The following is a 144,179-nucleotide window of genomic DNA, read 5'->3' as shown; positions in this document are numbered from 1 at the left end:
CAATTAATCAAGTTCAATCAATCAAGCTCAATCAATCAATTAATCAAGTTCAATCAATCAATTAATCAAGTTCAATCAATCAAGCTCAATCAATCAATTAATCAAGTTCAATCAATCAATCAATCAAGTTCAATCAAGTTCAATCAAGTTCAATCAATCAATCAATCAAGTTCAATCAAGTTCAATCAAGTTCAATCAATCAAGTTGGAAGATCTATTTGACAAGTGGAGTCCGGCACTCTGGCGCACCTGCTGCTAGATTATCGTACTCAGAGCCTCGTATTTACCGGTATTGAAGGCATAGCTAAAGCCGAAAAACACCAAATAATTAACCATTTTAACGATAAGCATATATGAAGGCAGTTACTGGGGTCGAGGAGGCAGTTTTTGGGTCGTAAATCGGCAGACATAGAAGGCTGAGTACGACAATTTGGCATGTGACGTTTGGTGCTCCGTTGAGGCGGCGGACAGCGGACGTTTGTTGTTATTGTCCACTATCAGCAGGAGGCGGCGCCCGTACACCATGGTAGGCTTATGACGGCTGTTATCTAGTGTGAATTAGCCTGTAGATGTGATGAACAGTTATAGTTTCGTTGGTTTGATGCTCCACGTCTGTCCCGGCCACGGTCAGCGAGGTGTGCCGCGGTGCCTCTCACGCCCACCTTACCCAGTGGCCGCCCCTGAGGCTCACCTGGTCCAGGCTCCATTATCCTTACCGCAACAAGGAAATGCAGTGGTAGTTGTGGAGATTCACTACGCGCCTCCAAAATACGAGATTACGCCTCCGTGTTATACTTAAGGGGCGGAATACACCCCCCCCCGTGGGTCTATACCTGGTCCAAGCTCCATTATCCTTACCGCAACAAGGAAATGCAGTGGTAGTTGTGGAGATTCACCACGAGCCTCCAAAATACGAGATTACGCCTCCGTGTTATACTTAAGGGGCGGAATACACCCCCCCCGTGGGTCTATACCTGGTCCAAGCTCCATTATCCTTACCGCAACAAGGAAATGCAGTGGTAGTTGTGGAGATTCACCACGAGCCTCCAAAATACGATATTACGCCTCCGTGTTATACTTAACCCGTAAAGTGTTTAGTACGTATATATACGTTCGGGAGGGAAAGTGTTTAGTACGTATATATACGATCATCGTTTTCTTTTACTTCATGGCACCTAAACCTGTAGAAATGGTTCAAGATGTCTTTTCTATGCCTAAATATGATTTTGAAAGCTCACTCTCATTTTTATTGTATTGCTGTGGTCTATTACATAGAATGTATCCATGACCACGAATGATTTATTGAAAAAATAGGTATATTTATAAAAATATGTCAGTGGTGTCATAATTACTTATCAATATACTCAAAATACTGTTCAGTAGATCAGCTATTTTTATATCATTCCAACTTGAATAGCAATTTCAATATATTTTGTGTTCATGCGTACAGTCATCGTCGGTTGTGTTGGCAGCCCTGGGGCGTGAGGCGCCGGGTTGGCCCAGCAATGAGTCATGATAGCCAGACACGCTGCTACACCCTCGCTGTTAGCACGTGTTGTCCTGTGCAGTGCAGTGTTAGCTATACAGGCAGCCTCGTTGGGCCCAACAGGGTTGTTGCTGTCTGTTTCTCCTTTGTATTCATTCCTGGCTCGGAACCTGAGTCATCAGTTTCCCAGCCATACAGATTTTCATGGGATATGCTACAGTCCAGAGGTAATACACAATTACCTCTTAGATATACTTGTAAAATTGGGATGTTATGTAAATTGTACAGTAGCAGAGCAATACCAAATTGGTCGGCAGCAAATGCAAAGACGCGGAAGCTACGTAGTAAATGGGAAAATGTTTGGGGTATGTGATCAGCTGGCGGGCGAGGGCGGGCGGGCTGTGGTATGCAGGAGTACCAACATAAAAAAACATAAAATTCGTATAATGGGTTATTTGGGCAGCTGTGTGTAATTTTTTTGTTGTTGGTGTTACAAAACATGTTATGCTTGTGCAATGAAGGGATAATATTGTGCTACTTATATACACATAGAGAAAATATAGTCTGTACGAGCGTGATAAATTTGGTACTATGATATGACTATAGAAAGGCTAGACAAACAATCCTCAGATATATTTTACAAGAAACTCAAACTAAACAATATATAGTCATGGAAGAAGCATTCACAGTGTGTCGGAAATAATAAATAAGAAGCGGAAGTTACATAGTACTGTTCTACATGTTTCGTCTTACGCACCACCACTGGAGTATTGGTGCCACGCGTGAAAGGACTCACAGAAAACGACAGCTTACAGGGAACACACATATATCGCATTTATATCGTTCAAATCAGCTATTTTTTTTCAATTTTATAAGACAATAATATTATTTGGCCAAAATCCATCCCCACATGACCTGTTTCACTCCTATAAAGCAACACTGTACGGGTTAAGGGGCGGAATTCACCCCCCGTGGGTCTATACCTGGTCCAGGCTCCATTATCCTTAGCGCAACAAGGAAATGCAGTGGTAGTTGTGGAGATTCACTACGAGCCTCCAAAATACGAGATTACGCCTCCGTGTTATACTTAAGGGGCGGAATTCACCCCCCGTGGGTCTACACCTGGTCCAGGCTCCATTATCCTTAGCGCAACAAGGAAATGCAGTGGTAGTTGTGGAGATTCACTACGAGCCTCCAAAATACGAGATTACGCCTCCGTGTTATACTTAAGGGGCGGAATTCACCCCCCCCGTGGGTCTATAATGAGTTACCCGGGGATGTTAAGGACAGTGGCAGTCTAGTGGGTCTATAATGAGTTACCCGGGGATGTTAAGGACAGTGGCAGTCTAGTGGGTCTATAATGAGTTACCCGGGGATGTTAAGGACAGTGGCAGTCTAGCGGGTCTATAATGAGTTACCCGGGGATGTTAAGGACAGTGGCAGTCTAGTGGGTCTATAATGAGTTACCCGGGGATGTTAAAGACAGTGGCAGTCTAGCGGGTCTATAATGAGTTACCCGGGGATGTTAAGGACAGTGGCAGTCTAGCGGGTCTATAATGAGTTACCCGGGGATGTTAAGGACAGTGGCAGTCTAGCGGGTCTATAATGAGTTACCCGGGGATGTTAAGGACAGTGGCAGTCTAGCGGGTCTATAATGAGTTACCCGGGGATGTTAAGGACAGTGGCAGTCTAGCGGGTCTATAATGAGTTACCCGGGGATGTTAAGGACAGGGCAGTCTGGCATCTTCAAGAAAGCGCTGGACTCACTTATTCACAAAATCCTGCGACTTAACAAATATGAGGATTGAGGACAACTTTAGGCGCTAATATTACTGTTATGATTTTAGCGGCCCTGTGGAGCGCTGGGCCTGAAACCTCATCAACGGTAAACGGTTATATGACAGCGGAAAAACTTAACAGTAAAGAAAAAGTGGGATAGATAGTGAAAAGGGACAATTTACAGGTTCACCCAACCAATGATTTTCTTCCGTGGAGCCTGTTTTTCTGGTGATAGATGTAGTGAATTGGGTAAATGTTCAGAGAGTTGCCCATCTCAAAATTTGGTACACTGGCTATTTATTTCAGGACAATTTACAGGTTCACCCAACCAATGATTTTCTTCCATGGTTCCTGTTTTTCTGGTGATAGATGTAGTGAATTGGGTAAATGTTCAGAGAGTTGCCCATCTCAAAATTTGGTACACTGGCTATTTATTTCAGGACAATTTACAGTTTCACCCAACCAATGATTTTCTTCCATGGTTCCTGTTTTTCTGGTGATAGATGTAGTGAATTGGGTAAATGTTCAGAGAGTTGCCCATCTCAAAATTTGGTCCACTGGCTATTTATTTCAGGACAATTTATAGTTTCACCCAACCAATGATTTTCTTCCATGGTTCCTGTTTTTCTGGTGATAGATGTAGTGAATTGGGTAAATGTTCAGAGAGTTGCCCATCTCAAAATTTGGTACACTGGCTATTTATTTCAGGACAATTTACAGGTTCACCCAACCAATGATTCTCTTCCGTGGTTAATGTTTTTTCTGGTGATAGATGTAGTGAATTGGGTAAATGTTCACAGAGTTGCCCATCTCAAAATTTGGTACACTGGCTATTTATTTCAGGACAATTTACAGGTTCACCCAACCAATGATTTTCTTCCATGGTTCCTGTTTTTCTGGTGATAGATGTAGTGAATTGGGTAAATGTTCAGAGAGTTGGCCATCTCAAAATTTGGTACACTGGCTATTTATTTCAGGACAATTTACAGTTTCACCCAACCAATGATTTTCTTCCGTGGTTAATGTTTTTACTGGTGATGGATGTAGTGAATTGGGTAAATGTTCAGAGAGTTGCCCATCTCAAAATTTGATACACTGGCTTTTTATTTCTGGCCAAAATATTGTGCTTTTTCATTTGGAGATAGTTTCTTTTCTTCGGAAACTACTAAAAAGTGACTTACTGCAATTTCATCATCCGCCGCCACAGCCGCAAAATAGCTCACAGAGGGTTTAGGGTGGGGGAACATATTTAAACTATCCCAACCGAACTTTACAACCTAACTGGCTTTGCCCCCCTCAACCCACTTGTATATGGGACTTATTTCTGCGAGGAGGTATTTCTCGCAACACCGGCTGCACTGCTGCCGCACCCGTCGCCAGAGCAGTCAAATATGGCGCCGTAAACAGTGGTAGCCGTAATTATTTCGTAAAACTAGAGAAATACAACAGTAGTAGTAGTAGAACACCGTTGAATTAATCAAACCTTACCAGGCGAGTGTGGGCCAAATTATTGAGAGTCATATGCTATCCCTCCCACGCCCGGGGCCCACAACACCGCGGCCCGCAAAAAAAAACTAACTTTTAAAAAATCGTAGAAGCGTTTCCATCAATTTGCGATACATATATATGGGGTTCAAAATGCACAGAATAATGAGAAGTACCACAGTGAGATGGGTAACTCTCTAAACATACACCGTAAACAGTTTATGAGTGTACTGTAATCTAATACCAGACGCAGATCTAGGAAAAATGTTTCAGGGGGGCCGATGCCAGGATTTTTGCTGGTGGAAGGGGCATTAACATTACCGGTTCACCATTCTCGGCAGTCCTGCTCCTGAATAACTGGTGGACTGACCTGAATCAATGAGCATAATGACTGGTCTTGGCGCCAAAGCATTCCTTGATGGCCAGTGTTCCTCTTCGGATCCGAATAAGATGGCCGATTCCTCTGAGAAAAAGTACTGTTATTGCCAAAGTGCGCTTTTGAGCTACTGGTTTTCCTGTATCCACTCAGCCCTGGGCCTCCCCTTGGATCCGCCAATGCCTAATACATCACATTTTTGGCAGTGGTGGGGGGGAGGGGCGGGATTAGATTAGGGCAGATATGGTTAGCTTAGGTCAGATTTTGCTAGATTTAGTTTGGTAAGATTTGTTAAGTTTCATTGTTAACGATAAAGATTTGTGATACACTATGTGTTGCAGAAGAGGCTATGCTAATCTTCATATTCCCCAAATATGATCTGGGGGAGGTATAAAAAGGGATTTATTTCCATTTCCTGCAATTTGGCAGTGGGGTTGGGTATAGGATTGGCTAGGTTAGATTAGATTCAGGTCAGGTCAGTTTATGTTAATTTAACTTTAGTTTGATTAGGTTACTAATAAGTAGTTTTTTACTGTAAATACTTGTAATACACTTCATGCTGCACCATTGGTTGTTGTCGCTGTTAGTCAAGTGCACTTCTGGAATTTTAGCAAAGGTTGTAGGGTACAGCCGACCTGTTACTACACAGACGTCCCTTGTATGTAGAGGTGCTTCACAGATTCTGAGTTCATTGTTATGTCATTATGAGTATTTCCTTGGCAGACTGAAACTCATAGCAGCCTGCTAAAGAAACTAGTTCCTATGTCAGTAATATCTGTATGTATATATCATACGTATAGTATTCCAATTCTGGACACAAAACAATCCATGTTTCTTTTATGTTATATTATCCTCTGTACCAAAGTTGGTATAATGTTTTCTGTATTTGTATTCCAAAATAATAGCTATCTAGGGTATGTATTAATATTGTGAAAATAAGATTTTCATCAGGAAAATCTTATCTATGATCTACCTCTGGACTCCGTAGTAACTCATATAGCTAAGCATGATATTTTCAATAACTGAAAAACATGATACTTAATGTATGTCATAGATAATATGCATACAACTGCTTGCATTTCATCATTGCCAACCATTATAAACAATGGTAGAATCTGTTATACATACAGAATATGATGATCAGTATGAATAAGGAGCTACATTAGTACGTATTCTTTCTTATATGAACTCATTCCATTGTGAAGTCATAGATATAGCTTTAAAGGTAAATAAACAGGTAATTTTTTTTTTATTATTTTATTTTTTTACAGTAAAGCAAACAGCTCAAGGGCAAAAAAAGAAAACAATAATGAAAAAGGCCTGCAAATCACTGCTCCTATAAAAAAAGAGTTAAGAGGAGTGGCCAAAAGAGAGGTCAATTTCGGGGGGAGAGGTGTCCTGATACCCTCCTCTTGAAAGAGTTCAAGTCGTAGGCAGGAGGAAGTATAGATGAAGGAAGATTGTTACAGAGTTTACCAGAGTTAGGAATGAAAGAGTGAAGATGCCGGTTAACTCTTGCATAAGGGGTTTGGACTAAATAAGGATGAGCTTGAGTAGAAAGCCGTGTGCAGCAGGGCCACAGGAGCAAGTTCAGAAGAGCAGTCAGCATGAAAATGTTCCGTGTAGCATAAATTTACTTTCATACCACAGTTCCAAAATTTTGATCGCAAACTAAAAACCTCATAAACCAAAACGAATGCACATTGTATTGCTGAAAACACAAAGGGCCAGTCTTACAGTCCAGTCCAGCACGTTTGTAAGCTCCCCAACCACACACAAAACATGACGAAAATTCCTTGTATAGTGTTTTTTTTCACATTTGTTACTTTTTTTATGCCCTTGAACTGACTCCTCTGCTGTAAAGAAGAAAAAAAAACACTATACAAGGCATTTTCGTCGTGTTTTGTGTTTGGTTGGGGAGCTTACAAACGTGCTGGACTGGACTGTAAGACTGGTCCAAAGATCGCACACGAGCACAAACATGAGCGGACACGAGCATGCGGGTGCTACCTCTGCAAGTTTACAATGTTGACTGAGACTCCATTCCCATTGTCTTCCGCTCCGAGCGCTCTCGTCTTGTGGCGAACAAAGGGACCCACACTCACATCTTCCACCTGTACAAACAAGATGCTCATACACCAAGTCACCGCTTGTAAACCAGGGTATTTTTAGTGATTATTTTTTTTGTTCGTAAATCAAAACACTCGTAAATTAAGGCACTCATAAACTGAGGTATTACTGTAGGGTAGGCGGTGGCTGAGTGGTAGTGTGCTGGGTCCACATTCACCACGTGATGGACGACGTGGGTTCGAATCCCCACGCTACCACCTGGGATTTTTCAGTCACCGCCGAGTGGCTTAACCCTTTCCTTGCGCGCGGTGTGGACGTGACTAGCCCAATGGGGGGTCTCTTTTAACCTCTGTATCTCAAAAACTATTCATCACAGCTTAAAACCAAAAACACCATTGGAAAGAGGAGGTCCAGATCTATAGGAGTCGGTTATGTATGCCTCTCTTGCGAACGTACATGCACGTTCAGGGAGTGTTGAATGTTAACACTTACGTCGGTGCGTGCGGGATGATCAGCCATATTGAGGGAACTGTGGACATTTTTTTCTTCAGATTCTGGCAAGGGAGCATTGCCATCTGCAATATTTACAACTAATTGGTCAAAGAATCAGTCAGGTGAAGCTATGCAAAAATGCCGCTATATTGGGCAAGAACATCCACCAGTTACTCGTCCGTAGATTTGCCGCACTGGGCTGACATGATTTTCCACCAAATTTAGGGAAGAACACACTCAATTGGCAATCCTGTGTTGTGAGAATTAGTGTTGGAACACACTCATACGCGGGAGATTTGAGTGTGGGTGGAGGTCGCAGCGGGCGTTTAGCACCACCAGCAAATACGTCTAACGCCTGTTGCAAGCGGTTAGCAATGAAAGGGTTAATGGTCCCTCCAAGCGAGAAAAATGAGAAAAAATCACCCCTCACACAAACCATTTCATAATGTATATAGAGGCATTTGTGATCAGATTATGTATCATCTATTTTGGGGGGTTTATATCAAGCCACAAATTTGTCCCGTCTCTGTTACATGGTAAGGCAACAAATTTGGCCCATCGCTGCTACACGGTAAGGCCACAAATTTGGCCCGTCACTGCTACACGGTAAAGCCACAAATTTGGCCCGTCGCTGCTACACGGTTAACTACGACAACCCTTGCATTTACACTGTCCACCTGATCACACATCCCCCGGGTAACAGCTCAGCATGGCTCGGTCTTGGTCTTGGCTCAAGCACCCGGCCACACCACCATCTTTGCAAAACTTACCTACTGCCATCATGAAGGCAATCCCATGCCCTCTAATGAATCATTGGTAATGCTGTATGGCTAATGGCTCAATTGCATGCTTAGCGAACCTATTCTGGAGGTTCTGGAGGTGGTGGAAGTGTGGCATGGGTATTTCAAATCATATGTTGGTCAGGGTAGGCGGTGGCTGAGTGGTAGTGTGCTGGGCCCACATTCATCGTGTGATGGACGATGTGGGTTTGAATCCCCACGCTACCACCTGGGATTTTTCAGTCACCGCCGAGTGGCTTAAAACTACCCACATGCTGTCCTGAAGACCACCCATCAACCCGGACTCTAGAGGAAACCGTCCAAGTGAATCAAGAAGGAGTTCCGGGGAGCAGCATGAGCCAAGAGAAGATGGCGCCACTATAAACACTTGCCTGCGCCATGACGGGCTGGGGCCAACTACCATCCAGGCCCCTCAAGCAAGCCTTCCAGTGCTACAGGCGTACACGTAAAAAAAAAAAAAAAAAAAAAGATTCATAATTTTTCAACAAATTCTCCTATAATTTTTTTAATCTTTGACTGGCCCAATTTTTGGCAGATACTTGGGGTTTCTGGATACGCAGGGGCTGTATAGTTGGGGTTTTACTGAGCATTATTCTGTTTATTTAATGAGTTAACTTCAGTCTGATCACTTAAGTCTGCCCCAAGCTGGCAACACAAACCTAAGCGTGTTGGTAAGCACAGTGCAGATTAGCAGAAAGTGCTGCGTGAGATAAACACAAACAGAGGTTAAAGAAAACTTGGAAGCCACAGCAGTAGCCAATCAGCACTCGGCTTGCAAACACACTTAGGTTTATGTTGTCAGCTTGGCTCGGACTTAAGTGAACAGACCATAGGAACAGCGTTGTCAAATTATCGTATTAACCACATATCGTATCTTATCATTTTTATGCCTCAAACTCTCGTACCTACACAAGTAACGTCAGAAAATCAAAGTTAATGCTAAAACTCCTGAATATTGATGTTTTTTGTTCTTTGATGATATAGTTATCGGTCAGCAACTACGAAAATCAAATGCAATGAGTACGATCCTTACAATATTTTTTTGCCGTGTTTTGTTTGTTGTCCAAGCCGTCATGTTCTGTAACAGTTACCCTTCCACAGTTGTCAGCTTGGGTCGGACTTAACCTGGTAGCAGCGGGGATCATGTTTCTTAATGGTCCCTCTAAGCAAGAAAAACGAGAAAAAAAATCATCCCTCACACAAACAATTTCATAATACATATCAAAGCATTTGTGATCAGATTATGTATCATCTATTTTTTGGGGGTTTATATCATGGCACAAATTTGGCCCGTCACTGCTACACGGTAAAGCCACAAATTTGGCCCGTCGCTGCTACACGGTAAAGCCACAAATTTGGCCCGTCGCTGCTACACGGTAAAGCCACAAATTTGGCCCTTCGCTGCTACACGGTAAAGCCACAAATTTGGCCCGTCGCTGCTACACGGTAAAGCCACAAATTTGGCCCGTCGCTGCTACACGGTAAAGCCACAAATTTGGCCCGTCGCTGCTACACGGTAAAGCCAGAAATTTGGCCCGTCGCTGCTACACGGTAAAGCCACAAATTTGGCCCATCGCTGCTACCGGGTTAAGTGAACAGACTATAGGAACTCTTACAACATTGTTCACTGTGTTTTGTTTGTTGTGTAAGCTGTGATGTTCTGTAACAGTTACCCTTCCACAGTTGGTCCTTGTGCTTGGTGATCTTCACATTCCCCACCGGGTCAGCTCGCTCCCGGCCAAGTTCAAGAAGCTCCTGGTTCCTGGACGTATTCAGCACATCCTTTGTACAGGCAACTTGTGTACCAAAGAGAGCTATGACTACTTGAAGACCTTGGCAGCTGATGTTCACGTTGTGCGTGGGGACTTTGATGAGGTAGGTGCATGCTGAGAAAAACTATCACTCATTACTTTTACAGGTAACTCTTGATTTACGCGAGTGTTGTGTCCTTGAAGAGGTCACGTAAATCAAAAACAATGTAGTAAATCCAACAAGAGGTAGGTTTGTACCTTTATTGCCTACTGTATCACTCTGACTCCTCTCCCTCTCATGATTCCTCCTCTGGCTGCCCTTCCCCTCGTGGTAGCACAGCAGCGAGGGTGTTGTTGTTGTTGAGTAGCGTGGCAGCGTGGGTACTGTATTGTTGTTCAAGTGGCGCGCAGGAAGAACTGAGCTCAGCTGTGTGGCCGCGGCGCCGTGTGAGTCCAGTTGCGTGAGACATCTGGTGGCCACTCCATAAAATATCGCGTAGAAGTGAAAAAAAACGTGTAAATTAAACATTTATTTGGATTTTGGACCACGCGTTATTTAAAAAACGCGCAAACCAAACTCGTGTAAATCGAGAGTTACCTGTACTTGACTTAAATGGACCACTTCTCCCCCTCTATTTGTCTGTCAATACAAGGGTCATCTATATTGCTGAAATTGAGATCCTACTGTTTTATGGTAACTATTAGTAATTATTTTTATTTCTGAGAGTAATTATTTTTATTTCTGAGAGTAATTATTTTTATTTCTGAGAGTAATTATTTTTATTTCTGAGAGTAATTATTTTTATTTCTGAGAGTAATTATTTTTATTTCTGAGAGTAATTATTTTTATTTCTGAGTAATTATTTTTATTTCTGAGAGTAATTATTTTTATTTCTGAGAGTAATTATTTTTATTTCTGAGAGTAATTATTTTTATTTCTGAGAGTAATTATTTTTATTTCTTCCTCAGACAAGTTACCCTGAGCAAAAAGTGGTGACAGTTGGACAGTTCCGGATTGGTATGTGTCATGGTCATCAGGTGGTGCCGTGGGGGGACCCTGCTGCACTCTCTCTCATAGCAAGACAGTTAGATGCTGACATCCTCATCTCTGGTCACACTCACAAGTTTGAAGCATTTGAAGCAGAATCGAGATTTTTCATCAACCCGGGTTCAGTAACTGGATCATACAGTGCACTTGATGGGTAAGCTTGAGGTATTTTAGTAGAAAGGAGACAGACAGTTTGGTAGAATGTCACCTTAACCGGGTAGCAGCTGGGATCATGTTTCTTAACCCTTTCTTTGCGTGTGGGTCGGGACGCGACTATCCCCTCAGGCACACTCAGGCAGCCCAATGGGGGGTCTCTTTTAACCTCTGTATCTCAAAAACTATTCACCACAACTAAAAACCAAAAACACCATTGGAAAGAGGAGGTCCAGATCTATAGGAGTGATGAATTTGAACACTTACGTCAGTGCGTGAGGGATGATCAGCCATATTGAGGGAACTGCGGACATCTCCCCTTGAGATTCCGGCAAGGTTGTATTGCCAACTCCAATATTTACAACTATTTGGTCAAAGAATCAGTGAGGTGATAGGTAAAGATATGCAAAAATGCCGCTATATTGGACAAGAACATCCATCAGTTACTGGTCCGTAGATTTGCCGCGCTGGTCTGATATGATTTTCCTTTCATTTCTTTTCCATTAACCTGGTAGCAGCGACGGGCCAAATTTGTGTCTTTACCGTGTAGCAGCGATGGGCCAAATTTGTGGCTTTACCGTGTAGCAGCGATGGGCCAAATTTGTGGCTTTACCGTGTAGCAGCGATGGGCCAAATTTGTGGCTTTACCATGTAGCAGTGACAGGCCAAATTTGTGGCTTTACTGTGTAGCAGTGACGGGCCAAATTTGCGTCTTTACCGTGTAGCAGTGACGGGCCAAATTTGTGGCTTTACCGTGTAGCAGCGACGGGCCAAATTTGTGGCTTTACCGTGTAGCAGCGACGGGCCAAATTTGTGCCATGATATAAACCCCCCAAAATAGATGATACATAATCTGATCACAAATGCTTTGACATATATTATGAAACGGTTTGTGTGAGGGATGATTTTTTCTCATTTTTCTCACTTGGAGGGACCATTAAGAAACATGATCCCCGCTGCTACCACTGGGTTAAGACTGTCTTTGCTCTACTTTCTAAATGTATAATATTTACCTGTATTCCAACAGAGACATCATTCCCTCCTTCGTGCTGATGGACATACAGAGCTCCACGGTAGTGACCTATGTGTACCAGCTGGTTGGTGATGAAGTCAAGGTAGAGAGAATAGAGTACAAGAAGGCTAACTGATTGTATAGAAGGTAGTAATGGGAGCCAGCGTTGCCAAATTATCGTACTCATCGGATTGTATTTTCGTAGTTTCTGACCGATAACTATAGCAAAAAAGCACAAAGAAACGTCAATAATTAAGAGTTTTAACACTAACTTCAATTTTCGATCGTCATTTGTGTAGGAACGAGAGTTTGAGGCTTAAAAATGGATGAATACAATATGCTGAATACGATAATCTTGCAACACTGGTGGGAGCAGTGAATATGAGTGGAAATGAAATTAAGTTATATAGAGCAGTGTTTCCTGACCATGGGAGAATATCAAGGGGTCCATAGAGATTATAATTACTTTAAAATTTATTATACTGGAATTAGGAGACATGCCGCTCGGAATATAATTCATAACTTCTGTACACAATCCTTAAAACTGTATGCTTAAGGGGTTACTATTACACCGGGCAAATTTTCCGTGGATCTTCAGTCAAACCACGATTTCCGCTGGCGTGGTTCTCATTTGTTTCTTGTCATTGCTGCTGCTGATGATGATGGTGAGTAATATCATCGTCCTTTGGAAGATCGTGGACACGTCAGAAAACCACGGAAATATGAGAACCACGCCAGCGGAAATCGTGGTTTGACGGAAGATCCACGGAAAATTTGCCCAGCGTGATAGCCCCATTAAATGCTAAAATTGCTCTACATTAGCTAATGGAAAAATCTTCTGTTAATTTTGCTGGCTAAAGCTATTTCACTGTAGGGGTCCACAGGTGAAAAGTGTCTGGAAAAGGGGGAACGGGACAAGAAACGGGAACCACTGATATAGAGGATAGTTGATTATATCTGATTGTTTATTGAAATTTGAAGGGCCTTTAATGTGTGTATAGTGCATGTTCATTTTGACCAATATGGCTATTAAGATTATGTGGACCATGTCAGCAGTACTTCCCATATTTTTTGCAGACTTGTTATTTGTTAATCTTCACATTAAAGTAAACTACTTTAACTGTAATCTTAGTAAATTAATCCATTATTATTTAGGTACAGCAGGTGTGGTTGATATATGCACTTTTACTTACCTTGAACTAAACTCGGTACAATAGGAGGCTCAGAAACAAAGAAAACACTTTTTATTTACTTTCTAGTACAGGTATCTCTCGATTTACGCGAGTATTGTGTTCTTGAAGAGGTCGTGTAAATCAAAAACAATGTAAATCAAACAAGAGGTAGGTTTGTACCTCTATTGCCTACTGTATCACTCTGACTCCTCTCCCTCTCGTGGTTCCTCCTCTGGCTGCCCTTCCCCTCGTGGTAGCACAGCAGCGAGGGTGTTGTTGTTGTTGAGTAGCGTGGCAGCGTGGGTACTGTATTGTTGTTCAAGTGGCGCGCGGGAAGAACTGAGCTCAGCTGTGTGGCCGTGTGAGTCCAGTTGCATGAGACATCTGGTGGCCACTCCATAAAATATCGCATACAAGTGAAAAAAACGTGTAAATTAAACATTTATTTGGATTTTGGACCACGCGTTATTTCAAAAACGCGTAAACCAAACTCGCGTAAATTGAGTTACCTGTACTAGAGTCTGGAGGTGAGTTTGAGCCATGGAGTCCCACAGTTGCATCCTTGAGCTTCAGCACTGAGAAGACATCGTAGTTCTGCAACCCAGACTTGATCTTTCCCCAGAGGTTTTCTATAGGGTTGATATCGGGTGAGTTGCCAGGCCAGGGGTTGAAGTAGCGAATACTCCCAAAATTGAGAGCATCAAGGTGCCCCATCCTGCATGAAAAAATCTGCCTGGTACGCCTCCATCGACGCATCAAGGTGGTCTATCAGCAGGTCCAAGTAGTTGTGCTGATTCATTCTCGGGTTCTTTGGGAGGAAGACTAAGGGCTGCTTTAATTCTTTTGCTGTAAGGGTCGGGCTGCACTCCACCTGGCTTCTGATGGCATTCAGGGTCCTCTTGGAAGCAGCCTTTTCTTCCCAGGCCTTTTCTTATGGGTCGGGAGTGGACCGGATCCTGCGTCACGTATTCTTAGGGCCGCTTTCACAGTCACTTTGTTTGTTTTGATTGTTACTAATGGCGTCGATCGCTGCTATAGTATTTCCATGTAAAACTGTCCGATGGGGTAGTGGCGGCTGCAGGGTTAGCCTCGCCCCGCACCTTGCCACACACTCTCAACACCCCTCGCTTCCTCTGCAGCTGCCACTACCCCACAGGCTAGTTTCACGAGGAAAACTATAGCATCGATCGCCGCCATTGGTAACGATCAAAACAAACAAAATTACTTTGAAAGCGGCCCTTAGTCCATAGCTGGGCTGTATGGACTGAAATTCCTGTGTTCTCGGCAATACACCGATTAGGCTTTCCCTCCTTGTATAGAGCATGTATGACCTCTATCTGAGCCTTTTTGAGCTGCTTTCCCTTCAGCATGGTTAGCGGTAGAGGGGTTGGATGTATAGCGTGCCTCGGAAAAAAATTGTCGAGAGGAAGAACCACAGAGCGGCAAGCATGTTCTTCTTGCCAAGGCACAAGGCACACTGAGCCGTCTACAGGAATGGAGACTGAAGGGAAGACGTCACTGAGTTGCCAAGTAAAAGTGTTGCCGGATCTCCCCAGAATTAACACAATGGCAGGGGCATTTTATTAAGTGCGGTTTTTATACACGATTCACCTGCCGTGCATATATCAACCGCCTTCTGTACACATTGTAGATTCATTTGTCTTAAGTTCTTTTGCATTGTTTTATGTTCAGAAGTGATCAAAGGCATTATAGAGACTGCTTGTATCTGTTAACATTGTGGTTATTGATAAAATAGCATGGGTAATATAATTTTGGTGAAGTTGTTAGACCTGTAAGTTAAGAGCATGCATTTGAAGAAAGATCTGCTGTCATACCTGTTGATATATTTGTAACACACACACACACACACACACACACACACACACTCTCTCTCTCTCTCTCTCTCTCTCTCTCTCTCTCTCATATAATTTCATTTTGTATTACTGAGATAGAACCTGTTTTGCTATTCAGATGTCAAATTAGTTATATATTTGGTAACAAGAATATTCACTGTTCACAAGAAAAGAAAAGCCCCTATATGTAAGTTTGGGGAACAGGAAGATAGTCAAATAATATATAAAAACATTAGTTCCAGTGACCAAAAGATATAATGTTTGTAGTATACGGTTAATCCTCGGAGTTCTAGACTAATTGGGGGAAATCCTATTCAAATTTGCCGAGTCTGTAATTTCTAATAAGTATGTATATTATAATGGCAAAAAATAGTGCCTGGCAAGATTTACAATTGTTATACCAAAACCAACACAGCCTCTTCTGCGGCAGCTTGTCTGCTGTTGTGAGCAAAATGTCTACTCTTGTTAATGTAGCTGACATTCCCAACCTCTTTGTCCAGCTATAATTAACTGACATAAACTAGGCATATCACTCTAATCTTTAATCAACCCTAACCATTTGGATCCTGCCATAACCTAACTTGGTAGTGTCTTTATTAAATGTTAACATGCTACTGAATATAACACCTGTTCACTACCTCTGTAAAGATATTGTCTCTTGCCACTTTCATGTGTTTATAGATTTTATACCACTTCAACTCTGCAATCTGAATTTTATTAACTATTCCTCTCTGCGCCATACTCAACGTAAACTTGACCCAGAGAAGATCCATATTTGAACTTTTTATTAGCTCAGGTTTATGCATCACACTTGAAAGTAGCTGCTCAATTTTCTCACACACACCCTTGACATCATTTGGTTTTCACTTTTACTCCACATTAACCCCAAAATTTAACAATTCCTCTCTGTGCCATACTCAACGTAAACTTAACCCAGAGAAAATCCATATTTGAACTTTTTATTAGCTCAAGTTTATGCATCACACTTGAAAGTAGCTGCTCAATTTTCTCACACACACCCTTGACATCATTTGGTTTTCACTTTTACTCCACATTAACCCCTTCAACAAGAGGCCTCGTATACTGCGTTCTTATGTGCGCCATACCATATCCGAGGACGTGCATCATGGCTCGCTTTAGCCAGTATACAAGTTATTTCATCTCTGTATATTTATGTTTACATCTCAAAATGATCAATTAACTTGTTTTCATATATAATACATGATGATTATGTTGAATTTATGGCTGAAAACTTGTTATATTCAATAGCGACATTTGAAATTTGGTGCGCGCGGCGATCCCAGATACGGCGCGGGACGCTGTTTTGGCCCGGCCGTAGTGAAGGGGTTAACTAAAGATAGAGATTAATAAAGAAAGAAAATGTAAGGGAGTATTCACCTTCCAACATGCACAAAGAGACGGAGAAATCACACACTACACTTCCAGAATGTACGACAAACTTGTAAATACACAGAAAATTCCATGTTGGTGAATTTTGTCCTAAATATCAAATGTCTCGAACAAGGGGATTTGGAACTTCAAGGGTCTGAAATTGAGGATCACTTGTCTATTGTAATATATTTTGTATTTGCCATATATGTACATAGCATATTAGTATCCTCACTCATTCATCTTCCACAGATTTAAGAACCAGCATCAGTAAGTACTTGATAGTGACCATTTCAATGTGTTTTAACCCAGTAGCAGCGGGGATCATGTTTCTTAATGGTCCCTCTTAAGCGAGAAGAATGAGAAAAAATCATCACTCACACAAACTATTTCATAATATATATCAAAGTATTTGTGATCAGTTTATGTATCATCTATTTTGGGGGGTTAAAATCATGGCACAAATTTGGCCTGTCACTGCTACACGGTACAGCCACAAATTTGGCCCGTCGCTGCTACACGGTACAGCCACAAATTTGGCCTGTCACTGCTACACGGTACAGCCACAAATTTGGCCTGTCACTGCTACACGGTACAGCCACAAATTTGGCCCATCGCTGCTACATGGTACAGCCACAAATTTGGCCTGTCACTGCTACACGGTACAGCCACAAATTTGGCCCGTCGCTGCTACCGGGTTAAACAAAGAACATTCAAAGGGACAGAGCTCTAAAGTTCATCCTCCAGAGTATTGGAGTTGTATCCTCTCCAGTCACTCCTTTTGACCTCCCATGGATCACATACAAATGTAATTTTAGTTTTAATGTCTGAAGTCTCACAGTGGTAGGAAACACTTGTGTTGGGCAACAAAATTGTCTCCAGAATCTTGTGATTTCAGGGAATATCAATAACATTTTGCTTGAGTTATTGTTGTTTTAGATGTGATTACCAGAAGAGGCCAATGGGTAGTGACAAATATCAGTCTTTACATTGCCAAGGAAAAACTTCTCAAGTAATCTAAAGGAATTGCTGGAATGATGAGCCTTCAGTTAAAGTTCAATTGAAATGTGGGAAGACCACACTAAAGAACGAAGCTAAGTAAGACTTTGTTAACTTTCTCATGCACTGTAAATTCTTGAAATTGGAATCTTGTTGCCATAGTCCAACCATTTCAAATAGTCTGATTGCGCGTTCAATTCTGCGGGTCCTTTCCTCCCCTCTGATCTGCCACACAGTCCCAGCACCTGTCCCTTCCTCTCATACCTATAGGCAACATATGAGAGGGAAAAATGGGTGTTGGAACTGTGTGGCAGAGCAAAGAGGAGAAAAAGGACCCACGGAATCAAACACCCAAATGGACTACGGTCACCTCTCGATTAACATGAGGGTTATGTTCCTGGAGATGTTGTGTTATTTAAAATCGCGTTATTTAAACATAATTTCCCCATAAGAAACAATGGTAATGGGGGGGTTAGGTTCCTGGACACTGGGAAAGTCTGCCTATTTTGGGGAGTTTTGTTACTCTAATCATCGCTTCATTGATGTGTCACTGGTCGTCCTTCCACCTCCTGAAGGATGCTTGGGTGCCATAGTAGAGGTCAAAATGCAGTGTACGTATTCCAGAAAAATGTTCCACTCACAGTTCCGGCTAGCTTCAGACTGAGACAGCGTTTCCGTGCGGTGACGTCATCGATGAAACTCATGTTAAATCGACCACATCGCGTTAGTTAAACGTATCTCCTTAAATATCAACTCATGTTAAATCAAAAACGCGTTATTTAAACTCATGTTAATCGAGAGGTGACTGTATTTGAAATGGTTGGACTATAGTGCCTGTTGACCAACATAGGAACTGGAAGAAAATTACTTTGTTTGTGATTTTACAGTACAGTTGGGTGTGCTGCAGTGTACAGAATTGGTTCTAGAATGTCATTCATAAAAGGATTTAATTTGTTGTAATATGTATTTAAATACACTCAACCCTCAGTTTAATGGAGTAAATGGGGAATCAACCTTAGTTGCAGCACCTGAGTGTGAGTTGTGCACCATCATGCTCTGGCAGCCTTCTGTCACACGGCACGACTGACTTCCTGGATAATTATGACGGACTACACAAAGGAAACAATTGTATCAATATCATGCAGACAGCAATGGCTGATACCGTCTTACAGTTGGTTTTGAGTTACAAATAACTCTTAATACTGTTGCAGACAGCTGTTTTGTCAATATATAAGGTTGATGATTCTAATTATTAAATAGCCTTGGTGCTGCCCTGGACACAGAAAAGCAAAACAATTCAGCTGTCTGCGATGGTATCGATAATTTGAAACTCAGAATCAACTATATCTGATGAAATTCATCTTTGCTGCCTGCATATATATATATATATATATATATATATATATATATAATATATATATATATATATATATATATATATATATATATATATATATATATATATATATATATATATAATATTACAAGATTGATTCAGCAAAAATACAATAGAATTTATACAATGGTAAAATAATGATATTTAGCATCCTTGTTATATGCTATGACATGAAAGGAAATTGTATTTAGTGTTAATCTTTGTTTATTCCAATTATTTTTTAGGTTAATGAATTAACACACTGCATAAAACCAATATTGGCTTCCTGGAAGAATTATGAGGTGGAGTGTGATGGATTACAAGATGGCCCACACTTTTCCTGCAGCCTTTTGTGTGTTGTCCCGCCCACCTTTTCCCAAAAATTAAAATGTTATACTTGTCAACAGTATATAATGGAACATAAGTTTTGCCTGATATTTACTCTGTGCTTGCACGATTCATTTAGATGATATGTAGTTAGTAATTATATTGCAGTGCCACACAAACATTTAACAAGAATTGCTCAGTTAACTGAGTTTGTCAAATTTATATTTTGTATGTATAAAGAGTCTGTTAAGTTTTACTAGTCTTACACACACACACACACACACACACACACACACACACACACACACACACACACACACACACACTGATTAAGTGGCTGGAGGACTTCTTAACTAACAGGGAAATGAGGACAATAATCAAGGACAAGGTTTCCAACTGGTGCCCACAAGGTTCAGTGCTGGCACCAATAATGTTTGCTGTTTATATAAATGATATGGTGGACGGAGTGACCAGCCATGTGAGTTTCTTTGCAAATGATGGAAAGCTATTGAGACGAGTCAATGATGTGAAGGACTGTGAGGCATTGCAGAGGGACCTGGACAAAATATGGGAGTGGAGTGGTACATGGCAGATGGAATGCAACCTTGGGAAATGTAAAAAAATAGAGTTTGGTAGGAGTGGTAGAAGATGTGAATATGATTATAAGATGGGGAGTGAGATAATATGCAGAGGGGTGGAAGAAACAGATTTGGGAGTGACTGTCTCAGAGAACATGTCACCGGACAAACACATCAACAGGATAACGGGACAAACTATGAATTTGCTGAGGAACATAAGGACGGCATTTGTGTATTTGGACGAGGAGATGATGAAGAAAATAATAGTTACAATGATAAGGCCAAGGTTGGAGTATGCAGCAGTGGTCTGGTCTCCTCACGAAAAGAAGAACATAAGGAAGCTGGAAAGAGTGCAGAGAGTGGCAACTAAGATGGTACCGGAACTTAGGGATCGGACTTACGAGGGGAGACTCAATAGCATGGGGCTCACAACCCTGGAGAGAAGAAGAGAGAGAGAGGAGACCTGATAGTGGTGTACAGGGTGGCGAGCGGGGTGGAGCATTTGGACAGAGAGGACCTGTGTGTGTGGAATGAGAGAGAAACGAGAGGACATTGAAAGAAGTTGAGGGCAACCACGTGTAGGCGAGATGTGAAAAAGTTTAGCTTCCCAAACAGAAGCTGTGGAATGGACTGGAGGAGGAGGTGGTTTGTGCAAGAAACATTCATGATTTTAAGGAAAAGTTGGATAAGAGAGGATATGGAGACGGGACAGCGCGACCGTAGCTCTTTTCCCCTATGTCACAACTAGGTAAATACACACACACACACACACACACACTCACAAACGCTGTGCTGCCAGGCTTCATGGTCTGACAGGGCGGCAGTTTGAGCCCGTTCAGGCCGGATTCTTTCTGTTGACGAAGATCGACGATAAAGAGCACTTGCTCATGTCGGGAGGGTACCTGCTGGCAATTACGAGTCCAACATGTGATCAGGCCGTGGTGAATTACACACACACACACACACACACACACACACACATGAGTATAAGCCCAGGCCCTGTAAAACTACAACTAGGTAAATACACACACACACACACACACACACACACACACACACACAGTATTTAGAAGAAAACAGTATATTAACAAATAGCCAATTCGGATTCAGAGGAGGACGGTCTTGTGTAACTAATCTGATCAGCTTCTACTCAAGAGTAATTGATATAATACAGGAAAGAGACGGTTGGGCAGATTGTGTGTATCTGGACTTAAAGAAGGCGTTTGATAAAGTACCACACAAGCGATTAATATGGAAACTTAATCATATTGGAGGTCTGGGTGGTTCAATATTGGATTGGATTGTGGACTTTTTGACGAAGAGAGAAATGAAAACAGTAATCAGGAATAATAAATCAAGCTGGATGGAAGTGACGAGTGGAGTCCCCCAAGGATCGGTGTTGGCTCCGATTATGTTTGTAATTTATATTAATGACATGACAGAAGGGGTGACAAGCTATATGAATATGTTTGCTGATGATGCTGAAATAATGAGGAGGGTTGCTAATGAAGAAGACTGTGTAGCCCTGAGCCAAGATCTCTATAGAATAAGCAAATGGTCACACAAATGGGAAATGACATTCAATACAGAGAAGTGTAGCGTGATGGAGTTTGGTAAGAGCAGTAGACGAATATCGGGGAACTACTCCGAGTAATGAAAGAATCATGAAAAAGACTTAAGAAAAAGATCTGGGAGTGATCGTAACAGACAAGTTATCCTTTGGAAAACATATAGACCGGATAACTGGGGAAACATACAATCTTCTTAGAAACATAAAAGCAGCATTTACATATTTAGATGAAGAAATGGTGAAGAAACTAATAACATCAATGATACGTCCAAGACTGGAATATGCAGCATTAGTGTGGTCACCTAGATTGAAGAAAGGAATTAGAAAGTTGGAAAGAATACAAAGAGCAGCGACTAAATTACCAGAAACTCTGAGAGAACATACTTATGAAGAAAGACTGGAGAAATTGGGATTAACAACACTGGAGAGCAGAAGAGAGAGAGGGGACCTAAAAGCATTGTACAGGACACAAGAGGGATTGGAGAAATTGGACAGGGAAGACCTAGTGGAACGTGACAGAAGTGTGACAAGAGGCAATGGTAAGAAATTGAAGAAGAGCGACTGTAGGAGAAACATCAAGAAATACAGTTTTCCATACAGAAGCATAACAACATGGAACAGACTTGACAAGGAGACTGTGTGTGCAAAAACGATTCATGAATTTAAAGCCAAACTGGATAATAAGCGTTATGGAGACGGGACAGCACGAGCCTAGTACTGCTCTTTTCCTGTATTTCACAACAACTAGGTAAACAACTAGGTAAATACACACACACACACACACACACACACACGAGTGTAAGCCCAGGTCCTGTTAAACTACAACTATGTAAATACACACACACACACACACACACACGAGTGTAAGCCCAGGTCCTGTTAAACTACAACTATGTAAATACACACACACACACACACACACACACACAATGCAATATTATACAGATATAATTTTATTTTTCTTGTTAGCGAGGTACCTATGCTTATACATAATATTCACACTGGAATGCAGTGTTTGCATAGAGTATTTTGGGCTAGCAGGTGTTAGTTAAACATTTGTTGATACTTGAATTGCATATTTAAAAAAAAACTACACCTTTCGGTATAGGATAACTTATTTCAACAGGAAATATAGTCATATGTCTTAAGTGAATATAAACAGTTTGTAATAAAATGCAAAACTAGATAAATCATTAAATTTTTCATATCCAGAAAAAACAAATCTACAAGTCTTGATAAATAATGTGCAATTTCTGGACAGCAATAAATACATTCCTTTTGCTTTCATGAAGGTCACTGGTGAGGGCTATGAATTGGTACATCCGTTTTGTTTTTGGCGTTCACTCAGGAGGGAGTCGTAGGAGCCTGATCAGGTATTCATGAAAGGAAAACAAAAGTAAAAAATCATGTGATCTGAGCATAATTAGAGATTCATTCCTGTTCTTTGCTAAACATCTTGCCATTGGTCTTATTTTCATTGAAGGTGTCACTGACCAGGCTATAAGGGTGTGGCCACACTGCACGCGGTTTGCTGGGAGGGTAGAGGGTAACGGGACGCCTATCAGGTCAGAGGCAAGAACAAACACATGTTATCTAATAGGAGTGGCCATGGGGCAGGGTGGGTAGGAAGTAGCTTGGAGAATCCGCTGCCCTGTACGGCCACTCGTATTAGATAGCATGTGTTTGTTCTTGCCTCTGACCCACTAGGCGTCCCGCTACCCACCGTTGCCAGACTATCCAACTCAAACCATAGTATTTACCGGTTTCTGACGCCTAACTATTGCCAAGAAACGTCAGGAATCAACTATTTTAACGATAATTTTAAATGAATCTCCTTATTGGGGTCCACGAGACAGTTTTTGGGTCGGAAGTCGGTAAATATAAGAGGCTGAGTACGACAATCTGGCAACTTTGCCGCTACCCTCTACCCTCCCAGCACACCACCGCGTGCAGTGTGGCAGCACCCTAATGGAGATATCTGAAGGAGCAATCTAGTTCAGTCCTATACACTGGCTATCATGTAGATGTTTAGATTGTAGTAGGAGACGAACTAGCTAGTTTGTCAGGACTGAGAGCCACCTGTAAGAATTGCTACTTCCCTTGGTTGTTTTGTACATGGGTAGAACTCATTGGTACCATATCGTCACCCTCATAAAATAATCTTGGAACCATATCGTCCCCTCATAAAATAATCTTGGAACCATATCGTCCCCTCATAAAATAATCTTGGAACCATATCGTCCCCTCATAAAATAATCTTGGAACCATATCGTCACCCTCATAAAATAATCTTGGAACCATATCGTCACCCTCATAAAATAATCTTGGAACCATATCGTCCCCTCATAAAATAATCTTAAGTTATTTTTTAGAGATTTCCAGGTTTTTGTCTACATCAATTTTTCAATATGTGACGGCCATTTCTGTTTAGTTGCCTTCGTCATTCAGGGTTTGAGTGTTCGAGAATTGGCCTTTTCATTCCTGCCTAACTCTTAAGCCAAATGAGATAATGACGATTCTTTTATGATTTCCTGAAAAGTAGAAAATAATGACTTGAGCAGTTTGTTTACCAAGGTGGCGATATATTTTATTTAACTTATTTACTTGTTTATTGGAAGGCTATGTTTCATGTTTGTTCTATGCTGAATACAACTGAGTGGAACTTTTTTACTATGTTCTCTATATCCTGGTAGCAGCGACGGGCCAAATTTGTGGTTTTACCGTGTAGCAGCGACAGGCAAAATTTGTGCCATGATATAAACCCCCCCAAAAAATATATGATCACAAATGCTTTGATATATGTTATGAAATGGTTTGTGTGAGGGGTGATTTTTTCTCATTTTTCTGGCTTAGAGGGACCATTAAGAAACATGATCCCTGCTGCTACTGGGATATATTTTGCGTTTTCTGTCTAGCTCAGGTTGCATATCAAAGTTGAACAGGGCTCATTGTCTAAATACTGAAAGCTGCTAATGCTGGCTTACCTCAGTGTAACACATCTTGGGGACGGAGCATCTGAAATGGAATGATCTGCATACTCTATAGGCCTTGGCCAGCCATATGTGCAAAACAAAAATAAAGGATAGTAAGAATAAGAATTACACTATAGGGTGAGGTGGGCACAACCTGTACTACTAGTGGGAAAATATTCATTAAAAAATCTGTATTTGCCGTAACAGGCTAAACAAAGCGTGCATAATACTCCTCAGGAAATGGCCTTCCTCTTTGAGTATCTGTTGAGCTTCCCCAGAGAATATTTCATCTCCATAGGAAAGTTTTATTTATTTTTTTCAATTGCTGTACGGCTTGTGAGCAGCAGGGGGTCATACACGAGGTGTTTACGGCCCGTACAATTTTATAAATAAATTTCTTAAAAATCTGGCTTTGCACCAAGACTCAAACCCAAATGCCTAAAGTAATCCTAAGGCTGTGGGCTTCCTTTGAAGTATCAGTTTAAATTGTTTGGACTTCCAATTCTGCAAGTGATGACAGTGTTTAAACTTGTAATTTTTAGGTGGTTTTCTATGCTCATCAAATGTAACCAGCAGGCTTTACAGTAACATTTTGCATCCACTAATAGCTGTACCCACATGTTTGTTTACGGGATTCCCACGAACACAGCACAACAATATCTTTCCATGCAAATATCTTTTCAATATGATCATATTCGCCATGGTAACCTTCACCAGCAAAGTCAAGACATATTCACAATCACCACACACTATACTATGAGGCGAGAAAATTGTATCAGACAACTCAAAAATTTAAAAACTCGCCTAGCATTTTCAGGTGTGTGGCCTGCGGCACAAGATTGCTGCGTCAGCTGTTGGTGTCCCATTTTCTTTCTACTGTAGGAAGCGAGACTCTATTCGATGTTTTGCTTCGACAAGACGGCCTTTGAACGTCTTGTGACCATGTACGAGTTATGTCCACCTCACCCTACATGCTTTCTTTTTTAATGTTATAGCCTATAGTGCCAGTAGGCTTTCTTTTAGGTGCCTGGTGGTTGGCCCAAGCCCATCATGGTGCAGGTAAGTGTTTATAGTGGCGCCATCTATTTTTGGCTCTTGCTGCCCCCTGAAGCTAATTCTTGATTCACTTGGAGAGCTCTTCTAATGTCTGCATTGATGGGTGGTCTTCAGGACAGCATGTGGGTAGTCTTAGGACATGCGATAGTGACTGAAATTATCCCAGGTGGCAGCAGCGTATTAGAACCTGCATCGTCCAGGACGCGATGAACGCAGGGCCTGCACGCTAACCACTCAGCCACCGCCTTCCCATTCAGAGATGAGCATTGTAGCCACACACAGCTATAGCATTTGCATTTATCTTTACCTTACCTTAACCCAGTAGCAGCGATGGGCCAAATTTGTGGCTTCACCGTGTAGCAGCGACGGGCCAAATTTGTGCCATGATATAAACCCCCCAAAATAGATGATGCATAAACTGATTACAAATGCTTTGATATATATTATGAAATGGTTTGTGTGAGTGACAATTTTTACTCATTTTTCTCGCTTAGAGGGACCATTAGGAAACATGATCCCCGCTGCTACCAGGTTAACCATAGTCAGTTTCATTCCATCTGTCCACTTGTGAACATAAATGTGGCACCTGCGCATTGCTAATTTGTGATTGTGTGAAGATCAGTATTTTATTTTCAGTGATATATTTGAAAGAACCCTCAAGCCCTCTTATATAAACGGCAAGCATGTCGATTCCCACTGATAATATGTCATACAAGCATGCGAAAGACATGCTTGTACCAAACAGTATAGTCAGATCATACTTGAATGAATTTTCGCCTTTCAAAAACCTATAATTCATCTCATTGCAGGTACATATTTAGTGCGGCGACTATGCCTGATGAACGAGCCTCCCATAACCCACTTTGGTTGAGGGTTCAATCCCAGGCAGCCGGCGAATACCCTCACCTTGTCTTGATTAATTTCTCGTGTGTTTCGATACACGCAGAGGACGTGTTGGGAAATAGAGGAAATAGAAAATGAAAATCCTGGGGCATGACACATAAAATGACATCTGGTTCTGCAAGTGTCTATACATAAGGAATTTTGTTACTTTGTTGCGTGTAAATAACATGGGTAATATTTGAAGTAGTCTAGAATCATTCAAGTTATTATTTACTGTTTCATGTGTATGTATTTCAGATATTAATCGTAATATACATGCAGTAAATTGTTAAGATGCCCTTTATTCACACTTGCATGGCCAGATGTCTTTTAATGTGCCTGAAATGAGATAATTTATGGAATTTTGAAAAGCCATTGAATTGTTTGAGTATGATTTGACAATACTGTTTGTTTGATACAAGCTTGTCTTTTTGCGTGCTTGTATGGTATATTATCAAGGCAAATTGGCATGCTTGGATTATGGACTTTTATTTATTTTTTTTTTTTTACATCGCGGCCTATTGTGCCGGTAGGCTTCTTCCCAGAGGAGCCTGATGGTCGGCCCAAGGCTTCTTTCCGGTGGGGCCTGATGGTCAGCCCAGCCTTTTCTGGTGCAGGCGAATGTTTATAGTGGTGCCATCTTTCATTGGCTCATGCTGCCCTCCTGGAGCTCATCTTTAATCCTAGAATTTAAAGTCTGGGTTGATAGGTGGTCTTCTGGACAGCATGTGGGTAGTTTTAAGCCACTCGGCGGCGGCTGAAAAATCCCAGCTTGGTGGCACCGGGCGGGGATTGAACTCGCGGCGTCCTGAACGCAGCGCAGTCACTCTGTCGACTGTCTATCACAAGAGTTGATTTTCGCGTACTCATGAACTAGAAATGCACAGGTGCCACATCTATTAAAATTCCCGCTTTGTTGATGGACAGATGAAATGAAACAGACTATAGGAAAGGCGTATTGCTACACATGCCAGGAAGAAAAAATAAGTTGCAAGGGAAAATTGACCTTGTTTTCAGTGTATTGAGTGTCACTTTATTCTTGCAACTTATGGGATGTGTAGCCGGCCTTGCCCAGTGCAACAACAGAAAAAATGGACTTTGTTCCTTCCAACCTGCTTCCATCCACCACCACATATATCTAATGCAGTTCTTGCTGTAGCCCGGTAGCAGCGACGGGCCAAATTTGTGCCATGATTTAAACCCCCCAAAATAGATGATACATAGTCTGATCACAAATGCTTTGATGTATATTATGAAATGGTTTGTGTGGGGGGTGATTTTTTCTCATTTTTCTCGCTTGGAGGGACCATTACGTATCTTGCTTTCCTTAATATTTTACTGTGTCTTATTGTGTTTCTGGTGTTTATTCCTCAATATTTTACTGTGTCCTCTTGTGTTCCTGGTGTTTATTCCTTCTCTTAGTAGTAACTCCTCATTACCTATTTCTTCCATTTTGCTCAATAATTTATAAATTTGTATTAGGTCTCCCCTTTCTCTGTTTTGTTCCAGTGTTGGTGGGTCCATTTCCTTTAATCTTTCTTCATATGTCAATCCCTCCAGCTCTGGAACCATTTTTGTTGCCATCCTTTGCATTCTTTCTAGTTTCTTTATGTGTTTCTTCTTATGGGGAGACCACACTGCCTCCGCATATTCCAATTTTGGCCTAATCATAGTGGTTATTAACTTTTTCATCATATCCTTATCCATGTAGTGGAATGCTAATCCTATATTTCTCACCATATTATACGTATCACCGAATATCTGATTAACATGACTCTCAGACTGTTGATTACCTTGTATTGTCACTCCCAGATCTCTCTCTTTTTGAACTTTCTTTAATATTTCTCCATCTCCCATTTTATATGTCCATTTTGGTCTCCCTTCACTCTTTCCCATTTCCATTACATGACATTTCTTCACATTGAATTCCATCTCCCATTCAATACTCCATTTCTAAATCTTGTTCAGGTCATCTTGCAGAATTTCACAGTCTTTACTGTTTCTTATATGTCTTAGAAGTTTTGCATCATCTGCAAACAGGCTCATATAACTGTTTACTCCCTCTGGCATATCATTTACATATACTAGGAAAAGTACTGGTGCCAATACCGATCCCTGAGGCACTCCACTCTCTACAATTCTCCATTCCGATTTTATGTCCTTAACCCGGTAGCAGCGACGGGCCAAATTTGTGGCTTTACCGTGTACCAGCTATGGGCCAAATTTGTGGCTTTACTGTGTACCAGCTATGGGCCAAATTTGTGGCTTTACCGTGTACCAGCTATGGGCCAAATTTTTACCATGATATAAACCCCCAAAATAGATGATGCGTCAACTGATCACAAATGCGTTGATACTATATAGCATGAAATGGTTTGCGTGAGTGATGATTTTTTCTCATTAATTCACTTAGAGGGGACTTTAAGATGCATGATCCCACTGTTCTCATCTCTCTTCCCCCTAAGCAGCTTTCCATCCAGTTCTTCATATTCCCTTTCAATCCTCTTATTTTCCAGCTTCCATAGCAGTCTTGTATGTGGAACTTTGTCGAATGCCTTCTTCTGGTCCAAGTAAACGCAATCAACCCATCTGTCACTTTCCTGTATTTTGTCTGTCACTCTTGAGTAAAAGCTCAGTAAGTTTGTTACACATGAGCACCCTTTTCTGAAGCCACATTGTTTACTTGTGATTATATTATGCTCTTCTGGAAATCTCATCCATTGTGTTTTATCACTTTCTCGCATATTTTACATGCTACACTGGTCAGTGATATGGGTCTGTAGTTCAGGGGTTCTTCTCTCCTTCCACTTTTATATATGGGGACCACTTCACCAGTTGTTATTGAGCATTTAATGATATCATATACCGGTCCAACCAGCTCATTTCTGTATTCTTTCATGTATAACCTGAGACTCCATCCAGTCCCACTGCTTTCCTGTCTTCCAGTTCCCCCATGATTTTATATATCTCCTCTTTATTTACTATGACTTCTTCCATATGAACATTTATCTTGTTTTTTTGTGGCTCGCTGATTTTTTATTCTTTTGCAAATACTTACTGGAACTTTTTGTTTAGTAGCTCAGTCATGTCTTCAGGATCTTCGATTATCACATTCCCGTCACTCAATCTTTCTATTGTTTCCCTTGGTTTGATCTTACCATTTATGAATCTATAAAACAGTTTAGGTTGTTCCTTGCACTTTTCTACAATATCCTTTTTATATCCCTTCTCTTCTTCTCTCCTTATTTTCACGTATTCATTTCTCGCTACCTTAAAATCTTCTTTATTCCTTTGGTTTTTATTTCTTTTCAATCTTTTCCATCCTTTGTCTCTTTTTTTCTTCTGCCTTAGCACATTTTGCATTAAACCAGTCCTTTTTTTCCCTTTCTTTAGGTTTGTATTCTGGTACAAATTTCATAATTCCTGATTTATACGCCTCCATGAAAATATATACTTTTCTTGCACTTCACTTGTTCTCTTTAACTCTTCCCAGTCCAGTTCTCCATAGTATTTCCTGATATTTTCCACGTCTGCCTTCCCATAGTTTAACCTGTTTCTTTTATATGATTCATCCATCCCCTTCACTTCCTTCCTCCTCTATTTCCATCTCTATTATCACGTGGTCACTCTTACCCAGGGGGCATCCATACCTTAATTCATTCATCAAGTGCATTCCCTTTGTTAACACCAGGTCCAGTCTCGCCGGTTTGTCTTCACTTCTATATCTTGTGTTTTCCTACACCCATTGCCTCATCAAGTTTTCCATCGTCAATCTTAAAAATCTTTCCCCCCATGTCGTTTCATTACCTCCACTTTCAAACATCTCCCAATTTACCTCCTTACAGTTAAAATCACCAACTAATAGGACTCTTTTGTTTGCCTTGAGTGGTCTACTTAAACTCTGGATGGTATCTTCAATCATGGTCTCATATTCTTCTTTACTCCGTGAGCTAGTTCTTGGTGGTACATAAGTTGCTATAATCGTCATCCTTTCTCTGTTTTTGTTCTCCAGATTTACACTCACTATTTCCGCCTTTCCTTTTCCATATACTACTGATTTTACTAATAACTCCTTCCTCGTCACTATCATCACTCCTCCACCACCTTTGCCCACTCTATCTTTCCTCCATACATTGTAGTTATTATCAAACACTATTTGGATGACCTCATTCAGTTTAGTTTCTGTTAACCATACAATCTTGGGCTCCTTTTCCTGTAGGTAGTCTTGTCATTCCAGTTTACTAGATATTATCCCGTCTACATTCGTATACATAACACTTAATCCCTTCTTAGTTTCAATCTTGTCTAGCTTCTGCTCTCTTTCGGCTTTTCCCTTATGTACCATTTCTTGACTCGATCTCCCAGAACTCCAAAAAAATACCTCTTTTTCCTCTTCAGATCGTGCATTATTCCTTTCATTTGCCTCTGCTAGAAGTTCATTACATTTCTTCCTTTCTTCTTCATTTTTATATATATTTCCTTACATCCTTCTATTTCCCTTAACTTAGTTGTTCTGTATAATATTTCCTCTGTTGCCTTCTGCGATCTTAATCTCAATTTAACTGGCCTAGTTTTTCCTTCTATGTAGGGGCCCATCCTATAGATTTCCTCCACCTCCTCCTCAAGGTTTTGCAGTTCTTCATCATTTAAGTTCTTAAGTAAGTCTTTTACCGATTTCAGTTCTTCCTTTTCCCTTTTAGGTTTGTATGTTATATTCTTTTCCTTCATGCCAAATATTACTACACTCTTCTTTTTATCTGCTACATCTCTTACTAATTCTTCGTTTTTCTTCAAAGCCTTAACCCGGTAGCAGCAGGGATCATGATTCTTAGTGGTCCCTCTAAGTGAGAAAAATGAGAAAAAATCACCCCTCACACAAACCATTTCATAATATATATCAAAGCGTTCGTGAGCAGTTTATGTATCATCTATTTTTTGGGGGTTAAAATCATGGCACAAATTTGGCCCATCGCTGCTACACGGTAAAGCCACAAATTTGGCCCGTCGCTGCTACACGGTAAAGCCACAAATTTGGCCCGTCGCTGCTATACGGTAAAGCCACAAATTTGGCCCGTCGCTGCTATACGGTAAAGCCACAAATTTGGCCCGTCGCTGCTACACGGTAAAGCCACAAATTTGGCCCGTCGCTGCTACACAGTTAACCACCTCTTTCTCTACATTTTTCTTGTCTTCTTTCAGTTGCTCTTGACTACATTTGCTTTTTCATTTTCAACCTTCTAAGTCTTTACTTCCTCTCTAACCCTTTGTTCCTCTTTGCTCACTATTTTCTTCAGATTCTCATTTTCCTTTCTTGCCACTCCTAGTCCTTCCTTCATTGATTTTTCATATTTTGCTAATTCCTCCTTCAGCTCTTCATTTTCTTGAATCAATTTCATCTCCCTATCCTCTAAATTGCGAACCCGTGATCTGAGTTCCCTTTGTTCTGCACCTCCTCCTCATCTCTGCTTTTCACTATTCCGATCCGCTTATCCAGTTTCCTAATCATAAGCAAAATCCTCTTGTAATTAGCCGACTGTTTACTCGCGAATCCCGAAAAACTTGCACAGTCATACCTTCCATCATCACTGTCATCATCAGCACTCTCCATATCCGTCTGTTTTTCCCTCCTTTGTGATCCAATTCCTCTTTTCTTCGGTGTATTCCACCCCAAATCATCCTCCCTCCCACTCATCTTACGACCACTCAATAATAGTAGACAGAACCACAGTGTACATCACCCAGGTCCCTTGTAAACACTACTCTAGGCGCCATTGGAAACGGTGCCTATCAGTAGGGAACTCGACCGATGCGTCTTCCTCTCTTGGTGTCTCAGCTGTGTGTGTGTGATATATATATATACACACACACACACACACACACGAGGTGTGTCAGAAAAGTTCCAGGACTGATGTCACAAAAGATTTATTTTGAATCCAAACTACAAGTTTTCCCCTTTGAACTAATCCCCCTGGAGTCTAATGCACTTTCCCATCCTTCTCTGCCAGGCTTGCATGCACTCCTGGAAGAATTTTTCCAGGATCCTCCGCTGCGCCGTCGTCACGGCCTTTTTGATGTCGTCCACGTCTGCAAAACGGGTCCCCTTGATGACCCCCTTGAGCTTGGGGAAGAGGAAAAAATCACACGGAGCCAGGTCGGGAGAGTAGGGAGGTTGCTCCAGCAGCCAGAGCCTTCAGTGAAAGAGTCCGACGTCGCCAAGGCCGAAGAAAGCAAGACAGTCGAAGTCCAAAGTCAAAGTCACGTTGATCGCATTCTTTGATGTGAGGGGCATCGTCCACTGTGAGTTCTTGCCACAGGGCCAGACGATCAACCAGCATGTCTACAGAGAGATACTGCGGCGTTTGCTTCGTTCAGTGCGCGAGAAGAGGCGAGAGTTGTGGCAGAACAACTCGTGGCTGCTTCACCATGACAACGCGCCTGCTCACAATGCCCTGAGCACCCGACAGTTCCTGGCCGAGAAGAACATCGCCATGCTGGAGCAACCTCCCTACTCTCCCGACCTGGCTCCGTGTGATTTTTCCTCTTCCCCAAGCTCAAGTGGGTCATCAAGGGGACCCTTTTGAAGACGTGGACGACATTAAAAAGGCCGTTACGACGGAGCTGCGGAGGATCCCGGAAATATCCTTCCAGGAGTGCATGCAAGCGTGGCAGAGAAGGATGGGAAAGTGTGTTAAACTCCAGGGGGATTAGTTCGAAGGGGAAACCTTGTAGTTTTGATTCAAAATAAATCTTTTCTGACACCAATCCTGGAACTTTATAAAAAAAACCTAAGCACATATAATAAGAAGGTAGAACAGAGGAAGAGTCTACTTTACTTACCAGGTTTAGTCTTGTCTCATTACAGGACAAAGACTCAACACTTCCTACGTGGTGCTCAAGTCAATTCCTTACAAGAAAAACAGTGGTGCAGGTGAAAGATTAATAACATACTGCCATTTATTACATAATTCATTTGAATATGATGCAGTGTACATAAATAATGTGAACATACTGTACAGTGATAAAATACGCTACTAATGCAAAATATAAGATCATGATTAAAAGAATATGTTCTTACAACAGGCACAGACACCCCTCACATAATCTAGTTCCATGTGTAGCAAATATTAGGATTACCTTTGTCATGTAATATACACTTAATTTTAATTATGTTTGCACAAAGTTTGTGTTTAGATTTGAACACGTCGTTGATTAAATATTAAAATCATATTATTAAGATAGATATTCAAGGAAAGCCTTTCTTTTACATTTTGCTATCATTTATAATACAACATGTTACATTATCATTGTATGTGACCCCATTTCCTACAACAGCAGACTGGGGAGTCAAAAGCCCACGGGGCCATTTGGAAAAGTGTTCTTAGGCAATGAGTAATGGGTTTATATAAAGAAGAAATAAATAAACACCATTGGAACATTACTGAACACACAAACAGGATCATTTAACAAGTAAAATATAACAATTATAAAATGTTTCAGAACTGAGCGGCAAAACCGAATTTAGCCATTGTAAAAATACCTTCAGAAATAAGTATTATTTACTTAACCTGGCAGCAGCGACGGGCCAAATTTGTGCCATGATGTAAACCCCCAAAAATAGATGATACATAATCTGATCACAAATGCTTTGATATATATTATGAAGTGAGGGATGATTTTTTATCGTTTGGAGAGACCATTAAAAAAACATGATCCCCGCTGCTACCGGGTTAAAAATCAAGAAGAAAATATTATGAGTAATGGTTAAGGCAACTGAGGAAGTAGTTATATATTAGGTGTGTGGAAGGGGTAAGCAGGGAATGCATGGTACAGATGAGATGAAAGCAGTAGTTGTGAAAAAAGGAAAGCTCACAAGAAAATGCAACAGAGTAATGGAAGAGAAAGATGGCAGTTAGGCATAGCTAAACAGATTGGTCAGGGAAAGTAAAGAGAGAGTAGATGAAAACTGGGAGGAAAATATCAGCAAAATGTCTTGAAAGAAAGGAAGAAAAAAGATATATAGGAGATTGTGACACTTGCAGGATAAAGGGGAGTGATAGGGAAGGAATGAGATAAAGGAGGTATGAAAGAGTGTGTGAGAGGGAAAAGATGTGACCAGTATTGAAGTAAAGATTAGTGTAGGTGCCATATCTGCAGAGAGCGGGAGAGCAGTTAGATAGAGGAAGCAAAAAGGAAGTTAAAAGTAGGAAAGGTCCCTGAGAGTGATGACATAAACAGTAAAAATGCTGGTATGGAGATTGAGTTGTTGAGTGGATATTGGGTAAATGTAGTAATGGGTTTGTTGGATAAATTCAGATACAAAGACACAGCCAAGAATTGGTTTACCAACAGTGGTGGACGAGTGGAACAGTCTTGGCAGTCCTGAGGTGAGTGCCAATAAGATAGAGACCTTTAAGAAAAAGTTCAATAAATTCATGGATAGTGAAGTTAAGTTTACAGGAGCTGCCTTATATAGAGCTGCTGGCCTCTTGCAGACTCCTGATGTTCTTATGATGTTAATTCAAAGGAAGCATTGAAACATGGAGGGAGAGGTGGCTGAGAGAGTACAAAAGGAGAGATGGGTAATGAGTGCAATGGAGTTTCATAAAGAAAAAAAGTGTGAACATGGGGGTAATTTTTTTTTTTTTTTTTTTAATGTGTACGCCTATAGTGCCGGTAGGCTTTCTTCAGGGGCCTGGATGGTATTGGCCCCAGCCCGTCATGGCACAGGCAAATGTTTATAGTGGCGCCATCTTCTCTTTAAGAAATATTGTCCTCCCAACTGTCATATGTATCAAAGACAGACATGGAATGTAGCACAGAAATCACAAATATATGCAGTGTAAATGAGCTATATAAAAGGTGCAAGTGGTGTGTCATGATGGAATGGGCAAAATAATAAAATTATATGTGAGGTTTGTCTGAGTGTAACAGTAAAGGGAGTGGATTGTCGAGTGACTGAATGGGTGAAGTGTGCTCCGAGATACAGGTAACTCAATTTACACGAGTTTGGTTTACGTGTTTTTGAAATAACACGTTGTCCAAAATCCAAATAAATGTTTAATTTACACATTTTTTTTCACTTATATGTGATATTTTATGGAGTGGCCACCAGGTGTTTCACACAACTGGACTCACACGGCGCCGCGGCCACACAGCTGAGCTCAGTTCTTCCTGCGCGCCACTTGAACAACAATACAGTACCCACGCTGCCACGCTACTCATCAACAACAACACCCTCGCTGCTGCGCTACCACGAGGGGAAGGGCAGCCAGAGGAGGAACCACGAGAGGGAGAAGAGTCAGAGTGATACAGTAGGCAATAAAGGTACAAACCTACCTCTTGTTTGATTTACTATGGTTTTTTATTTACGCGATCTCTGCAAGGACACAATACTCGCGTAAATCGAGTTACCTGTATTTGAATATGTAATGAAAATGAATGAGGATGACTTGGGAAGGTGGTACATGAAGGCAAGGTCCAAGCAGAAGGTGCCAGGTGGAGACCATCAATAGAGTGGATAAATATTAGAGAGGAAGAGTTCGTAGGCTGTGGAACAAGTGTGCTGAGAAGGGGTGCTGGAGACACGTCTGCTGTGACCACCCCCTTAAAGGAACAAGGGTGTTGGAAATAAATACAGATAGAAGTCAATGGAGATGTATAGGTTCAAGATAGGCTGGATCATATTTTACATAAAGAAAATAATTTCCTATATAGTATTATATAATCACAAAAATAGAAGCTAAAGTGAAAAAAGTATTACCCACAAGGATATTTTTTTACATTCAAGCTACAGCACTGGTAGACTTTCTTGATGGGGCCTGACTGTCAGTCTCAGCCCACTAGTTGAGACTACAAGGGGCCAGACGGCCTACACATGGCAGCTCCTGAAGGTGCGTTATTCACCGAATACTCTTCCCATCCATGAACACATCTAACCTCCATTTAAATCTCTAATTTTGTTAGCCGCCTCAACTACATACCTGATCAGTTTGATCCACCCACGTATCCATCACCCTGTTCATGAACCAGTGCCTGTTTCCTTCCTGATGTTGAACTTATCCAACTTCTACAATAATTTTATAGATTCACTTTATATTGGGTTATGCATGATGCTGCTTTTAAAGTATTTTAGCATTTGTTCTCTCAAATATAAACAGATCCTTCTTCCTCCCTTAATGCTATGTTTGAAACATCCAAAAATACTTTGAACTGCAACATTATGCATAGTCGTGTGTTGAGTAGAAAATATTTTTTGTGACCTTTGGTCATATTTTTGTTATTAACCCCTAGAGGCCGGGCAGGTCTGAGGCTTGCCTTACACACTCTCAAGAGCATTTTTGCTTGAGCTCACAAGTTTTCCACTTCAAATTAATGAAAACTACTGAAGCAGTACATATATTAAAATGACATTCCTTACTTGAATCCTTCTGCACTATGCAGAAACAACTGGTTTCCTCGGTGTCTGATTCATTACGGTGAGGTCATGGAAAAGTATTTTTCCCCCACCACTACCATGTCTGACTGACACGTGTCCAAGCGTGTGCGCAGTCAAGCCTTTGGCTCCTCATGTCAGTCATTATTCACTACAATACAGTGATTATTTAGCCATTAAATTTTTGTTAGACCGTCTCAACCTGAAATCTTATGTGGATGTGGTTTGATGTTTCAACACTAATTCTACTAAAATAATTATTTTGTATATTTGTAGATCATTCTATCAAACATTATTTGTTTTTGATTGGAGAAACATCTGGTGGTAGCAATGGATAACTTTCATGCACAGGGACCTCTCAATTTATGTGAGTATTGTGTTCCTGGTGAGCTGAGTAATGCAAACACTTTTCCCATACTATAGTGTTATGTGTGTTACGCACCAACTCTGGTGCCCTGCGCATTATTGATCAGAATCAGGATCAGTGTTACCTGCTTGTGTGTGTGTTTACCTAATTGTGAAATATAGGAAGTGAGCTACGCTTGTGTGGTCCCGTCTCTGAGTCTCAATTGGTCAAACTTTGCTTTAAAGTCATTTATGTTTCTGGATTGAACAACATCTTTGTCTAGACTGTTCCACTGGTCGATGCATCTATTGAGGGAAGCTGTATTTCTTATATCTTTCAAGCTTTTTCCCTTCATCACCCTGAAAACTGCAATCATATCACCTCTCTCTCTTCTTTCTTTTAAGGATGAAAGCCCCAACTTTTCCAATCTTTCTTGGTACATTAAGTCTGCCTTGGTGCTGCTCTCTGGATTCTTTCAATCTTGTGTATGTGCTTCTTTCTGTGTGGGGACCATCTTACTGCTGCATATTCTAATCTTGGACGAATCACGGCTACTATCAGTTTCTTCATCATCTCTTCGTCCATGTAGTGACACGCCACTCATGTTCGTCAACATCTTGTACGTTGCTCCAACAATTTTGTCCACGTGTTTTCTGGTGACGGAGTGTCCTGGACCAACACCCCAAGGTCTTTTTCCCATTTTGCCTTATGGATATTTTCCTTTCCCATCAAGTAGTCCCATGTCGGCCTTTTGGTACTGGTGCCCATTTCTAATACCTTGCATTTCTTTGCATTAAATTTAATTTCCCACTCCTGGCTCCATTCATAAATTCTGTCAAGATCTTCCTGCAGCCCTTTGCAATCCTCCTCCATTTTTATTTCCTTCATGATTTTTGCATCATTGCAAACAGGCTGGCATAACTGTTTGTCCCTTTCACCATGTCGTTGATGTACATTAGAAACATTACTGGTGCCAGTACTCAGCCCTGCGGAACTCTACTTGTTGCCACCCTCCACCCTGACATGCTCTCTTTTATTACTGTCCTCATCTGTCGGTCTTTTAGGAAGTCTCTCGCCCACTCCAGGTGGCTCCCTTTTAGGCCTCCTATATGCTCTAACTTCCACAGTAATCGCTTGTGAGGTACCTTGTCGAAGGCTTTTTCTAGATCTAGGTATACACAGTCTGCCCAGCCGTGTCCTTCTTGTGTCACATCAATCACCCTCAGCAAATTGGTGACCCATCACTTTTCACTTCTGAATCCAAACTGGCCATCACTCAAGAGTACCTACTGCTTCCAGATATTGTGTCCATCTGTCTTTCAATATTTTCCAGTCTTCTGGGACCTTGCTTAGTTGTAAAGACTGGTTAAATATTCTAGTGAGGGGCTGAAGTATTTGCTGTTTAAGTTCTTTCAATAACTGTGGAAACATGGTGTCAGGTCCTGTTGATTTGTTCGGCTTGAGTTTGTCCAGGTACTTTTTCACTTTGTGGTTGCATGTTGTGTCAATTTCAAGGGGGGATCCCCCTCTGTGGGTTAGGGCCCTCAGGAATGGTACTGACGTTCTTAACCATGAATATGGATGTGAAATTAAGGTTGATGTTGTCTCTGAATGACCTATTCAGCTTTTTAGTGGCTCGGTTGGTGTGATGCCCTGACGACTTCATTCTGAGAGCCCAGGATCGATTCCGAGAAGTTGCTGTACATTTCAAGATTTTTCAGTGTTATTGCAGTTTTTCTAATGAAGGGGATTGATGTTTTCTTCTCGGTAGAATTTTCATATGTGCTTTGAATTTTTTTAATTCTATATTATGGTACTCTGTTTCACAGAATACAACAGAAGCAAAACAGAGACAATGCTCTTTTGTTCACTCCAGACATTTAGGCTCATGGATGGAATGATAACAGGGCTGCCCTTTACTGAGAAGTAGCTCTGAGCCCCCCATTGCCGAGGTACTGCCACTGAATACCCAACATCTTTGAAGGCTGCTGATGTTGAAGACTTCTGAAGTTCATACATTGTTATTGTTTCTCAATGTTTTGTAAATGTCTATGATGTTATCAGTAAATGGTTAGGTGTGATATTTATAAACATAGTTTGGGTATGATAAAAAAAGTATAATTGAAATGGCTACTGAAATTGAGCACCAATTGGCTAATATGAAAATACTTGTTCACATGACGAGTGACTTAAAACAAAAATGAGTGAGGGTTGCCTGTGGTGCCAAATACTTGCTACATTCCCCACCTTTAGTTACTGAAATACTTGGTTAGTAAAGTTTAGTTTGTATCAATATTTATATAAGAAACCTGCTAATATGATTTCTTACTACAAAGACAGCTTTCTTAACTCTACTAATACCTTCAATTCAAAATATACATTCTAAACAGATACTTCACAACACTAAGGACTAATAAGGTGGTTGCTGTGGGTAGCCAAGGCTCTGGGAAGTTGGGTGCATTACCTGCTGCTGCTGCTGCTGCTGTTGTTGTTGTTGTTGTTGCTGCTGTTGTTGTTGTTGCTGCTGCTGCTGTTGTTGTTGTTGTTGTTGTTGTTGCTGCTGCTGCTGCTGTTGCTGCTGCTGTTGTTGTTGCTGTTGTTGCTGTTGTTGTTGCTGCTGCTGTTGCTGCTGCTGCTGCTGTTGCTGCTGTTGCTGCTGCTGCTGCTGGTGTTGCTGCTGATGCTGTTGCTGTTGCTGTTGCTGTTGTTGCTGCTGTTGCTGTTGCTGCTGCTGTACTGAACCCATAGGACGCTGCAGATGAGACAGCAGGGTTCCCCCTTGCCCAGGACCACCAGGCCCGGCTTGTGTGGCTGAGGCAGGCCCCCCACCCAGCATCATGCGTTGTCTCATCATAGGGTTACTGGTTGGACCCATACCCTGGCCACCTGGACCCATTGGTTGCCCTCCAGGTCCCATTCCTTGCCCCCCAGGGCCCATACCCTGTCCACCAGGACCCATACCTTGACCAGGTCCTGGCCCCATGGGTTGCATTCCTGGTCTAGTGTAACCTTGGTTTGCACCCATCATACCCATGCTACCATTGGCACTAGGACCCTGGAAGGAAAAGTAGAAGCCACAATTTGAAAATGCTTCACTTTACACGTGACAGGGAAAGTCTTATCATAACACGCTTCATAACTGTGAACAAATAATATATAACTTGAAAAAAATGAAGAGGGATAAAATTATCTTGCACTAAAGTCTATCATCTCACGAGAGAAAAAAACACCATTAATGCTAATTGACTCAGCTACCTCTGAAGTCCTGTTTCCTATGGCAATTTCCCCTGATGTAGAGGTCTAATCAGAAAAATCTTCCCTTCCCCTTGCTCATACACTCTCTTCAACATTGACCTCTTCTACCCCTCGCCACAATCAGTGTCGCGGTTTAGATTCGCGACAAGTTATTTTTTTATATTATTTGCTATAGGGAAGCTGCTGACGCGTTTTCCTAGTTCGTCACGTGACCTAGGCGCGGGGCGGGTCACGATGACTCAGCCTGTTCGTTGCCTAGGCGACGAGCGTAGTGATGCCAAGGCGTGCATTTTCGTTGCGGGTCGCCCGCTGTGGTTTACCTGCGCTTACGCACTTTCAGGAGTCACCACTCCACTCTGCAGGTGCGTAGTAGTGTGTGCATTACTGCAGTTTGTACGCCTCTGCTGTGAGGATGTTGGGCTATTGTCTTTGTGCTTCCCGCCATGGGGGCTGTTGCCGCCCGCGGCCTGTGTTGCTAGCCCGCGATTGTTGCTTTCCTCTACGTGTCTGTACGTAGCTTGCTCCGCTGTTTATATTGCGGTGCCATGCACTTGCAAGTTATAGCTGCGCGTCAGGAAAGTGTAACGATATCTGCCTATGGCAGTATTGCTCAGAGTGCTGTCAGCACCCTCTGTTGTATTTTTCCGCGCCAGCAGCGTTTTGCATCTCGGCCGGGCGAGTTGGGGCCGTCAGGTCACTCGCCGCGGCTCGGGACTTCCTTCTCCCCCTGACCGCCGTCTGGTGAGGTCACGGGGCGACGTTCCTCTACTCTCGCCTCCTCTTGGCACCACGCGGTTTTCCTCCTGCTGGAGTGTGGGGATCCTGGGCTTCGCCACTTCGGGATACAGCCCACACCGGGTCTCAGTTTGGGTGTGTCGAGTCCGCGGCGGCCTCTTCCTGAAAGCCGCATCTACCGCCGACATCACGCGCCTGATGAGAGGACCCACGGCAGGAAGAACAAGCTGCAGCCACCTCGAGCAAGGCTGTGCAACGAAACTCTACTCTTCTCCCTCCGCACCAAGTTAAGTAGCTAGTTGTTAGTGTAGCCAGGGCAGGTTAGTCTTGTGCGAGCACGAGTAACGCTAGGCTCAGCTGAGTGTGTATGTGAGATTTGTCTGTGTTTTCTTTGTGTGTAATAAAGTTAGTGCATAGTTGTACACGAGCTTTATTAGTAAACCTTTTGCCTGTGCGTATGTGCCTTCCAGCCCCATAAGGAGAGTAAATAAGAACCCCACGGGAGATTTGAGCAGGTAAGTCGTGTTAGTACCCCTAGTCAGGGTGTGTACACCGTTGTCTCCTGGCGTGCCGCGGGAATCAACCCTTGTCGGCTAGCTACCGCATTGTGAGCACACTCCTGTATTCAAAAATTATTTTACTCCGTGACAATTGGCGCCCGAAACAGAAACTCCTTCTGGCTGGTAAGTGTGTGCACGTGGCTAGGTGTGTCTGTGTTTAGGGTCACAGCTTAGTATAACTGTGTTAGTGAGACTTATTAGCTAGCAGAGTGTTAGTTTTACCTCTGACTAGTTTTGTGTGTTGTCCTTAGGTATAGGTTCTGTTTTAGTGCCAGCTTGTGTTCTGTTCCTATTGCCCCGAGTGCCAGTGAGCATAGGGTTTGATATTAGGACAGATTATCTTCCCCCAGTGCTACCGTGACTTTATCCGCAGGTATCGCGCTCCCTGAAGACAGCAGGTGCCCTGTGCTTCGCCGGCAGAGTGTGGGCATAAGTCCTGTGTCTGCGAGTCGCGCCTGACGGAGGCTCGGTGGGGTTTGCCGTGCCGTTCCAGTAGCCGTGCCTGGGCTCCACTTTCTTGTCTCCTCGTCGCCGTTCCTTGTGTGGGACGACCACGTGGCTCTTGTGGTCGGCGACGTGAGGATGAACCAGCTCGACGAGACGCCATCTGCATTTTTACCGGGTGTGTGCGTTCTCTTTTTGTTGAGATTTGTGCATAAGCTAGTTTAGCCAGATCAGTTCACCTCTGCCTGCAGCTAGCTACTCAGGTTTGTGTAGGGTTCTAGAAGGCTCTAGTTTTGCCAGTTAGTCACCCCTACCCTGGGTTTTAGTTAGCTCAGGACTGTGCAGGGTGCAGCGGTCTAGTTAGGGCCAGTTTTCTCTCTCCAGCCTGTGTAGTGAGTTCAGGTTAATTAGGGGGAGTGTGTTCTAGATAATTCTAGATTTTTGGGCTGTTCAGTCACCTTATTCTGCCAGAGTTAGTGCAGGGCAAGCCAGGCAGGATGTTTGTTACTCGTGAGCCTTCTACCGAGTATTGGTTTCAGCTGGGTGAGCGCCTTGAGCTGACGGGGCAAGACCTCGTCGCGTGGGTTCGCGAGGAACTGCTGCGGAGGCCTACTTGAGGAGTTGGAGAGGAAAGACCCATGAGGCTGAGCTCTCCCACGAGCGAGATGCAAGAGGCTCAAGCGCGCCCACGAGAGGGCCATGAAGGAGTCTGGAAGGCTCCAACGCCTCGCCCTCGCACGTCTCGCCTGCCCCTGGTTCGACACCAGCGACCTGGACACGCAGGTAGCCGAGCCCCAGCCCTCCCCTGAGGCTGTCAGCACTGTGCCGTGTGACCCTGCTCGGCAGGCAGTAGCTGGGGAGGACCACGACCAAGGAGAGTGCCTGAAAGAGGAGGCTTTGCCTCTCTCCCCGGCGCTCCTGACGGTGCAAGAGTGCACGGCGGTCTCACTGGACGACGCAGACGCGCAGCCGTCTTGCGTCCCGAGTACTGCTGCCGGCATTGGAGCAGGGGAAAAGAGGGAGGTCGAGCCCTCGGCGCTGCTGACGGTGCCGCAGGAGGAGGCGCTGGAGCTGAAGGTTAGTGACGCGGGGCAGCTGGCCACCGCCTCTCCCTCGCCCACCTCGGTTCCCACTGCCTGGCGCAAGAAGCCTCCTGACGTCAAGGCTTCGCTGGGTTCCGCCTCAGCACCTGACGCGGGGCAGCTGGCCACCACCTCTCCCTCGCCCGCCTCGGCACCCTCGCGCAAGAAGCCTCCTGACATCGATGTCAAGGCTTCGCTGGGTTGCGCCGCAGCCCCTCCCGGAAGACAAGGTCACCTCACCGTCAAGCTGTCTCGCCTTCGCCTTGGATTAGGTAAGCGTGACTGTTCAGTGTTGTGTGAGGGTTCCGGGCGACGCCGCCGCAGAAGGAGGCGTGTCACCCGAGGGCTTAGAGGTCGCGCCCTTGCCAGGCGCCCTTGGAAAGCCCGCCCTCCGAGTTCCTTCTGGCGTGCAGCCAGACCTGCAAGTGTAGGTAGGCCGTCGTGTGTAGGTCGTCGCCGTGATTCTGTGAAACAAGTAGACACACTTCACCACACTCCACACTACCACACTAAATATGGACATGTGTCCCTAGCATTGTCTCGGGCCTCTCTGCAGCTTCAGGAGTTTTCTCCATGCTTGTTAGTAAAAGGCTGGAGTTTTTACACTCATCAAGCTGAAGGGAGCCACCCGATGACGTACACCTTGTGCTTGTGTAACTAGGTTTAGCTAGGGGTTAGTTCAAATTTTATATGTACGCTAGGAGTAGCGCCCATGATAAAATTTCATTTGCATGGGCGAATGTCGCGGTTTAGATTCGCGACAAGTTATTTTTTTATATTATTTGCTATAGGGAAGCTGCTGACGCGTTTTCCTAGTTCGTCACGTGACCTAGGCGCGGGGCGGGTCACGATGACTCAGCCTGTTCGTTGCCTAGGCGACGAGCGTAGTGATGCCAAGGCGTGCATTTTCGTTGCGGGTCGCCCGCTGTGGTTTACCTGCGCTTACGCACTTTCAGGAGTCACCACTCCACTCTGCAGGTGCGTAGTAGTGTGTGCATTACTGCAGTTTGTACGCCTCTGCTGTGAGGATGTTGGGCTATTGTCTTTGTGCTTCCCGCCATGGGGGCTGTTGCCGCCCGCGGCCTGTGTTGCTAGCCCGCGATTGTTGCTTTCCTCTACGTGTCTGTACGTAGCTTGCTCCGCTGTGTATATTGCGGTGCCATGCACTTGCAAGTTATAGCTGCGCGTCAGGAAAGTGTAACGATATCTGCCTATGGCAGTATTGCTCAGAGTGCTGTCAGCACGCTCTGTTGTATTTTTCCGCGCCAGCAGCGTTTTGCATCTCGGCCGGGCGAGTTGGGGCCGTCAGGGCCCTCGCCTCGGCTCGACTTCCTTCTCCCCTGACCGCCGTCTGGTGAGGTCACGGGCGACGTTCCTCTACTCTCGCCTCCTCTTGGCACCACGCGGTTTTCCTCCTGCTGGAGTGTGGGGATCCTGGGCTTCGTCACTTGGGATACAGCCCACACGGGTCTCAGTTTGGGTGTGTCGAGTCCGCGGCGGCCTCTTCCTGAAAGCCGCATCTACCGCCGACATCACGCGCCTGATGAGAGGACCCACGGCAGGAAGAACAAGCTGCAGCCACCTCGAGCAAGGCTGTGCAACGAAACTCTACTCTTCTCCCTCCGCACCAAGTTAAGTAGCTAGTTGTTAGTGTAGCCAGGGCAGGTTAGTCTTGTGCGAGCACGAGTAACGCTAGGCTCAGCTGAGTGTGTATGTGAGATTTGTCTGTGTTTTCTTTGTGTGTAATAAAGTTAGTGCATAGTTGTACACGAGCTTTATTAGTAAACCTTTTGCCTGTGCGTATGTGCCTTCCAGCCCCATAAGGAGAGTAAATAAGAACCCCACGGGAGATTTGAGCAGGTAAGTCGTGTTAGTACCCCTAGTCAGGGTGTGTACACCGTTGTCTCCTGGCGTGCCGCGGGAATCAACCCTTGTCGGCTAGCTACCGCATTGTGAGCACACTCCTGTATTCAAAAATTATTTTACTCCGTGACAATCAGGGTACACAGGATCCACCTTCAGGCTCCTGTATTTGCCAAATTCAAATTGCTAGTATGGGATTTTACTTTTTTTTTTTTATATATATAAATAAAACAAGTTTCTTCCACCCTAGAATATTCTTCCCAGAACTCAGAACATACATAACATGTCCTGGGATATTCTGGAAACACAGGATGTATACAAAACATGTGCTGGAGTTCCAAGACAAGTTAAATATCTCATCTCCACCCAACACACACAAAGAAAGGGACCCCCAGTCCCAAATTGATAAATTCCATTGAAATAACGCCTCTGTTCAGTGAAAATTCCATTTAATGCAAATTACTTTGGAGCCTATCTATGAGGGGCCAGTAAAGACTGACTATGCAGTCAGTATGTAGCAGCATCTCATCCTCTGAGAATTCATCCTTGTACATTTTTTGTCAGGGTACGACCTTGGAAGCTCTTCTGCCATGGCCATCCCCTGGTGGGAGCTCCTAGGAGCAGGCGTTGATGAAACAATGATGATGATGATGACTTTGCTTAATTCCTTCCACATTTTTATGTCAATAAAGGTATATTTAGTATTAAGTTTTTACCTCCAATATCAAAGTAATTAATTTCCCTGAGATAGCACTTCAATTTAGCACAAAATTAACTTAGTGTGAGTTCCTTTGATACCTATCTGGTGTTGAATCTATGTCTATTATAATATGGCAACAAGAGCTGCAATGTGTGTGCTAACAATTATTGATATCTTACACCTTTCTGGATTACTTGGGTAATTATTAATATTTCTACAGATTAAAAGAGATACCACCAAACAAATATCACACCTGAAAATTTGCTACAACTTGCTTCAACTTACTTGTATGTACTGTGGTCGCTGAACAATTTGCGAAGGACTCATCCCCTGGCCAATGTATCCTCCTCCAGGCTGTTGTTGGCGGAGACCCATCATGGCGGGGTTACCCTGGTAGCCTGGCTGGTACCCCTGACCCATCATGGTGGTGGGTGGGCCACCAGGTCCTGTAGGCACACTCCCTCCCCCTGGGCCTTGGGTCATCATCTGACCACTAGGCATGGGACCTTGTTGGTATGACCCATATTGACCCATGTTGCCTTGACCTGGTCCACCCGGGCCACCTGGGGGTCCTCCAGGTCCTCCAGCCCCCATAGCAGAGTACATCTGGCCACCCTGGCCAGGCATTCCCTGAGGCATGGGCCCTCCCTGCATAGGTCCACCACCACCATACATTGGCCCTTGTTGAGGCCCTGCAATGCCCCCTCGTAAGCCAGGTCTGTTAAAAAGGGAAAAAATTTAGTATTCACAAATTATAAATGCTGAACTTTAAATTTTGGAGTAGAGCACTGCACCAGGATTTGTGAATCTGAATTTCACAGTAACCCCAAAATATTCTACAATTTGACTTTTGCCAAAGTATCACTTTTGCATAAAGAAAGCAAGCCACCTAGCCCACCCAATACCTAATTGTTACTTTGCTCCCATCTTGTATGAAGTCAATATCCAATCTGCAGTGTCCAGTCACATCCACTCATTGATATAATAATGCTTCTCATCTCCAACATGGTGGTCATGGCTGCCTTTAGCCTTTCCAGCATTATTTGAAGGTTCTGTAAAAATTTTGTCAGGAGAGAAAGCAATGAAAATCCCAATTCCTCTCCTTCCATTGCATAACTCAGCTCTCGAAGGTACAATATCATAAGCTATTGATATTACTTTCATTAATATCATCACAAACCTGTCCATATGAATTTTATGATTAATGCAAAATACAACTGCACTATGGGTTTTGGGTTCCAAACTAACTTTTAAAAACATCAGTTTTCAGACTTTTTTTTCTGTAACTAATGAGCAGTTGTTTGTTCTACCATTATAAGGTTTTGAATTTTGAAGAAGGTGGGTTCACTCTAACTGATCATGTGACTGTCAGTTTTGAGAGTAACTGTCGCTCGTTGAGTCTCTACATGGATTTCAAGATTGTGAAACCCACCTTCTACCTAAGTCAGTAAGTCTTCTACTGGAGACTGAATGGCTGCTTAGTCACTGCATAAAAGAATGGCATCAAGACTGAGGGCTAACATTGTTTAAATGTTTCAATCAATCAATCAATCAATATGGGGGCATGTGTCAGGAGGCATGTTGCCTCACCCACCCCACGACGCCAAGTCCGGGGGTCCCTCCGGGCAAGTCTTCATACAGGCCCCTTCCCAGCCTGAGTGCCTCCTGGCAGGATCTATCGACTTGCTCAAGCTACGAACTCTGTGGGCGTCCCCTTGGCTGCCTCCACTCAGGACTGTCTCTTACAGAGGCAACCCAATGAGCAGGGTCGGCTTCTGGGTAAGGTGCCATATGCCCATATAGCCCGAGTTGGTGTTGACGGACCATGCAGGTAATAGGCCTCAAATCAATCTCACGGAGTAGTTGCCGGTTTGACGCAGAGTCATTCCAGCAATATCCCAAGATTCTGCATAAACACTTATTACCAAAGGCATCAATCTGAAGCCTCTCCAAGTCTGTATTTAGTGCCCATGTCTCACAGCCATAGAGTTAGACAGGGAGCACATGGGACTTTAAGATCAGGATCTTTGACCTTCTATATAGGTATGGACAACTTCATATACTTGTGTTGAGTGAGGTTATAACACCAAGGGTCAAACCAATCTGACGTAAAACTTACTGGCAAGACCCACCATTGTTCTGAGCTACACTACCAAGGTATGTGAAAAATTTCTGCGATCTCAATGTCCTCACCACATGCATGAACAGACTGTACTGCTTCATTTGGCAAGCCTCCAAACATCTGTACCTTGGTCTTGGCTCAGGAGACCTGAAATTCCAAGTGCTTCACACCCTTGTGCAGTGCCTTGAGAGCCATCACCAGAACCTCTAGTGACTCCGCAAGGATTACTGCATCATCGGCAAAAACAAGGTCAGTGAGTGACCCTGGTATTGTGGAGCATCCATTGGCATTACCAGGGTCAAATGTTTCAAAGGGACCCAAAATTTGAATTGGTTTCTCTTCATGAAATTTGTGGTGGCAGGGTTGTGGTGGGATTAACTGATCAACAGCCTATGATAATGCACTCCTCAGGGCTATGTAGTGCTATGCAAAGAGAGAGAGCAGAATTTTCCATGCATCCAAGGAGCTGACTGTCTAATTTCCTCCTTTACAAATTGTAATGAAAATTTTGCTTTTTTTTTATGTTGGGCAAATAGAACCAATAGACTTTCATGATGGCATCTGTTGGTCAGTGGCAAGGGCAAGTGTTTTATAATGGTGCCTTGCTTGCTTTGCTTGTACTGCCCCCCATACCTCCACTTGATCCTCTTAGAGTTTTAATAGAGTCTGGGTTAATATATGGTCATCAGGGCAGCATGTGGGTAGTTTTTGGCCACTTGGTGTTGACTGAAAATTGTCAGTTTGTAGAGGTGGGTGGGACCTAAACCTGGGTCTTCTAAGGTGCTGTGCCTGCATACTGACCACTTGGCTACTGCACCCTGGACCCTCATGTAAGGCAGGTAAATCTTTAGGGGAGGCGGTGGCTGAATGGTTAGCGTGACGGCCCCGCATTCAGGAGCTCCAGGAGGGACGTGGGTTCGAATCCAGGCAGATGCACAGCTGAGGTTTTTCAGTCACTGCCGAGTGGCCTAAGCCTACCCACATGCTGGCCTGAAGACCACCCATCAACCTGGGCTCTAGATAATCTCTCCAAAGAGAGGCTCAAAGATGAGCTCCGGGGGGCAGCACAATTTCCCTTTTCAAAGGATATCACTATGGAGATACAGTGGATACCAAGGAGACAAAAGCTAAGCTTGGTGAATCAGATCATTATGTTGCATTAACCCATAAAGGGCAAGTGACAGGTTTTTCCGGTTGCCAGGTTGGCAACCGTTGCCTTTTTCTGCCCTAATTTTGAAGTTTGCACGGGGATTTATGGGTCACCGTGACTCCTCGGCTGCCACACAACTCATCAGTGCCACGATTAGCATTCCAGTGACTGTAACAATGACAGGAGGAGAGTTTTTTGGTCCCTCCTCGTGTGATTCCATGCCTTAGATTCCTTGGTCAGTGACTCCAAACCATTGACTGATCAGGAAGGCTGAGCCCCATTATAGTGCAACCTTGCATTGTTTGCCATCCTTTAGATCAACTTTATTACGGTGATGGTGGAAGTGATCCTGAGGACCCTGAGGATGCATCCTACCACCCTTCAGGGTCATCAAGTTCAGAATCTGAGAGGAATGTAGGGGCTTTGCACCGGGTCCTGGGTGCTCAGCAAGGAGCGTGGGGAGGGGAAGGGCTCCTTGCCACACCACACTTATGAGGAGAGACTCAATAGCATGGAGCTCACAACCCTGGAGAGGAGAAGAGAAAGAGGAGACCTGATAGTGGTGTACAGGGTGGCGAGCGGGGTGGAGAATCTGGACAGAGAGGACCTGTGTGTGTGTGTGGAGCGAGAGAGAAACGAGAGGACATGGAAAGAAGTTGAGGGCGACCACGTGTAGGCGAGATGTGAAAAAGTTTAGCTTCCCAAACAGAAGCTGTGGACTGGACTGGAGGAGGAGGTGGTTTGTGCAAGAAACATTCATGATTTTAAGGAAAAGTTGGATAAGAGAGGATATGGAGACGGGACAGCGCGAGCGTAGCTCTTTTCCCGTATGTCACAACTGGGTAAATACAACTAGGTAAATACACCATGCAGCGCTGCCAACACAGGCCTGCAGTGAGGTAAAAATTTCTGTACCTCATCACGTCACCACGGAAACACCACATGACGTAGACTTCGGGTTTGTGGCAAATTGAAGATGAAAGCTATTGGCTTAGGCAGAGCCATGAAACTGATATTGGAAAGTGAGCAATTTTCGGGAAAACGTCAGAACATTGTTGTATGGTGAGAACCAAATTCACGGTACATCCTTGGATACTGTTATGAAATACAAGTACGTGTATTACCTAATCATGGGCCCCTGACGTGCCATCCCAGGCATGGCCCCAGTGGGGATGTTGGCGAAGGCAGGGTTGGATGGATGAGGTGTCATTATCGCAGGGGGACCTGCTTGACGATTGCCAAGCATCTGCCGAATGGCCACTCTGCTGTTTGAGATGGGTGAAGAGAACCTGGCACCACCAGCTGCAGGGGCAAACAATAATGAAAAGTTACTAAAATTTAGAATTTTGCAAAGAAGGAGATTAGCCAAAAAATGTATAGATAATTAAGCACTGTGCACCCTCACAGTGTCACTATAAAATGTCATATAGAAAAAAATAAACTATATGGTAAATACTTGGTTTGAAGCACTAATTCAAGTCCCTCGAGATAGCCAACCAGTGTTCTAGGCAGTACACGGAAAAAAACAACAACATTAATCACAGGTAAATGCACCCATTGTAATGTGCTTTGGTTAAAAAAAATAAAAAAATTCAGGAGTGCATCACAAAACTTAAAAATGCATGGAGATGATGTATTTCCCAGTGTATACCTCTGTATAATGTAAGCCATTATTTTAGAGTAAAAATTTCAGGCAAAAATACTGAGCAAAGATAAATCTAAAAAATCTAATTAAATAAAGCGAGTGGCAATGTTATGCCCATACTGTGAATCTGCTTGTTTTGGCTTCTGTGACAGTGGATGCTCTATTCAGAAGGCTAAAACAAGAATCTGAATTTTCGAAATCTTAGAAACAATCTCTCACAGTAAATGCTGCTGATGAACTTATCCCACCTTGCAGATACCATTTTTATTTTCATGGGGCTGCTTGAAGATCAATTTGTCCTGTTATCATGAATGCAGCCACAGGGTCTATCCCAGTTTGGCAACACTATTTTATCTGTGTAGCTGGCTGGCCACTTTCAACCCCTTGACTGCAGATTTCCTACAAAAAGACCTCACCAAGCTACAGGAATGGAACAAAAAGTGGCTGATACTATTCAATGAAGAAAAATGTAAAGTCATGCACCTTGGGAGGGGATATCCAGCACACCAATACCACATGGGAAACACTCCACTATCCACCACAGAGGCAGAGAAAGACCTGGGAGTGTATGTTACCAGGCTACCAGTGAAGGGATATCCAGCATATCAATACCACATGGGAAACACTCCACTATCCACCACAGAGGTAGAGAAAAACCTGGGAATATATGTTACCAGGCTTCCAGTGAAAGCCAAATCCGTGCCAATCGCAGCGGACGGGTTAAGTCTTTCTGATATTTTGAGTGGTGTCGCTCCATCCGTCCTGACTTTCTGATCACAGTTTCATTTAGATCGAGCTGACTGGCTGCTTGTAATCCTTTCCATTCTCTTTGTAATTGTAAGCGCTGTTGTCACTTCTATCTAAGCTTCCCAAAGACATTTTATTTGTGGAGTTGCTTGTGCATCTTTTTGTCCTCTTTATTACTGTAGCTGTGCTGGGTAGAGAATGTTGTTTGTCTGAATCAGTCTTATCACATCATAACTACATGATACAGTAAAACCTCTTTTAGCTCATATGATTAGGGTGGAGGCCTTGATGACTCAACTAAATTGCCAGGTTATGATAGCAGTCCCCACCCCTTCAAATCAGGAAGAAAATAAATATAAGGGAGCTATAGTCTTCCAAATATGTCAAGGCCGGTCTGTCGTAGGCTCTCGCTGGTCCTTTCCTCCACTCTGCTCTGCCACACAGTCCCACCACCTATCTCTTCCTCTCATACGTAAGCTATAGGTAACATATGAGAGGAGAAAAATAGGTGTTGGGACTGTGTGGCAGAGCAGAGGGGAGAAATGGACCCGCGGGAGCCAACACCAAAACGGACTCGACAATTTGGTTTCACTATAGTTGAGGGTGCCAAGACAAAAATATGACCAGAGAAAGGAATGAGAAAAGACAAGGTTATACTTGAGTGCTGAATCAGAGGCTGGGGAAGTTATATTTGAAGAAAGGAAGAGGGAAGGGAAGCATAGTCAACAGCATAAGAGGTTTGAAAGCAGCATATGTTAACATAATTGTTCTAATCTCAAAGAAGCTGGAGATAAACAATTCCCTGCCTTGCACTGCATTATTTTGTTTGACCCGGTAGCCGCGACGGGCCAAATTTGTGGCTTTACAGTGTAGCAGCGATGGGCCAAATTTGTGGCTTTACCGTGTAGCAGCGACGGGCCAAATTTGTGGCTTTACCATGTAGCAGTGACGGGCCAAATTTGTGGCTTTACCGTGTAGCAGCGACGGGCCAAATTTGTGGCTTTACCATGTAGCAGTGATGGGCCAAATTTGTGGCTTTACCGTGTAGCAGTGACGGGCCAAATTTGTGGCTTTACCGTGTAGCAGCGACGGGCCAAATTTGTGGCTTTACCGTGTAGCAGCGACGGGCCAAATTTGTGGCATTACCGTGTAGCAGCGACGGGCCAAATTTGTGCCATGATATAAACCCCCCAAAATAGATGATACATAATCTGATCCCAAATGCTTTGATATATATTATGAAATGGTTTGTGTGAGGGGTGATTTTTTCTCATTTTTCTCGCTTAGAGGGACCATTAAGAAACATGATCCCCGCTGCTACCACCGGGTTAAACTGATTTATTTTTTTGTAGTCTAGATTTGCACTAATTGTTTGTCCTAAATGTATGTATTCCTTTATTCTCTCAACTGTTTTGATCCTGATCATTATTTTTAACATTACGTTTGTTTTCTTCATATTCATCTTCAGACTTTGGACTACAAAAAAATAAATCAGTTTAACCCGGTAGCAGAGGGGATCATGTTTCTTAATGGTCCCTCCAAGCGAGGAAAATGAGAAAAAATCACCCCTCACACAAACCATTTCATAATATATATCAAAGCATTTGTGATCAGATTATGTATCATCTATTTTGGGGGTTTATATCATGGCACAAATTTGGCCCATCGCTGCTACACAGTAAAGCCACAAATTAAGCCCGTCGCTGCTACACAGTAAAGCCACAAATTTGGCCCATCGCTGCTACACAGTAAAGCCACAAATTTGGCCCATCGCTGCTACACAGTAAAGCCACAAATTTGGCCCATCGCTGCTACACAGTAAAGCCACAAATTTGGCCCGTCGCTGCTACACAGTAAAGCCACAAATTTGGCCCGTCGCTGCTACACAGTAAAGCCCCAAATTTGGCCCGTCGCTGCTACACAGTAAAGCCCCAAATTTGGCCCATCGCTGCTACACAGTAAAGCCACAAATTTATCTGTCGCTACACAGTAAAGCCCCAAATTTATTACGTCGCTGCTACACAGTAAAGCCCCAAATTTGGCCCATCGCTGCTACACAGTAAAGCCACAAATTTGGCTGCTACACAGTAAAGCCACAAATTTGGCCCGTCGCTGCTACACAGTAAAGCCACAAATTTGGCCCGTTGCTGCTACACAGTAAAGCCACAAATTTGGCCCGTCGCTGCTACACAGTAAAGCCACAAATTTGGCCTGTCGCTGCTACACAGTAAAGCCACAAATTTGGCCCGTCGCTGCTACACAGTAAAGCCACAAATTTGGCCCGTCGCTGCTACACAGTAAAGCCACAAATTTGGCCCGTCGCTTCTATTGGATTAATAGGAATGGCATTAAGTGCTTTGTAAAATAGAAAGAAAGAAAAGAATGAAAATCAAGTGTCTTGTCTTCACACTAAGAAACTCCTTGTAGGTACCTGGAGGCAAGGGCTGTTGACTGAAGAATGGCTGCTGCTGCTGGGGCGGCTGCTGCTGACCAAATCCTGTGTTCCACTGGTTGGGTGCAGGTCCAGTGAAGCCTGCAGCCTGGTAGGGCATAGCTTGCATTGTGGGCTGAAAAAAAAACACCACTTCATATAGCATCCTTGACTAGAAAACAAGTTGTAAGCTCAAATAGTACGGTTTCCAATAGTTCAAAAGATTTTTTAGGATTTTTAAATTTCCCGACAAGCAGGAAATTTAAAAATCCTAAAAGATCTTCTATGACAATCAGTAAAAACGAAACCGAACTATTGGAAACCTTACTATTTGAGGGACAACTGTACATATTGGCAGAGAATATTGACACTTACACACTCTTAGAGACAAAGCTACCAGTACTTACACTAACACTGGCCATATTGTTGACGCTTGGTACTGGACGTGACGGACGGCGACGTGGGCGCTGATTCTTGCATCCCCGCTTCGAGGCGCCTCGTGGGGACTGGTCTAAGGTTGGAGTGTCAGGAGCTTTAACTTCCTCCTTTACTTGCTGGGGGTGATGAAGAAAACTAGTTAGGGGAAATCATGGAAATTGTCAATCTCTTCTTTTACTTGCTGAGGGTGATAGAGAAAACTATTTAGGGGAAATCATGGAAATTATCAATCTCCTGTTTTTTGTCTATCTTTAACCCGGTAGCAACAGGGATCATGTTTCTTAATGGTCCTCCTAAGTGAGAAAAATGAGAAAAAATCATCACTCACACAAACCATTTCATAATATATATCAAAGCATTTGTGATCAGTTTATGTATCATCTACTTTGGGGGGTTTGTATCATGGCACAAATTTGGCCCGTCGCTGCTACACGGTAAAGCCACAAATTTGACCCGTCGCTGCTACACAGTAAAGCCACAAATTTGGCCTGTCGCTGCTACACGGTAAAGCCACAAATTTGGCCTGTCGCTGCTACACAGTAAAGCCACAAATTTGGCCCGTCACTGCTACACAGTAAAGCCACAAATGTGACCTGTCGCTGCTACACGGTAAAGAACACAAATTTGGCCCGTCGCTGCTACACAGTAAAGCCACAAATTTGGCCCGTCGCTGCAACACGGTGAAGCCACAAATTTGACCCGTCGCTGCTACACGGTAAAGCCACAAATTTGGCCTGTCGCTGCTACACAGTAAAGCCACAAATTTGGCCCGTCGCTGCTACACAGTAAAGCCACAAATTTGACCCGTCGCTGCTACACGGTAAAGCCACAAATTTGGCCCGTCGCTGCTACATGGTAAAGCCACAAATTTATTGTCGCTACTACGGTAAAGCCACAAATTTGGCCCGTCGCTGCTACACGGTAAAGCCACAAATTTGGCCCGTCGCTGCTACATGGTAAAGCCACAAATTTGGCCCGTCGCTGCTACACAGTAAAGCCACAAATTTGGCCTGTCGCTGCTACATGGTAAAGCCACAAATTTGGCCCGTCGCTGCTACACGGTAAAGCCACAAATTTGGCCCGTCGCTGCTACACGGTAAAGCCACAAATTTGGCCCGTCGCTGCTACCGGGTTAAATTAAGACTGCCTTGCACAGAACTCATGAACCAATAACCAAGGGATTTTCTGCAAACTCAAGGGAAGAAGAGAGGCAACTCTGTCACTACACTTTCTTCACAAGCCATATAAGTCATCTTACTAAGAGTACTTGCTGGGTCAAGGGTGGGTAAGGTAAGAATGTATAGTACGACTTTTATGTTGGCATAACAACAGTATCTGGAAATATTATGACATTATTACAGCATTATTCATCATATATGCATAGTTACAGCTTGTGAAATGATAGTGGGAGATCATTAACCTGGTAGCAGCGACGGGCCAAATTTGTGGCTTTACCGTGTAGCAGTGACGGGCCAAATTTGTGGCTTTACCGTGTAGCAGCGACGGGCCAAATTTATGGCTTTACCGTGTAGCAGCAACGGGCCAAATTTGTGGCTTTACCGTGTAGCAGCGACGGGCCAAATTTGTGCCATGATATCAACCCCCCAAAATAAATGATACATAATCTGATCACAAATGCTTTGATATATATTATGAAATGGTTTATGTGAGGGGTGATTTTTTCTCATTTTTCTCGCTTGGAGGGACCATTAAGAAACATGATCCCTGCTGCTACCAGGTTAATGTAAGAATAAAAAAGAAGGAGACCCTAGATGGTGCACTGAGGTACCCCAGAAGTTACAGGAATAGATGAGGATTGACTACCATCAAGAACAACTCTTTGCTTGCGGGTAGTAAAAAACATGGTGATCCAGATAGAAAGTTGTGCTCGTATGACATAGTATTCTGATTTAGCTAACAGCCTCTGGTGGGGAACTTTGTCGAAGGCTTTGGCAGTCAAATATTATGGCATCAACTTGTGTAATTTTGGGGTTGTTAAGGGACTGCAAAATGTGTGTGGTTACAAGTAATTGAATCTCACCTGAACATTTGGTATGTTTTTGCCTATCAAAGTGCTCCATTATATGCCTATGAATTATATGTTCTAAAATTTTGCAGGGAACTGAGGTTAGCAAAATAGGTCTATAATTAGCAGGGAGGGTTCTGTCTCTGGATTTAAAAATTGGTGTCACATTTGCCAAAAGCCAGTCCTGAGGGAGTTCTCCGGTTTGTAATGTCTGTGAGAATATAACCTGCAGGATAGGCACAAGAATGCAATCATTAGCTTTTAGGATCCTGCAGGGTATATTGTTTGGTCCAGTCGTTCTGTCAGTGTCAACCTCAGATAATAGTTTCTCAATTCCTTAGGTGTTTAAATAGAGGGGAGGCATTGTTGGGTGTGGTAATATGGGTATGTCTGGCAAGTTTGCATGTTCTTGTGTAAAAACAGATTGGAATTGAACAAATCAATGATGAGTTAGCAATAGAAAAAACTGAATAACACAATAATATAAGTAGTAGTGACAAGCAAAAATCGTAAGCAGAAAACGATGAATAATTTAAAAACAGGGAAAATAAATGAAATTGTAAATAAAGATAAAAGTCATGTTTTTAAAGAAATGTTGTTTGTGACCCAATGTCTTATGTCAGGATTGTGTCTTCCTGCGCTGACCTGTGTGCGTGCTGGTTCATGTACGTTTGTGTAAAAAAGAGAGAGAGAGAGAGAGAGAGAGAGAGAGAGAGAGAGAGAGAGAGAGAGAGAGAGAGAGAGAGAGAGAGAGAGAGAGAGAGAGAGAGAGAGAGAGAGAGAGAGAGAGAGAGAGAGAGAGAGAGAGAGAGAGAGAGAGAGAGAGAGAGAGAGAGAGAGAGAGAGAGAGAGAGAGAGAGAGAGAGAGAGAGAGAGAGAGAGAGAGAGAGAGAGAGAGAGAGAGAGAGAGAGAGAGAGAGAGAGAGAGAGAGAGAGAGAGAGAGAGAGAGAGAGAGAGAGAGAGAGAGAGAGAGAGAGAGAGAGAGAGAGAGAGAGAGAGAGAGAGAGAGAGAGAGAGAGAGAGAGAGAGAGAGAGAGAGAGAGAGAGAGAGAGAGAGAGAGAGAGAGAGAGAGAGAGAGAGAGAGAGAGAGAGAGAGAGAGAGAGAGAGAGAGAGAGAGAGAGAGAGAGAGAGAGAGAGAGAGAGAGAGAGAGAGAGAGAGAGAGAGAGAGAGACTTAATAGCAAGTAAAAATGTGTATCAGCAAAACACTTGTGTACAGTTGATCTAAAACATAAGTGTTGTGGGTGATACAGCCAAATAAGCATAACTGTGCAAATTATGAAAGGGCACAGATTATCTTATTGGGTAGCTGAACTAAAAATACTCCAAGAAAAAATGGAAGGAAACCAATATAAAGCAGAGGAACAAAAATAATAGTGCGTTTAGGGACAAAATAGACCTGAACTGCATATTTTCATAATTACCTGTTTGTCTGGCACTGGCTCCAGGTCTTCAGGTGGAAGGGGCGGCGGCTCCAGGTAGTAGGCAAGAGGCTTGGTCACAGTGTGTGCGTGGAACCTATTAATAAAGCAAGAATCATTGTGTAGATTTTACAACAACTTTGCTTCACATGCCACAGATCTGAGTTCTACACTAGAGAAGCAAGTCTTAAGTAAAAATAAAATAAATACAAATACATAACTACAGGTGGTTCCTCACTACATTTATGTCTGGAATTTTGATCCAATTCCCTGATGGAGACTTATCCTAATTATGTAGCTTAATGGCAAAGTTTGGATGGCAAGAGTTTCCATTGTGATAGCAGAGCACACATTAGTTAGTAAGAAATACCTGAGACTGAATTCAAATTGAGGATGAAATCAGAGGAGTGTAAAAGTAAAGTTTGGGGCAGTTGCTATTCCTGCACAAGGCCACGGTGCTCATCTCTATCTCCTCGGCAAAAGAAAAGTATAAAGCCCTGAGCAGGTTTAGGTACTTATGCCATGCCCCGAGAGTTTATTTTCTCTTTTTCTATTTTCCTACATGTCCTCTGCGTGTATCGAAACATATGAGAAATTAATCAAGACCAGGAGAGGGTATTCGCCGGTTGCCTGGGATTGAACCGCGACCAGCGTGATGGGAGAGCCACTCCTTACCGAGTCGGCCAAAGAGGTGCCCCCCTCGCCAAGTGGGTTATGGGAGGCTCGTTCATCAGGCATAGTCGCCGCACTACAGTTGCACCCGTTTCCCTTCCACTTAACTCTACATTTAGGGTGATCTGGTCTAAAAATGTCATGAGGTCACATAAATATCATGAGGCTGAGGCTGAGGCCAAAAATTGTGGCAAAGGCCGAACCTGAGTCCCATGTCTGCTGCTTACTGGTGCTCAGATGATGATGTTGCTACCCTCGCTTAGACATTTTTATTTTATTTTTATATCATAACTGTTAACTACCTGATGAGCAAACCTGAGTCCCATGTCTGCTGCTTACTGGTGCTACCCTCGCTTAGACATTTTTATTTTATTTTTATATCATAACTGTTAACTACCTGATGAGCAAACCTGAGTCCCATGTCTGCTGCTTACTGGTGCTACCCTCGCTTAGACATTTTTATTTTATTTTTATATCATAACTGTTAACTACCTGATGAGCAAACCTGAGTCCCGTGTCTGCTGCTTACTGGTGCTCAGATGATGATGTTGCTACCCTGACTTAGACATTTTTATTTTATTTTTATATCATAACTATTAACTACCTGATGAGCTGAGCTGTCTTGTATCTCTATACATCATGAATGAAGGGGCACAAGGCACTCTTCTTTCAGTCTATTTTTGTGTCTGGCTAATAAAGTAACCATTAGCAGATCTAGGTAATGGTTATGACTCAATGAGCCCCTAAAAGATCCTGTGGTTAGCTTGACTCACCTCAGCAAGCGGTGTGCTTCCTCATATTTGAGGGGTTTGCGCTCCAGTCGTGTGGCCCCAAACCAGGCCCAGGAGAGGGGGGCTGGGTTACGGTGGCCATCAAGTAGGTCCCATGGACTGAGCTTTTGCTTTTCTGCTGCTTGTAGTCCCTGGATAAATTAGTAGTCAACTTTACTTAGATTCAGAATTAGGAGGAGTCTTTTGCCTGAGTAGTGTGTATGTACATTAAAAAAAGTCTATATACTAATCACTTCTAGCACATGCAGAGTTAAAGGTTGTCTAGCCCTTTGCCCTCACGCCTATTTGTAAAAACCAGGCGGTGCACACAGGGGCCTTGACTTTCATTCACAGGCACAATGAACAGCCACATGTAGATGTTTTACTTCTACCACTGGTAACAAACTTGCTAATGATCATAGAAAGTTGATTTTAGTCTCGTTTAGAAGCTTAAAAGTTGTGCTTTGTCATGCTGTGCTTAATAAAGCAATAAATGTAAAATAAAAGGCAAAAAGGTGAGCAGAATTTTGCTGATATGCAAAAACTTTTACACACTACTATACAAAAAATATGCATTTTCTTTTACTTTTCTGGGCATGAGGGCATTCTTTTCCCAAAGAGAAAGGGCCTGACACTATTCTAACTTACTCAATCATATCAGTGTCTCAAAACACATGAAAAACTGATCTACCCGAAAACCATAGTATATACAGTCTTCCAGAACAAACAAAAGCAAATGAACAGGTGTTTCATAATTCATGTAAAAGCCAGTCTTCTGAATCATACACCTTTTTTGTACACCTCTGTTCCTGATCCTGTTTAATTTATATAACTAAAGGATGTTTCTATATGTTCCTTATGAATGTTCACTTTGTCTTTTCTTTTCTTTCTCTTTTTTTTTTTAGTCTGAACCTATAGTGCTGGCAGGCTTGCTTGAGGGGCCTGGATGGTAGTCGGCCCCAGCCCATCATGGCGCAGGCAAGTGTTTATAGTGGCGCCATCTTCTCTTGGCTCATGCTGCCCCCCGGAACTCCTTCTTGATTCACTTGGACGGTTTCCTCTAGAGTCCGGGTTGATGGGTGGTCTTCAGGACAGCATGTGGGTAGTTTTAAGCCACTCGGCGGTGACTGAAAAATCCCAGGTGGTAGCGTGGGGATTCGAACTCGCGTCGTCCATCACACGGTGAATGTGGGCCCAGCACGCTACCACTCAGCCACCGCCTACCCTACCTACTTAATTAGTAGTCCCTCCCCTCCCCCAAATACCTACAGTCTTGCACATTTTGACACTTTCTTTAATCTAAATTAGCTAATAAATTATTGAAGAAATAATACTCACATGTTTTTTGTCCTTATCAAATTCTTGTAAGCGATTGCCTTTAGTATCTGTGACGGATCCCCATGGCTCAAGGGTGATCACTTCAGCTTGCAGCTTTGGTAGTGGAATAAGCTGCCGCACCAAACGCAGAGACACATTGTTTCGTTCACCAATATCCTGTAACAAAATTTTAATACACTTAATCCCTTGACTGCAGATTTCCTACAAGAAGACCTCACCAAGCTACAGGAACAGAGCAAAAAGTGGCTGCTACAATTCAATGAAGAAAAATGTAAAGTCCTGCATTTGGGAGCGGATATCCAGCACACCAATACCACATGGGAAACACTCCACTATCCACCACAGAGGCAGAGAAAGACCTGGGAGTGTGTGTTACCAGGCTACCAGTGAAGGGATATCCAGCACACCAATACCACATGGGAAACACTCCACTATCCACCACAGAGGCAGAGAAAGACCTGGGACTATATGTTACCAGGCTACCAGTGAAGGGATATCCAGCACACCAATACCACATGGGAAACACTCCACTATCCACCACAGAGGCAGAGAAAGACCTGGGAGTGTGTGTTACCAGGCTACCAGTGAAGGTATATCCAGCACACCAATACCACATGGGAAACACTCCACTATCCACCACAGAGGCAGAGAAAGACCTGGGAGTGTGTGTTACCAGGCTACCAATGAAGGGATATCCAGCACACCAATACCACATGGGAAACACTCCACTATCCACCACAGATGCAGAGAAAGACCTGGGAGTGTGTGTTACCAGGCTACCAGTGAAGGGATATCCAGCACACCAATACCACATGGGAAACACTCCACTATCCACCACAGAGGTAGAGAAAGACCTGGGAGTGTATGTTACCAGGCTACCAGTGAAAGCCAAATCTGTGCCAATCGCAGCGGACGGGTTCAGTCGAGAGTCCGGGTAGGAACGATGTTGCCATATCTCTGGTAAATATGCATGAATCACTCTGATTTTTATGCTATGAAGTATAGACAACATGTAGATCAATTTTTGACATTCAGCCTCATTCTAGCCCCCAACCCCGCCAGCCCCCAACGGCCCCTCCAGAAACTTACGAGTGTTATTCTGGTGTTATTAATGGTCCCACAACTCTCATTTTTTTATGGCCGAGACACTTAACGATGTGCATTGTTTCTCCATCATTAGATTTCTTTATTTTGGAAGAAGAGAGGACCGAGAGGAGGACTTAAGAAGCGACACAAAGCATTACAGGTCAAAAGAAGATGTGAATACAAGGTGACTGGTTTGTTTACATTGTGGATATGGGTAACCGATCTTGGTCGTGTGTGACGGACATCATCTGGGAATCAAGAATTACCCCCCTTTCTTGAGACTGTTTTCCACCTCCATCCTGTGATCCGCCAGAACGCTCTTTCTTGTCCATATTTTTTTATTATTTTTTTTTTTTTACGTCGTTGCCTGTTGCGCCGGTAGGCATCTTCCTGGTGGGGCCTGATGGTCGGCCCAAGGCTTCTTCCAGGTGGGGCCTGATGGTCGGCCCAGCCCGTTCTGGCGCAGGCGAGTGTTTATAGTGGCGCCATCTTGCATTTCTCATATTTTCACTGAAGGACATTACGGGTTGATTGAGTCACATTTACGAGATCTACAGTTCATTAGGAATATTTCCCAAGTTACTTAGCGTCAATGCATGCGATGGAATTTTTAAAACGTCCTTTTTCTCTACAAGATATTGACCGACGGCATCGTTCCACTTTCTTGTTTCTAATGATGATGATGTTGTTTTCATACCAGAAAGATCTTACTTATCCTACAATGATACTTTCAAATGGTCTGTGGTGCGGCAGTAATACAACAGTAACCTTGTGAACTCTATATCCACCCCCACCTGGCAGGGTTACTCACAGGAATCTCAGGAAGTCGCAAGACAAGACAAGACACACCAGAAAGAGAAACGCAAGGATTTCGTGAGATTTGGGTAATTCTTGATCGCCTTGTAGTTGCCTGTTGCACGTACTGTCAATGCGGTTGGAAGAAAAAGGCCAAGTGTGATACCAGCTTGAAACCCTATTCCCATTGTTTTCCACTCTGAGTGCTCTCGTCTCGGTAAACAAAGGGAACCCACGCTCACATCTTTGATTCGTACAAACAGGATGCTCCTACACAAAGTCACCGCTCATAAACCAAGGCATTTTTAGTGGTTTTCTTTTGCTCGTGAATCAAAACGCTCGTAAACTAAGGTTGATGTTATAAGACACTTTTGCTTCTCACATCAGCTATTTCTAAAGGTCAAAGAGTGGGTCAGTTGGGTTCTATTGAGTGTTTCTTCAGGTTCATGGTACAGAAGAAGACTCACGCTACCACCAGGGTCATAAAACTACCCCTGGAAATGCCCAAAACTCCTACGGAAGCCTTGTCAAATATGCGTTCTTGGGCTGCGATTTGTCTTGTAGTATGACCCCAAGGCACTCGTAAACATAGGTTTGACTGTATTTACAAAGTCTGTCTTTAATCTTAGAGTGTAAAAACAACATTTCTATCAAGGAAAAGAGTAGGAACTGGCTGTTACCTTTTTTATCTTCTTGACCAAGTTGTAATAATGTCTTCTGTTTTCCTCTCGAGATTCAGACGGAGCGTCAGACATCAGGGTGGAGTGAATCAGCGTTGCCAGCATGTCCAGCACCGTGTTGAACAGTTCACTGCCAGGATCAGTGAAATAGTGATTAAATGAACAACTCAAATGAAATGCATGCCAATACAAGAAAGACAAAGAAAAATATGGAAATGTTTAACCCGATAGCTGCAGGGATCATGTTTCTTAATGGTCCCTCCAAGTGAGAAAAAAGAGAAAAAAATCACCCCTCACACAAACCATTTCATAATATATATCAAAGCATTTGTGATCAGTTAATGTATCATCTATTTTTGGGGGTTAAAATCATGGCACAAATTTGGCCCGTCGCTGCTACACGGTAAAGCCACAAATTTGGCCCATCGCTGCTACATGGTAAAGCCACAAATTTGGCCCATCGCTGCTACATGGTAAAGCCACAAATTTGGCCCATCGCTGCTACATGGTAAAGCCACAAATTTGGCCCATCGCTGCTACATGGTAAAGCCACAAATTTGGCCCGTCGCTGCTACACGGTAAAGCCACAAATTTGGCCCGTCGCTGCTACCGGGTTAACTGTTAAAATTTTTGAAGGAATATATTAACTATGCATTTAAGTATATGGAGGAGACTTTCTTGAGCAAGCAGGATAAAGAGGAATTTCAGTTTTGCTGTATCAGTAGCAGTAAAAATAGTTTTACCTGTTGTTTGTTAGGTCAATGACCCCAAAGATGATAAGATGGACCAGCAGCAGTGCCCACTCAGTGATGATGGAGTTTGAATAGGAGGAGGTGATAACATCAAACAGTCCTCCCACCAGGGCAAACCTCAAACTCAGGGCTTCCAGCATTAGTTGTCGACTGCGACAGTCTTCAGGGAACGTAACTTGCAGGGCCCCAGGCTTCTCCTGGATCAAAGAGAGGTTTGTTGTTTACTATACACCATGTACTATATATACTAAACTATTCTAGTCTCGCATTAACCTATTTTTGTCAATATTCACTTTTTGATTCCTCCTCCTGCAGCTTATACTAAATATATCCACTACATTTTGCAACTAACTCATCTTTGGGTATCTTTGTATTTCCTCCTGCCTACGACTTGAACTCTTTCAAGAGGAGGGTATCAGGACACCTCTCCTCCCGAAATTAACCTCTGATTTTGGACACTCCTTTAACCTCTGTTCGGGAGCAGCGAGTAGCGGGCCTTTTTTTCTTTTTCTTTGAGCTGTCTCTTTAGCTGTAAAAAAAAAAAAAAAAAAAAAAAAACAGCAATGTAATTTGCAAATGACTCTGCACCCAGGGGCTAATCAAATTCAGTCAAGCAATACTGCACCATTACTCCTCTACTTGCTGGCATATATCATACAAGATGACATCAACCAGTCTCAGTTAATTGATTCTTACAGAAATCCCAAAACTCAATCAAGTTGATATCTATTTGCACACAAGCTGACTTGACCACTCTGCTGACCACTTATCTACTTTCTTTTATAGGAGCAGTGATTAATGGCTTTTTTGTCTCCCTTTGACCTGCTTCTTTTACTGGAGCAAAAAAATAGGTCCCCTGAGGGTGCTGCCTGTCAAGTGTCTTTAAAATAGTCAGGTGTGTGTGTGTGTGTGTGTGTGTGTGTGTGTGTGAGAGAGAGAGAGAGAGAGAGAGAGAGAGAGAGAGAGAGTGAGAGAGAGAGAGAGAGAGAGAGAGAGAGAGAGAGAGAGAGAGAGAGAGAGAGAGAGAGAGAGAGAGAGAGAGAGAGTGTGTGTGTGTGTGTGTGTGTGTGTATTTACCTAGTTGTGACATACGGGAAAAGAGCCACACTCTCGCTGTCCCGTCTCCATATCCGCCCTTCTCTAACTTTTCCTTAAAATCATGAACATTTCTTGCACAAGCCACCTCCTCCTCCAGTCCACTCCACAGCTTCTGTTTGGGAAGCTAAATTTTTTCACATCTCGCCAGCACGTGGTCGCCCTCTACTTCTTTCCATGTCCTCTCGTTTCTCTCTCGCTCCACACACACAGGTCCTCTCTGTCCAGATTCTCCACCCCGCTCGCCACCCTGTACACCGCTATCAGGTCTCCTCTCTCTCTTCTTCTCTCCAAGGTTGTGAGCCCCATGCTATTGAGTCTCTCCTCATAAGTCCGATCTCTAAGTTCCGGTACCATCTTAGTTGCCACTCTCTGCACTCTTTCCAGCTTTCTTATGTTCTTTTTTTCATGAGGAGACCAGACCACTGCTGCATACTCCAACCATGGCCTTATCATTGCAACTATTATTTTCTTCATCATCTCCTCGTCCAAATACACAAATGCTGTCCTTATGTTCCTCTTGTCTCCGTGAGTGACAGCTCGAGCTTGGTGTTCTCGAGTCCAGCATATGATAGTTTGGTGTTCTCAAGTCCAGCACATGATAGTTTGGTGTTCTTCAGTCCAGCACATGATAGTTTGGTGTTCTCAAGTCCAGCATATGATAGTTTGGTGTTCTCAAGTCCAGCACATGATAGTTTGGTGTTCTCAAGTCCAGCACATGATAGTTTGGTGTTCTCAAGTCCAGCACATGATAGTTTGGTGTTCTCGAGTCCAGCACATGATAGTTTGGTGTTCTCAAGTCCAGCACATGATAGTTTGGTGTTCTCAAGTCCAGCACATGATAGTTTGGTGTTCTCAAGTCCAGCACATGATAGTTTGGTGTTCTCAAGTCCAGCACATGATAGTTTGGTGTTCTCAAGTCCAGCACATGATAGTTTGGTGTTCTCAAGTCCAGCACATGATAGTTTGGTGTTCTCAAGTCCAGCACATGATAGTTTGGTGTTCTTCAGTCCAGCACATGATAGTTTGGTGTTCTCGAGTCCAGCACATGATAGTTTGGTGTTCTCGAGTCCAGCACATGATAGTTTGGTGTTCTCGAGTCCAGCACATGATAGTTTGGTGTTCTCGAGTCCAGCACATGATAGTTTGGTGTTCTCAAGTCCAGCACATGATAGTTTGGTGTTCCTGAGTCCAGCACATGATAGTTTGGTGTTTGAGTCCAGCACATGATAGTTTGGTGTTCTCGAGTCCAGCACATGATAGTTTGGTGTTCTGGAGTCCAGCACATGATAGTTTGGTGTTCTCGAGTCCAGCACATGATAGTTTGGTGTTCTGGAGTCCAGCACATGATAGTTTGGTGTTCTCGAGTCCAGCACATGATAGTTTGGTGTTCTCAAGTCCAGCACATGATAGTTTGGTGTTCCTGAGTCCAGCACATGATAGTTTGGTGTTCTGGAGTCCAGCACATGATAGTTTGGTGTTCTCAAGTCCAGCACATGATAGTTTGGTGTTCTCAAGTCCAGCACATGATAGTTTGGTGTTCTCAAGTCCAGCACATGATAGTTTGGTGTTCCTGAGTCCAGCACATGATAGTTTGGTGTTCTCAAGTCCAGCACATGATAGTTTGGTGTTCTCAAGTCCAGCACATGATAGTTTGGTGTTCCTGAGTCCAGCACATGATAGTTTGGTGTTCTCAAGTCCAGCACATGATAGTTTGGTGTTCTCGAGTCCAGCACATGATAGTTTGGTGTTCTCAAGTCCAGCACATGATAGTTTGGTGTTCTGGAGTCCAGCACATGATAGTTTGGTGTTCTCAAGTCCAGCACATGATAGTTTGGTGTTCCTGAGTCCAGCACATGATAGTTTGGTGTTCTTGAGTCCAGCATATGATTGTACCTAGCTATGAATGTTCCAGAGGTAGCTTGTCTATTCTGTTATATTATTTTTCAAGTATCAGGAAAGCCAGGATACAGCTTTCCATAGTTATTGCTTCACTCTGTATGGGCTGCCTAAGGTATTTATACTTTATTATACTATCTAATGGCAAACATCTGCTTTACACTAATCTGAACATATTCTTTTCTTTCTAAACTCCCTCTTTTCTTCACTTACCATTTTTAATAGAAATTTTGAGCAACATGTCAAAATGTTTCCATATACCACCTCCGGCATACTCAATAATGCTGTATTCACTCTTACCTACCCTTTGTAGAGACTAATAATTAAAGCTTCTTCCTAGTCTTTGGCACCATACTCTTTATTTAAGCTAGGTTGTACGAAATAACTATCCACTCTTCTATTTCATCTCTATACTTTAGCATTTCAGCAGATATACAATTTATATAATTGGGAGTTAACCAATCCTCAACCTCTCTTGCCCTAATCTCTTATCTGTCAACATGTACGGTAGAGCCCCATTTAGCGCGAGAATTAGGTGGATGAACGCGGTCGCGCTAACTGAATTCGCGCTAATTGAATAAAGTAACCAATATGAAAAAAATTACTTGGTGCACACGTGGGTCTGACTTTTGGGTTTGATAATTACTCAAAATAATCACTCACATTAAAAAAACAACCCTACGATTGGCCGAGCTCTGAAAACACACTTGTGATTCGCTGGGAGTCCGATGACGTCATCGCCGGCGCTCACCCGGTCAGTGGCCTCGCTGCCTTAAGGTAATGTGTCACACTGGCCGTTTTCTTCTAACTGTTGTGGCTACTGGCAATGCCCGTGCACCAATCCAGGAGCGAGTTGTCGGTTCGCTGTAACCTGGTGTCACACTGAGCCCTTTTCTTCCCTCCGTGTTGGCGGCAGCTTGGACAACCGGCAAATCTAAATTTTTTTGGGTGTGCTTCACATGGCCAAGGTCAGTTGCCCGTATCCACATCCACAACGTAAACAAAACACTTGCCCTGTATCAACATGGCGTCGTCTACTAAAGTAAGGGCTCTCGCGGCATCATGGCGGCTTGGCGCAATTTTCAAAATTCAGTCGTGGTGGCTGCTCGCACTAACTGAGGCTTTCGTGCTAATTAATTTTTTTCTTGGTAGATGGCGGTTCGCGCTAATTGCAGTTCGCGCTAATTGATCTCGCGCTAAGTGGGGCTCTACTGTATGTACGTAATATCTTTATTTCTGAAGATGACCCAAACTTAGATATAATAAGTATGAAATACTAAGCAAAGGAATGGAGTGCAATGTGTGGTATACAAAAAGTAACATACCTCTTTAGGGTAGAAGAGTGACTGTGTGAGTTGTGTTCTCAGAGATTCAAGTAGCTCTGACAGCTGGTCATCCTGGCCATCAAGACACATTAGCACCAGCTGCAGGAAGGGCCGGTGAGATGCCAGGGGCCAGTGTCCCAGAGACCTGCCCCCACACACATTCTCCATCCCATTGCTGCTGCTGACACTGCTCGGCTGGCTGTGGCTGGGTGGAGGGCTGGCCACCACACCCTCCACTGTGGTGGCTTCATCGTCCGTTGGCTTGGAGTTGCCAGAGTAGGCACCAAAGTTGACAGATTCCAGAACTTGACCTAAAAAATTGCCAAAAAAATAAAAAGGTTTTATAAATTCTAAAATGAATTGATAATTATCTATAATTTTTTGTGAAAAAGGAAACTTAACCCGGCAGCAGCAGGGATCATGTTTCTTAATGGTCCCTCCAAGCGAGAAAAATGAGAAAAAAATCACCCCTCACACAAACCATTTCATAATATATATCAAAGCATTTGTGATCAGATTATGTATCATCTATTTTGGGGGGTAAATATCATGGCACAAATTTGGCCCGTCGCTGCTACACGGTAAAGCCACAAATTTGTCCCGTCGCTGCTACACGGTGAAGCCACAAATTTGTCCCGTCGCTGCTACACGGTGAAGCCACAAATTTGGCCCGTCGCTGCTACACGGTGAAGCCACAAATTTGGCCCGTCGCTGCTACACGGTGAAGCCACAAATTTGGCCCGTCGCTGCTACACGGTAAAGCCACAAATTTGGCCCGTCGCTGCTACACGGTGAAGCCACAAATTTGGCCCGTCGCTGCTACACGGTGAAGCCACAAATTTGGCCCGTCGCTGCTACACGGTGAAGCCACAAATTTGGCCCGTCGCTGCTGCCGGGTTAAAAATAAAACTGCATGTCTACTGGTATGTAGTAAATAATGAAGATGAGATTAAAAAAATAAATAAATAAATAAAAAAAAAATTTCTGAACTTATCTTGTATTAAAGCCATATTAAAGCCATTTTAAGATATCTATATAAAAAGCTACTTTTTTATATATACTCATTTCACTATATAAATCAACCTATATTATGAGCCTTATTATACATGTTATTTATTTTATGTAGTATTCAACCTTATTTCTTCACATGTATGAATAATGCATTTAATCTGCTTGCTTTTGATATCAAATATGTATGTAAATAAATATATATATATATATATATATATATATATATATATATATATATATATATATATATATATATATATATATATATATATATATATATATACACACAGTAAAACCCCGATTATCCGAAATGGAAGGAAGCCTCTTCGGATAAGCCGATTTTCGGATAATCCAGATTTATGGCGCCATTTTGATCGCCGCCAGTTTGATCGTCGGCATTGTGTCTTGCTTTCTCGTTTGGATGAATATCACTTTGATCTTGCACCTTGGTTCTTATTTTCTCATTAGAACACATGTAGCTAGTTTGGACGGACCATTAGCATGTGTGACGCGACTGCCGCCGACTGACCATGTAAACAATGAAACCAAACAAACACACGCTTGTGAGCGTTGCAGATCTGAATTGTGAATGTTGCAGAGTGCGATTGTGAATGGTTTTGAAATCTTGCAAGTGTGACCGTGATGCATCGTGAAGGTGGAGACACAGTATGATGACTCATATTATCACGCAACTCGTATGTTGGAAGGGGAATGTGGCATGGAGTGGAGAGGGGAGTCGTGTTTGTGTCGTTGTCTTGAGAGTACGGTGTGAGAGTAGTCGTGCAGTAGTTTGTTCGTTCGCCGCACCTACGTCCTTGCTGGGGCGAAGGTGCGGACGTGGTGTTGTTGAGAGTTTGTTTAATGTTTTTGTCTTATACACTGATCTATTCACAAGCTATTTCGCAATACGTATTAGAAAGCATATTCATTTTAACTGTTCTTATCAATTTTAAATGTGTTAATATAGTACATATGTAGTTACTTTTATTTATTTTGATGTTTTATAACATTTTAGTATAGAAAAAATTAATTGCATTATCCAGATCAATTTCGGATAATCCGGTTTTCGGATAATCCGCCGGATAATCGGGTTTTACTGTATATATATATATATATATATATATATATATATATATATATATATATATATATATATATATATATATATGTATCAAAAGAAAGCAAATTAAATGTATTATTCATAAATGGGAAGAAATAGGGTTGAATACTAAATAAAATAAAAAAATAACATGTATAATAAGGCTTAATACAGGTTGATTTATATAGTGAAATAATTATATATAAAAAAGTAGCTTTTTATATAGATATCTTAAAATGGCTTTAAAACAAGATAGTCAACATATTGAAGTGTTCATGTATGAATTTTTATGCAGACATATTAATTTTTGTGGCGTCAGGAAGGTTTTCGTCGCGGCGTGAAATGAGTCAGATTCGGTGAAATTTCATCGCGACTTCTGGTCAAGCTCGAGCAAAAACTACTGAAGGTAGGAAGGCGTGCTTGGTGCCAAATGAAAGCTCTATTAATACAAATTAATAATCAGAAAAAAATTGGAAAGCACTAAATAAATAAAAAAGTTATAAACAAAAAACTAGGACGTGTCCAAATCACGGCAAGAGGGCCAAAAAAACAGGCTATTTTGTGACGGCTCGACGACAAACTTGGAATCGAGGTATCAAAAAATCCTTCAAGCTGGTCAAACTACATTGCCAAGAGGGGCTACATGCCAAAGTACATCCTTCTAGAAGCAATAGCAAGGCCACACTAGACAAAAACGGTAAAAGTGTCTGGAGTTCGTCAAAATCACTCTCAATAGGGTTTACGTGTTGAGCTCTAGCGACGAAACTACTGGGAGTAGGGAAATGTTATGCATCATATTGGAAAGCACATTGGTAGGGCTACAGTATTTGTTAAATAAGTTTTTTGAAATTCTCGAAAATGATTGGGTTTCAAGGTTGGGAACTGATAAATAGTTTTTTTGTCGTTTTTTGCTAATTTATTCTATTTTTTACCCTTTCAAGTCGGTTTTCGAGCCCGGTCGCTTATTTCAAAATATAGCCCTTTCATTTTGCCATCGATTGATACCTAAAACATTTCTGTAGCCCCAGAAATAAGGGAGTTATGGCGATTCGCACCAAAGCGGTTGATCTTCCAAAATTTGCGGCTTAATGACGAGGGTACAGCAAAATCAAAAGAGTCCGCTGTCCATTACTTGAGATGTCACTGGCTACGGTGATGTTAGGTACGCCTATGAGCTCGCACCTTCAGTGGTCCAGTGAAACACGACTGACTCCTTTAAAAACAAGCTCGACTGACATTTCCTTCAACTCAATATTTACTAAAGTAGCCATTTGCCATTTGATTAATATAATTTCACTTAGATTTAAGGACAGAACACCTAGTCTGGACCACAGGGTCTGTGTGGTCTGAATATCTATGTAAATCTATGTAAATATCCCATACATTTCGTTACCACTGTGCTTCAATCAGGGGTCGTATTTCTAAAGTGCAAGTCTGAGTTGGAAAAATTTTAGGGCCGTGACTTTCTTCTTTTCTGTTGCTACCAATACTCACCACCGAGCAGCTACAGACACTGAGTAATCAAATTCTTAGCGGACAGATAGTCATACTAAAGTATTAGCTTATTTCAAAATCATGAGGAACAACAATAGAAGGAAATTAAGGAGTTTAAGAGGTAGAAGACTATCAGTAAGAGGAGGAGAGCTGATGAGACGAAGAGCCTTAGACTCCACTCTGTCCAATAGAGCTGTGTGAGTGGAGCCTCCCATTTGACTTCCACAGTACATGCTGAAAATTTTGACATACCTGCAACCTTCAACACTCTGCCTTGGACAGCCTTAGGAAGCTTGGAGATGAGTGGAGCTACAAGCATTATTGACTGAGGTTTTCGTGTTCTGAAAATGAAAACAGAAAATGAACACAAAATTTAAGAGTATTATTATCCAAAAAGTAGGGCAAGATTATTCACATATAATACATTTTAGAATATACTACCAAAAGATCTGGCATGCAATTTTATTTTTTAACCCAGTAGCAGCGGGGATCATGTTTCTTAATGGTCCCTCCAAGCGAGAAAAATGAGAAAAAATCACCCCTCACACAAACCATTTCATAATATATATCAAAGCATTTGTGATCAGATTATGTATCATCTATTTTTTGGGGTTTATATCATGGCACAAATTTGGCCCGTCGCTGCTACACGGTAAAGCCACAAATTTGGCCCGTCGCTGCTACACGGTAAAGTCACAAATTTGGCCCGTCGCTGCTACACGGTAAAGCCACAAATTTGGGTCTGCGTTACATGGTAAAGCCACAAATTTGGCCCGTCGCTGCTACATAGCCTAAATGGCCCGTCTCTGCTACACGGTAAAGCTACAAATTTGGCCCATCGCTGCTACAAGGTAAAGCCACAAATTTGGCCCGTTGCTGCTACACGGTAAAGCCACAAATTTGGCCCGTCGCTGCTACATGGTAAAGCCACAAATTTGGCCCATCGCTGCTACATGGTAAAGCCACAAATTTGGCCCGTCACTGCTACATGGTAAAGCCACAAATTTGGCCCGTCGCTGCTACACGGTAAAGCCACAAATTTGGCCCATCGCTGCTACACGGTAAAGCCACAAATTTGGCCCGTCGCTGCTACCGGGTTAAACCACCTCTGAGATGACCACAGCAGGCTTTGAGTTCTCCGTTCATTCTATTTGCATGACCAACTCCTCCTTTTCATCATTCACTTAGTCCTATTTATTCTTCTATTCTATTAGTCCACCTATGGCGAAACCAGTTTGTCCAGATCGTTTTGGCATTGGTTACTTCTGGTCTGCCATGCTGCCACATCCCTGTCTCCCATTATTTAGAGCCTAGGTGTGGAACAGTCTCTCTCTCTCACACACACACCTGGTATTTAGCAAGGAGCCGGAAATAATAGAAAATCTTAATACGTTTCCTGCGCTGCCTGGCAACTGCGAAACCCGCCCCACTGCGGCAGATTTCAAAGAGCCATAACTCCAGTTACCCGCCAGCTATGAATGCGGTAGGTTGTACGCTCTTTCTGAGGGCTGTACTGTGTGCAAGAAAGGCATAAAAAGCGTGCCCCACCGGTGGAACACTCCGCTCTGCCAACGAAAAATTCAAAATTGCCGCAGAGTGCCCCACCGGCGGGGCACAGTCTTTCTGGCACGCTCATGGTTGTGTTCCCTATATCTGTCAGTCTATATATGATTCAATTCATATGCATATTATATGTACCATTCAATCCATATGCATATGCATTAATTATAGATTGAGTTATATATCATGGATATATAATTATATTCATGACCTATCAATGTTTTCAGAGATGGATGGAGCTGGGTGCAGTAAACTTACACCATTACATCAGGAATCTGATGAAGATGATATCTCAAGCTATGACAGTCCCTCAACCCAATCAGATGATGAATCAGATGAGTGGCATCTACATCTATCAGAGTCAGAGGGTGATGACTTATCTAGTGGAGATGAAGAAAACACAGATTCAGAGGAGGAATCTCATTCATCTTCCAACAGTGAAAGCAGAGCTATCCAACCTCCAGCTGTGCCAACACTGCCAGCACCATGTAAACGAAGTCAGGCATCAAGTAGGCCTAGGCCTTTCACTGGTAAAGAAGAGTTGTGTGTAGATGTTCACACAAATAATCCATTACCCATTGATGTGCATAGTTTGCTTCTCACAGATGATGTGATTGATCACATTGTCTGTGAAACTAACAGATATGCAGAACAAGAAACTGAGAAGAGAGTTTTAACCAGAGGGTCTAGGATGAAGGGTTGGTATCCAACCACTAGGGAAGAGATAAAAAGGCTATTTGGCATTGCAATGTGTATGGGACTGGTCTCAAAGCCACAAATACGCTTATATTGGTGTTAAAAGGAAGTATACATCTATCCCTTTGTCTATGAGAATATGACAAGAGACAGGTTTCAAATACTTCTGAGATTCCTGCATTTTGCAGATAACACTTGTGCCTCAGAAGAGGATACACATTACAAAATTAGGCCACTTGTAGAGACATTGATACATAGGTTTCAAACTGTGTACAATCCTGGTCCTGATGTTGTGATTTATAAGTCTCTGATCCCTTTTCATGGAAGAGTAAAATTCAGGCAATATATCCCTGGGAAGGCTCATAAGTATGGTATAAAAATATACAAACTATGTACTCCACAGGCATACACCTGGAATTTGCAAGTATATGGAGGAAAGTCAACCAATGTTTCTCCTATGCTTCTTGGTGAAACTGTTGTGATGCACCTTGCTGAGAAGTTGCTCAACAAAGGAACAACAAAATATACTGATAACTTTTACACAACAAAAACAGTTGAAACAAAAAACATATCTCTGTGGAACACTGAGAAAATCAAGAAAGAATCAACCTAAGGAAGTAGAATCTGCCAAACTGCAAAAAGGGCAAGTTGCTTGTAGAGAAAATGAAACTGGGGTGAAAGTTTACAATTGGAGGGACAAAAGACGTGTCCTTTCTCTATCAACAGTCCCTGAACATGGCAGACCTGATGTTGCTTTCTGTAATATAATTAAACTAATCTCATTTGGCTCTTGTGCAACTATAAACAATTTGAGCATTCAACTTCAAAAAAATATATTCTAAAGACCATGTGTATTCATATAACAGACATGTATTGAATGAGGTGGAAATACTATCAGGAAGATGGATAGAAAATAATTAAATATATCAATAATTACTTTTGTCCAGAGAGAGAGGGAGACATGGGTGACTGGTCCTGGTCGTGGTTGAGATGGAACACCTCGATGGCCGCCTGAGCAACATTGTCCAGCCATGTGTTCAGTTCCTGGGCTGACCCTCGCTGTTGCTCATACATCAGGTGCAGATCCAGCCACGAGATCCTCAAGCTCCATTCATCAAGATCCTGAAGAATAAGTGATTTGCCAAAATTTACCAAACATGTTTTCAATTATCATTTTTTTTCTTTTACAACAAAGGAGACAGCTCAAGGGCACAAAAAAGGAAACAATAATTAAAAAAGCCCGCTACTCGCTGCTCCTACTTACTTATTGTTATTGCATTTTCTATATAATATAAGCTTTTCAGAGCTCGATATCTCTGCCTATATCTCACAATAGAAAAAATCTGTATTCACTTCAAAAGGACCATCAAATAAAAATGTTCCCTAAAGACAAAAACGGCAAGTCAAAATGGTATGTTATAAAGGTCTTAATGAAGTCATCAGCTCTATAAAAGAAAATCAGAAGTGGCAGAAATGAAAATGCTGAGATGGATGAGTGGAGTGACAAGAAAGGATAGGATTGAGAATGAGGTCATAAGAGGTACAGTGAAGGTAACAAGTGTGGGTAAGATGGTGCAGGATGCGAGACTGAGATGGTTTGGTTATGTCACGAGGAGAGGGTAAGGGAGTTGTGTAAGGCAGATAATGGACATGGAAGTGGGTGGCAGAAGGAGGAGAGGAAGACCCAGGACTGTATTGTGGCAGACGGAAGGGAGAAGAACTTGGACCTTGAGGTGGCGGAGGACAGGGTTAGATGGAGGAGACTCATCAAAAACAGCGACCCCACAGAGAAACGGGATAATAATGCTGCGGAAGAAGAAGAAGAATGAAGTCATCAGCCTTACTGTAGTACTTTTTCCGAGTAGTGATAATAAGCTCGGCCCACTGAGGTCTGTTCGTTCGCGACTGGATAGCAGCTTGAGACATTCCTTTCCTGCTCTTCTTGAGAGACTGGCCTCTCTACACTACATGCTCTATATCTCTTTGCTGTAGCTCACTTACATCATATTATACTTACTTGATTTTTTCACTACTAACCAGTAGATAATAGTGGATTAATACTGAGCTGAGAAAAAATATAATACATCTGTCTACCTCTTCTATAATTTATCAGCACATATGGTATTATCAAGTCTTCTCTTCTCTCCTCTAATGTTCATGATCATATTTCCTTTAAACTTTCCTCATATGTTAAGCCTGGCAAACTTGAACGCATTGCAGGGTGAGCGAAGTGATGGCTCCCCAATGTGAGCCCCTAGGGTCAGTTCGACAGTCCAGCAGTCATTGTAAGCGCCCAACCCAAGCTATAATCTCAACAATGATCCGTTTTTTCTTCGCAATACCAGATACTAAGGAGACTTCCCATGTGGTCTGCTAAAATTCAATCCTATTTATATCAGTCGCAAACACGATACAAGGATTTTCGTGGTATTTTGTGTTTGTTTGGGGAGCTTATGAACTTGCTGTATTGGACTGTAAAACTGACCCCTACTGACTGTTTGAGAGGGTGGAGCACAACGGGGAAAACTGAAGACTCCTTACGTGAGGGGAAAGGCGCTGGAGATATAAATATAGAATCATATTTTAACCACAACATAAAAATAACATGAGAAAAATGAAAAGGATATCTAAGAGAATAATCTTCTATCTTAGTGTCTTGTTATTCTTTTAAAACCATGACACCACCACTATTTTACCTGAAGAATGTGGGAGATGATGGTGTGTTGATCTTGAGAGGAGTCATTATGATTGCTGGGTGAGTCAGGGTGGCAGATCTGATGCAACAATCTTTGAGCCTGGAATGAGGAAAAAGCACTGTTAGCAAATATTAACCCAGTGGTAGCAGCGGGGATCATGTTTGTTAATGGTCCCTCTAAGCGAGAAAAATGAGAAAAAATCATCACTCACACAAACCATTTCATAATATATATCGAAGCATTTGTGATCAGTTTATGTATCATCTATTTTGGGGGGTTTAACCCTCTCATGGCTAAACGCTCGCAGCGAGCATTAGGCGTATTTGCTGGTGGTGCTAAACGCTTGTTACGAGCTCCACCCACACTCAAATCTCCCGCGTATGAGTGTTCAAACAATATTTCTCACACTACAGGATTGCCAATTGAGTGTGTTCTCCACTAAATTTGGTGGAAAATCATAAAAGCCCAGCGCGGAAAATCTATGGACGAGCAACTGGCGGATGTTGTTGACCAATATAGCGACATTTTTGCACAGCTTCACCTATCACATGACTGATATTTTGACCAAATAGTTGTAAATATTGCAGTTGGCAATACTGCCCTGCCAGCACCCAATCATCAAGAGATCTACTCAGCAGTTGCCTTAAGGCTGACCGTCGCGCACATATAAATGTACGTCTTCACAGGCAACACTCCCTGAATGTGCCTGTACTTTCGCACGAGAGGTTTACATTACCGAATCATATAGATCTTGGCCTCCTCTTTCCAATGGTGTTTTTTCTTTTTTAGCTGTGATGAATAGTTTTTGAGATACAGAGGTTAAAAGAGCGAGAACTAGTGTCACTTGTTGGTGGTGCTAAAAGCTCGCTGCGAGCACCAGTCGCACTCACAGCAAAAAACACCCCCTGAACATGCCTGTACGTTCGCAGGAGAGGCTTACATAACCGAATCTTAGAGATCTTGGCCTCCTCTTTCCAATGGTGTTTTTGTTTTGTAGCTGTGATGAATAGTTTTTGAGATATAGCAGTTAAAAGAGATTCCCTTCCCCTGATGGGGTGCCCGAGCGCGCCTGAGGGGATAATCTCGTTGCAAGCGCTTAGCAATGAAGGGGTTAAATCATGGCACAAATTTGGCCCGTCGCTGCTACACGGTAAAGCCACAAATTTGGCCCGTCGCTGCTACACGGTAAAGCCACAAATTTGGCCCGTCGCTGCTACACGGTAAAGCCACAAACTTGGCCCGTCGCTGCTACACGGTTAAGAGCCTTTTCAATTTCTTCAGCTAAATCTATAGTATGCTTCACACCAACCTGTCTGGGTGTAAGGGCACTGTCCAGGAGGTTCTCGGCACTGCACAGCTCTTCAGGAATCTTCAGGCAGCGCTCCCTGACCCATTCTTGGGAGCAAATTTGCCTTAGAGCATAGCGTGCAAAATCAGCTAGACTGGCTTTCTCGGCATCCTTCCTGTAAAACATATTATTCTTAATTTAGTAATTGCGAATATTTTTGTGATATGTATTTCCATAATTCATGTAATGCCTCATAAAAAACTACCACCCTTCAGATTATGGACTGCATTGCCTACATTAATAATTATAATTTATTTATCAGTAAACATCAGACAAGAAAGGATGCAAAAAAGAAAGACAGAAATGGCTAAAAAATGCAGTTCCTAAAAGTGGATGGAAATAAAACTTAAGAAATGTGTACAAGGGCCAATACATTTTTTGAAGCATTTAAAATCAGGGTGATACCTTTGTTCAGGTACGACCTAACCCGGGCCCCACCTCGCCACCCTTCCCTCCCTTCATCACTCTCGCCTTCTTTCCTCCTGTTTCCGACCCATCCCTATTTTCTTACCCCTCACAACCCCTATTCATGGTTTCACTCTTTCACTGGATATAATCATTAGAGGTAAAATAAGGTGATTTTTTATTTCATTGCTGAAATAAAATACAATAAAACCTGAATAAGTTTTCATAGGTCATTCCACCTATGCAACTGTTCTATCCACCTTGAGAGAGAGAGAGAGAGAGAGAGAGAGAGAGAGAGAGAGAGAGAGAGAGAGAGAGAGAGAGAGAGAGAGAATTACATAGATAACCAGACCACACAGGCCCTAAGACCCAAACTAGGTGGTCTGTCCTAAACCTACCCAAACTAGGTGGTCTATCCTAAACCTACCCAAACAAGGTGGTCTATCCTAAACCTACCCAAACTAGGTGGTCTATCCTAAACCTACCCAAACTAGGTGGTCTCTCCTAAACCTACCCAAACTAGGTGGTCTATCCTAAACCTACCCAAACTAGGTGGTCTATCCTAAACCTAATCAAACTAGGTGGTCTATCCTAAACCTACCCAAACAAGGTGGTCTATCCTAAACCTACCCAAACTAGGTGGTCTATCCTAAACCTACCCAAACTAGGTGGTCTATCCTAAACCTACCCAAACTAGGTGGTCTATCCTAAACCTACCCAAACTAGGTGGTCTATCCTAAACCTACCCAAACTAGGTGGTCTATCCTAAACCTACCCAAACTAGGTGGTCTGTCCTAAACCTACCCAAACAAGGTGGTCTATCCTAAACCTACCCAAACTAGGTGGTCTATCCTAAACCTACCCAAACAAGGTGGTCTATCCTAAACCTACCCAAACTAGGTGGTCTATCCTAAACCTACCCAAACTAGGTGGTCTATCCTAAACCTACCCAAACTAGGTGGTCTATCCTAAACCTACCCAAACTAGGTGGTCTATCCTAAACCTACCCAAACTAGGTGGTCTATCCTAAACCTAAGTGACAGTTGTTATGCGGCCACCATGACGTTGAAACTGACCCAGTGAACATTTAGATGGAGGAGATGGCGGTCAAGATTATTCTTAAATGATGCAATCGAGTTACACTGCACCAGTGATGGTGGTAATCTGTTCCAATCTCGAACAACAGCATTAGTGAAGAATTTTGTGCAATCTGAATGAGCTTGTCTACATTTGAGTTTAACGCCATTATTTCTCGTTCGCGTCAAATCATCCATCACAAACAGCTTGGTCGGATCCACGTTGGTAAAACCATTAAGTATTTTAAAGCACTCGATCACTTTTCCTCTTAGGCGGCGTTTTTCAAGAGAAAACAGGTTTAAATGTGACAGCCTTTCCTCGTAGGGTATGTTTCGTAATGAAGGAATCATCTTGGTTGCTCTACACTGAACACCTTCTAATTTAGCAATGTCTTTTGCATGGTGGGGAGACCAAAACTGCACGGCATACTCCAAATGAGGTCTGACGAAACTAATATACAAAGGTAGTATAACGTCTTTATTCTTGAATGAAAAATTTCTCTTAATCAAACCGATCATCCTGTTTGCTTTTTTAACGGACTCGTTGCACTGCTGGGAAAACTTGAGGTTAGACGCGACTGTGACGCCAAAATCTTTGACCGAGTGAACGCTTTTAATTTTAACGCCGCACATTTCATAGTCCTTCTTTATATTCCTAGATCCAACCTGCAGAATCTGGCACTTGTTTATATCAAAAAGCATTTCCCATTTTACTGACCAATCTGATATTTTACGCAAATCTTCTTGTAAGTACCGCATTGCTGATTTTTGTGTCGTCCGCAAATTTACTAATGAAATTGTTGAGACCAAGGTCAATGTCGTTGATGTAAATGACAAAGAGAACGGGTCCCAGGACAGAGCCTTGGGGGAAAGGAGAGAGAGAGAGAGAGAGAGAGAGAGAGAGAGAGATGCACGCTCTCCCCCCCCCTCCTCTCTCTCTCTCTCTCTCTCTCTCTCTCTCTCTCTCTCTCTCCCTTCATATCCCTTCGTGTGTGTGTGTGTGTGTGTGTGTGTGTGTGTGTGTTATCTCTTCTCCACACCACATCGTGATGACAGCCACAACACTGGCCTCTTTCTCCCAAAGTAACATGCTTCCATAGTTGGGCGTTATCACAATAAGTTATGGCGATACTTTATCGCTGATAACAAAATTGGGTTATCGGCCATCCGCTACTTATTTACATATACGTGTATATATATATATATATATATATATATATATATATATATATATATATATATATATATATATATATATATATATATATATATATATATATATATATATATATATATATATATATATATCGGTATCTTCGTTACTTGTAACCAAACAGCTGATAATCGCTACTTTTTTTCTGCCTCTCAGAAAAAAAAACGTAGTCTCCTCCCTACTGCGCATGTGTGTCCCGGGCACCCGGTGTTGTGTGAAAAAACTTTGGGGTATGAAATATCTTCGGTGAAGAGATTTCATACTTAGATCATCAACGTTAAAACACTAGGTTATTTTTTTTTTTTTGTTAGACTAAAAAATCACTATCAAAGAGAAAAATCATTTAACTTTGCCCCCAAAATGATTATTCACTGCCTGAAATTTGTGATCCCGTTGTAAAGAGCGCAAACAGAGACCAGCGGCTTGTGTTATCATGTGGCGGCGTGGCGCGTGGCCTCACAGCTGTGTCTCGAGTGACGGAGTGAGTGTCAGTGTTTCAGTTCCCAGTGCTTCAGTGCTTCTATACTGAAGTGACTGTTAAAGTGTTAATGGTGATAAGCAAGAATAACTGAATAAGTAGTGATGGGCCAGTTCACAAGAGACCAGTGTTTGTAAACAAAAGCGCCAGTGTTTGACGGTGCGGACGCCAAACAACACAACACCGGTTCAGGCGTTTCTGGTATTACCGTCCATAGGTACGTGTCAACGTGTGGTTTTCAGGTTTTGTAAGTTTTCTAAAATACAGATAATGAAAATTTGAATTCATCTATATTTTTTATTTGAAATATCAATATAGTATCGGTTTCGCCGATCAGACTTATCGCTAGCTAGTATCAGAATTGTGCATTTATATCGGGTATCGGTTATCGGTTATCACCTATATTTGTGTCTCCAGTTAACGAATATCGGTTATCACCGATAAGGTTTTCCATTATCAGTTATCGGTTATTGGGAATAAGGTTTTCTGTTATCGTGCCCTGCTATGCATGCTTCAGCATCAATAGATTAGCTATTCAAAGCAATATTCATAAGATGACAACCAAAGAAAACAGCTACAAGCCATTTTTCTTTTAGGGTGGACTAATGAATGCATGATGTATATATACACCACTGGATTCAAGAAGTTAAATATCAATGACAAACATATACCAGTTACTATCTGTATTCAGCACCTTCAACTATGGATCTAGTTAAAACTCAAATTCTCCATACTTTACCCAAACTAGAAAAAAACTAAATTATGAAGCTGGGTCGTCCATATCAATCCAGATTCTAGATTCAAAGAACAGCTCTGGAGGACAGCATGAACCAAGCAGGATGGCACCACTAAAAACACTTGCCCGTGCCATAACAGCATATACTCACCCCATCATGTCAGAGTCATTTGAGCCACTGCCCAAGTCCGATGTTCCAAGAATGTCAGATATTGAGGCTTGACTTTTGCTCTGCCCACTCAAAACATCACTGACAATTAGCATTGCCTGCAATTAATGGATCATATCAGAGGTGTGCTTTATGAAAAAAGAAAAGAATTATGAGTTTTGGAAAAGTTCAAACTGGAAAGAAGTTGAGTTACCTTCAGGACAGCCAAGAGAGGGCTCAGAGTGATGGCTGTGTGGGCAGCAGCCAGCAGGTGGCGGTCACAGCTCAGGCGAATGCTGCGCTGTGACATACCAGCAGGTACACTCTGAGAAGAACCTGTCAAATATATATAACAAAAACTTAGCTGAAGTGTGTGTGTGTGTGTGTGTGTGTGTGTGTGTGGGGTGGGGGGGGACATCTTCAAAGGCTATTGTAATATCAGCCTTTGTAATCTCTGGCATAATATCAGACTTCATATCAGCCAAAACCATGCTGGAAATCAATCATTAAAATAGTGAATACATTTAACCCGGTAGCAGCGGGGATCATGTTTCTTAATGGTCCCTCTAAACGAGAAAAATGAGAAAAAATCACCCCTCACACAAACCATTTCATAATATATATCAAAGCATTTGTGATCATTTTATGTATTATCTATTTTGAGGAGGTTAAATCATGGCACAAATTTGGCCCGTCGCTGCTCCGCGGTAAGGCCACAAATTTGTCCCATTGCTGCTACCGGGTTAAAAAAAAAAGGCACATAAAAAATGGATGAGTAAATCTTTTTGTGGGGTAATAAATGAGGCTGCCTGTATCCTCACACACCAGCAAGACTGGGACCCTTGCATCACAAAGGAAAGGTCTCTTAGCCCTACTTTCTGGACAAAACAGGTCAGCCATTACACTTGAACTGCTCTGAAGTTAACTGAGAAAACTGTTGATGTTGTGTTGCTCCCTGAGGCTTGGGAATAAAGGTCTATCCGTTGCATCCAGCTGTCACCAGATGCATTCTAAACTTCAATGCCTTGAATGCAATAATTGGCTCATGTTATGACCATAACCTAACACTGGTCTAGTTCCTTAAGTAATGATGACATTTAAAATACATAGTCTTCTGAAAAAGAAGCACTTAATCTTGGAAATGTAAAGCTGTGCCAGAGCCATAAAATAAGCAGATTTCAACAATGGATTTTGATAGCTGATTAAAATGCTTCAACTAACATAAAACTTTATAAACTTGCATTAGAATAATGAGGCCAGCTAGATAAGTGATTATAAAATCAATACATCCTTTATGCTGTAGCAAACGTGAACTTCTGATGTAGTGAAAATCAATGTTTTCAATCTAATAAAAACATGGCTCTATATTTAAAAGGGACACTGCATAATTATTATAGTATGGGTACTATGGTGATTTAAACCCATTACAGTGCAACACAAGTGTCAACATGTAAAGCAATGAATACACTATGCTGCCAAGTGTAAGAGCAAGGGGCACCACCCACCAGCGGAGTATTGAGCAGGCTGGGGCGTATCCACACTTTTGAAAATTCTCAACAGCAGGTGGCAGGTGAGTCGGGCACCAGGCTCAGCGTCCGGGTTGCCCTCCCCTGGTGAAGGCAATCATCTTACAATGCTATTTCAACATATAATAGAAAAAGCAATAGTTTTAAGTTTTCTCAATTGACAAACTTTCTTAGGCATCAATTATTTGTGAAATTAAGACTATACTGTTATTCACTAGTTATGAAGGGTGATAAGACTATACTGTTATTCACTAGTTATGAAGGGTGATAAGACTATACTGTTATTCACTAGTTATGAAGGGTGATAAGACTATACTGTTATTCACTAGTTATGAAGGGTGATAAGACTATACTGTTATTCACTAGTTATGAAGGGTGATAAGACTATACTGTTATTCACTAGTTATGAAGGGTGACATGAGAGCAAGTATGATTAACTAGTAAGAGAATCTGGTGGGGTTAGGAAGGGCCTAGTGTATATGAAGAAGGTCACTTTTATATCTACCATGAAGCTCAGCCATTTTTTTGTAGTATTTTGCCCACTTTTACAGGATAAGATTACAACAGCACTTCACCTAAACCCCAACACCAACTTTGAATGATCACATGTATCCATATTTCATTTTTTTAGGTTCAGCTGCAGCATTTTCACATTCCAGGGCAGAGCATGAAGACAACAGTTCTCATCCTGATATAAATGACTGTATGCCTTGCAGAATGACAGGGCAGACTTTCACATGCAATGAGGATAAGACTAACTTTTCCATTAACCAAATTTAAATACAGGAACCAGAAAATCCAATTAGCTCTTTGTCTCATCAGCTCTCCTCCTCCTACTGATAGTTTTCTACCTCTTAAATTCTGTCGTGATGTTGCTTCTCTTTCTATCTTCTATTGCTATTTTCACGCTGACTGCTCTTCTGAACTTGCTAACTGCATGCCTCCCCCCCTCCCGCTGCCCCACTGCACACGACTTTCTACTCATGCTCATCCCTATACTGTCCAAACCCCTTATGCAAGAGTTAACCAGCATCTTCACTCTTTCATCCCTCACGCTGGTAAACTCTGGAGCAATCTTCCTTCATCTGTATTTCCTCCTGCCTACGACTTGAACTCTTTCAAGAGGAGGGTATCAGGACACCTCTCCTCCTGAAATTGACCTCTCTTTCTGCCACCTCTTTTGATTTTTTTTTGTAGGAGCAGCGAGTAGCGGGCTTTTTTTTATTATTGTTTCCTTTTTTTGTACCCTTGAGCTGTCTCCTTTGTTGTAAAAAATAAATAAATAAATAAATAAAAAAAAATAAAACATGCAATGAACATTACCTGTATTCCATGCTTCCATCAAGGAAGGCAAAGCAACACACTTGAGGAAGTCTGGGAGAGTGAAGCAGTGACGGGCTATGAGTATGGCTGTAAACACTGCCAAGGAACTGTGGATGGTGGGTGTGGAGAGAGGGTCTCGAAGGCCCACCTGTCCCAGTACATCAATGTAACCTGGGCTGTCCTTGGAGGAGCAGCAAAGGGCATTCAAGACTCCTGTATGGGGAAAACAAAATGACATTATATCAAAATCCCCGCCCGGTGCCACCAAGCTGGGATTTTTCAGCCGCCGCCGAGTGGCTTAAAACTACCCACATGCTGTCCAGAAGACCACCTATCATCCCGGACTCTAGATTCTAGGATTAAAGATGAGCTCCGGGAGGGCAGCATGAGCCTATGCAAGATGGCGCCACTATAAACACTCGCCTGCGCCAGAACGGGCTGGGCCGACCATCAGGCCCCACCGGGAAGAAGCCTACCGGCGCTATAGGCCTCAACGTAAAAAAAAAAAAAATAAAAAAAAAAATGAAAAGCAACAGTTCAACTATTAGTGACATATTTTGTACTGTTACCATCCCTTCAAGAGCTTTAAATTAATCTGAATATTAGTTTCTATTTTCTTCCTAATCCTACACAGTAAACGTCTGTTAATCTGGTTTGCAGTGGCCCAGCCTGATGCCAGATTATCAGATATGTGGACTATTGAATGGCAGTATGTGAATGAACAATTATATATTTTTTTTAGTCACATCTCACTCTACCAGAATAGCATTGTATCTTTGTACTGTCAACCCTTTCCATCCGTGACACAGACGTCGGCGTCACAGTATGGAGGGTCAAGAGGAAATGGAAGAGGATTAATCATCTTCTAAACTTCTCAATCCGCCTTTAAATTCTCTTCCATTTCCTCTTAAGAGGTTTAGAAGAGGATTAAGAGGAAATGGAAGAAGATTAAGCGGTTTAGAAGAGGACTAACCGTGACGCCGTCGGACGCTGACATAAAGAAAATGTGAAGAAACTTGATGTTACATAATGGGAGAGAATGGGAAGGGAAAACATAAGATTTCTGCCATAACCAGCTCAATAAAGTCAGTTCTCTGAGAAAGTATGGCTTTAAAAATATATAATATCTGTCCTGTATTGTAAGAGTTAGATAGGACATTTTAATGTACTCAATTCTCTTTACAGTTTAAATATTTCCTTACCTAACCATTCAGCTGATAATGCATTGCAGGATGCGGTCAATTCAGCACAGAGGATGGCCATATCATTCAGTTTTTCATTGGATGTGTTGGGGGAGCAAGCATCTATGATCGCATTGCACACAAAGCTGTACCGATTGGTGGGGTCTGCAAGCTGCTTCGGTACCCCTGGATCAATCTTCAATCTGGTAAAACGGGAACAAAACAGACCATTCATTTTCTAGCTCACATAAATCCTCAACATCGCCATCATGACCTGATCTTCCACCTAGGTCAACCCGGTGGTAGCAGCGGGGATCATGTTTCTTAATGGCCCCTCCAAGCGAGAAATATGAGAAAAAATCACCCCTTACACAAACCATTTCATAATATATATCAAAGCATTTGTGATCAGATTATGTAGCATCTATTTTGGGGGGTTTAAATCATGGCACAAATTTGGCCTGTCGCTGCTACACGGTAAAGCCACAAATTTGGCCCGTCGCTGCTACACGGTAAAGCCACAAATTTGGCCCGTCGCTGCTACACGGTAAAGCCACAAATTTGGCCCGTTGCTGCTACACGGTAAAGCCACAAATTTGGCCCGTCGCTGCTACACGGTAAAGCCACATATTTGGCCCGTCGCTGCTACACGGTAAAGCCACAAATTTGGCCCATCGCTGCTACACGGTAAAGCCACAAATTTGGCCCGTCGCTGCTACACGGTAAAGCCACATATTTGGCCCGTCGCTGGTGCACAATATAGATCATAAGAAACGAAAAAATATTTATAATAAGAGAAAAGGTCTCAAATGAAATGGGCCAAACCACACATTTACATAGAACATACATGATAGAGCACTAGATTCTAACACTGGGTATGACTCTAATATCTTCACTCTCACTGAGGAGAAACTTGGCATCTCACAGAATATTTAGAGAAAACACTAAGAGGAATGGAGAGAAAAATGCTGGGTATAATATGGAAACAGGGACCAAGCTTTATCGATTAGGAACCAGTCATATATTAGAGATACTTCAATGAAGATTAACCCCTTCACTACGGCCGGTCCAAAACAGTGCCCCAAGCTGTATCCAAGATCGTTGCGCGCGGCAAATTTCAAATGTTGCTATTGAATATAACAAGTTTTCAGCCATAAACTCAACAAAATCATCATGTATTATATATGAAAACATGCAGAATTAAATGGAGCACATAAAGAAACATAAACTAAATGATAATTTTGAGATGTAAGCATAAACATAGAGATAAAATAACTCGTATATTGGCTAAGGCGAGCAAGGACACAGTATGCATGTCCTCGGATATGGTATGGGGCACACAAGGAGGCAATATACACGTCCTCGTGTTGAAGGGGTTAAGAATAAGAAATGGCCTTGAGAAGGTTAACATCATCTCAAGAACAGTTAATAGATGAAAAACAAAGCAACAGTGGCAATCCAGAAATTGTAGATGTCAGGGCAGACAGTGAACCATGCGAAGAGGTGAAATTAAAACATTTGCCGGAGCAGGGTGGCGCACACTAACATCACTCAAAGAAGCGGAGGATGTTGGGAAAGAGCTTTGTCCTGCAATGTGATAGTAATGGTTGAATGTAATGATGTTGATGATGATAATATCCCTAACAGCGCTGGAATAGGGTCCCACTGATGATGTTACAATGTGTCAAATGAGTAATAAATGAGAAAATATTTTTTTATAAACTATAACAATAATAAAAACCAAAAATAATACAAATAGAGAAATGAAGAAATACAAAAAGTACAAAAGTTTGAGTAATCAATAACAAATAAATACCAATAAAAAAGAATCATGAGCGAGGGCTAAAAATGGAACCAAGAACAAAAGATATTTAACCGTGTAGCAGCGACGGGCCAAATTTGTGGCTTTACTGTGTAGCAGCGACGGGCCAAATTTGTGGCTTTACTGTGTAGCAGCGACGGGCCAAATTTGTGGCTTTACTGTGTAGCAGCGACGGGCCAAATTTGTGGCTTCACCGTGTAGCAGCGACGGGCCAAATTTGTGGCTTTACTGTGTAGCAGCGACGGGCCAAATTTGTGGCTTTACCGTGTAGCAGCGACGGGCCAAATTTGTGGCTTTACCATGTAGCAGCGACGGGCCAAATTTGTGGCTTTACCGTGTAGCAGCGATGGGCCAAATTTGTGGCTTTACTGTGTAGCAGCGACGGGCCAAATTTGTGGCTTTACCGTGTAGCAGTGACGGGCCAAATTTGTGGCTTTACCGTGTAGCAGTGACGGGCCAAATTTGTGCCATGATATAAACCCCCCAAAATAGATGCTACATAATCTGATCACAAATGCTTTGATATATATTATGAAATGGTTTGTGTGAGGGGTGATTTTTTCTCTTTTTTCTCGCTTGGAGGGACCATTAAGAAACATGATCCCCGCTGCTACCGGGTTAAGGAAAATACTATATTATCACCATATATCATATAATTATTACCATTATGAAAAATTACAAATGAAAACCTACTTTGGGTTTTTTATGTAATCATCCATGAACTGCATATTCCATCTGTAGGTGCCTTGGGCGGGGTTGATGCTGGCGTAGAGAGTCTGCTTCAGCTTGGGGTACATAGCAGAGAATATCTCATGGTGCTTGGACTGAAACAAGATATTTTGACACATGAAAACAGCTGTGAAAAATGTACCACACTTCAAGAGCAGAGAGAGCAGTCTGTTCATATCATCTTGTGCAACCACTACATAAGAAAACATAATTTTATTTTGTTCTTTACCTTGAGAAATGAGCAGGAGGCATAGAGATCATATAGGTAGGAGAAGACCACTCGCTCAGGGGAGGTGCATTCTGAGGGATTGGCCTTCACTAGACGACACAAGCCCTCAAAAATAGCCGAGGTTTGTTCCTGGGAGACTGAAGACAAATGTGATTCAATTACTCAACGTTCTGCTGCAATGGTAAAGAACACTGAAAAAGAAATTCAGCTTTAAATCCTTTTATATTTTCATTTTAACCCGGAAGCAGCGACTGGCCAAATTTGTGGCTTTACCGTGTAGCAGCGACGGGCCAAATTTGTGGCTTTACCGTGAAGCAGCGACGGGCCAAATTTGTGCCATGATATAAACCACCCAAAAATAGATGATGCATAAACTGATCACAAATGCTTTGATATATATTATGAAATGGTTTGTGTGAGGGGTGATTTTTTCTCATTTTTCTCGCTTGGAGGGACCATTAAGAAACATGATCCCCGCTGCTACCGGGTTAAAAGTGAATTCAAAACTCAGCATGTATGTATATAACTTTATATGAATGCCAACTTCATTTTTACACAAGATACAAATGGCACCTACTTTTCAAAACAATATGAACTATGCTAAGTGTGAAAGTATTCTGAAATATAGTATTTGACGGTTTCTAAGACGCACTTTTCTTTCCAAAAAATGTCCCAGAAAATCAGCATGCATCTTAACAGGTCAGTTTTGGGTTACTGGCTAGTGAAGTTTTAGTGCTGCAGTGGCATTTAAATCAAGCCGTAAATATCTCTGCAAATGTAAACAATGTGTCGATCACTTCTACAGTAACAATGGCAACTCTTTTCTCAAGTAACAATGTATAACAGCAGTACTTATCACTACTTCATGTAAAATAACACCAGTCAGGAAGAAACTAGAATTACGATGAAGAATGGAAAAAAAAAAATCATGTACAAAGTTTATACTCATTACCCCTCTGACAATATTGCTGTCTACACCATATTTGTTTATGTCTGAAAGAAGGACTCTCAAGTCTCTAAGGAGGACCAGTTCTGGCGGGTCCCAGCAAATATTAAGGTTTTTAAATGTAAAATATTGGGATTTATTAAGGATATGAATTCAAGGCCTTTATTTTTTTATCGCTTGTCCCCTACCATTGTATCTTTTTAGTTTCCTGGTGCTACTTAAACATGTATCCTTAGTTGTATAATCACACTCTGTACTGCCTGGGGGTTGGGATGGCATGCTCCTCCCTTCTCCTTTGTTGTTTACTTGCAACAATAAACTATCAATCAATCATATGAAACTAAAAATGACCTGATAGAGGGGAGGGCTACGAATGTCAGGGGAAAACCCTTCATCTGATATTCATAGTTTAAACCCATCTTTTTTTAATTTTTTTTTAATGCCTGTCTAAATTGAAGTGCGTCTTACAACCCCATGCATCTTACAAGCAAGCTGTCAAATATGGTATACCTAAATAAGAAATCTATTTTTACCTTGGTCAATTGCCAAACTAAATATTTTAATTACTAGGGGCAGAATGCTTAAACATTTCGCCGCCCAGACACACACATTTTGACAAGGCTTTCGTAGGAGTTGTGGGCATTTCCAGGGGGTAGTTTGATGACCCTGGTGGTAGTGTGACCCTTATTCCGTACCTTGAACCTAAAGAAACACTCATGGGGGACGCGATTAACCTCCTTTTTGGTCTTTAGAAATGATTGATGTAAGGGAAGGAAGCGTCTAAGCATACCAGCCTAAGATGCAAACATTTTAGACTCACCTAACAAACAGCAATGGTATTTCCTGAGTACCCCAACCACATGGAGCAGCAGAGTGGGGCAGTACCCGATTGCCTGACATCCTCGCTCCACCAGCTGAGCCTCTATCTCACTGACCTCCTTGATCATCTGTACCATAGACAAAAAATGTTTAATACTTTTAGAAATGTGAAATCATACTTGATAAACCCTAATCAATTTTGGATGACTTGTATATCCCTTTGGAGTGTTATATTTTTGAGGGGTCACAAATGATTTACTTCCTGAAGGTCTGATTTTCCAGCTCAATGAGAAATTTAAATAACAATATGATCCCAATTACAAACCTGGATGCAGAGCTCAATGAGGCCATGCACATTGAGGGCCACCTCCATGAGATCCATGAGGAAGGCAATATGGTCATGAGTTGGCAGATAGTTAGACATGCCAGAACCACAGCCAGATAGCATTTCCAAAACCTGGAAAGACAAGGAAATATAGCTCTCCATTTTGGGGTCAGAAATTATAATCAACATAATTGAATGAAATATAAATTAACCCAGTAGCAGCAGGGACCATGTTTCTTAATGGTCCCTCTAAGCGAGAAAAATGAGTAAAAATCATCACCCACACAAGCCATTTCATAATATATATCAAAGCATTTGTGATCAGTTTATGTATCATCTATTTTGGGGGGTTTATATCATGGCACAAATTTGGCCCGTCGCTGCTACACGGTAAAGCCACAAAGTTAGCCCATTGTTGCTAAAGCCACAAAGGCCCATTGTTGTAGCCATTGCTGCTACACGGTAAAGCCACAAATTTGCCGTCTAAGCTACGGTAAAGCCACAAATTTGCCCCGTCGCTGCTACACGGTAAAGCCACAAATTTGCCCCGTCGCTGCTACATGGTAAAGCCACAAATTTGGCCCGTCGCTGCTACACGGTAAAGCCACAAATTTGCCCCGTCGCTGCTACATGGTAAAGCCACAAATTTGCCCCGTCGCTGCTACATGGTAAAGCCACAAATTTGCCCCGTCGCTGCTACATGGTAAAGCCACAAATTTGGCCCGTCGCTGCTGTTACACGGTAAAGCCACAAATTTGCTTTAAAGCCACTTTAATAATCTGCCCTGTCGCTACACTGTAAAGCCACAAATTTGGCCCGTCGCTGCTACACGGTAAAGCCACAAATTTGCCCCGTCGCTGCTACATGGTAAAGCCACAAATTTGGCCCGTCGCTGCTACATGGTAAAGCCACAAATTTGCCCCGTCGCAGCAACAAGGTAAAGCCACAATTTGGGTCATTCGCTGCTACATGGTAAAGCCACAAATTTGCCCCGTCGCTGCTACATGGTAAAGCCACAAATTTGCCCCGTCGCTGCTACACGGTAAAGCCACAAATTTGCCCCGTCGCTGCTACTGGGTTAAGATAAACTTTGTTCTGTTAAAGCATACTGAATACAGGGAGTCTTACCAGGGAGGCCACGGTGCTGGTGATGTGGTGCTGGTCAAAATATGATAAAGTACAGAAGCGGCTGAGGATGTTTTCAAAGTTGAACTCTCCACGTGATGATTTCTTTACTTTGCCACCTGAAAAATTGGTTATATATGTACAATTTGTCACAATCGTCTCACTTTTCTATTACTGACATAATGACTATACTGTAACAAGGGAATAAGTTAAGGAAATATAGCTTAGGGAGGTACCAGTTTAATATCAGTGGCTAGTTGGTTAATATCTTAAATAATAAAAAAATAATAATAATATTCTCACAGATCATATAAGCAGTAAAACAAATCCACTTTACCTTCAGCGATATCGTTGCTACACTTTTTACTGAATAGTTTGCATATTTCTTTGGTCAACTTCTTCACTGCCGCTCGCGCCTCGTCTCTTGCCTTGCCCACTCCATAAAGTAAAACATAGCGCTGGAAGAAACATACATTTACTGGCAAAACAATTTTCAACAATAAAAAAATTGCAATCTTAGAGTTTACTCCTTTCTAAAAATGTATATACAACAGACATGCAGCCCTTCGTCATCTAGCAATACTACTTATTTACATAACACTAACATTTTAAAATAAATGTTACTGTGAAAAGTTATGTCAAAAGATTCAAATGTTCTAACAACCACTATCATATTGTTATTACCATTATTATTTTTATCATTATCATCATTACTGTCACTATTCTCTTTGGTACTTTATTTTTTTTTCTTTCTGTCCAAGTGATTTCTCTTCAAGTATCAAATTCCACATCATCTCTAACATTTGTTGGTAACTTTTCCCACGCCACTCTTACAAAAATGATTGCTCTGAATTATTCATCTTTATTTGCCAGACAACAATCCAAACAAGATGCAAAATTCTGGGATAGATGCAACACTGCCTAACTGTTGACCTCTCTATTACAGTCTTTGCTTTCATAACTACTTCTCTCTCTGTACTTTTATCTCCAGTTTCCTTTCAGGCCAGTCTATCTCTGCTGTAGACAGTCAGTTCTACACCTACACCAATGGTATTCTGCAGGGCTATGTTCTCACACTTTTTCTACTATTCATTAATGATCCAACACAAGATAAGAAATTTAACTTATGAGGAAAAACTAGAGAAGCTGAACCTGCCAACCCTGGAGGAGAGAAGAAGTAGAGGAGACATGATAATGTTGTATAAGTGTGCCACAGGAAAGGAGAAGATAGATGTAAGGGAATTTATATTACATGGGAAATTAACATCAAGAGGGAGGGCACAGTGCAAAAATATTCAAGAAAAGAGGTGATGAGGATGTAAGAAAATTGAGCTTTCCAAATATGTGTCAACAACATTCACAGATTTAAAGAACTGGATGACAAAATGGTTTAAATATTGGGATAATACGAGCCTTTTTTTTTTTTTTACAACAAAGGAGACAGCTCAAGGGCACACAAAAAAAGGAAACAATAAAAAAAAAGCCCGCTACTCGCTGCTCCTAAAAAAAGGATCAAAAGAGGTGGCCGAAAGAGAGGTCAATTTCGGGAGGAGAGGTGTCCTGATACCCTCCTCTTGAAAGAGTTCAAGTCGTAGGCAGAAGGAAATACAGATGAAGGAAGATTGTTCCAGAGTTTACCAGCGTGAGGGATGAAAGAGTGAAAATGCTGGTTAACTCTTGCATAAGGGGTTTGGACAGTATAGGGATGAAAGGGTGAAGATGCTGGTTAACTCTTGCATAAGGGGTTTGGACAGTATAGGGATGAGCATGAGTAGAAAGTTGTGTGCAGCGTGGCCACGGGAGGGGGGGAGGCATGCAGTTAGCAAGTTCAGAAGAGCAGTCAGCGTGAAAATATCGATAGAAGATAGAGAGGCAACATGGCGACGGAATTTAAGAGGTAGAAGACTATCAGTAGGAGGAGGAGAGCTGCTCTATCATGTAAAAATACAAGTAGGTAAGAACAAACTGTTTTATCCATTCATACTGATTACTCTGCATTACTCAACAGTTTTCAAAATTAGACCCTCCTAACAGGAATTGCTCACCTCAAGGCTGGAAGCTAAAGACTGCTTAACCTCCGACCATACTATTATTTCTAACTGGGGCATAAGGTTGTTGGTGCCTTTCAATGCCTCAAAACTTTGACAACCTGATACCTGACACCTCATTATAATCTTTCAGACGTCTATCCCCTATTCTTTGATAAAACACAGATGTTCCTTTCTTCTATATTAACCCGGTAGCAGCAGGGATCATGTTTCTTAATGGTCCCTCCAAGCGAGAAAAATGAGAAAAAATCACCCCTCACACAAACCATTTCATTATATATATCAAAGCATTTGTGATCAGATTATGTATCATCTATTTTAGTGGGTTTATATCATGGCACAAATCTGGCCCGTCGCTGCTACACAGTAAAGCCATAAATTTGGCCCGTCGCTGCTACACGGTAAGGCCACAAATTTGGCCCGTCGCTGCTACATGGTAAAGCCACAAATTTGGCCCGTCGCTGCTACACGGTAAAGCCACAAATTTGGCCCATCGCTGCTACCAGGTTAAACATATACTTAACTCAAAATCTGAACTGGAGAAGTTGTATCTCATCTCTTGCTAAATCAGCTTTGCCAAAGTCATGTGTTCTGTAAAACCTCCAGCAGTTATCCTTTCCCTCCAAGATGCTATCCAACATAAGAATGAAAAAGTCTGCAAAAGGCCAGTAGACCTACACAAGGAAGCTCCTATAAACCTAACCCCACCTAATTCACTAGCCATGAACTTATTTAACCCGTTAGCAGAGACGGGCTAAATTTGTGGCTTTACCGTGTAGCAGCGACGGGCAAAATTTGTGGCTTTACCGTGTAGCAGCGACGGGCAAAATTTGTGGCTTTACCGTGTAGCAGTGACGGGCCAAATTTGTGGCTTTACCGTGTAGCAGCGACGGGCCAAATTTGTGGCCTTACCGTGTAGCAGCGACGGGCCAAATTTGTGCCATGATATAAACCCCGCAAAATAGATGATACATAATCTGATCACAAATGCTTTGATATATATTATGAAATGGTTTGTGTGAGGGGTGATTTGTTCTCATTTTTCTCGCTTGGAGGGACCATTAAGGGGAGAGTCCGGTTTAGATCGGGGGTGCCATATCTCCGGTAAATATGCATGAATCGCTCTGATTTTTATGTTGTGAAGTATTGGCATCATTTACATCAACATTAGACATTGACCCCCATTCTTGTCCCCCTCCCCCCCCCTCCAACTACAACTACAATGAAAATTTAAAAGCGAATCTCCGTCGTTATTATTGGCCCCATAACCTTCATTTTTCTGTGACTTAGAGACGTTATAATATGAAATGTTTCTTCGTCGTTAGATTTTTCATTTCAGCTTTTGAATTTGTTTTATGATTTTTTTTTTGTGTTTTTTTTTTGCCTTTTTTTGACCAAAAAAATATTAATATAAAATTAAACCAGACATATATCAAAAAAACAGCGACGATGATTTGAAGAGAAAGTATTCCTCTGCCTTTTAGTCTTTGTTTCATTGAAATCAAGCTAAAACTGGCTCCAAGGTTAACGTTAGAAGGGGAATAACTTATGTTTTGAGATATGGGCTGATAAAGTTTATTGATGGATCGCGATCCCGTTAAAACACACTAGGAAGCTTTTTTCAGGTTTACTATGAGTTTTTTTTTATCATCTTCAATCTGCGAGATAGTTGCCAAAATGTATACCTACCAAATATATTTTTTTCACAAAGTCATTTTTTTAATATTTTTGGGGTCTCCAAACCGGACTCCCCCCTTAAGAAACATGATCCCTGCTGATACCGGGTTAATCATTTCTTGAATGTATCATTTATATTAGCACTCACAACATGACTGCCAAGTCTGTTCCACTCATCCACAACTCTACAAGTAATCATGTTTTTGCCTATGTCCTTCCATAATCACTGCCTGCCTTCACATGGAGTATGCATCTCATGTGTGCAGGGAAGGCGGCTCTACACACACAGCCCTCAGGGACAGTGCAATAATCAACAATAAAATGTCAGCTATCATTTCACTACCTCCTCCTCCTCCTCCTCCTCCCCATTTTCTTCTATCTCCTAGTTTCTTCATCATCGCCGCCCCCATGCTGCCTCTTCTTAATGAATGGTACAGCAAGAAGAGGGAGTGGGTTAGTGGGGGAGGTACAGGCGGGGAAGAAGGAGAGACAGCAGGGGCATAGAGTTGTAAGTAATAAATGAGTTATATATATTCTTCCCTAATGAAACTTGTCCTGCACTAGCTTTGGTTGACTGGGATGGTCCTTTACCTGGTTGATCTCATGCATGTAAGCATCGTCTTGTGGGAGTGGAAAGTGTTGGGCATACACCAGGTGTCTGGGAGGCCGTTGTTTGCCCTCCCCTCCAAGATCCCCTCTCCCTCCTGACCCTGACTCTTCCAAGCTGGTGTTGACTGCAATCTTCTGTAATATCTTCCCGAGGTCATCGTCAATGTTGTCAGTACCATCCTGAAACAGAACAAAAATGAGGAAAAGATAACTCAGGAGATATCTACCCATCTCTACTTTACCACCTTACCAATGGGTGGTCTTTATATCTATCTGTCTATCTGTACCTACAGCTCCTTGTTTCTTTACAGAAATTTCCCTTAACCCTTCCGCACCGCTCCCGTTTACCCGACCCGGGCCCGTGTACTGCTCACACGGGTATCACTGAAAGGGTCAGACATGAGGCGCCAGCCTTGTTCCTCCACTGGCTCCACGGTGTCTGAAAACTCATCACTATATTCTTCAGTAGAATCACCTGGCAGATATTCAGAGCCAGACTCTGAACTACTGCTGACTGACAGGGCGAGTGCAACGGTTGTAGTGAATACAAGATGGCCGGGCTAGGGACACACAGTGATATAATCCTTCTCTTATAGAAGCCAGACAAGCACTGAGTGCCAAATGGCAGCCCTGAGCCAGCCAGCCTTGAGATGCTGTGACGTCTCGTGACATGGCAGTCACTGATTTACTTGAGTGATTGTGGGCGGAGCTTCAGGGTATCTCCAGTACAAAGTACCGCCCCCTAAACACAGTGTAATACACTATACCGCCTGTATTTACCCGCCCTTTGAAACAACAGAAAATTTCACGTACACCCGGACGTGACGGTTTATCGTAGTGCATCCCTATCATGTACATGCATACATACCGGTGCTGAAGGGCTTAAAGAGAGCATAAGGGAGCCTTTTTAACGAATATCTGAAAAATTAACAATTAGAAAAAAAAAAAAAAAAAAAAAAAAAAAAAAAAAAAAAAAAAAGTTCATGTCTCGCCCACCTCCAAGCCCGGGGGTTTCTCTGGGCAAGTTCTCCATGCAGGCCCCTTCCCATCACCATGTACCTCCTCCACTCTCACACTGTCTCTTAGAGAAACAATATGACGAGCAGGGTCAGCTTCTGGGTGGTGTGCCATATACCCGAAGAGCCAGAGATGGTGTTGATGAACTATGCAGGTAATACATGTCAAATCAGTCTCATGGAGCAGTCGCCGGTGTGACACAAAGTCATTTCAGCGACACCCTGTAATTCTGCACAGACACATAATACGAAAGGCATCAATCTAGCTCACTAAATCACTATTCATGTCTCACAGCCATAGAGTAAGGCAGGGAGGACAATACTGTACACAGTATAAGGTGTTCCTTTGATCAATGCTGGTCAATGGATAACTCCAGGATGTGACTCTTTTTTCAAAATGCTCTTCTTATTTATAACTTATTGCTAGAAATTATCTGAAACTCGTCAGTGAATACCTCACTACAGGTATGTATATAAAATTCATTATATTTTTAATACATTTTTAAGCAAAAAATCAAAATGGAGCCATGGTCAAATGCTCCCCACAATATACATTAATAAGCAAACTTTGAAACCTGTGATCAGACAAAAAATTTAAAACTTTGAACATAATAAAGAAAAGGTACTGTGGGTTGGTGCTAGCTATGAGGAATGAGTTTGTAGATGTTTTAAAGAACAATAATTGTTTTCTGGATTAAAATTCACAGTGCTACTCTGTTAGTTATTACATATCCTGGTTTAGCTTGGTGAGATTCTTGACTTCTGCTGATAAACTAAGCACCCAGGGATGTCTACTTACTTCTTTCTTTTCCCCAAATGAAGAGTCAGCTTTGAGGTCAGGCGTTCCTGTGGCAAGGTCGCCTCGAGAGATGAGCGTACACATGTAAGTGTCGTGACTAAACACATCTTGACGAATCAACTCCGAAAACAAGAGTACCAAGTTGCCAAACTCCTGCGATCTGACAGACAATGCATTCTCATCTGTAAGAAAGGAAAACATTTAACCAAGTTGTCACTTTACTCTGAACAGAAAAATATGGAAGACATTAACCCAGTAGCAGCGACGGGCAAAATTTGTGGCTTTACCGTGTAGCAGCAATGGGGCAAATTTGTGGCTTTACCGTGTAGCAGCGATGGGCCAAATCTGTGGCTTTACCGTGTAGCAGCAATGGGCCAAATTTATGCCATGATATAAATCCCCAAAAATAGATGATACATAATCTGATCACAAATGCTTTGATATATATTATGAAGTGCTTTGTGTGAGGGGTGATTTTTTCTCATTTTTCTCACTTGGAGGGACCATTAAGAAACATGATCCCCGCTGCTACCATCGGGTTAATACAAAACTAATGGCATCACTTGAAGAAAGCTCACCGTAAACAGGTGCCTGGGTGTCCAAAAACTTCAGCAACAATCCCTGAAAGGTGCATCCCCCCGGTGTTGCCATCTGGTTTGAGGTCACAGAGTCTTTTTCATCTGGCATGTCATTTTCAGCTTGTGACAGGTTATTTTGTCTCTTCTCTAGGAGTCGAGCAACTACCAGGGCTCGGTGTTCTCCGCAGCGCTGCACCGAGACGGCCCACTCACATAGCGTCCTCACAATTGCTTCATCGCTGTTGTTGGCCGCATTGTTGCTGCTGCTGCTGCTGCTACTGTTGTTTCCAGGATATGCACTACTGCTACAGCTGCTGTTGCTACTTGGATTCTCATTTGTTGTTTCCTTTGAAGAACCAAATATCTTGTTGTAGAGAGTATCAAGAGAGTTATTGGAGTCAACTCGATCGAAGCAGTGGCGGTCAAGGGAGTCCAGCGCACCAAGCACCCTGTTGATGGTGGATCCAGCCACATTAACAGCATACTTATCCAGTGACCATCTGTTCTCTGCGGCACGGCTTCGCTGGCGGATGTGTTCCTCCATCATGCGAAGCTGTGCCCTGACGTGCTGGTTGTTATAGCGTGGGGGCATGGGCAGGTCTGAGGGAGGGCAGGGAAGAAGGTCCAGAGGGGAGCCAGTGAGCCATGACGATGCCTTCCCTTCTCCGGCATTGTTCCATACCATGGCAGTTGGGCAGTCAAGTGTAATTGCCTGTGGGTGGAATGAACATTAATGTCCCTAATACTCTAAATGTTACAGATTTTTTTTACATAGGAATAAACAAAATATGCCAACTTTTAATGCTTTACTTGCCCTATAAATATTGCAATAAATGGCAAAAGTTAAACTATTTTTCCAATTCCATGTAAATGGGTTAAATATTGTGCATGCAGATGTTATTGCTCCTTTAGCAAGAGTAGAGGAGTAACAACTTAGGAGGATAAGAAATTTCAAAGAAGTTTGTTATAATTATGTTGGAAAAAAAGTCAGGTTAAAAAACTGGAAGAGGATTGAAAGTGGGAAGCAGTGAAGAGAATGAAATCATAAACTTGAAGGCTTCCACTGTGACACTGGATACAGTGAGAAAGCTTTGAAAGGCCTAAAAAGAAGTAAAGCAAGACATGATAAAACTGTAGGCAATTTCATACATTTGAAAACCAGCTCAACTATGTAGAAAATGTTTTCAGTTACAGAGTTCCTTGAGTCTGGAGGAATGCCAAAAACATATTGACAAAAAAAGGCAACCTAAAAAATTCAAGGAATGACTGAGCAATAAGTATACTCCGTGTAGCTTACAAATTTTCTTCTACTAAGCTAACCACAAACAAACAAGCCAAGGAACAAGCTGGATTTTAAAGTGGATACTCAGCAACTGATTAGATTCTTGTAAAATAAAACTGATTTGAACTAAAAGACGCAACTGCCAATGTCAGTAATAACAGTGAGGAGACAGCAAAGGTCACAGAAAATTTCCACATCAAATTCTACAACAGTGATCAAGGTGAAAATTTCTACATCAAATTCTACAACAGTGATCGAGGTGAACAGGAGAGAGGTGGCGAGGAGAATGGTGTGCTGAGCCTGGAAGTTCCAAGTGTAAGCAAGGATGAATTTAAGAAGCCTCTGTAAAGACTGAATAGGGTTAAAACAGAAGGAAATGGCCAAACTCAATAGCTCATCACAGATTCAAGCAATTCCACACATAAAAGGTTTGCTAAGCTATATACAAAATACTTGCATAGTCAGTGTGGTTGTAAAAGGGAAAGTTATTGTTTTTGTGGTCACAATGTCAGTAGTTTATTATTTCAAATAAAGAATGACTAGTACTTTTTACAAGGAAGAGTATTTTGGCTTAGAACCAGTTGAACTCTTTTACCATGCAAAGTGATCTCACTATTTTGGCAGTACAGGTAACTCGATTTACGCGAGTTTGGTTTACGCGTTTTTTAAATAACGCGTGGTCCAAAATCCAAATAAATGTTTAATTTACATGTTTTTTTCACTTATGTGCGATATTTAATGGAGTGGCCACCAGATGTTTCACGCAACTGGACTCACACAGCGCCGCGGCCACGCAGCTGAGCTCAGTTCTTCCTGCGCGCCACTTGAACAACAATACAGTACCCACGCTGCCACGCTACTCAACAACAACAACACCCTCGCTGCTGTGCTACCACGAGGGGAAGGGCAGCCAGAGGAGGAACCACGAGAGGGAGAGGAGTCAGAGTGATACAGAAGGCAATAAAAGTACAAACTTGTTTGATTTACATTGTTTTTGATTTACACGACCTCTTCAAGGACACAATACTCGCATAAATCGAGAGTTACCTGTATAAGTTTTGGAGCCAATTTTTCCAATATCAATTAATTGCCAAAACTGAGATCAAGGCATTCATTACCATATTCAAAGGAATTTTTCTTACCTGCTAAATACAACTTTCTATTTTTTTTATTTTTTAATGGACTCAATACCACTGCTATTCTGTTTATCAGTGCAATAAATTCAATTGTGCAGGATTAATTTTTGTGGCCAGTATGGTGAGAGATTTGCTGTGAATTTTAGCAAAGAGGAGCCAAGCCAGCAGTTGATGAAAGTGATGATTTTGTTGCTGCACCGGGCAATGAGGAAGAGACCAAACTTTACTCTTCTTTTCCCCAGTAGTAAAAGTTCTGTCATGTATTCAGGTCAGCTTCTTAAAAAATAGAGGATACACTGGTATTTTTTTTTCTTTACAACGAAGGAGACAGCTCAAGGGCACAAAAAAAAGGAAACAATAATAATAAACAAAAAGCCCGCTACTCGCTGCTCCTAAAAAAAAGAATCCAAAGAGGAGGCCGAAAGAGAGGTCAATCTTGGGAGGAGAGGTGTCCTGATACTGATAAGTGGTGTTGGTGCTCATCATGGCCACTGTTTCAATAATGTGTCATGGGTAGGCGGTGGCTGAAGTGATAGCGTACTGGACCCACATTCGCCGCGTGATGGACGACGCAGGTTCGAATCCTCACGCTACCACTCGGATTTTTCAGTCACCGCTGAGTGGCTTAAAACTACCCACATGCTGTCCTGAAGACCACCCATCAACCCGGACTCTAGAGGAAGCCGTCCAAGCGAATCAAGAACGAGTTCCGGTGGGCAGCATGAGCCAATGCAAGATGGCGCCACTATAAACACTCGCCTGCGCCAGAACGGGCTGGGCCGACCATCAGGCCCCACCTGGAAGAAGCCTTGGGCCGACCATCAGGCCCCACCGGGAAGATGCCTACCGGCGCATTAGGCAACAACGTAAAAAAAAAAAATAAAATAAATAAATAAATAAATAAATAAAATAAATATATAAATCTATCAATAAAAAATCTGGTAATTTTTTATTTTATTGAAATATGTTGAAGACATTTCAGGATATGGCAGGGGCAGGTCTGTCTGGATGAGGAATGCAACGTCCTCAACCTCCCCAAGCTGTCTTTCCTTCTCTTTCTCTCTCTCATGTTTCTGCTTCTTCCCTTGGGTAGCCGGGGAATTAATCCTCCCAGGGGTCCTGCGTCCCTGCCCTATGGAGAGCAGACAGTCCAGCCCCCAATCTGGGCTGGTTGGGGAGGTATTTGCACCCCTCCCCCTACAAATAACCTTACCCTTGCCAAAGTCAAATAAAAAAGTAGAGGTCAGGCCCTAATCTGGCCACACTGGGAGGCTTTATCGTGTGGCAGGCTTCCCCAATGCATCCGCATCCGGGGAGCCTGCCGTCAGTGACAGGTGCAGGGCAAAGCCAATGGGACCCCTGCATCTCAGAGGAGGAAGGATCCCCTAGTCCCTCTTTTTGTTTTGGGGGTGGCTGGGGTGGTGCAGAGGCTGCACCCGCCCGCAAAACCAGACCCGGGGTTAACCTTCAGAGGGCTCTGTATGTGGGATCCTGGAACATTCGGAAACTCAGACGATGAGCGACTGCCCCACCTATCGAATGAGCTCAGAAGGCTGAGGGTGGACATAGTGGCACTCTCTGAGACAAGGAGGCCTGGCAGTGGCGAGATCAGTAAGGGGAGTTACACCTTCTACTGGTCCGGCATGAGCAATGGCTTCCGTCTCATGATGGTAGCATTGGGCATCTTCAGCCAACTCCTGCCATGTGGTTGAGGTGAGGTTGCTCCGGTTGATGAGTGTATAATGTGAGTGAAGCTGAGGAACACACTGGGCTTCATGTCTCTTGTTGCAGCGTACGCTCCTACCAAGATGCGTGAAACGGAAGAAAAGACGTTCTACACCAAACTCGACTCCTTATTAGACCAGTGCCCTCCCCGGGACACACTCATTGTCCTGGGTGACTTCAGTGCTACTACTGGCACTGACAGGGTTGGCTACGAGCTATGTGTTGGTTCCCAAGGTTCTGGTACCAGGAACATCAACAGCTCTCTCTTCTTGAATTTTTGCAACATCCTGGGGGTTGAGAATTGTGGGTTCTTGGTACCAGAGACCAGAGCTGCACCACTGGACTTGGTACAGTGATGCCGGAGGGGTAGCTAAGGAGATGGACCACATCCTTGTAAGTACTCGTTGGAGGATCCTCCAGAACTGCAGGGTTTACCGGAGTGCTGAGTTCTTTCCAACTGACCACAGGCTTGTTGTTGCAACACTCAAGGTTCATGGCAGGTCATGAAGAATCTCGAGATGCACCGCTACTGTGTTCCATCTCAAGAGGCTGAAGGTCCTGGCTCACATATGCATATAACTCAAGTTAGTCGATAGACTATAGCATAGTTCAGGACAATGGTGAGTCTCGCCAAAACGTCTTAAGGTGGACTGGCTTGGCCCACGGTGTTATGGACTCGCTCAACACAAGTATATGGTGCTGTTGATACCTGTGCAGAGGAGCAAAGATCTGGATCTTCAAGTCCCTTGTGCTCCCTGTCTTACTGTATGGCTGTGAGACATGGACACTAAAAATTGGGGCTTGGAGAGGTGGATTGATGCCTTTGGTAATAGGTGTCAACGCAGAATCATGGGATATCGCTGGAATGACTTTGTGTCAAACCGGCGACTACTCCGTGAGACTGATTCAACATATATTACCTGCATAGTCCACCAACGCCACCTCCAGCTATAAGAGCGTGGCACATTACCAGAAGCTGAACCTGCTCATCAGGTTGTCTTTGTAAGAGACAATCTTGAGTGGATGAGGTCAAGGGGACACCCACGGAGTTCATGGCTTGATGAAGTCGATAAATCCTGCCGGGAGGTACTCAGGACAGGAAGGTGGCCTGCATGGAGACTCACCCGGAGGGACCCCCGGGGCTTGGCATCATAGGGTGAGGCGACGCGTGCCCCAGCGTATGCCCCCATTGTTTGATTGATTGATTAATTGATTTCATTGATATGGAACTGATTCTAGGGTTCATAACAGCAAACACATAATGTACTAATGATTAGCAGTTTGTTCCACTATTTTTCAATACCATCAAAAAATGTTAAACAAAGTAGTTCTTGCAAAGGATTCTAAACAAAGTAGTTCTTGCAAAGGATTCTAAACAAAGCAGTTCTTGCAAAGGATGCTAAACAAAGCAGTTCTTGCAAAGGATGCTAAACAAAGTAGTTCTTGCAAAGGATGTTAAACAAAGTAGTTCTTGCAAAGGATTCTAAACAAAGTAGTTCTTGCAAAGGATGCTAAACAAAGTAGTTCTTGCAAAGGATGCTAAACAAAGTAGTTCTTGCAAAGGATGTTAAACAAAGTAGTTCTTGCAAAGGATTCTAAACAAAGTAGTTCTTGCAAAGGATGCTAAACAAAGTAGTTCTTGCAAAGGATGCTAAACAAAGTAGTTCTTGCAAAGGATGCTAAACAAAGTAGTTCTTGCAAAGGATGCTAAACAAAGCAGTTCTTGCAAAGGATGCTAAACAAAGTAGTTCTTGCAAAGGATGTTAAACAAAGTAGTTCTTGCAAAGGATTCTAAACAAAGTAGTTCTTGCAAAGGATGCTAAACAAAGTAGTTCTTGCAAAGGATGCTAAACAAAGTAGTTCTTGCAAAGGATGCTAAACAAAGTAGTTCTTGCAAAGGATGCTAAACAAAGTAGTTCCTGCAGTTCCTTATCCCAGGGTTAAAGTATCATTTAACGAGGTTTTTCATTACTTATCATGCCTATCTTTCCTGCCAAAAAAAAAAGACAAATGTATGTGTGCAGTGTAACTGTGAAATGAAATCAGAAATTCTGGGAGAAATTAGGTAAAATCATTAAAAGAGATGGTGTCAACCGCATAACCTACCCTTCATATGCTTTTCAATGGTTTGCTATTTTGAGATTTTGTATTCTGTGCCGACAATATTCTTGCAAAGTGCGAGAATGTTTAATGAAGAGATTTTCTATTCTCTTTTTCTATTACTCTCTCGGTCCCACACGTCCTCTGCGCGCATCAAAACACATGAGAAATTAATCAAGACAAGGAGAGGGTATTCGCCGGCTGCCTGGGCTGGGACTGAACCCATGACCAGCGTGACGAGAGAGCCACTCCCTACCGAGCCAGCCAAAGAGATACACCCCTGGCTATGTGGGTTATGGAGGGCTCGTTCATCAGGCATAGTCGCCGCACTACAAATGGACTATTTTTATTACCTGAATGAAGCAGGAGGTTGCCCGGACAACTGGGCGGTGCTGGTGACATGACAGCAATTCCTGGAAGGTGGCCATCAGGGGGTTGACAGTGGGTCCAGCAGGCTGATTGTTACCTGTTGTCTGAGAACTCACATTTATCCTGAAATTAAAAATATACATGTTTTCCAATATTATCATCCTGGAAAACATCCCTTTTGAAAATTAAATATTACGCTGTGCAATATTTGTCAATTTTTTGTAGAACTAATGAAATAACTTAGATAGCCTGCTTCAATTCCTCCACCCAATGTTTGTTAGAAATAAGGAAATGATGAAGACAATGACATAGTACAAATGACAATCAATACAAATCTCCTCCGTATCTTGTATATACAGGTAACTCTCGATTTACGCGAGTTTGGTTTACGCGTTTTTAAATAACCCAGGGTCCAAAATCCAAATATATGTTTAATTTACACGTTTTTTTCACTTATACGCGATATTTTATGGAGTGGCCACCAGATGTCTCACGCAACTGGACTCACACGGCCACACAGCTGAGCTCAGTTCTTCCCGCGCGCCACTTGAACAACAATACAGTACCCACGCTGCCACACTACTCAACAACAGCAACACCCTCGCTGCTGTGCTACCACGAGGGGAAGGGCAGCCAGAGGAGGAACCACGAGAGGGAGAGGAGTCAGAGTGATACAGTAGGCAATAAAGGTACAAACCTACCTCTTGTTTGATTTACATTGTTTTTGATTTACACGACCTCTTCAAGGACACAATACTCACGTAAATCGAGTTACCTGTACTTATAATTGCTAATGTGCAAAAAAGTAACCTCTCTGACAGGAACTACCATGCAAACTATGTGACAAAGAAACAAAAAGGCACAGTAACTCTACTAACCCATTACTGCTTGGATTAACAGGTGACTGAGGTCTTGGTGAAGAATAACCTGAATCGTGGCAGAGCTGTGTCAGTTTGGCAGCCGAGTAGTGCGCCAACTTGCGGGAAAGATACTCAGATTGTGTTATTTCATCCAAGTATTGTAGAGGCAAGGGCAACACCACCCTCATAACTACATCGTGTTCTGGTCCTCGCCAACGCACAAATGCTTCAACAACCCACTCTAAAAGCTCCTGACGATCAAGGAGCCCTTCCTGTAAGATCAAGGGATAAATCATTAGTTATGGAACATACTCCACAAGCTATAGCAATGTTCTTTTTAACCCGGTAGCAGCGGGGATCATGTTTCTTAATGGTCCCTCCAAGCGAGAAAAATGAGAAAAAATGACCCCTCACACAAACCATTTCATAATATATATCAAAGCATTTGTGATCAGATTATGTATCATCTATTTTTGGGGGTTTATATCACTGCACAAATTTGGCCCCTCGCTGCTACACGGTAAAGCCACAAATTTGGCCCGTCGCTGCTACACGGTAAAGCCACAAATTTGGCCCATCGCTGCTACACGGTAAAGCCACAAATTTGGCCCCTCGCTGCTACACGGTAAAGCCACAAATTTGGCCCGTCGCTGCTACACGGTAAAGCCACAAATTTGGCCCCTCGCTGCTACACGGTAAAGCCACAAATTTGGCCCCTCGCTGCTACACGGTAAAGCCACAAATTTGCCCCGTTGCTGCTACACGGTAAAGCCACAAATTTGGCCCGTCGCTGCTACACGGTAAAGCCACAAATTTGCCCCGTTGCTGCTACACGGTAAAGCCACAAATTTGGCCCGTCGCTGCTACACGGTAAAGCCACAAATTTGGCCCGTCGCTGCTACACGGTAAAGCCACAAATTTGGCCCGTCGCTGCTACCGGGTTAAACTAACATGCATATTCATATGAGTAAAGTTAGGAATTTGAGAAGTATTTTATCAGAATTATACAAATGCAGCAATGAAACAAATTAATTCAATTCAGGTATTTCAACTGCATTAGACATATTTATATCTGGGAGGCAACAGCAAATATCCTACATAGTGTAAGGCAAGAACCTTAACATAGTGAAAAAAACATTACCTTACCAGAGAAAATTTTGATTAAATTTTATAAAAGTTTTTGTTGCCTTTGGTAGTAATAAAGCCTTTAACCCGGTAGCAGCAGGGATCATGTTTCTTAATGGTCCCTCTAAGCGAGAAAAATGAGAAAAAATCATCACTCACACAAACCATTTCATAATATATATCAAAGCATTTGTGATCAGTTTATGTATCATCTATTTTGGGGGGTTTATATCATGGCACAAATTTGGCCCGTCGCTGCTACACAGCAAAGCCACAAATTTGGCCCGTCGCTGCTACACAGCAAAGCCACAAATTTGTCCCGTCGCTGCTACACGGTAAAGCCACAAATTTGGCCCGTCGCTGCTACATGGTAAAGCCACAAATTTGGCCCGTCGCTGCTACATGGTAAAGCCACAAATTTGGCCCGTCGCTGCTACATGGTAAAGCCACAAATTTGGCCCATCGCTGCTACACGGTAAAGCCACAAATTTGGCCTATCGGTAAAGCCACAATTTGTTGTCGCTCTGCTACGGTAAAGCCACAAATTTGGCCCGTCGCTGCTACACGGTAAAGCCACAAATTTGGCCCATCGCTGCTACACGGTAAAGCCACAAATTTGGCCCGTCGCTGCTACACGGTAAAGCCACAAATTTGGCCCGTCGCTGCTACACGGTAAAGACACAAATTTGGCCCGTCGCTGCTACACGGTAAAGCCACAAATTTGGCCCGTCGCTGCTACACGGTAAAGCCACAAATTTGTCCTGTCGCTGCTACATGGTAAAGCCACAAATTTGGCCCGTCGCTGCTACACAGTAAAGCCACAAATTTGGCCAGTCGCTGCTACAAGGTAAAGCCACAAATTTGGCCCGTCGCTGCTACACGGTAAAGCCACAAATTTGGCCCGTCGCTGGTACACGGTAAAGCCACAAATTTGGCCCGTCGCTGCTACACGGTAAAGCCACAAATTTGGCCCGTCGCTGCTACACAGTAAAGCCACAAATTTGGCCCGTCGCTGCTACATGGTAAAGCCACAAATTTGGCCCGTCGCTGCTACCGGGTTAATAGAGCAGAATTATGATCTAGGCACGCTTAATTTTCATGATTTATATTCCTTTCAGTACTTTTCAAATGTTTCAAATTCCATGCCACATGTTTCACTTCTAACAGGTTTACAGAGTTGACCATCACTTCACTTCCAGGCAGTGGCCGACTAAACCAAGACAAGTCATGCATCTCATAACTGCTGATGGTATTCTGTCTTGCTGCCATGGAGTCAGTATATATTGTTAGCTTTGCACCGTACTTTCCATCGTGTGTTTGTTGCCAACCATCACTTTGGCATAACTGAGAGTATTACAGACATCTCAAAAATGGCTCCCAACACCAGCCAGTTGTACAAGTGTAGTGTGGCGATTATGCCTGATGAACGAGCCTCCCGTGACCCTCTTAGCCTGTGGGGTCCCTCTTTGGCCGACTCGGTAAGGAGCGGCTCTCTCGTCACGCTGGTCGTGGGTTCAATCCCAGGCAGCCGGCGAATACCTGATCTTGATTAATTTCTTGTGTGTTTCGATACATGCAGAGGATGTGTTGGGAAATAGAGGGAAAAAGAGAAAATATGCTCTCGGGGCATGACACAAGGACTCTAGTGCCTATACATTATTTGCAGCAAATTTTCAGTTTTGATGCCGTGTAAAATAAAAATAGACCATCAGCAGAAAGAATCTGTAGAAGAGGCGCTGGAGATGAAAAAAATGGCCAGGCATTTACAAGACCCATTAAAATAATGTTTTTATAAGGAAAACAAAGTAATTTTTTCAAGCACAGGAGGCAGTACAGGGCAAAAACACTGGAAAAATTGTGAAAAGAACTGCTCCCGAAATGAGGACAGAAAAAGACCCAGTCATGTTCAAAACATTTAGAAAGGTGTCTTAAGGGGACTGTCTGCTGGAAATATTTGGAAAAAAAGAGAAAATATTCCCAAAACTTCTCAAATGTTCATGTGTCTCTCAGCCTCCTTAGGTAGTGGCTGAGTGGTAGCGTGCTGGGTCCACATTCGCCGCGTGATGGACGACGCGGGTTCGAATCCCCACGCTACCACCTGGGATTTTTCAGTCACCGCCGAGTGGCTTAAAACTACCCACATGCTGTCCTGAAGACCATCCATCAACCCGGACTCGAGAGGAAACCGTCCAAGTGAATCAAGAACGAGTTCCGGGGGGCAGCATGAGCCAAGAGAAGATGGCGCCACTATAAACACTTGCCTGCGCCATGACGGGCTGGGGCCAACTACCATCCAGGCCCCTCAAGAAAGATAGATGTAAAAAAAAAAAAAAAAAAAAAAAATCACATAATGCCATGCTTTGTGTTGGCATACGCTCACACATTGGATTTTCTTTTCCATTGTGTGAAAACCACCAACATATTCCTTCATAAGATATTTACTGGCATATAGAAACATCTGGTAACCCAGCTCACATGCATATAAAGCCATTGAGTGATTCAGTGGACAGCAGTCAATACATGTTTCGGAACAGATCAAGACATCATACAGTCCATGGAGGTGGGAGCAAGTTGCTTACAAAAAGAACGCTAATAAGAAACTAAAGTTCAACAAGGAGTATGAGCCAGGACATTAGCGAACCTGGTGACAGTGGGAGAGGTTATGGGCCATATTTTTAAACATTTCTGCGCCCAAGAACACCTAATTTACTAGTCTTTCGTTGGAGTTTAGGGCATATCCAGGGGTACTTTTATGACCCTGGTGGTAGTCTGAGCCTTCTTCTGTACCGTGAACCTAAAAGAACACTCATTAGAACTCGATTAACCTCCTTTTTGGCCCTTGGAAGTATTTGGTGTGAGGGGTGGGAGCATCTGACAATACCAACCTATGCCTCCTGATTCCCTCGCCTTTGGGCAAATACAGCACAGTGGAGCCTCAGATTACGAACACCTCTCATCACGAACAAATACAGCACAGTGGAACCTCAGATTACGAACACCTCTCATCACGAACAAATACAGCACAGTGGAACCTCAGATTACGAACACCTCTCATCACGAACAAATACAGCACAGTGGAACCTCGATCACAAACACCTCTCATCACGAACAAATACAGCACAGTGGAACCTCAGATCGCGAACACCTCTCATCATGAACAAATACAGCACAGTAGAACCTCAGATCACAAACACCTCTCATCATGAACAAATACAGCACAGTGGAACCTAAGATAACAAACACCTCTCATCACGAACAAATACAGCACAGTGGAACCTAAGATCACAAACACCTCTCATCATGAACAAATACAGCACAGTGAAACCTCAGATCACTAACACCTCTCATCATGAACAAATACAGCACAGTGGAACCTCAGATCACCAACACCTCTCATCATGAACAAATACAGCACAGTGGAACCTCAGATTGCGAACACCTCTCATCATGAACAAATACAGCACAGTGGAACCTCAGATCACTAACACCTCTCATCACGAACAAATTTTCCGAGAAAAAAATGTCTCACTTGCTTGAGTGTTACGCTTCAAAGTAGAAGTGCGTGCGTATGAGTGTACCAGTGTCAAGGCATTCAGGGTTCGGGATTGGACTCAGTGTTTCAGAGTTCGGTTTGACCCCAAATACGTGGTGAGGTGTGAGGCCCGCGTCTGCAGTGTGGCAGAGTGGAAGCGACTGGCGACCTGAGTGCTTCATCGGTGTGGACTGTCTTCCCAGTCACAGCTTAACCGTGCGGAGGACTGTTCCAGACTTGTGACCGCCTGTCCAGCGGTACCGAACTGACGGGACTAGAAGACTCCGTTTGTGAGGGTTTGAGAGGGGCACACGGCCACTCCCACCTTTCTCCCGGTGAAGTGCTCATTAGCCTTGGGTTCTATGTCTGCTCTTTTGACTATTGGGTGTCAAATTTTCCTACTTAACCTTTCAATATGTTGATTGCTTGTTATTTACTGACTTAAAGGAGACTGATTTAAGTGTTCTTTGAAAGAGTATTCATAAGAACATAAGAATGTAAGGAGTCTGCAAGAGCCCAGTTGGCCTATACAAGGCAGCTCCTGTACACTCAACCCCACCTTACCTCACCATCCATGGCTTTATCTAATCTCTTCTTGAATGTATCTACAGTATTGGCACCCACAACATGGCCCCCAAGCCTGTTCCATTCGTCCACCACTCTATTGGTGAACCAGTTCTTGCCTATGTCTTTGTTGAATCTGCATTTGTCTAACTTAAAACCATTGCTATGCATCCTACATGGCTCTTTTACTATTAAAATCTTATTGGCATCCCCTTTATTAAAGCCCTTCATCCATTTATAGACTTCGATCAAGTCTCCTCGCAACCTTCGCCTTTCTGTGTAGATTGAAATGCTTCAGCCTGTCTTCATAAGGCAAGTTTCTCACCCCCTGAATCATCTTTGTCATCCTCCTCTGTACAGATTCTAACATCTTGATATCCATTCTATAGTAGGGGGACCAGAACTGAACTGCATAATCGAGATGAGGTCTAACTAGTGCTAAGTTAAGTTTGAGGATGACTTCAGCGCTCCTGTCAACAAAACATGTTCATGATCTCAGCTATTTTGTCCTTAATGGCAATTTTAGTGTACATAAGTGCAAGACTGTGACCCTGCAGCAGGACAGACTGACTGAGAACATGATTTCATTAGCAATTCTGTGCCGAATTACACATTTCAAGTGCCAATATTTTCATCAAACATAATTTTATGATCTCAAGATATCATTATAAGCTTCTTAGTCACCATATATTGTATTTAACCTCTTCACTACGAGCTGTCAAATCGCGCGCCCTTCCCATATCCGAGTAGGCGGTGGCCGAAGTGGTAGCGTACTGGACTCACATTCGCCGCGTGATGGACAACGCGGGTTCGAATCCTCACACTACCACTCGGATTTTTCGGTCACCGCCGAGTGGCTTAAAACTACCCACATGCTGTCCTGAAGACCACCCATCAACCCGGACTCTAGAGGAAGCCGTCCAAGCGAATCAAACGAAGTTTCGGGGCAGCATGAGCCAATGCAAGATGGCGCCACTATAAACACTCGCCTGCGCCAGAACGGGCTGGGCCGACCATCAGGCCCCACCTGGAAGAAGCCTTGGGCCGACCATCAGGCCCCACCGGGAAGATGCCTACCGGCGCAATAGGCAACAACGTAAAAAAAAAAAAAAAAAAAAAAAAAAATACCCGAGAAGAAATAAAACACACACTGGCTGAAATGACCATGACGCAGTATACGCGTCACTCGGATATGCTACGAGAGACGAAATGACGCGTATACTGAGTCATCGGATGCAAGGGGTTAAATCCAAACATCCTGCAGAAACCACTTAACATACCTGGTACATGAAGTGGGCAAGCTGAAGGCAATAATTCCAGTTGCGCAACACATGAGCCAGCTGGGCTGTTGTGGTTTGCCCGGGTGCACCTGTTGTTGTAGCCCCACTGGAGGACCCTGATACCCCTGAAAAGACAAAAGGTATAAATACATATTGAGTTTAGCAAGATGAATATCTACACACCTCTGGCTAAAATTCAGTGCCATAACAGTTAGTCATTTAGAACCAAAATAAAATACACTTTGTGGAAGTTGGAAGAGAAATCAAGACATCTGTTTAGGTCAGCATCACAAAGCTGGGTCTGACCTAGACATTTGTGGTCCCCTCCCCAGATGGAGAGTCCGAGGCAGGGCTTTAACCCTTTCAGTATGGTGACATCGACATTGGCGTCACCATATGGAAAGGGTTAATCCTCTTCTAAACCTCTTAATCCTCTTCCATTTCCTCTTAATCCTCTTCTAAACTTCTTAAGGGGTTTAGAAGAGGATTAATCCTCTCCACACTGTGATGCCAACGTCTGCATCACCGTACTGAAAGGGTTAATTACTTGACATTATAAATTTTGAGGATTCTGAGGATGATTTTGATGTGGGTGTTGCTTGTATGCAATAGGGTGTGGAAAGTAAGAGAATTTATCTTCAGAGAGCAAGCTGAACTACTTTCTGGTGTTAATGAGACAACAGAAAAACAGAAAAAAAAGACACAGAAGGGTCTTTGATAGGCTTGCAGCAGCCCCTCACCATGCTTCACTGGGAGTGGCTTACGCCTATTTCAGCAGATGTCTCCCTGCCTACTCCCTGGTTACATATACAGTACATTATAAAACAATCCTTGTTTAATTAATAAAAGGTGTAAATCAAAACAATCTTTTTTTTCATTAAAAAGAATGTTCTTGGGTCAAGGTGGTGGTCAAGTATGCAACCCTCCCTATTTACATGTACAGTCTGGACTCCCAGTATGTGAACTCACAATTTGCATAACCACCACACTGCGAGCACTTCCTAATATGCCAGTCTGGGCACATGATCCAAAGGGAAAAACAGTTTTTCCACTGAACACGAGGAGGTTGTGTACCAGATGTGTGAGGCTGCCAATAGATTTGTCATCTACAGTACTAAGAACCTGCTATACTTTCTTGTGTCTTTATTAACTCTGGATCAACTCTCTTTACACGGACTTACTTTCCTAAACCTACAGTTTAGCATTTTAATGCATCACTGCTGAGTAATAAAACATGTCAGGGCTTTTCTTTCTGACTGGTGCTGCTTCTGCACCTCCCTGGTCACCCCCTTAACAAAAGGAGGGGCTAGGGGGTCTTTCCCCTGCACCTGCCACTGACATCAGGCTTGCCAGATGCAAATGCATGGAGGAAGCCTGGGAAAGCTCGGGGAGGTTAAGGATGCTGCCCCCCTCATGCTGACAGACCTGCATCTGGCTCATGAGTAATGATGATCTGGAGTCTGTTCTTTATATACAAATGTTTTATTTCATTTTAAAGCTAATCTTATGTTATAATGAAAATGAATCATAAAATGAAGAGGATAACAGAAGCAGAGAAAGTTATGATAAAAATAGGATGCAAAATGCACTAGTGGCAACTGCAGGACAAAGGCAAGCAGCCTCGTGCCAATCCTGGCATTCACCACTGAACCCATTTCATGCGCCTTATAGTGAAGGATTAATATCATTGAATAGTTATAAATAACATGCATACTACAAACTTACAAGTCCAACTGACTCACCCTGGTTGTGTGGTGAGGACTGTGGAGGTTGAGTTGGTGTGCTGCCTGGGTTGCTTGACACTGACGCGGGTGATGTCAGCGTACCCCCAGGCGTTGTGCTCCCCGGTGGTGCTCCCACAGGGGGGGTGGCCGCGGAGGAGTTCGGGTTGCCAAGGTATATCTCCGCTATTTTGTTCAGCTGCTCCCTCAAGAGTCTGGTGAGAGTCTGGGTCCACTCTGCCATGAAAAGAACCATAGAAATATAGGAGGATATGTACTACTGAGGCGTATAGTGTAAAAGGGGCGACCCAACCAAATCAGGCGGTATTGAGTTTTTGGCAGCTTCTGGTGGCTGAATTCTTGCCGCATCATGTGGTGAGGCAAGTTAAGGGAGAGGCAACCTAAGAGGGGATGATTCATAAGGCTAAAGTTGCATGATTTTTCTGTCAAACTCGCCCGGTGTGGGATGTGTAGTGTGTGGCAGTCTCTTTAACCTGGTAGCAGCGGGGATCATGATTCTTAATGGTCCCTCTAAGCGAGAAAAATGAGAAAAAAATCACCCCTCACACAAACCATTTCATAATATATATCAAAGCATTTGTGATCAGTTTGTGTATCATCTATTTTGGGGGGTTAAAATCATGGCACAAATGTGGCCCATCGCTGCTACACGGTAAAGCCACAAATTTGGCCCGTTGCTGCTACACGGTAAAGCCACAAATTTGGCCTGTCGCTGCTACACGGTAAAGCCACAAATTTGGCCTGTCGCTGCTACACGGTTAAGCCACAAATTTGGCCCGTCACTGCTACACGGTAAAGCCACAAATTTGGCCCGTCACTGCTACATGGTAAAGCCACAAATTTGGCCCGTCACTGCTACACGGTAAAGCCACAAATTTGGCCCGTCGCTGCTACACGGTAAAGCCACAAATTTGGCCCGTTGCTGCTACACGGTAAAGCCACAAATTTGGCCCGTCGCTGCTACACGGTAAAGCCACAAATTTGGCCCGTCACTGCTACACGGTAAAGCTACAAATTTGTCCCGTCCCTGCTACACGGTAAAGCCACAAATTTGTCCCGTCGCTGCTACACGGTAAAGCCACAAATTTGGCCCGTCGCTGCTACACGGTAAAGACACAAAATTGTCCCGCCTGCTACACGGTAAAGCCACAAATTTGGCCCGTCACTGCTACACGGTAAAGCCACAAATTTGTCCGTCTACTACACGGTAAAGCCACAAATTTGGCCCGTCGCTGCTACGGTAAAGCCAAATTTGGCCCGTCGCTCTTCTACGGTAAAGCCACTAATTTGGCCCTTCGCTGCTACACGGTAAAGCCACAAATTTGTCCCGTCGCTGCTACACAGTAAAGCCACAAATTTAGCCCATCGCTGCTACACGGTAAAGCCACAAATTTGGCCCATCGCTGCTACACGGTAAAGCCACAAATTTGTCCCGTCGCTGCTACACGGTAAAGCCACAAATTTGGCCCGTCGCTGTTAACAGGTTAAAAGAGGCAAGTGGCTTAACCAATGCAGTGATCGTTCCCTACTCCCGTAGCTGTGACGTCACACAGTCATAATCCTTCCGCACCTATATTTTCAACATAAACCATGGAGGGAAACTGACCTTTTTTTTATTAGACCTAAAGAATGAGGTTCTATTTTTTAAGTTTCGGGTTATTTTTCTTTAACATAATCAAATATCCCTTGATGAAAGTTATATTTAGTGACTAAAAACATCAAAACCAATCCATAAATAATCAAATACAAAAGGAAAGTGTCCCAAAACCTCAAATTTCTGAACATGTAGCTCCAACAATCTGTTTTCACCCTGAAAGTAAGGATAATTTTTGCGATCATGGTAATTTTCTTTATGTAGTCGAATGGCTTTTGTTTCAAGCTTTCCATTAACACATAAAATGCTGAAATCCATGAATAAATAGCAGTTACAGACAATTTTGAAAACTTTTCTTTAATCTGGCAGCAGTGACGGGCCAAATTTGTGGCTTTACCGTGTAGCAGGGACGGGCCAAATTTGTGGCTTTACCGTGTAGCAGCGACGGGCCAAATTTGTGGCTTTACCGTGTAGCAGCGACGGGCCAAATTTGTGGCTTTACCGTGTAGCAGGGACGGGCCAAATTTGTGGCTTTACCGTGTAGCAGCGACGGGCCACATTTGTGGCTTTACTGTGTAGCAGCGACGGCCAAATTTGTGGCTTTACTGTAGCAGGGACAGGCCAAATTTGTGGCTTTACCGTGTAGCAGCGACAGGCCAAATTTGTGGCTTTACCGTGTAGCAGGGACGGGCCAAATTTGTGGCTTTACCGTGTAGCAGCGACGGGCCAAATTTGTGGCTTTACCGTGTAGCAGTGACGGGCCAAATTTGTGGCTTTACTGTGTAGCAGTGACGGGCCAAATTTGTGGCTTTACCGTGTAGCAGGGACGGGCCAAATTTGTGGCTTTACCGTGTAGCAGCGACGGGCCAAATTTGTGGCTTTACTGTGTAGCAGCGACGGGCCAAATTTGTGGCTTTACCGTGTAGCAGTGACGGGCCAAATTTGTGGCTTTACCGTGTAGCAGGGACGGGCCAAATTTGTGGCTTTACCGTGTAGCAGGGACGGGCCAAATTTGTGCCATGATATAAACCCCCCAAAATAGATGATATATAAACTGAAAACAAATGCTTTGATATATATTATGAAATGGTTTGTGTGAGTGATGATTTTTTCTCATTTTTCTCGCTTAGAGGGACCATTAAGAAACATGATCCCCACTGCTACCACCGGGTTAAACGTGATTTTCTCAAAACTATAAAAATGGCAGGTCACCCCTTTTACACTATACGCCTCAACTGTTATTCTTGACAAATGCTACAATTCAGCTCACACAAAACAAAGACAGATTAACAAACAAAATTATATGACTACAATAGAACCTTGTTTATCCGGCGCAAACGAGGGAAAGCTCGTGCCGGATAACACCTTTTGCCGTTGTTTTGAGACTTACTCGTACAGAACCGCCAAAACTCATAGACAGTGGAGGTTGAACAGCCGAATTCCTCAATCAGACTATGGTTGGACTCATGTTTCTCAAGTCTCTGGCAGATCTCCAACTTCTGCTTCAAGGTAAGCACCTAACACTTCCTATTTTCTGTAACTTTTACTCTTTCGGGTAGGTGGTGGCTAAGTGGCAGCGTGCTGGGCCCACATTCACCACGTGATGGACGACGCGGGTTCGAATCCCCACACTACCACCTTGGATTTTTCAGTCACTGCCGAGTGGCTTAAAACTACCCGGTCTCTAGAGGAAACCGTCCAAGTGAATCAAGAACAAGTTCCGGGGGACAGCATGAGCCAAGAGAAGATGGCGCCACTATAAACACTTGCCTGCGCCATGACGGGCTGGGGCCAACTACCATCCAGACCCCTCAAGCAAGCCTACCGGCAATATAGGCGAAGACGTAAAAAAAAAAAAAAAAAAAAGATCCGTGCCATTGTCTTGGGGGTGCTGTTGTTTTGGATGCTGGATAAACGAGGTATATGAGGTCGTAAGAATATAACATAATATTTCCAAGTCCTTTCTCCAAACAGAAAAAATGGTTTTCTGTTGTGCAATTCCATTGTTCCTGAAATTTATGTAAAAGATGGAAGGACCTAGTTTCTGGGTAAAGATTTAGGGAATATAGGGAGGAAGAAGCCACTAACTCATAGCACAAAATTCTTAAAAAACTCAAATATTCAATGCAAAGAGAGAGAGATATGTGGGAGGGTTGGGGGAAAGGGAAAGGCCTAGTTCTCCCAGATCCAGGGGGGGGCAGGACGACGTTAGGGAGCATGAGAGACTGGGACCATGTGGGAAGTGGTGGTGGGGGGCTGTGTTGTGGTGTGAGGCAGGCCACCCAGGCCACCGCGCATCATGGCGGCTTGGCGCAATTTTCAAAATTCAGTCGTGGTGGCTGCTCGCGTTAACTGAAGCTTTCGCGCCAATTAATTTTTTTCTTGGTAGATGGCGGCTCGCGCTAATTGATCTCGCGCTAAGTAGGGCTCTACTGTACCATGACTATAAGCTATAAATGTAAGAGGTTGTTGGAAAGGGAGAGGAAGGGGGAGGCTTATCTCTCCCATATCCATTACCATGGTTGTAAACCTAACACCTGGTCGAAGGGGTTAAAACAAAAGATATGTTACATGTCGTCACCCTCATAAAATAATCGCCTAAGTCATTTTTCAGTGATTTCCGGGTTTTTGTCTGCATCAATTTTCCATCATATGACGCCCATTTTTGTATAGTTGCCTTCGTCATTCAGGGTTTGAGTGTTCTAGAATTGGCCTTTTCATTCCTGCCTAAATCTTAAGCCAAATGAGATGATGACAGTTCTCTTCTGATTTCCTGAGAAGTAAAAACTAATGACTAAGGCGGTTTGTTTACGAAGGTGACGATGTACTATATATTTAATTGTTTACCTTGTGCAATGTCAGGCTGCTGTCGTTTCTTTATTTTTGATTCTGCTACTTTTGACTCATGATAAGCAGATGTCATTTTGATAAACCAGGTTGCCCTCAACATAGGAACTGAATACTCGCACAGCGTCAGGAACATATCTTCTCGTTTGCTGAATATTGGAACCTGAGGAATAACAATAAATTACTTAATGAAAATATTCTTAAAATAAGGCTAGTGGCAAATTCATTAAATAAAGTTGGAAAGTTTGGTTTAGTCGGTGCAACATCTGTGGTCATATGCCGGAGAGAGACAGAAGGGGAAGGAATTATAGGAGAAGGTAACAGACCCCAGGAGACGGGACACAACATCTGTGGTCATATGCCGGAGAGAGACAGAAGGGGAAGGAATTATAGGAGAAGGTAACAGACCCCAGGAGACGGGACACAACATCTGTGGTCATATGCCGGAGAGAGACAGAAGGGGAAGGAATTATAGGAGAAGGGTACAGATCCCAGGAGACGGGACACAACATCTGTGGTCATATGCCGGAGAGAGACAGAAGGGGAAGGAATTATAGGAGAAGGGTACAGATCCCAGGAGACGGGACACAACATCTGTGGTCATATGCTGGAGAGAGACAGAAGGGGAAGGAATTATAGAAGGGTACAGATCCTAGGAGACGGGACACAACATCTGTGGTCATATGCTGGAGAGAGACAAAAGGGGAAGGAATTATAGGAGAAGGGAACAGACCCCAGGAGACGGGTCACAACATCTGTGGTCATATGCTGGAGAGAGACAGAAGGGGAAGGAATTATAGAAGGGAACAGATCCCAGGAGACGGGACACAACCCCCGATTAATACCTGGTACCCATTCACTGCTGGGTGGACAGGGGCGTAGGGTATCGGAAAAGCCGCCCAATTTTTTCCACTCCACCCAGGAATCGAACCCAGGCTCTCTCAGTTGTGAGCCGAGTGTGCTAACCACTGGACCACGAAGCCCCTTCATTAAATAAATCATCATTTTGCAGTACAAAAGTAATTCATCATCATTTACAACATGCATGTTTTATATATCATGAATGCTTTAAATCAGGATAAAGTCAATGATGTCAAGCCAAACAAGTAAACACTGAGTATGTATGATCAGTGTGTGTAAACCAATGGTATACTTCACTTTTTTTTTTCAAATCTTACAATGATTTACTCTACATGCAACAGCTAAATACCTTTTTAGCAAGAGAAGTCAAAGGCTTTGACCCAGCAAGATCTTTGAACCAGGCCTCAATTGCTGCTTTGGACCTTGGTGTGACAAGCCAGAAGTTGTCTTTAATATTGATCTGCTGTTTCTTCCTGGCAGTATCGGGAAGCTGGTTGCACTCTGCCTTTTTCTTGAGGATGGCATTGAAGTAGTTTGCAACCTGGAATAGGAATTACATATGTATTAGTTGAAATATAACAGTAACATTGAACTAAGTAAATAAAACATGTAGGAAAACTGTAAGCTACATATAAAATAATGTAAGAAATTGAATATACACCACTTAGGTTGACAGAGTAGTGGGGAAGATCTACATATCGTGAAAGACTGTGTGCAAATGTGGAATGGAAATGAAGGCCATGAATGACTTGACTGATGGGTTGCAATGGAAGCAATTTGCAAAGAAGAATAAATGAATGGATATATAATTAGAACACAACCTACAAGCCAGCAACTCTAGGGATCTTAAAGTCAAGAAGGCTATAACCATGATCTTAATGACAGAGAAATTAACTGTGACAGGTAACTCTCGATTTACGCGAGTTTGGTTTACGCGTTTTTGAAATAACGCCGAGTCCAAAATCCAAATAAACGTTTAATTTACACGTTTTTTTCACTTAAACGCGATATTTTATGGAGTGGCCACCAGATGTCTCACGCAACTGGACTCACACGGCCACACAGTTCTTCCCGCGCGCCACTTGAACAACAATACAGTACCCACGCTGCCACGCTACTCAACAACAACAACACCCTCGCTGCTGTGCTACCACGAGGGGAAGGGCAGCCAGAGGAGGAACCACGAGAGGGAGAGGAGTCAGAGTGATACAGTAGGCAATAAAGGTACAAACCTACCTCTTGTTTGATTTACACTGTTTTTGATTTACATGGCTTCTTCAAGGACACAATACTTACGTAAATCGAGAGTTACCTGTACTGGAAGTAAGATTAGTCCCAGCCCTGAACTTTTAGGGCAAAAAACAATATCTGATCAGAGGTTCTGCCCATCCACACCTTGTATTAGTCAATTTCAATCCACTATTTTGCTGTGCTTTGGAGGCCATCAGTATATTGTTGGGGGCCTAAGTAATTACATATTTATTTGGCTTCATGGGTGAGGCTGGTTCTGTTTAAGATTGTCTCACCATTCTCTCTTTTGTAATAAGATAATTAAAAGTATAACAGAAAACTTCCAACATTACTTACGATATACTTCCTCTTAGAATAAATTTGGTGCATTCTTACGGCAAACCTAAGTGGACAACAGCTGTGCTCACCTGTTTGCCCCACACTAACCAGCGGAGATGATGATGAACATAACGGTGTGAGTGGTTCAGTATGGTGGTGGTATTTTTACACTGGGTGGGTACAGAAACAAAACACTGGCATATACAGCAAATGTGGGAGTTGTATGACTACAAGTTAAGAGGGGTCACTGCCATGATAGTTTTTTTTTATTCTGTGTCAAGGTTTCTGGCTAGTTCTTGTCTAACAGTTGTGTATCAAGATGTACATACAAGATGTACATACACCTTTGCAAAAGCTCATCCTTTAACACACTTATACAAACCTTGGCTGGGGTGATGGATGTGCTCTTGGCGCTGCTGTACTCATCTTGAATCTGTGGCCGATGGGTGAAGCCTTGCTTCACACTCACATCATCCAATTCATCCTGAAATGATGGAAAAGACATTTAATGAAGCTGAGTGGAGCTGTTAAAGGAAACTAGGATGACATGTCATTTAGTTACTTAATTAAATGAATAATTCATTGTGGGAAAAAAAATCTACTATATTTTCATTGTGTATTAAATTCAGCTTCAAATAATATGTATTCTAATGTTTAAGGTAATTTTCAAGCACAAAATATAATTACAGCATGTAGCTATGAAATAAAGAAAACCATTTTCTTTTTTTTAAATTATCAGTTCTTGCAAAAAAAAAATTACAGGAAATCTACAAGATTTAGGACCTGGGTTCTGAGAGACTTATTGCTTGAAGCCAATCACAGACAGCACTGGTCTTTTGCCTTAGTCTTCAATGTTTCACATGACATAGTACCACTCTCAGTGAAGACTAATGATGTCAGAAAAGTGTTCATGCAGATGTATGGAACAAGTTACATCTGAAAGGAAACATTGATCTAACTTTTGAGTCTTATCTGTGACTGGTGGCTTCAGCAATTCCATGGAAAATTTGCCTTAACCACAAGTCTAAGATCTTCTCTAATGATAACACTGTATTAAATTACTTTTATTTATTGTTGCAACATTTTGAGTATTTGTCCCAAACCTAACATTCAACATACACCTAACACCGTGGACACCAAGACAGACATGGAGAGTGGGAGTCCAGCCCGACCCAGACAACAATGTGGCCCGCGCGGGAAGATGGACCGAGCCATTGTATACATGTTTAGTGTGTGTTTTTCAGTAGGCGAAGGTAGTGTTGAGGGTGAAGTATTCTGATTTGTGACTGTGTGGGGTAGTTGTGTGGATATTTTGGAGCCACCTTTGGGGAAGTATCCTAGTGACGAGAGTGACAGGCACAGTTAAGGGTAGCGGCCAGGTTATCTTCATGGGTTGAGGTTGTCTGGGGTATCCTGGACCACTGGGTTTTCATGGGTCACAGGTGCAGCCTGGACCAGTGGCCAGTCTCTTATTTGGATACTTTAATTCGAGGGTTGGTATTCCCTCACTTACAGGCAGCACGCCCTGGAGGTGGCAGTCCGCTTCAGGACTTACTAGGCTCTGGTCATTTACCTTTGGGAGAGGCGGGCAGCGAAAGTTAGTACGAGTGTAGAGGAGTGAATCTGTCCTGTCATAACTCAGTGTATTCCACCCCACCTCACTGCCCTGTGGTACGTCAGTGAATGATTATTTGAGATTGTATGAAATTTTTTTTGGTGACCAACATTTAATCTCCCGGAGGTTACCGGCGAGTCGTGGCAGAAATCTATTTCACCTGGGGAAAATCTCGTGTAGTGCCAGATTTTTATAAAGTGTTAAGTGTTAAGTGAGGCCCGCAGTGGCCATTAACTTTCTCACGCCAGAGGCCCATCCCCCCTCCCCGGGGTTACCTATACTCTCCGCCAGACATCACGTGGCCCGAGGCAGACGGCCCACTTCCCCGTCAAATTCTTGGCTTGGCGTCCACCACCTCACCCTCGTTCCTCCCCCCCTCCTCCAGTCACGTAGTCCACTCTGCGCCGCCCCTTATGCCTGCGTGCACAGTGCTGGGATGCCATAAAGTCCCATATAAATTTACCTTCCCCATAAGTACTGAACCCAAAACAGATTTCTACCACAAATAACCTTGAAAACCATACCATCTGAATTTCTTTGTAACACATCAGTGGATGTTGTTAATTTCATCCTCCTATTATTAATTTAAGAAATGTAAGCCTTTCCGGCAATCTCCTTCCCGTCTCTGCCCTCTCCTGGGGCCGCATAAAAGAGCAAGCAACCCTTCACACACCCCTCATTCTGTCCCCTCTTCAACTCCAGGTAAGCGCTTCTGTGCAGTGAATAACACCCTCCCCATCCCCCAGTGAATCCAACCCCCATTCTCCCCAGCGCACTTATTCCCCCCTGCTATTATACTGCTTACTATCTTAGTGAAATATGCCCCTCATTCTGCCCCCTCTTCAGCTCCAGGCCTGAGCTTGCCCAACAACTTGACTCCCGTCCACACACACACTCACACTCTCCCAAACGTCCTCTTACCCCAACTTATATTTAAATATGAAGTCGCGTTCTTGTTACCCTTGTGAGCGTTCATAGGACCGGAAAGGGCAGGTTGTTAGGGTGTAAGGATACTTGAAGTCAGTGTTTTTCATGGTAAGTTTCACCAGGCTAGCCTAAGCTATAGTACATCTATTATACCATTATTTATCTGGCTGCTCCAATTTAGTGAAGAAAAATATGAGGTCATGCATCTTGGGAGGGGAAATCCAGCATACCAATCATTGTAACAAATGTAATATCAAAGTAGATTCCCCTTGTAATTACACTATTTTTCTTGTTTTTATCATTGTCCCTTTCATCTAATCTATAAGGTTACGGTGGGTTGGCCGGCAGCTGCACACGGGGAAAAGTGCCTCACGTCCTCTACAAAGTTTAACGCTATCTCAAGTTTTTGGTAAATGTTCAGAAAGTTGCCCATCTCAAAATCTGATACACTGGCTATTTATTTCGGGGCAAAATATTGTGCTTTTTCACTTGGAGATAGTTTTTTCTTCGGAAACTAATAAAAAGTGACTTATTGCAATTTCATCATCCGCCGCCACAGCTGCAAAATAGCTTGCAGAGGGTGTAGGGTGAGGCAACATATTTAAACTATCCCAACCGAGCTTTACGACCTAACAGCCCTGCGCCCCCCTGGACTCCCCCCCCCCAAAAAAGTATATGCGACTTATTTCTGCGAGGAGGTATTTCTCACAACACCGGCTGCACCACCGCCGCGCCCGTCACCAGAGCAGTCAAATATGGTGCGCGTAAACAGTGGTAGCCGTAATTATTTCGTAAAACTAGAGAAGTACAACAGTAGTAGTAGAACACCGTAGAATGAATCAAACCTTACCAGGCGAGTGTGGGCCAAATTATTGAGAGTCATACGCTATCCCTCCCATGCCCGGGGCCCACAACACCGCAGCCCGCAAAAAAAACACTAACTTTTAAAAAATCGGTAGAAGCGTTTCCATCAATTTGCGATGCATATATATGGGGTTCAAAATGCATAGAATAATGAGATCTAACCCATGGCTAGGGTGAGAAGTACCACAGTGAGATGGGCAACTCTCTGAACATACACCAAGTTTTTTTTGTCTCTCACCCGGCATGACTGAGTGTTTTTCTCCCCATTGAGCAGGGGGTTTTGACCCTCATCGTGCGGTGGTGGCAGCCTCCCTTCATCGTTGCACTCAGTTACGCAGGAGTAGTTATCCAGCATAGGGTAAGGTAACCAGTAGGTACGCAGTGGCCCAGTACGTACGCATTTGGCATTTAAAAATGTCCCCACAAAAAAAGACCAAAGCAAAATCAACAAACTTCATATCATATTATACTTCAACCATCCCTCCATCATATACAGAAGTATCCCACAAATAACATGTATATCATAAAAACTATGTACCCTAAAAGAATGCAATTAGGAAATGTGGTAGTTTTCTTAGGGAAATGCTAAGGATTGCAAATTTCGTTTTTGTTGTCTGCCTTGTTTCCGGTGTATTTTTTTTTTCTTTTTCCTTTTTGCAGGTTGATTTGGGAGGGTAAACTTCAAGAAATAGGTGTTGGTTTTATTCCAGTACATATCTATAAACTGGAGAAAAGGTGCGTACCTACTGGACAAGGAAATCAAGACTTGACCAGTAGGTACGCATTTTTTCAAATGACTGCTAGAGAGACGTATGCCACAATCCACAGCAATACAACTCAAGCTCTATGGCATATGAGAACAAGAAGCACTGTCCTGTGAAAACTGTCTGTGTGCCACCTCATCAAACTTACCCCACTGGCTGTCCAGTAGGTACGCAGTGCATGTTGTCCAGTAGGTACTCTCGTATCTACAGGGCAACATGCACTGCGTACCTACTGGTCATCCTTCCTTTTTCAACTTTTTTTCTTTACAGGAACACAATAGAATATAATACAGGTATTACAAATATGGCAGGGTCACCCAAGAAGAAAAAAACTAAGTTGGCACATTCGCCCAAGAAAAAGAAAACAAAGAAAAGTGGTTTCTACGTCGTCCCAGACTACGCGGAACTATCATATCCTCACAGAGCATGTGAGCTAGCTGTACTAGAACCCCCAAATCCAGAGTGCAGGGGCCGTGTTCATGGATTTGCATTTACTACTTCTATAAAGGAAATACTTATCTCCCACTTCAAATTGTAAAGTGATAACTGCTATTTTGTTTGAAGGAAGTCCTATATTCTTATTCACTAAAACTAAAGTTTTTCCTTTACAATATACATTTCACTTGATTAAGTTTAACAACTGATTAGAGCAGTGATTCCCAACCGGTGTGCCGCGGCACCAAGGGGTGCCGTGAGATCTTTTGAGGGTGCCGCCAAAATTCAGGGGAAAAAATTGCATTAACTTCACTCTCTCTGCTTCTGCTGCTGCTGCACAATTTAGCGATCGAATTTTCAACTTAGCTACTTTTCATTGAATTTGTATAATAATTTGTACTTATGGAAAATTACAATCCAGGAGAACAATACTAATTATATGATTTTGCTGTGTAATAATTGTACGGACACTGGAGAGAACAGCTTGGCGGGAGAGTGGGAGGGAGGGAGGGGAGTGAGGGTTGTAGACTGACGCGTATGACACACGTACAGGGCAGGGCGCACAGCGAGTCGCCACTGGCCAGAGCCCAGAATATCTATGTATAAGGTGTTGTTACATCGATGCAAAATGTCGAAATGAAAAAAATATATATAATAAAAAAACAACGGAGATTTTAAATATGTATTTCCTTATAAGGGTGCCGGGAAGTTTTGAAAGGCTTGCCAAGGGTGCCGCAAACTAGAAAAGGTTGGGAACCACTGGATTAGAGCCTATTCAGGATCCAATTAGATTCAATATCTATATTTTAGATTTACTTATGCTTTTGAGTTATTTTCTTGAAGAAATGCCCAATAATTCTTTTCATTTACATGGATGGATAATTTCTTCACATAACGGAGGGAGCACTTTTCTTAGTTACTAAAATGTAATTCAGTAATTGTAGTACTCAGGTTATTGTTTTTAGTAACCAAATCAACATTATGCCTATACTTGGACATAGGAGCGTATTTGAATTAAGAAATTAGAGAATAAAGTATTTTTTTGTGTTTTCATCACCTTTACATGAATACATTAATTACTGCTTTGCGATCACCAAAAACAAATAAACTAACATATAAAGGGAGCTTGAATGAATAAAATATCCAAAGGAGACTCTTCTAGCTGTTGTAGTTTTTTAGTTATAAATTAATGAGTACCTACTGGACAAGGGTGAGTACCTAATGGGTAGGGGTAGGCCTAAACGTACGCACTAACTTTATACACCATTTTTTCTGTACAGTTAAATCTTATTCGAAAAATGCTTGTACCACATGAAACTATAGCCATTCCTTTATTTGCAAACAATAATTGATGTAGTTTGCTTAAATAGTATAGCGGGTACAGGTCAGAGTGTAAAAAAATCGCCGATTTTTTGCGTACCTACTGGTTACCTTACCCTAATTTGTCTACATTCGTTAAATTAAATTATTAATGATTTTCAAATTCATTAACCCGAGAACTTCCCCAGGCTTTCACGAGGTGGCTGTGGTACGGTGGACCCTAATAAGGGATCGCCATAAAACACCTAATTCAAGCTAATTGTGGGCGGTGGTGGCATAGCGCAACCCACCATGCATGCCCTGGGTCATTGTGGTGGGTGAGTGATCCTGAGGTGGGCTTTTTTGTCATAGGTGGTGCTGTAAGGTCATGGCAGACTGAATTAGCTATCCACATAGTAATCACTTGTCAAATTCTCTATAGTAGACAACAAGCGACTCTCGGCTAGATGCCACGCGTCACGAGACTTTATTTTGTAACAAACACCACCCAAAAAGAATGGAGTTTGAGTAAAAGTAAATAGTTTTAACGGCTTTATAGTTATGAGAGGAGTACTCTGATGTACGTTCCATGCTCTTTTCTTAGTCTCAAAATGCAGTGTAATTTTGTCCTTTCTCGGCCACTTCTTGGCTTTCCCATCGCTGAAGCCCACGGGTTAATAAGAAGAAAGAGATATAACTCCCAGGAGATCCTCGGGGCATTACACCTATACCCATAACCTTACCTGATAGCCCTATACCCATAACCTTACCTGATAACCCTATAGCTAATAACCCTCTACCCATAACCTTACCTGATAACCCTATACCCATAACCTTACCTGATAACCCTATACCCATAACCTTACCTGATAACCCTATACCCATAACCTAACCTGATAACCCTATAGCTAATAACCCAATACCCATAACCTATACATAATAACCCTATACCCATAACCCTATACCCATAACCTATACATAATAACCCTATACCCATAACCCATACATAACAACCCTATACCCATAACCCAATACCCATAACCCCTTGACGCACCTCCTTCTGCTTGGCGTCCTGGGGGTACACGTCAGGAGGGCCCAGCTTCTGACGCTTGAGGGGGCGCTTCTCCGCGGTGGGCACGGACATCATCATGGCTGCTGCGTCGTACAAGTGCTGGGGACGCCGCCTCAGCCCTCCACCTTCCCTCGGGGTCCTCCTGGGTTCCTCTGGGTCACCGCCGCGTCCCGCCCGTGGCCCCGTTACTTATACGCCCCGACGCGTGATCGCTTCCTCTCCGGGGCGGCGGGACGGTGGCCTCCTCTTCTTCTTCTTGCGGCTGATACTGTGTTCTCTCTCTCTCTCTCTCTCTCTCTCTCTCTCTCTCTCTCTCTCTCTCTCTCTCTCTCAGGGTGGTCACACTCAACCAAATTTTCTTCAGCTCGTAATTTCAACCAACAAAATTTTCCCTCTTTCTTTTACTCTCTCTCTCTCTCTCTCTCTCTCTCTCTCTCTCTCTCTCTCTCTCTCTCTCTCTCAGGGTGGTCACACTCAACCAAATTTTCTTCAACTCGTAATTTCAACCAACAAAATTTTCCCTCTTTCTTTTACGATCTCTCTCTCTCAGGGTGGTCACACTCAACCAAATTTTCTTCAACTCGTAATTTCAACCAACAAAATTTTCCTCTTTCTTTACGATCTCTCTCTCTCTCTCAGGGTGGTCACACTCAACCAAATTTTCTTCAACTCGTAATTTCAACCAACAAAATTTTCCCTCTTTCTTTACGATCTCTCTCTCTCTCTCAGGGTGGTCACACTCAACTAAATTTTCTTCAACTCGTAATTTCAACCAACAAAATTTTCCCTCTTTCTTTACGATCTCTCTCTCTCTCTCTCTCTCAACGTAATATCATCTAGAGTAGAAATGCAACGTTTTGGAGTCTTCTGATTAATGTAAAATCACTTAGGATTAAGGACAGACCACCAAGTCTGGACCATGGGGTCTATGTGGTCTGATTTTCGATGTAAATCTATGTAAATCTCTCTTGCAACCGTATTCAATAGATTATGTTCTAGCGACAATTATAAGGCATCTTCCCTTCGGATTGTAACCTGTCAAATCTTAAGTTTTTTGCGTAAGTCTTACGTAATTTCGGTGATTTTCAAGTCTTACAACTATCTGTCAATCAATCTGTGTCATGTGTTTTCATTCTGCATTTTTGAAACAAATAAATATTGAATGACAAAAAAAATGTGTTTTTCTTATGGTTTAATTATCGTTTTATACACAAACTTATATGGGTCGTATTATAAGATTCGTACGGCACCCAAGTACACATATTTGACAAGGCTTTCGTAGGAGTTGTGGGCATTTCCAGGGGTAGTTGTATGACCCTGGTGTTAGTTTGACCCTTCCTCTGTACCATGAACCTGAAGAAACACTCATTAGAACCCGACTGACCCCGGTTTGACAGATATGGGATTGGAAAAAGTTTAACCTAACACCGATTTTTAAGAAGATAAAAAAATAAAAAAAAATACCAGGAATAATTACAGGCCCATATGGATTAGTCTAACTTCAGTTGTAGTTACTCGAGAGCGTAATAAGAGACAAAATTGAAAGCCACTTGTAGAGCAGCGACTTAATTGCCTGATGGACGAGCCACCCATAACTCACTCTGCAGAAGGCCCCGCGATACCCCTTTGGCCGACTGGTTAAAGAGTGGCTCTCTCGTCTCGCTGGTCGCTGGTTTGATCCCCGGCACCGACAAATCTTTTCCTTGGCTGTGTTAATTTTACGTGCTAAGTCTATATATACCAAGTTAAGTCATACGCAGGTTTGTGGGAGGAGACACGGCCGAGGCGTGGCTTATGCATGACGTTGCTTGGAGCCAAACTAGAGAATGTAGAAACAGGGATTTAGAGAAAACGAAGAAAGGTGGACTAATTTAAATCAGTCAGGACACCTCTCCTCCTGTATTTGATCCTCCTTTCGGCCACCTCTTTTGCTTTACTTTAGGAGCAGCGAGTAGCGGGCTTTTTTTTATTATTGTTTTCTTTTTTTGTTGCCCTTGAGCTGCCTCCTTTGTTGTAAAAAAAAAAAAAAAATGCCCTCCCTCACACCCCACACAGCCGTTTGTAGGCATTGGAATTACAGTCACGCAATAGCACAATAAAAAGGCATATATTTTTTCGTCAGTGGCTTGCCTGAACGCGCTGTGAAAGAAAGAAAGCATGTACATCCAAAGTGCACACACGGCCGCAACTTAATTTAGTCACCCCTGAACTGGCGGGTATTTTTTTTTTAGCTTCAAGTGACGTCATCCCGCTGCTCCGCCCCCAAACCGCCCCCCTGCGCGTACCGGTCGCAGTTTTGAAGCAGAGTGACTTGACTTGGTATATGTAGACTTAGCCTACGTGGTGGAATAATATTTCTGGTGTGTTTCGTTACACGCGGTGGTCGTGTGGGAATGTGGTAAAGAGTAAATCCTGGCGTTTCACTAGTGGCAGGATCCTCTCCTGTACGTGATTCTGTCGTGTCACTCCGAATGGGTAACAGGGAGAGTGATGGCCCATGCTTTCCGAAGTTCATAGAAAATGGAAAATCTCAACACACAGGAATTAATCTAAATAGGAGTGGGGATCCGTGTAGTGCAGCGACTTGCCTGATGGGCGAGCCTCCCATAACTCACTCTGTGAAAGGAGTACATACCTCTTTGGCCGACTGGTTAATCAGTCACGTAGTTTTTAACAAGCTACTAGTGGGTTTAAAAAGAGTTAGTACATAGGTTGTCTGATAATTACCCAACTATAACTGACATTTTTTCTAACTATAATGAAACCATAAAGACCTTGATTAGTATTGCACCGGTTAAGAAAAAGACCTTTGATAAAACCTTCAATAAGGCTTCAAATCAATACACATCATCTGTAAGTTCATTTAGTAAAAATAAAGATGATAAAGAAAAGAGCACGATGCAAAATTTTAAATCATTCAATAAGGCTAAAATATCAACTTGCAAATTGTTGTGATACTACAGGGCATTCTCTGGGTAAATGCTCTAAGTTCAACAGCTATGAAGATAAACATTGTAGCAGCATCGGAAAATGGCACACAAGAATACTCTGCCAAATATAAAACAGCTGATCCTCGCGTGACACTATAAATCACATTCCAGGTATCAAGCTTGGACAGGTATATGCAATCGCACGGTGGTGACTCATCGCGCACAGGTGAGTCATGCATCCAGGTGGAGATGCCGTGAACACTTTCCCTTCCTCCGTTTGTTACAGTGCGGTTCAGAACATAATGAATCTGAATATTGCGGCAAACAAAATAAGTTGAAGTTTGCATGTCAGCTGTGCAAAAGGAGATAACAAATAACTCCTTTGTGTCCTTTGCTAAATAATTCAAACCCCAAACCAAAGACCGGTATAAGTTAGTGTCTTGCTCAGAGAAGCCTTGATTCATCTAAATTGCATCCTACTATGACACTGAACTTTAAAAAAAATGGAAAGAAACGTAGGAAAGTAAGATGTTTAATAGACACAGGAAACCAAAGGTATCATATTTCTGAAACAGCAGCTAAAGATCTATGCCAGGATGTCAATGAATTACATGCCTTGGAATGTGAAGTAGACACTTACCTAGGCCAAAAAACTAAAGAATTCAAGCAAATGTCCACAGGGGTAAATCTACATAAAACACAAGATTTTGTCCCTCTGTTAATAGATAGAACTTTGAACATAACCTTTGAAGTCCCAGGAATGAATGAAATCATGAATAACTTCAAACGTAGCAACATTGGCCTTTTAGATGAGACTTTCTATGAAAAGTGAAACCATGGAACAATAACAGATGATATGCTGCTGGGAACTGATATTTTCCGGTACGTGTCTTCAGCGACTTGAAAGGAAGTACTAGGTCACCCGGGTAGTATCCCTCATCTTGCGGCCCTAAAAATGACAGTTCGGCGGCTTCACCTCAATGAATGGGATTAATTAACGGCCCATGCCGCCTCCACCAATTCTACCTCCTCCTCCTCCTCTGCCATTGTTTGTTTTCTTCTTCCCGCGCCTTGGTGTCTGGTGCCTCATTCTCTCCTTGTCTCTTCTCTCTTGTGCAGAAGTGACTCTTTTCGCAAGCTGCAGCTGCCTAGCTGTTTTACCACGTTCTTGCCTTCTCCTCGGCATTGTGCCCAGAACCTCAATAACAGCATAACGAAGTGTGAGAAAGGGAAAAGCGATGCTCCCCCTACGGCCGGTGGTTGGTAACTGCGTCACCTATGGTCTACCATCGGCTCGGGACGTGCTACTAGAAAAAATAACTTTTATGAAACCAAGAACAACATTACTAGTAAAAAGCGAATATTTAAATGGCCTGCGCGGGCACACACAGACCTTTTAACTCCGTGAGCGCCCTTTTAACACCTCGCGGAAGGCATTTAAATGGTCTTCCCGAGTGCCCCCTTGCCGTGATTTAAGAAAATTTGTAAAAAACAGAAAACTCATATTTCAAGGTAAACTCATCTAGTTGTGTCCCTTCCGTAGCAGCGACGGGCCAAATTTGTGCCATGATATAAACCCCCCAAAATAGCTGATATATAATCTGATCACAAATGCTTTGATATATATTATGAAATGGTTTGTGTGCGGGGTGATTTTTTCTCATTTTTCTCGCTTGGAGGGACCATTAAAAAAATATAATCCCCGCTGCTACCGGGTTATTAAGGAGTGATTTTCCACTCTCCCTATCGCGGCTTAGATCCTCGGGTTAGATCCTCGGTGTGTTTCGTTACACGCTGTGGTCGTGAGGGAGTATAGTGAAGAGGAATTCCGAGCAATATACAGTGTCATTATAGATGAATAGAGATCTAGTTAAATGTGAACTGCTGTGATGAGACCTGATATACTCGATCTGGAGGAGTTGTATGTCTCACGTCTGCTCCTTAATAGTTTATGATGGAATGATAACAAATGCTCTACGTTCTCTATATTTCAGCTTGCTTATTTGATTCCTTGTTTATTTATGATTACTGCTTAAAAAAATATGATTAATGAAGGGAAGCAAAATCAAATAATACGAGAGATTACACCAACACTTATCATGAGAGAGAGAGAGAGAGAGAGAGAGAGAGAGAGAGAGAGAGAGAGAGAGAGAGAGAGAGAGAGAGAGAGAGAGAGAGAGAGAGAGAGAGAGAGAGAGAGAGAGAGAGAGAGAGAGAGAGAGAGAGAGAGAGAGAGAGAGAGAGAGAGAGAGAGATTTACATAGAAAATCAGACCACACAGACCCCATGGTCCAGACTAGGTGGTCTGTCCTTAAACCTAAGTGATTTTACATTAATCAGAAGACTCCAAAACGTTGCATTTCAACTCTAGTTGATATTAAGTTGAAGGAAGTGACGGTCGAGCTTGTTTTTGAAGGAGTCAATCGTGTTACACTGGACCACTGAAGGCGGAAGCTTATTCCATTCTCGCACTACAACGTTGGTGAAGAAAAATTTGGTGCAGTCTGAATTTACTTGTCTACATTTGAGTTTTGTGCCATTGTTCCTCGTGCGCAAAGTGTCATCGATCATAAACAATGTTGATCTGTCTACATTCGTGAAACCATTAATTATTTTAAAATATTCGGTCAGTTTTCCTCGGAGGCGACGTTTCCCAAGAGAAAACACCGGTACCGGTACCTGGTGCCGCGAAGCCTCATGATCACTCGGGTGCCGCGAAGCCTCATGAACACTAGGGTGCCGGGAAGCGTCATGATCACTCGGCACTGCGCACTGCCGCTAGTACCGGTACCGTTTGGATAGTGACGCTCGGCGCCCGCCCGCCTCCATGTGGTATCACGCGGTATGGGCCCTGTATGGAGACGCTGAGTCACTGCCTCGCTGACCGTCTCCCCAAGTTCCCACCATTTTGTCCTGCTTTCCGTTTCCATCACAGCTCCCGCTTCCATTATTTTATTATTTGATTAATTTATTGGAGTTACTGGATAATTCTTCATGTCCGATTCTTTTTCTTTTTTAGGTTGCTAATTAATATTGTTATTGTTATTAGACTATGATCGAGTACATCCATAATAACTATACATGCTATTTTTTTTTATCGAAAAAATAAATATTCACTTCATTCAGAGAGAGAGAGAGAGAGAGAGAGAGAGAGAGAGAGAGAGAGAGAGAGAGAGAGAGAGAGAGAGAGAGAGAGAGAGAGAGAGAGAGAGAGAGAGAGAGAGTTTTCTTTACAGGAAATTTATTTGGGAATTTCATCAGAAGTCATTAAGAGAAAAAAATACTTTCGGGTACCGGTACCGGTACTAACGGTACCTGAGTTTTCGGTACCGGTACTACCGGTACTCAAATTAACGGTACTTGCCCATCCCTAACTGGCACCTGCCGCAGCTGTAAGCTCAAAGGGTGTCACGCGCCCACGGCCCCCAAACCCTGGCTCACCCCAAACGACGGGTACAACCTCAAGCTTCAGTTTAATACGGTGAATAAACACACACACACACACACACACACACACACACACACACACACACACACAATCTGGAAGAGAGAGAGAGAGAGAGAGAGAGAGAGAGAGAGAGAGAGAGAGAGAGCATTATTTTACTCTGTGGTAATCTTTTTTTGAGTCGGATGTTTGAGGAATATTCCCAAGCATTCAAAATAAGCCTAACTCTCCTTTGAACACACTCCTCAAACAAAATATTAACACACAATCAGAGAAATAAAGAAATATTGAATTCATGCAACCTCTGGCGCAGTTTTCAGAAGGTCTTGATATGTCTGTACAGAATGGAGAAAAGCAATATTAGTTCGTTTCATAAATTCTAATGAAGTGAAATAAGTTTTACCACTTGGTTATTGTTTTTTCAGCAGTTCCACGTGTGGGTTTGGCGAATGGTGGTGCCAACTCATAGCTGTTGATATCAAAAGGCTTCAAAGTTGGTCGTCAGAGTAATACTTAGAATATAAGACGGTCGCATTAAGAAAATTCTGAAGAATGATGTGGAGTGTTGTAAATGTAATTTATAGCGCATTTAATACCACACTGAAATATTTCCAATTCTGCTGTCAAGCCTTGAGAGCCAAAATTATAATAATACTTGAATAAAACTGCGGTTGTTATCGTCTCTCTCTGAGTACTGATGGTGTAAAGTATGACTGCAGTTTCACACACACACACACACACACACACACACACACACACACAGGCAGACTACCTCGCCACGCCGCCCTCAACGATATCGTCCGCCGCAGCCTGACCGCAGCCGGAGTACCCGCACTGCTGTAGCCACGCGGACTAGATCGGGGTGACGGGCGAAGACCAGACGGAGTGACAATATACCCATTCAGCGGCGGCCGATCCTTGCTATGGGACGTAACATGCACAAACACGTTCCGGAGCACACACATAATGGAGAGCGCCACCAATCCAGGAGCAGCCGCCCGATCGGCAGAACAACAGAAACGACATCGGTACGCCGAACTCGCCCAGCGCTATCGCTTCGAGCCGCTAGCGATAGAGACCATGGGTACTCTGGGCCCCACATTCGCCAAGCTGCTCCAAGAAATAGGACGCAGGATGACGGAGCTGACGGGAGAGCTGCGTGAGACCTGCTGGCTCCGGCAGAGGATCAGCAAGGCCGTAGTCCGCGGAAACGCGGCTGCCATCAACACGGGTCCTTAGTTCCCACTCCCAACGCTATACACACACGCACGCACACACACACACATACACTTCTGTCCAAGACATAGGCTGCACGTCACAGCAGTCTGCGGAAAGGCGGGGGCAGCTGCCACCACACTTCGTGATGCCGAAGAAATAAATACTGGTGGAGACGGGAAAATAAAAAAGTAAAACACACACACACACACACACACACACACACACACACACACCGCTCCGCTCCGGTAGTTCAGTGGTAAAGCTCTGCACTGCCAGGCTTCACAGTCTGGCAGGCAGAGGTTCGAGTCCTGCACAGGCCAGGGATTTTTCCATGGACAGAGGAGCGGTTAGTGTCCCCCCTTGAGCATGGAGGATGGGGTGTGTGGTGTGTGAAGGTCCCGGCAGTATCCTGAGGTGGACTACAATGAACTAGCTCGGGAGGGGAGAGTGCTTGCTGGCGATGACGAGCCCAGCTCGTGATCAAGCCGTGGGTGAAAATTACACACACACACACACACACACACACACACACACACACACAGATAGACACACGCACACACACCTCCATTAATAAATGTCTCCCTCTCATAGGGATACTGAGGTCTAGAAAAAAAATATATATATATATATATATATATATATATATATATATATATATATATATATATATATATATATATATATATATATATATATATATATATTGGGCCATCTGTAGGAGGCTTTCTGGTACAGCCCAGCTATGGAGTATGCATCTCATGTGTGGGGGGGCTCCACTCACACAGCTCTTCTGGACAGAGTGGAGGCTAAGGCTCTTCGTCTCATCAGCTCTCCTCCTCATACTGATAGTCTTCTACTTCTTAAATTCCGCCGCAATGTTGCCTCTCTTTCTATCTTCTATCGATATTTCCACGTTGACTGCTCTTCTGAACTTGCTAACTGCATGCCTCCCCCCCTCCCGCGGCCCCGCTGCACTCGACTTTCTACTCATGCTCATCCCTATACTGTTCAAACCCCTTATGCAAGAGTTAACCAGCATCTTCACTCTTTCATCCCTCACTCTGGTAAACTCTGGAACAATCTTCCTTCATCTGTATTTCCTCCTGCCTACGATTTGAACTCTTTCAAGAGGAGGGTATCAGGACATCTCTCCTCCCGTATTTGATCTTGCTTTCGGCCACCTCTTTTGTTTCTTTTTTAGGAGCAGCGAGTAGCGGGCTTTTTTTATTATTGTTTTCTTTTTTTGTGTGCCCTTGAGCTGCCTCCTTCGTTGTAAAAAAAAAAAAAAAAAAAAAAAAAAAACTGTTTTCTTCGTCCTAACTGGCACAAACTGATTGTTCTCCAGTTTCCATCCCCAATCCACTGCATTCTTGTCAATCTCCTTTCCAGTCCACACCATGATCTGGTAATACACTCTAAAACTATGATATTTCGTCGAGGATTTGGTTGGAGAAAGACGTTCTGGGATAACAAATGACTTGGCGGAGACAGTTTTTTTACAAAAGATTGTAGTGCAAAGATGCAATTGAATCAGTACTCTTGCCACCAGATATAACTACCATCTCCTTGTTCCCAAGGTCCTCTATGACACTGCTTGATTTGGGAGCAGAAATGCATTCGCACAGGTATGAATGGCCGATTCACCATTCACAAGTTTCTGAAATGCTGACTTTTTGCCAACACTGAAAATGCGGGAAGTTGTGTAACATCCTGTGAAGGCAGAAACTGAGAACACACAAAATCTCAACTGGAAACTTCATATCTCTTCTCTTACTAAATCAGCTTCCTCGAGGCTGGGCGTTCTGTACCGTCTTCACCAGTTCTTCCTCCCCGCACAGTTGCTATCCATTTACAGGGGCCTTGTTCGTCCTCGTATGGAGTGTGCATCTCACGTGTGGGGAGGTTCCACTCATACAGCTTTCCTGGACAGAGTGGAGTCTAAGGTTCTTCGTCTCATCAGCTCTCCTCCTCTTACTGATAGTCTTCTACCTCTTAAATACCGCCGCCATGTTGCCTCTCTTTCTATCTTCTATCGATATTTTCACGCTGACTGCTCTTCTGAACTTGCTAACTGCATGCCTCCCCCCCTCCCGCGGGGGCCGCGGGAGGAGGGGAGGCATGCAGTTAGGGATGGTAGGGATGGGATGGCATGCAGTTATGGATGGTAGCCCATCCCTATACTGTCCAAACCCCTTATGCAAGAGTTAACCAGCATCTTCACTCTTTCATCCCTTACACTGGTAAACTCTAGAACTGCCTTCCTTCGTCTGTATTTCCTCCTGCCTATGACTTGAACTCTTTCAAGAAGAGTATATCAAGACACCTCTCCATCCGAAACTGACTTCTCTTTTGGCTACTCATATATATTTTCTGTTGTGGGAGCGGCGAATAGAGGGCTTTATATATATATATATATATATATATCTATATTTGTATATATATATATATATATATATATATATATATATATATATATATATATATATCTATATATATATATATATATATATATATATATATATATATATATATATATATATATATATATATATATATATATATATATATATATATATATATATATATATATATATAATTTTTGTCGCCCTTGAGCCGGCTTTTGTTATATAAAAAAAGTTTCCAAAGTTAGCGAAAACGATTATCAGCTAACGAAAAAAGTTAGCTTCGCTAATTAGCGGTTAGCGGATTAACGGGACCGTGCCCTCCCCTGCTCAAAATGCAATAAGTGAAATGACTTACTGAGATCGACATGAGCTGCGAGTAGGCCCTGTCGAAACAAGTCAGCGCTCTACAAGGACGCGGAGTGATAGGATCCGGCCATATGTTGTCTTGACTTGAACACAGATTGCTTAGGTCTATGAAACTTTAGCAGATAAGATTGAATTCGCATCAGAAGCAAATGAGTGAGTGCTTTGCCTGGCTCATTGAGCAGTGTATTATCAATTACCACGGTAAGTGTTGCCTGTCCTGTCGGCCCCCTCTCCCTTTCCAGATAGAGACAACCAACTCCCTTTTCCGGTCATGAGGAATGGCACCGGACTGCATGCACACGGCAAACAGCACTGCATGCAACCACGGATCATATCTTCACCCCCGGATTTCAGCACCTCCGCGCTGATAGTAGACGGTGGGGTATAGTGGACCACTGGGGCAAAGTGGACCGCTGGGTTTTCCGCCAAAGCCAGTGGTACGAAATTTCAAACAGCCGCTGCAGTAGCTTTCTGTAACACCACGTCCGTCACCCACAAGCTTTGGTACTGGCAGGACGCCCCGTCTGCATATAACTGAAATGAAACTTGATTTTCACTGAAGGAATCTGAGGTGAGACTTTTGTAATACTTGAAATTTAGGTGATATTAAGTTATTTATTGTGGTTATTTCTAAAGAACGGTGGTAATATTGCTAACATAAGCAGTCAATATTATGAAACGTGAAGTGTTTTAGATTTCAGTTAATTCTGTTTATGCAATTTTTTCTTGGGGTAAAGTGGATCAATACTGGTCCACTTTACCCAATAGAAAGCAAACCATGCTCCCGCACTGAAAAACTTGTAGCCTATTGACATTATTTGTTTATATTTCGTTACAGATGCCACGCACACATGTTCGCAAGACCGAGCAAGGATTATTTTCCAGAAAAGGATTTTTCCAATGTTTCTACTTATATGTTTTAATGTATTGAACCTGGAACAAGTAATAAAGCATCTTTATAGAATTTAATGGTCCATTATTCCTTCAGTATCAGAAATTGACCGGAAAACAAAGATCGATTCCAGGAACTTATGTGCGGGGTAAATTTGTTGGTGGTAGCGAGTGTTCTAAGTGCTAATCGGTTCACGGATAGAGAACCTCGATATCCGTTAGGGTTACTTTATTGGACAAAAATACAACAAGTCATTGAGACAAACACAACACAAAAAAAAGGTGTTTGTGTGGGTATGCGTTTGTGTGAATGTTGTTTGTGTAGGTTAACATTTAAGTGTTGGTGTATGTGTATAACAATGTGTAACGGTGGACAACAAAAGGACATAGACGGACAGTCAAAGGTAAACGAGTACAAGAAAGATAAACATTGAAGACACGACGCGGACAGAGACAAGGACTGACGATGAACATGAAAACACAGAATTTTAGTCTTTCTCTGCAGTGCACCATTTTCTTATGTCACTGAGGGGAAGGAACACGCGATTCGAGCGGTGACTGCTACAAAGTCAAGGCCTACGAGAGGGGCCTTGGTAAAGTGGACCATATATATGTGGTCCACCTTACCCAGCATTTTTTGCGATCTACAATTATGAATTACTCCTCTTAAAAAACAAACACCACCCAAACTTATCGAAATAAACCTAAGTTCATAGAGAGTTTAAGAGAGGAATAAACTTTGCTCCAAATGACGCTATGTGACATAATCACATGGTATATGGGAACATATAATACGAAGTCAAACCTTAGGTGGTCCGCTGTACCCCACCTTCCCCACAGATCCCAGCTGCCTTTCTACTCGTCACCTTCCTTTCTCATTTCCTCAAGAGAAGTTGGAGTTTCGTATATTAGCGCGATCAGTAGCCGCCATCTGCAAACAAGCCAGAGGGCGCTGACCGCTTCGTGGCTCTGCCGTGTACAGCTGCCCAAGTACTCAGCCCAACGAGGCCGGTCCCTAAGACACCATGTAACGAACACTATCTGAAAATTCACAGATTCATTATTACTATCACTTATTGGTGGAGTAAAGAACACTATCTGAAAATTCACAGCTTCATTATCACTATCACTTATTGGTGGAGTAAAGAACACTATCTGAAAATTCACAGCTTCTTTATCACTATCACTTATTGGTGGAGTAAAGAACACTATCTGAAAATTCACAGATTCATTATTACTATCACTTATTGGTGGAGTAAAGAACACTATCTGAAAATTCATAGATTCATTATTACTATCACTTATTGGTGGAGAAAAATCCTATATATTCTTTGCTACTTATTTTCAAGGTGAAGTTTTAACCCACTGTGATATCCTACGCTACGGTTTTCGGAAGTCTACGGTATCCCATACGTCACCCTGTATCACTGTTTTTAATATCATAATTGACTCAGTAGTGAAAAATCACCATACACCTTCTTTTAACATATGCGGTCCTGATACAATGGCATATCATTTAAAAAAAAAGAACACTACTTTTAATTACACCACCAAGTATGTTTCCATTACTGATTTTATCACACCATAATAATCTCTCTCTCTCTCTCTCTCTCTCTCTCTCTCTCTTTCTTTCTTTCTTTCTTTTTACATCTTACATAATGCAATTGAATACATATATGTCGATGAGCGGCCTAACCTAACCTAACCTAACCTAACGTAACCCAACCTAACCTAACCTAACCTAACCTAACCTAACCTGACCTAACCTAACGTAACCTAACCCAACGTAACCTAACCTAACCTAACCTAACCTAATCTAATTTAACCTACCCTAACCTAACCTAACCTAACCTAACCTAACCTAACCTAACCTAAATAACAAAATATACTAACCAAAATAACAAAACAGGAAAGAGAACGTAACACCTACAACTTTAACAACGACTAAAATTCATGATAAACTATATTTCCCTTTCACTGCCACACCAGTAACACGTTAGTAGTTTGTTTAAAAGCCACCACCGTTCCAAACAACCCTCCTTTACCCCCCCCCCCAGTACCTCGACCACCAACACCACAACCACCACCACTGTCACCTCCCTTGCCGCTAATCCCCGCGGCACGAGAGACCATTAGCGCCTTAGGGCCGCCAAGGATTTCCTACTTCATTAAATTCAGAAATAAGTTAATGGAGAATGACCCCTCCACTTTACGTTTGAGGAATCTTGTCCACACAAATCTTGTCATCCCAGCTTAGGATGCTCTCTCTCTCTCTCTCTCTCTCTCTCTCTCTCTCTCTTTGCGCGCACACACACACACACACACACACACACACACACACGTGAGAGAGAGAGAGAGAGAGAGAGAGAGAGAGAGAGAGAGAGAGAGAGAGAGAGAGAGAGAGAGAGAGAGAGAGAGAGAGAGAGAGAGAGAGAGAGAGATTGGGTTAGGCTAGGCTAGGTTAGGTTAGGTTAGGTTAGGTTAGGTTAGGTTAGGTTAGGTTAGGTTAAGTTAGGCCGCTCATCGATTATGTATTCAATTGCAATATGTAAGATGTTAAAATAAAGAAAGAAAGAAGAGAGAGAGAGAGAGAGAGAGAGAGAGAGAGAGAGAGAGAGAGAGAGAGAGAGAGAGAGAGAGAGAGAGAGAGAGAGAGAGAGAGAGAGAGAGAGAGAGAGAGAGAGAGAGAGAAAGAGAGAGGTGTGCTATAATACTCTGGTCCACATGACTAAACGTGAATTCGTTATCTCTAACTCTCATCGCACCAATAAAAAGGGCAAACTTTGGCACCGACTCTTTTTCAATATCGTGTATGTGTGGCTGGATCACGCATGGGTTCTCTTATTTGATTTTCATTTATGATGTGTTGAATTCACGATCCATGGAAATGAAACCTTTTATGGTGTTTATGGAAATGATATTATTTATGATATTTATGAGCAGCGAGCAGCGGGCTTTTTTATTATTATTGTTTCCTTTTTTGTGTGCCCTTGAGCTGTCTCCTTTCTTGAAAAAAAAAATAATGTGCGATGTTTTCAGTGTGTTCATAATAACAGTAAATGGATGCAAATATGGACCGCGGGAGCTGGAGAGGTGCAGCCTGGTTTGCCCCACTGCTTACTGTGTGTGTTGCGCTCATCTTAAAAACTTGAAATAAATGTTATCCTCCATAGGGACATTTTTAACGTGCAGCCGTAGCAATCTTGGTTCATGGGTAGGCGGTGGCTGAAGTGGTAGCGTGCTGGGCCCACATTCACCGCGTGATGGACGACGCGGTTCGAATCCACGCTACCACCTGGGATTTTTCAGTCACCGCCGAGTGGCTTAAAACTACCCACATGCTGTCCTGAAGACCACCCATCAACCTGGACTCTAGAGGAAACCGTCCAGGTGAATCAAGAACGAGTTCCGGGGGGCAGCATGAGCCAAGAGAAGATGGCGCCACTATAAACACTTGCCTGCGCCATGACGGGCTGGAGCCGACTTCCAACCAAGGCCCCTCAAGAGAGCCTACCGGCGCTACAGGCGGACACGTAAAAAAAAAAAAAAAATGTATTACATATTCTAGCTGAGTGAAAAAAATCCTAAATCAATTCCTGGTATATATATATATATATATATATATATATATATATATATATATATATATATATATATATATATATATATATATATATTTTTTTTTTTTTTTTTCTGTCTCAAATATCCACCTACTTTAGGCCGGATAAGTAACCGACCAAATTTATTTAATTAACTTTCAGTTAGAGATCTTAAAGTTAAAAATTCGCCCGATACCTAAGCATTGCTTTTAACCCGGTAGCAGTGGGGATCATGTTTCTTAATGGTCCCTCTAAGAGAGAAAAATTAGAAAAAATCATCACTCATACAGACCATATATATCAAAGCATTTCTGATAAGTTTATGTATCATCTATTTTGGGGTGTTTATATCATGGCACAAATTTGGCCCGTCGCTGCTACACGGTAAAGCCACAAATTTGGCCCGTCGCTGCTGCACGGTAAAGCCACAAATTTGGCCCGTCGCTGCTACACGTAAAGCCACAAATTTGGCCTGTCGCTGCTACACGGTAATGCCACAAATTTGGCCCGTCGCTGCTACACGGTAAAGCCACAAATTTGGCCCGTCGCTACACGGTAAAGCCTAAATTTGGCCCGTCGCTGCTGCACGGTAAAGCCACAAATTTGGCCCGTCGCT

At 42.7% G+C, this 144,179-nt stretch overlaps 2 protein-coding genes across 3 annotated transcripts in view; one reads left to right on the top strand and one right to left on the bottom strand.

Moving 5' to 3' along the window:
• Positions 1-16,959, top strand: part of LOC127002317 (vacuolar protein sorting-associated protein 29-like) — a 49,568-nt gene extending 32,609 nt beyond the window's left edge. Inside the window, exons 1-4 of one of the 2 annotated variants that reach the window (XM_050868127.1) lie at positions 396-525; positions 10,171-10,362; positions 11,208-11,440; positions 12,467-16,959. In XM_050868127.1, coding sequence (XP_050724084.1) covers positions 523-525; positions 10,171-10,362; positions 11,208-11,440; positions 12,467-12,587 — 549 coding nt within the window. In that variant the 5' untranslated portion in view covers positions 396-522 and the 3' untranslated portion in view covers positions 12,588-16,959. Of the gene's footprint in view, positions 1-395; positions 526-10,170; positions 10,363-11,207; positions 11,441-12,466 lie in introns of those variants that run through there. The other variant, XM_050868126.1, reaches the window with a different exon arrangement.
• Positions 16,960-33,559: 16,600 nt separating this feature from the next.
• LOC127002316 (mediator of RNA polymerase II transcription subunit 12-like protein) lies at positions 33,560-128,945 on the bottom strand. Its single transcript, XM_050868125.1, has 37 exons — positions 128,692-128,945; positions 122,116-122,217; positions 120,514-120,705; positions 119,304-119,466; positions 114,863-115,078; positions 113,121-113,245; positions 106,638-106,891; positions 105,744-105,882; positions 99,148-99,859; positions 98,570-98,751; positions 96,737-96,934; positions 92,758-92,878; positions 92,424-92,539; positions 91,296-91,427; positions 90,972-91,098; positions 89,206-89,342; positions 88,941-89,071; positions 86,447-86,628; positions 85,245-85,457; positions 83,901-84,005; positions 82,610-82,731; positions 82,399-82,514; positions 78,301-78,454; positions 76,992-77,090; positions 75,233-75,417; positions 72,292-72,380; positions 68,436-68,746; positions 64,108-64,313; positions 63,365-63,494; positions 60,804-60,959; positions 59,469-59,617; positions 58,027-58,120; positions 54,544-54,690; positions 54,137-54,272; positions 50,438-50,615; positions 46,327-46,759; positions 33,560-40,457 (listed from the first exon to the last, which is right to left on the bottom strand). Exons 1-37 carry the CDS (start codon positions 128,785-128,787, stop codon positions 39,813-39,815), a joined length of 6,993 nt encoding a protein of 2,330 aa, XP_050724082.1. The 5' UTR covers positions 128,788-128,945; the 3' UTR covers positions 33,560-39,812.
• Between the last annotated feature and the right edge of the window lie 15,234 nt (positions 128,946-144,179).

This window comes from Eriocheir sinensis, chromosome 23 (genome assembly GCF_024679095.1).
Source record: "Eriocheir sinensis breed Jianghai 21 chromosome 23, ASM2467909v1, whole genome shotgun sequence".
Lineage (NCBI taxonomy): Eukaryota > Metazoa > Arthropoda > Malacostraca > Decapoda > Varunidae > Eriocheir > Eriocheir sinensis.
This window is presented reverse-complemented; position numbering and strand designations above follow the sequence as displayed.

Coding starts and splice junctions, on each gene's coding strand:
- LOC127002316 (XM_050868125.1), bottom strand. CDS start 128,787: ATGATGATGTCCGTGCCCACCGCGGAGAAGCGCCCCCTCAAGCGTCAG. Junction 54,691..58,026: donor AGCCAGTGCCAGACAAACAG/GTAATTATGAAA, acceptor CATCACCCCCAG/CAAGTAAAGGAGGAAGTTAA. Junction 40,458..46,326: donor AGCGACCACAGTACATACAA/GTAAGTTGAAGC, acceptor TTTTCCTTCCAG/GGTCCTAGTGCCAATGGTAG.